General features: G+C 40.0%; 1 protein-coding gene across 2 annotated transcripts; it reads right to left on the bottom strand.

Annotated features, from left to right (window-relative positions):
- Positions 1–47,428: 47,428 nt before the first annotated feature.
- On the bottom strand, positions 47,429–124,236 carry PRRX1 (paired related homeobox 1). 2 transcript variants are annotated; one of them, XM_043923992.1, is made up of 5 exons: positions 122,940–124,234; positions 65,216–65,391; positions 60,313–60,494; positions 56,492–56,563; positions 50,564–50,786 (listed from the first exon to the last, which is right to left on the bottom strand). In XM_043923992.1, exons 1-4 carry the CDS (start codon positions 123,178–123,180, stop codon positions 56,509–56,511), a joined length of 654 nt encoding a protein of 217 aa, XP_043779927.1. In that variant the 5' UTR covers positions 123,181–124,234; the 3' UTR covers positions 50,564–50,786; positions 56,492–56,508. The 2 variants fall into 2 exon arrangements, with proteins under 2 accessions (XP_043779926.1, XP_043779927.1); XM_043923991.1 differs by lacking the exon at positions 56,492–56,563 and having other exon boundaries at positions 47,429–50,786; positions 122,940–124,236.
- Between the last annotated feature and the right edge of the window lie 19,943 nt (positions 124,237–144,179).

Below are 144,179 nucleotides of genomic sequence, written 5' to 3'. Positions count from 1 at the left end.
CTCCACCTCCTACGTGTGACTCAGCAGTATTGCCTTGCTTCCATGTCTGCCTGACTTTCTTGCACCAGCATTTCCCACCATGATCTCCCTCACATCTCGTCAATCCATCTCTCCGCAGTCAACAGCTAAACTCCAGCTCCTAGTTGCTGTACCTTCCAGGGGACCAGCATTGCTGTCCGGGGTATGTATGGCTGCGGCAAGGACTGCCTGATTCTCATTCCATTTAGGCTGCCACAGATCTGCTGTTTCACTCTCAGCCTTAAATGTTTCTCCTCTGACTCAGACAATTGCCCCCCTGTGGGGATCAGACCCCCTGCTTAAGTGCCCCCACCTGCGGAGAGTAGGTCCAGTCCTACTAACACTCCTGTTTTTCCCCCTAGTTCCTTCATCCTACCAAGTTTTGCATGGTTCAGTATATTCTTTTCCTCTGGTCAGGTACTCCTGTCCACTCTCAGCTGGTATTCTGCATGCACTTCTGTGTCTGAAGGTGTGTAACTGATGTATCCATGGAGAGAGATGTACTCCACATCCACCTACTCCTCCACCATCTTCGTATGTCTTTGATTTTGCTTTTATCACCTTTGTTTTTAATGTCAAATCCAAAAAAATATTGCCAATATGAATTTTAAAGGAAATATTCCCTATGTTTTATTTTAGGAGTTTTATGGTTCTAAGTCTAATGTTCAAGTCTTTAATGCATTTTGAGTTGATTTTTGAGTATGGTGTAAGATAGGGGTCCAGTTTTATTTTTTGCATATGAAAACTATACAGTTTTCCCAACACCATTTATTGAAGAGACTTTTCCTTGTATATTCTTGGTCCCTTTGTGAAAAATTACTTTACCATACATACATGGGTTTATTTCTGTTCCATTGATCTATATGTCTGTTTTTATGCAAATACCATACTGTTTCATCTTTCATTCTATCAATGTCATATATTACCTTTATTGATTTATAGATTTTGAACTGTCCTTGCATTCCTGGAATAAATCCCACTTGATCTTGGTGTATGATCCTCTTAGTACTATAAATTCACTTTCCTAATGTTTTGTTGAAATCTTTATAGCTTTGTTCATCAGAAATATTAGCTTATAATTTTCTTATAGCATAATGTCTGATTTGGCATTGACTAATGATGACCTCTTAAAATGAGTTTGGAAGTGACCCCTCTATTGTATTTCCGAGAAGATGAGAAGAATTGGTATCACTTTTTTTTTTTTTTTAATATTTGGTAAAATTTACCATTGAAGCCATCTAGAATATTTTTTCTGGGAGATTTTTGATTGCTGATTTAATCTCCTTAATAGTCATTGGTCTTCAGATTTTCAATTTCTTCATGGTTTAGTGTTGGTAGGCTGTATGTTTTTAGGAATTATCCAGCTCTTCTAAATTTTCAAACTTGTTGGTATATAATTTTGTTGCTGTGTAATTGTTCCTAACAGTCTCTCATGATCCTTGTTCTGATGAATCACTTTTCTCCTCTTTCATTTCAAATTTTATTGTTGTGGCCTCCCTCTTTTCCTACTCTAGCTAACAGTTTATAAATTCTGTTTATAATTTTTAAATCAGCTCTTTTAAAATTGATCTTTTTATCATCTTTTTAGTCACCACTTCATCTATTTTCATTCAGATATTTGTCATTTCCTTCACTCTACTAACTTGATTTTCATTGTCTGTCATTCCAGTATTTGGCTTAAAGTCTATTTTGTCTGACATAAGTATAACTATTTATGTTGTTGTTTTTTTTTTTTTTTGGTTTTCATTTACACAGAATATCTTTTTTCATCCCTTTGCTTTGAATTTACATTGTCCTTAAAGCTGAAAAGAGTCTGTTGTAGGCAGTTTGTAGTTGTCTAGCTTTTTAATCCATGCAGCCATTCTGTGTCTTTCTTTCCTATCTTTAAAAATCAAAAAGCAGTTGATATACAGTATTTTGTTAGTTTCAGGTGTATTACATAGTGATTTAACATTTACATACATTGTGAAATAATCATCACAATAAGACTAGTGACCAGATATCTGTCCCCATATAAATTTAGTAAAACATTATTGACTGTATTCCTTATGCTCTATATTACATCCCCATGGCTTATTTATTTTATAGCTAAAGGTTTGTACCTCTTAACTCCTTTACCTATTTTGCCCCCACTCCCACTTTTCTTCTCAGGCAATCTCTGGTTAAGTCTCTGTATCTGAGTCTGCTTTTGTTTTGTTTTGCTTATTTATTTTTTAAATTCAACATATAAGTAACATCATACAGTATTTTCTTTCTCTGTCTGACATTCCATTTAGCATAATAACCTCTCTATCTATCCATGTTGTCACAAATGGCAAGATTTGTTCTTTTTAGTTGCTGAGCAATATTCCATTGTATACATACACTGTATGTTCTTTACGCATTCATCTATCAATGGACACTTAGATTATGTCCATAAATTGGCTATTGTAAATAATGCTACAGTGAACACCAATGTACATTGGTGTACACATATCTTTTCAAATTAGCATTTTGTTTACTTCAGGTAAATGCCTAGAAGTGAATTTGCAGATCATATGGCAGTTCTAGCTTTAATTTTTTGTGATAACCTATGTACTATTTTCTATAGCAACTGCACCACTTTATAGACCCCTCCAGAGTGAAGAAAAATCCCTTTTTCCTCCATACACTCATAAATACTGTTATTTTTTGCCTTTTTTTGGTAGTACCTGTTCCAACAGGTGTGGGGTGATATCCCTTTGTGATTTTCATTTCCCTGATGATTAGTAATCTTGAGCACCATTTCATGTGTCTATTGGCCATCTCCACAGCTTCTTTGGAAAAATGTCTATTCAGGGTTTCTATCCATTCTTTAACTGGGTTGTTTGACTTTTTGATGATGAGTCATACAAGCTCTTTACATATTTTGGATTTTAACCTTTAATTGGATATATCAGTTGCAAATATCTTCTCTCATTTAGTAGGGTACCTTTTCATTTTGTTGATAATTTTCTGTGTAAAAGATTTTAATTTGATATAGTCCCATTTGCTTATTTTTGTTTTATTTCCCTTGCCTGTGGTGACTTATACAAAAATATATTGCAAAGATGAATTTCCAACACTCAATTGCCTATGTTTTCTTCTAGGAGTTTTTTGCTTTCAGGTCTTACATTTAAGATTTTCATCCATTTTGACTTTCTTTTTTATACAGTGTGAGAAAGTAGCTCAGTTTGATTTTTGCATGTAGTTGTCAGCTTTTCCAACACCATTTATTGAATGGTAGTCTTTTCCCTACTGTATATTTTTGTCACTATCATCATAGGTTAATTGACCACAAACATGAGTTTATTTCTTGGTTGTCTATTCTGTTCCATTGATCTACATGTCTGCTTTTGTGCAAATACCACACTGTTTTTGATTACTGTGACTTTGTAGTACAATTTGAAATCAGGGAGTATGATACTTCCAGCTTTGGTTTTGTTTCACAGTTGTTTTGTCTATTTGGGGATCTTTTGCGTTTCCATAAAAATTTTAGAATTATTTAATCTAATTCTGTGACAAATGCCATTGGTATTTTGTTAGGGATTGCATTGAATCTGTAGATTGCCTTGGGTAGTATGGTTATTTTAACAATATTAATTCTTTCAATTTGTGTACAGGAATATGTTTCCATATGTGTCATTTTCAATTTCTTTGATAAGTTTCTTATGTTTTCAGAATACATGTCTTTTACCTCTTTGATTAGATTTATTCTTAGATATTTCTTTTTTTAATCTAATTGTAAATTGCATTGTTTTCTTAATTTCTCTTTGGGATGGTTTGTTATTAGTTTATGGAAAACCAGCATATTTCTATATATTAATTTTGTTTCATGAAAATTTGCTGGATTTAATTATTAGCTCTACTGGATTTTTAGTGTTGTCTTAAGGTTGTCTACATAAAGTATCATACTCCACACTGCTGTCTGCAAACAGTGACAATTTTATTTCTTTCTTTCCAATTTGGATTTGTTTTATTTCCTTTCTTATTTGATTTCTGTAGCTAGGACTTTCAGTACTATGTTGAGTAAAAGTGGCATACATGGGCATCTATGTCTTGTTCCTGATTTTAGAGGAAATGCTTTCAGTCTGTCACCATTGAGTGGGATGTTAGCTGTAGCCTTGTCATATATGGCCTTTATTATATTGTGATATATTCTTTACATCACTTTGTTGAGAGATTTTTTTTGGTCATAAATGAATGTTGAATTTTGTTTATAGATTTTTCTACATCTATTGAAATAATCATGTGATTTTTATTCTTTAATTTTTTAATGTGGTGTATCACATTGACTGATTTGAAGATACCAAATCATCTTTGCATCCTTGGAATAAAGTCCACTTGATTGTGGTATGTGAATCTTTTAATGTTTTGTTGACTTTCATTTGCTAATAATCTATTGATGATATTTGCATCTATATTCATTAATGATATTGGCTTATAATTTCTTTTTGTTTTTTTGTGATGCTTTTGCCTAATTTTGGTATCAGGGTGATGCTGACATTAGAGAATGAGTTCAGAGTCTATTCCACCTCTGCGATTTCTTTTTGGAATAGTTGGTTAAATAGATGTTGTCCCTTCTTTAAATATTTGGTAAATTCACTTGTGAAACAGTCTTGGCCTGGATTTTTGTTGTTGACAGTTTTAAAATTACTAATTAAATTTTATTACTGGTAAATTGTCTACTTATATTTTATTGTTCTTCCTGATTCAGTCTTGGGAGATTGTATAAGTCTAGGAATTTAAACATATATCCTAAATTGTCCATTTTATTAGTATGAAATTTCTGATAGTAATTTGTTATGATTCTTTGTAAATCTTTAGTGTCAGTTGTAACTTCTCTTTTATTTCTTATTTTTTTTGACTCTCTATTTTTCTTTTTCTTTTCTTTTTATAATTTTTATTAGTTTAGTTAAAGGTCTATCAATTTTTTCAATATTTTCAAAGAATCAGCTCTTAATTTCATTGATCTTTTCTATTGTTTTCTTAGTCTCTATTTCATTTATTTATCCTCTGATCTTTATGATTTCTTTCCTTCTACTAACTTGGGTTTTGTTTATTTTTCTTTTCTAATTCCTTTAGAGCAGGGTTAGATTAAGATTTTTCTTGTTTCCTGACTGTAAACTGTCCTCTTAGAACAGTTTATAGCTTTGGATGTGCCTTTAGATCTTTGGATCATTGTATTTTTATTGAATTTGTCTCTGGGTATTTCCTGATAACTCAGTTGGTAAAGAATCTGCCTGCAATGCAGGAGACCCTAGTTCAGTTCCTGGGTCAGGAAGATTCACTGGAGAAGGGATAGGCTACCCACTCCAGTATTCCAGCCTAGAGAAATCCATGGACAGTCCATGGGGTCACAAAGAGTCAGACACGACTGAGTGACTTTCACTTTCACTTCACTTTCAGGTATTTTTAAAATTTTCTCTTTGACTTCTTCAGTGACCCAGTAGTTATTTAGTAGCATGATGTTATCTTCACATGTTTGTGGGGTTTTTTGCGTTTATTTCTTGCAGTTCATTCCTGGTCTCATACCGTTGTGGTCAGAAAGAATGTCATTATTTCAATCTCCTTATATTTATTCAAACTTGTTTTGTGGCCTGTCATGTGATTTATCCTAGAGAATATTCCATATGCACTCAAGAAAAATGTGTGTTTTTCTGATTTTGAATTGGAAGTTCTGTATATTTATATCTATATATATTAATTTCACTTGATCTAATAGATCATTTTGGACCAGTGTTTCTTATTGATTTTCTGTGTGGATGATATGCTCATTAATGTAAGTAAGGCATTAAAGTCTCCTACTATTGTTGTCAGTTTCTTCTTTAAAGACATGATTTATATATTTATATGCTCCCATGTGGGTGCATATATATTTACAATTATTATATCTTCTTGTTTACCTCTTTATCATTATGTATGCCCTCCTTTGTCCCTTGGTTACAGTCTTTGTTTTAAATTCTACTTTGTCTTATATAAATATTGCTACCTTAGCTTGCTCTTCACTTTCATTTACATAAAATACTTCTTTCATTCTTTTATTTTCAGAGTAGGTATGTGTCTTTAGGTCTGAATTGAGTCTCTTGAAGGCAGAATATATATGGGTCTTTTTTGTGTATCCATTTACCTACTCTAATTATTTTTATTGGAGCAGTTAATCTACCTTCTAATCGGAATAGTAATATTTCTGGGTAGAGTTTTCTTGATTTTAGGGTTTTTCTCTTATCATTTTGAATGTATTGTGTCACTCAGTTCTGCCTGAAAAATTTCTGCTGAAAAGTTATAGTCTTACAGGAGTTCCTTGAATGTAACTAGCTGCTTTTCTCTGATTGCTTTTGAGATTTTCTCTTTATCTTGAAATTTTGCCTTTTAATAGTGTATCTTGGTGTGGTCCTCTTTCTGTTGATCTTGTAAGGGACTCTGTGTGATTCCTGGACTTAGATGGGTGTTTCCTTCCCCAGGTAAGAAAAGTTTTTAGCTGTTTTTCTTTAAATAAGTTCTCTGTCACTTTCACTATCTCTTTTCTATCATTTCAGTTCAGTTGCTCAGTCATGTCCAACTCTTTGTGACCCCAGTCCATGGGGTTGCAACTGAACAACAACAAGACATCACAGAAAAAACATTAGTAAGTTTGAGAATATAACAATATAAACTCTCCAAAGTAAAACACAGACAGAAAAAAAAATTAAAAAGAAAAGGATCATTAGTGTACTGTGGGACAACTTTAAGTGGTATTTTATATGTATAATTGGAGCCCTAAAAGGTGAAATGGTCACAGAAAAAGTACTTAAAGATATAATGGCCAAAATGTTCCTAAATTTGAGAAATACTATAAACACACAAATCTTAAAATCTCAAAATAAGCCCTCTAGCACAAGAGTATTGATTAAAACTATACCAATCTATATCATAATCCAGTTGCTTATAATCAGTGATTAAGAGAAAAACCAAAAAACATTTGAAAAACAAAGACACATTACAAATATAGAAATAAAGGTAAGGATGGCTACAGATTTATTGTCAGAAACAGTGCAAGTGGGAAGCCTGTGGAGCAACATCTTTAAAGTACTAAGAGGAAAAAAAAAGTCAACATAGAATTCTATACCTAGTTAAGTCATCTTTCAAAAATAAAAGGCATTTCTTTAAACTAGAAAGAGATGGAATACTACTTAGCCATAAAAAGAATGAGATAATACCATTTGTAGCAGCCTGAGTAAAACTAGAGATTACCATGCTCAGTGAACTAAGTCAGAAAGAGAAAAAAATATGATATCACTTATATGTGAAATCTAAAATGTGACACAAGTAAGCCTACCTATGAAACAGAAACAAAATCAGGGACATGGAGAATAGACTGGAGATTGCCCAGAGGTAGGGTGTGGGAGAGGGATGGATTTGGAGTTTTGGATAAGCAGATGCAAAATGGCATATATACAATGAAGAAACAACAAGGTCCTACTATATAACACAGGGAACTATATTCAATAGCCTGTGGTAAACCATATTGGAAAAGAATATGAAGCAGAATACATATATGTATGACTGAATCACTTTGCTATATAGCAGTAATTAACATAAGATAAATCAACTTTACATCAATTAAAAAATTTAAAAAGAAAGATATTCTCAGACATATAAAACCTGAGAAAAGGCACCAGACAGATTCATAGTACAAGAAATATTAAAGAAATTTCATCAGTCAGAAAGAAGATAGCACCAGATGGAAGTATGCATCTACACAAAGGAGAGGAAAGCACCTTTATTCTTGTATAAACCTATAAGAATGTTTCTCTTATTATTTAAATTTTTAAAGGTGATTTTAGTTTTAAACAAAAAAATAAAAATAAAAATTATATAGTATAAGATTTATAAATCTGAAAAAGTAAAATGTATTATAACAATTGCATAAAATCAGTAGAGGACAAAAAGAAGTATACTTTTGTACAGTTGCTATAACATACATGGAGTAATATCATTTGAAGGCTGACAGTGATAAGTTAAAGATGTATATTAGAAACCTTAAAACAAGTCCTAAAATAAGAAAACAAGGAGTTATAGCTAATAATCCAACAATGAAGATGAAATGGAATCTTTTAAAAGCACAAGTTCAGTTCAGTTCAGTCACTCAGTCATGTCTGACACCTTGCAATGCCATGGACTGCAGCATGCCAGGGTTCCCTGTCCATCAGCAACTCCAACTCCCGGAGCTTACTCAAACTCGTGTCCATTGCGTTGGTGATGCCACCCAGCCATCTCATCCTTTGTCATTCCCTTCTCCTCCCACCTTCAATCTTTCCCAGCATCAGGGTCTTTTCAAAGGGTCAGTTATTCACATCAAGTGGCCAAAGTATTGGAGTTTCAGCTTCAGCATAAGTCCTTCCAATGAATGTTCAGGACTGATCTCCTTTAGGATGGACTGGTTAGATCTCCTTGCAGTTCAAGGGACTCTCAAGAGTCGTCTCCAGCTCCACAGTTCAAAAGCATCAATTCTTAGGTGCTCAGCTTTCTTTATGGTCCAACTCTCACATCCATACAGGACTACTGGAAAAACCATAGCTTTGACTAGATAGACCTTTGTTGGTAAAGTAATGATGTCTCTGCTTTTTAATATGCTGTCCAAGTTAGTCATAGCTTTTCTTCCAAGTAGCAAGAATCTTTTAATTTCCTGTTGCAGTCACCTGCAGTCACTTCAAAATCATCTGCAGTGATTCTGGAGCCTCCAAAAATAAAATCTTTCACTGTTTCCATTGTATCCCCATCTATTTGCCATGAAGTGATGGGACTGAATGCCATGATCTTCGTTTTCTGAATGTTGACTTTCAAGCCAACTTTTTCACTCTCCTCTTTCATTTTCATCAAGAGGCTCTTTAGTTCTTCGTTTTCTGCCATAAGGTTAGTGTCATCTGTGTATCTGAGGTTATTAATATTTCTCCTGGCAATCTTGATTCCAGTTTGTGCTTAATCCAGCCCAGCATTTTGCATGATGTACTCTGCATAGAAGTTAAATAAGCAGGGTAACAATATACAGCCTTGACCTACTCTTTTCCCAATTTGGAACCAGTCTGTTGTTCCACGTCCAGTTCTAACTGTTGCTTCTTGACCTGCATACAGATTTCTCAGGAGGCAGGTCAAGTGGTCTGGTATTCCCATCTCTTTCAGAATTTTCCACAGTCTGTTGTGATCTACACAGTCAAAGGCTTTGGCCTATTCAATAAAGCAGAAGTAGATGATTTTCTGGAACTCTCTAGCTTTTTTGATGATCCAGTGGATGTTGGCAATTGGATCTCTGGTTCCTCTGCCTTTTCTAAATCTAGCTTTAACATCTGGAATTTCATGGTTCACGTACTGTTGAAGCCTGGTTTGGAGAATTTTGAGCATTACTTTGCTAGCGTGTGAGATGAGTGAAATTGTGCAGTAGTTTGAGCATTCTTTGGCATTGCCTTTCTTTGGGATTAGAATGAAAACTGACCTTTTCCAGTCCTGTGGCCATTGCTGTGTTTTCCAGATTTGCTAGCATATTGAGTGCAGCACTTTCACAGCATCATCTTTTAGGATTTGAAATAGCTCAGCTGGAATTCCATCACCTCCACTAGCTTTGTTCACAGTGATGCTTTCTAAGGCCCACTTGACTTCACATTCTAGGATGTCTGGCTCTAGGTGGGTGATCACACCATTGTGGCTATCTGGGTCTTGAAGATGTTTTTCGTATAGTTCTTCTGTGTATACTTGCCACCTCTTCTTAATATCTTTTGCCTCTTCCGACAACACAAGAGAAGACTCTACACATGGACGTTACCAGATGGTCGACACTGAAATCAGATTGATTATATTCTTTGCAGCCAAAGATGGAGAAGTGCTATACCATCAGCAAAAACAAGACCAGGAGCTGACTGTGTCTCAGATCATGAACTCATTGCCAAATTCAGACTTAAATTGAAGAAAGTAGGGGAAACCAGTAGACCATTCAGGTATGACCTAAATCAAATCCCTTATGATTATACAGTGGGAGTGAGAAATAGATTCAAGGGATTAGATCTGATAGACAGAGTGCCCTAAGAACTATGGACAGAGGTTTGTGACATCATACAGGAGGCAGTGATCAAGACCATCCCCAAGAAAAAGAAATGCACAAAGGCAAAATGGTTGTCTGAAGAGGCCTTACAAACATTATGAAAGGAAGAGAAGCTAAACACAAAAAGAAAATGAAAGATATACCCATTTGAATGCAGAGTTTCAAAGACTAGCAAGGAGCGATAAGAAAGACTTCCTCAATGATCAATGCAAAGAAATAGAGGAAAACAATAAAATGGGAAAGAATAGAGATCTCTTCAAGAAAATTAGAGATACCAAGGGAACATTTCATGCAAAGATGAGCACAATAAAAGCCCAAAAGAGGATAGAAAAGGAGAAAAAAAAAGCAAAGAATAGAGTAGACAAATAGAAAATAAATAGTAAGATAATTCATTAAAACACCACTTAGCTTTAAATTCTGTTTTACCTCTACCACCCAGCTTCCAAAGGAATCTCCAGCTCCCAAAATGTCTCCCCCCTTCCAAATCCTGTTTCTGCACATTTTCCAAGTTTGTTCCTTTTTGACTCCCAAGAACTCAGTGCTTTGACTAATGGTATCTTCTATTCTGTCTTCAGTATTTTCCAATCAAAGTGGATTCCTCTTCTTGGGTGGTTTAGTTGATGTTAATTGTGTTCTATCACTGCAAGGATCCTACTACATTATATTCTCTTCTGTTCAGTCCTTAACTGACTCTCAGCTGTATTGTGAGTTCTAGAATCAATTCTGTTAATCTCAATTATTCATTTCTCCACTTATATGTTAATTGGACTTTGCATTTTCTCTGTTTCCTTATTATGTGGTTTGCATAGGCCATGGGTGATTTTACTTTCTATCTTTTACATTTCCATTGTTCTCAGAATGTATGAATAGATTCCACTGTAGACAACCTACATTATCTACAGGCAGCCCACGTTATCTATCTTCCTGTGTTCTTCCTCACTTTCTATTCTTTCTTCAGTGATGTATAAGGTGGCTTTCAGCATCACTGTAGCTTTCTTTCCAAGATTAGCCATGCTCTCGTTTTAGACATTAATGGATATATCTCAGTCTTTAATCTTACTTGATACATTTGTACATTTTTGGCTACTTCCCACTTCTTAAAATACTTTCTTTCCTTATAGTCTTTGATAACACTTTTCTGGTTTTTCTTCTATTTTCTTGCCTGCTTCTTGGTTTATAATTTCTTTTTCTTCTGTCTGCCTCTATTTGACTCAGGGTTCTTTCTTAAATTCTAATCTCTTCTCATTCTAAACATGTTCCCTTCCTTTCATAGCTTCACTTCTCATCTCTATGCTAATGATTTTCACATAGTTGCCTAAGCTAAAATATCTTACCCAAATCTCAGACTACATGCCTAACCACCTGTTGAACATTTCTATTTTATGTTCCAAGGACACTTCAAACACATCATGTCCCAAATTAAGTGAATTACTAAGCCTTCACTTTTTCCAATCTTAGTCATCCTCTTAAGCACTGCTATCAATGATTTATCACCAACCAAACAATTCCCTAAGCTCAAACTTTGTGATCACCCCTTCCTTTTCCTCTCTCTATTCCTCAATGTCCTAATAATTCTATATATTTGTTATCTGTTGACTCTACCTTAGTTCAAGTCTTTATCATCTCTCACCTGGATTATATCACAGCCTTCTATCTACGTGACAACATTAATTTTCCCCTTCCAATGTATTACTCATACTATAGCCAATTTTCTAAACTGTAACTTAATCATGTCCCTCAACTGCTTAAAAGTTTCAATGACTCAACCTGCCCTCAAGATAGGCTCTAAACTGAATAAGACTTACAGAGTCAATAGTTTAGCCCCTCTGTAATTCAGCCTTTTATCTCTCTACCCTTCCACCTTACACTCTACATTCTAGTCATATTGAACCTTGGGTAATTTTTATGAACAATTCTAGGACCTTGCTTATGCTTCTCCTCTATTTTCACATAGTTAACTTCCAATGATCTCTTAGGTTTCATCTTAGATTTTCTTTCCTATTTGAAGCCCTTCCTGACCCCCTACTGCCTCAAGAATGAATTAGGGGCACTTCTCTTTTATTTCATTATACCAGGTACTTATCCCTCTGTAGGTCTTTTCATACTCTGTTTGTAAGTTTTTGATTGCAGGTTTGTATATTCTATTAGATGATGAGTTATTTGAGAGGATAAACATCATCATCAGCTTACCAGTAGCATCTGACCCAGAACTTAGCATATAACAAACACTCAGTGATTAACGGTTAAATATATACACACATACATATGTAAATGAATGACTCACACTTAAACATATATTCCCAGTTATTAAGCCACTTATTGATATTTCCCTTTGCACATTAAAAAGCATGAACATTATTCTCAAGTGGGTATGACTTATGATGGCAATAAAATTCAAAGGTATCATTAGTGAAACCTGGCCAAGGTTACTGTGTAGGTGACAGTAATAGGTGATAGTTTGGAACACTCAGTCAGTGTTCTTAGCACCTTACAATCGTCCAATGAGATTGCAACTGTCCCATTTTATAGATAATAATCTGATTTAGCAAGTTCCCCAAAATTACACAGCTGGTGAGCAGATCTGGGATTTGAAACCAGGAAGTCTAGCTAAAAAATGCTTTTGATTTGAGAGCTTTTGTATATGAATGTTCTTGCCACCCTTTGATTTATCTTCCCATCTTGGCTATGATTATGTCTGTAAATATTGAATCTACTCTACTTAGACTCTACAAAACCAACTCAGATTTAACTTTACCTTCAGAAACCAAATACATAAATGCTAATATCTCTTCTTATTTTGAGGTAGAATAATTCCTCCATATGTGTGCATTCTTTTTCATAAATTTGAGCAAGCATACATACAGCATTGAGTTTCCTTTCTAAGTCTCAGGACTTATTATGTAATTTTGAGGAACCAGTGCAAAATGAGAATGCATCACCCCTGTTTAAAAATTATTAAGAATTTCAAGGTGTCGACAGCGGAGCATTAAACCAAGCATGAGGCCCTTCTAAGCACAGGGCCCTTTGCAACTGCACAGGAAGAACACCCATGAAGCCAGTCCTGCTAATTCTCTTTCCTAAGAGGCAATAGGCAGTCAGCCCCTTGTCTACAGTTAACAATCACTTGATAGAAAGGCTGCTTCACTTTTCTGTTTGTTAGACTAAAAATTCAATTCTTTACTTTAAAACAACACCTTTAATTTGTTTAAAATAGCAATCCTCACTACTATTATCACAGGGCAGAATTTGGGGATTTAGCATATGTAAAGTGCATGTGTGTGTGCTAAGTCACTTCAGTTATGTCTGACTCTTTGTGACCCTATGGACTGTAGTCCACCAGGCTCCTCTGTCTATGGGGATTCTCCAGGCAAGAATACTAGAGTGGGTTGCCATGCCCTCCTCCAAAGGATCTTCCAGACCCAGGGATTGAATCCATGTCTCTTTTATCTCCTGCGTTGGCAGGCAGGTTCTTTACCACTAGCGCTACCTAAAGTATCTATGTGTTTTACCCACCAACACACCTAATTCAGAGCACTGTTTGTTAGAAATGTGTCCCCATTTTACAGATAAATAAAAGACCAAGAGAAATCCTATAACTTCTTTAAGGACTCCTAGCTAGTAAATTTGAGAAGCTACTAGTTAAGCCCAGAGCCGAGCCTCCAAAGTCCACAGTTGTTGTTTTTTTTTTTTTCTTTTCATTTTACCATGCTACTTATTTTGTGGCAATGAAATAAAAGCACAATCAATATTGGACTAAGAAGTTGAATTTCGAGGTATTTAGTTTTTGCCCTAAACAAATAAAACTTTACTCTTTTTTTCTCTGTGTGTCTCTCCACTGTTAATCCTAGATTCTTCAATCACGAGCATGTGTGCACAAAATGATATTATTACTCTTTAAAAGAACAAGGCTATCTTCTTGGGCATGGTGAGATCCCTACCAGGAGTGCTGTCGTGGTCACTCTCAAACATCAGAGGCAGATGTAGTCTATTAGAAGTTACAAGGCGAGCTGTTGTTTCATATCATTAGACTTTTGAAACCAACTGGGAAAAATCTACTTCTGCCAAGAGGCAAGTCTCCAGGCTCTGCAGCAAACATCAAATCCAATTTGGTTGAAATTGTGCAGCGTTATTTTTTTATATATTTCTCAAGGTTCCAGAAGTGATTCTCTGCACATTGGTTGGAGCTTAACTTGAAATACATCATATTTTCCATCTAGATTGAAGAAGATGTGCATTTGACCACTGAAACAGAGGTGGGGCACACATTTTCCATCTAGCCTGAAGAAGATATGCATTTATTCATGCCTTCTAGACTAGAACTGGGGCATAAAACTTGGGACTTTGAGCTGAGAACAGTGCATAACTTGTAGAACCAGTCATCTTGCCTTAGATAGTGGAAAAAATAAAAGAATTATAATTTGTTATTCTGTCTTGTGAACAGTTATGTTGTTCAGTAAAGTTTACTGGTCACCCAGAAATTTGTAAATGGCTCTCCTTGGCAAAACTTGATTTTGAGTTTGACAGCAATCTGATGATTTCATTGCATTTTAGAATCATAAAGTATTAACACTGGAAAAGACCTCAGAGGTCACATAATCTAAATACCTCAGTTTTTGATGTTGTTGTTGTTCAGTCACTATGTCATATTGGACTCTTTGTGACCACATGGACTGCAGCATGCCAGGCTTCCCTTGCCCTTCACTATCTCCCGGAGTTTGCTCAAATTTATGTCCATTGAGTCAGTGATGCCCATCTAACCATCTCATCCTCGGTCGCCCCCTTCTCCTCTTGCCCTCTCTTTCTCAGCATCGGGGTCTTTTCCAATGAGTCAGCTCTTCACATCAGGTGGCCAAAGTGTTGGAGTTTCAGCATCAGTCCTTCCAGTGAATATTCAGGGTTGATTTCCTTTAAAATTGATTGTTTTGATCTCCTTGCTGTCCAAGGGATTCTCAAGAGTCTTCTCCAGCATCACGATTTGAAAACATCATTTCTAGGGTGCTCAGTCTTCTTTATTTTCACATGAGGACACTGATATTCTAAAGCTAGCATGTGAATGGTATTGGAAACCAGAGCTTCTGATTCTAGTTTCGTTCTCTTTCCATTACTCCACAGCTGCCCTGCCTTACTTCGTTGACATGTCAAACTCCATTTTCTCTAACTGTGCCAGCAGTTTCCAATTTAGCAGGGACGCTCTTTGAAATTGGAACACTTAAATGAATCAAATTTTATTGAGCATATATACCTATTTTTCCTTTTTAAAATATTCAACACTTTGCTTCTTGGCCTTTTGGCTAATTTCGAGTATAAAATAGTCAACACAGAATTTAGCATGGCCCTTTGTATGTAGGGGGCCTTCGATCATTCTTCCATTCATTTGTTCAGTCAACAAATATTTATTGAGCATAAAAAACATATTAGGTGCTTATGAGTATGAAATTCATTGCTCATTTCTACTAAGATAAATATGGTATGACCCTGCCCTAGCCCTTACAGGCCAGTGGGACAGATACAATTGCAATTAATAATTGATTACTAATTATATGAATATACATGTATTCAATAATAAAGACACAAAAAATAAAGAAAGGTGAGCTTTGGTCAAAGGCTTTATTGAGTAGGTGGCATATGATATCAAATAGAATCAGATGTGTGGAATAGCATGAAGTGTTATGTGGTATTCTGAAATCTTGGAGGAGATTAGGTTGCACAGCAGGTGAGCTGAAAGGCAAACTTACATCAGATCTTGGAGGCTATTGAACACCAAGCAAAGGAATATAGATGTTATCATGTGAACAATGAGAATATTAAGGTGATATTAAGAAACAGTGATAATCCAATCTGTTTGTTTGGGAATAGTGTAAAATTTGTACAAGAAAAGAGAGAAGAGAGATAGCTAGTAAATAATTACAAATTAATCTCTAGCCAGTGTAAATGAGAAAATCCTACCGATTGTGTTTGACTATGTCACTTTCTTGCTTAGGATCCTAAAATAGCTCCCTATTATTAATCCTTTAAAATCTAAAATCTTTAGCACTTCACTGAATTTCTGCCCCATACCATGAAGCCATGAACAAAAACAAATGTAACAAAGTTTTCATGCTTGTACATTGGTGCATTATTTACAAAGCATTTCCTGATATTTTGTACCATTTGATCCTTACAATTGCCCTCTAAATTATGTAGGAAGAGGCTAAAATCTTCATTTTATAGATGATAAAATAAAGGCTCAGAAAAATTAAGATCAATTTATTGAGGGCCTCTTAAGCATGGGCTTCCCTTGTGGCTCAGACAGTAAAGAATCTGCCTGCAATGCCGGAGACCTGGGTTAGGTTGTGAAGATCCCCTCGAGAAGGAAATAGCTACCCACTTCGTTCTTGCCTGAAGAATTTCACGGACAGAGGAGCCTGGCGAGTTAGTCCATGGGGGTTGCAGAGAGTCAGACACGACTGAGTGACTAACACACTAAAACACACTAAGCATGCTATTCTACTTCTCAACTTCTCTATGCTCACACATCCAGAATGACCGTGACCGCTCAGGTCCTTGACTTCTCTTCTCCAATAACCTTATCCTCTATGACCCCAGTCACACCCTCCCATGATCATTCCCTGGACTTTGTCACTACCAGTAACTGCAATTATTTTCAATTAATTGTTTTTAATTCTTATCAAATTATTTTTAATTCTTATTCTATTTTTCCCACTCACTCCCTTCATCAATCTAATCCCAACCATCAAGCCTTCAAACTCATCATAATCGATAACCCTATCACTTTCTCACCGGATTTCACTCCTTTGATGATTTTTCCTTTTCCTTACATAATTAAATTTATAGTTAATCATTAGAATCATTCCATTATTTATACTCTCAGTAATCTTGCCCTTTCCCACTGTGTCAAAGCTGCAGCCCATAAGCCCAACTATGCCATCTGTTCCATGCCCTCTATTCCATGCCTGCATTCAGGTAGTTGAGCATGGCTGGAAAAAAATCTTAACTTTATAACCAAGAACCTCACATTGGCTTTAATGCTGTCAGCAAGTCAACGTATCCACACCTATACTCTCCTAGTGTCCTAGATGAATATTTAACACCTTTCCTTTTCCTCCTCAAATGTTCAACATCTCCTCCCTCATCCCCACTTTCAGCTGCTGACCTTGCTCCCTGTTTTACTGAGAAAACACGTATACACACACACACACACACACCCCACATACACACACAGAGCGACTAACACTGCTACTACTACCCCTCGCTTCTGAGCATGACAGGAACCTGTATCATTTCCCAGATTATGGCATTGTCCTTCCCACATATAATTATAGCTATCAGACCTGTGTAGAGGACGGGCAGGTTCCCAAGCCTCAGCATGAAGCAGCTTTCCCAGAGCACTGGATTCTCTAGCCTTAGGGATTCCATTCTGACTGAATGACAGCCATGACAGCTTCAAACAGAAGTAAGGGAGTTAAGAACTGGATTCCACAGGGCCTTCCGCTGGAGTCAAGTCTGCTGGGTTAAACTATAACAAACTAAGAAATATTAGTCTTTCTTCAATTAATTTTCTATATAATAAATCAAAAAGTGCTTTCTTCTGCTTAAATGTAAATGCTAATATACCATAAAAATCACACTTATGCTAGAGCTATAAGGAATGTTTTATGACCCCAAAAGTAAATTGATCAGAATATTTGCTTCCTTGGAATTGGACATCTGGCCACTTATGTACTATATGAATGTCTTCAGGCTAACTTGGAATTATATAGTGATATAGTTGTATCACCCTTATGACTCTTATCTAGTTTTCCAAAATCTTCACCTACTACTGCACCCATATATATCCTACAGGCCTATTTACCTGAAATCACTTTTCCACCATTTTTCTTATCCATCTTTAAGATTCTACTCAAATATTTATTCTCTGTATCAGTATCATTCTTTGATCAACTCCAAGGGTAATCAAATGTCTACTCCTTATCCACTCCAGCCTAATCATTTTATGTTTTCCAAAAAACATTTATACTGGTTCTTTTGGCAATCATCTGCCTATTTCTAAATTATCTTGCATAGGTCTTTTCACAAGTAGACAGTAGGGTCCTCCAGAAAAAGATCTATTCCTAAGTCGTCTTGTGTCCCTGATAACAGTAATAAGAGCAATATTTCTTAATATGAGTAGAACACTTCTTAGTGTTCAAAGAACTTTCATATACCCTACCTCACTTTATTCTTATATCTTCGTAAAGTATATATATTTAAGTCCAAAGGGCTTTAAGGAGACTCATTTGATAGTATAAAACTAAGAAATTGTGGCTTTGCACCTAGAACATAGAATTTTTATTCTTAAAGGAAGTTATAAAAATTAAGATATAATATTTAAAGTCCATAAATTTAGTGATTACAAAGTCATTGGAGATATTAAAGAATATATTTGCTTTCTGTAGCATAGTGGGTAATAAACCAGTTTTGAGAGTTTGTAGTATGTCTTCACAGAAAAGCATTAGAAGGAGAAAGCTTGCTTAACAATTTTGATAGTAAAATGGAGAAAGATAAAAGATTAGTTTGATGGAGTGGCAAGTCAAGTGAGTATTTTCAAGTCATAAATCTATTAACATATTGACATGTGTAGTAAGAAGAGAGATTAAAGAGACAGGCTGAAAAAAAATTAGACAAGCACAATTCAAGGAGTATTTTCCAGAAGAAGTGATATGAGAGAAGATCAAAAGAAAGAACAGGAAGCATACACGAAGAGAAAGTTTTATTTTAATACATTTTTAAATTGCATTTCTGAATAAAATACTGAAGATATAGATTTCAAAATAGAAAATACAATAGCAGATGTTTTACAGATGCATCTTATATTCATTCAACAAATGTTGATCAAGTATCTGTTATACACTGGGCAGTGTTCATCCATGAACTTATTTTCCTGGCAATGACTCTGAAGTAGTTACTTTGATTTTCACTTCTTCAGGTAGGAAACTAAGTCTAGTAAGTGTATAATATTCTGAAGGTCACACAGTTAACCCTGGAAACAGGCTGATGTCTCATAGATGTTGTCTCCACTACACTAGTCTGCCATTCAGAGATGAAAGACACTGCCCTGTCCTTAAGGGATTTACCCCTCTTGGGTGAGAAAGACAGGGGTAAAGTGGGTGATTACCATATCCAGTCCTGTGAGGTTGCTACCCATCTGGGGACTATTAGAAAAGGTTTCATAAGAGAAAATAGTTAAAAAGTACTTCTTTGGTGGTCCAGTGGCTGGGACTTGGCATTCTCAATGCAGGGAGCCTGGGTCTGATCCCTGGTCAGGGAATTGGATCCCACATGCTACAGCCGAGAGTTAATATGCTACAATTAAGAATTCTTACGCCACAACTAAAAATTCCTCCTGCCAAAAGAAGTTTGAAGACCCCATGTGCCACAGCTAACAGCTGAGTAAATAAATAATCATATTTATAAAATAAATAAATAAAAATAAAATACTTCTTTGAAATATTTAGGAAGCAGTTTCCAATATTCAGTGGATTTCCTATTTTTAATTGCACCTGTGCTGTGAAATTCTCACCATGCCTGGCAGAAAGAGGTTGCTGCAGGGAAAACAGCTTTTAGACATTTTGTCTTCTCAGTGCAGTTCTTTCCAGAGCCACCATGTGGTATCATTGTGCAATTCAAACAACTGCTGCTTTTAGCAATTGGGCCTTTCCCTGGACTAGTTCTAATCTTAAGCAAATCTTTCCTGAATCCTATCTGTCAGTTCTGTAATATACGCTTATATTCTCCCCCTGATGTTGGACTTTTAAAATATCTGTGTTCTCCAGTCCCTCTAGAAGCTGAGGGGAATGTCCAGCCAAGCGTGTGTGTTCAGAAAAAGCTGCCAGACACATTTGCCCGTGTCACTGCTCCGAGGAAGGGGGACAATTCTCTGTTTGTTGGCTGCCGTCTTTTCTCACAGCACCACATGTAAGAGCAGTGCTTGGGTGGCAGGCTCCCGTCGTGAGATTCCCCACGGCCTGTGCTCCATGCACCACTTGGACACACTGGCCAGAGCTGGGTTTTCATGCTTTCCAGCTCTTCCATCATGAGAGCCTTATAAAAGCATATAAAAAATTAGGTCTCACTTTATAACTCCCCAAGGGAAGCTATTGCGAAGGGGAGGACAGTGCAATAGAAGGAGCACACTGAACTTTGGAATTTGCATCAGAAGTCATGGGATCTCTTTGGAAATCTCTGGAAAATTCCAGGTGTTGAATTTCCCATCTGTGCTTTAAAGATTATCCTTCTACCCATCTCAGTCATCATCATCACTGTTTATTAATATTATGCTTTATTTGACTTCTTTTGCTGTTATATCTGGACACCGGAAAGAACCATTACTCAGACATCACCAGTTTGTTTTTGAAAAGCGACAAAATCTCAACTCAAATAGAAAGGTGTGCATGCTAAGTCACATCAGTCATATCTGACTCTCTGCGACCCCATGGATTACAGCCCACCAGGCTCCTCTGACTGTGGGATTCTCCAGGCAAGAATACTGGAAGGGGTTGCCATTTCCACCTCCAGGGGATCTTTCTGACCCAGGGATCAAACCCGTGGCTCCTCCATTGCAGGAAGACTCTTTACCACTGAACTACCAGGAAGCCCCAGAAAGGTGTACTTAAACACAATTAATGATAACCCTGAATACTTATGGACAATATTACTTTGGAATTTTCAAAGTGCTTTCTTGTGCATTATCTCATTCATCCTCACAGCAACTCCATAAGTCAGGTATTGCTAATTACAAATCAGGAAACTTCACTTCTGAGAGGTTCAGGGACTTTCCTCAAATTCCCAAATGACAAAAGCAAAGTGGAACTCAGGCTTCTGATTCTTAGTATTTCCACTTGAATTTCCACTGTACCTCAGCTACCCAAGCTAAGTGGCAGAATATAACAAACAAATGTAAGTGAAAGTGTTAGTTCCTCAGTCATTCTGACTCTTTGCGATCCCATGGACTGTAGCCCACCAGGCTCTTCTGTTCTTGAAATTCTCCAGGCAATAATACTGGAGTGGTTAACCATTCCATTTTCCAGAGGATCTTCCTGACCCAGGGATCGAATCCAGGTCTCCTGTATTGCAGACCAATTCTTTACCATCTGAGTCACCAGGGAAGCCCATAACAAACAAATGCATGCTCAATTATTAAAGTTAGGGATAAAAGACAGAACAAGGATATAACAAAGAGCAGGGAACTGGCGAAATAGAGGACTTCCATAAAATGGGTGCAATTTTAATAATCAAAGTATAGTACATGCTCTGAGTTTTTTAGGCAGAATTCTTATAAAATAGCTTGGTTGGCAGCAGGAAAGTTGATTCTATGGCTTTAAAAAACAAAAACAAAAACCTCTCATCAGCTAGTGTTTGTCATGATGTCTTTCATTTGAAAATGTGCTTTGCACATGTGACTGCCTAATAAATGCTAGTTGCTAATGACAATGAGAACTGATGAACTGAAATCACCTTTGGCACCAAACTTGTCAGCTTTCACGTGAGTAGCACATGATGAAGAATGCTGCATCCCATTAATAGCTTGCTGAGCATTTGTGTGTCTAATAGTAACTTTTTTAACCTACTGCAGTGTGTGTACAAGGGCTCTTAACATAAAGCCCCATATACACAATGCCAATCATTCTGATGAAAACTGAAAAATTCAGTCAGTCATCTGGGGATTTATCTCCATGACACCTAACATCTGGATGACTAAATGTTTCCAGTTTCCATCAGGATGGTGCCATGTAGATGCTTAAGTCTACTCCTAGAGACTGGTAATGCTCCAAGATAAATAAACTTTTACATAGCATGGTGCGTTTGGGGCCATGAGAGTATATTTCATTCATTTATTCTCTTAGTAAATCTATTTCTAAGACAAAGTACTGTGTATCACTAATCACTCTTTTGGTACAAGAAACCAAGCATGCATAAAGCATCTATAATCCAGTAGAGAAGATAGTGATTACAATACACAGTAATAAAGGCCGTCATAGAGGCACAAATGAAATGTCAAGAGACCACGAAGCAGAAATGAACTATCTGTGCCTAACAGAGTTTGCAGATCTTCAAAGATCAGCTGGCATATGACCAAGTTCCTATCACACTCAACGAGTATGCATGGGTATTCTAGGTGAACAAGAGGCAGAGTGGTGTGTACAAAGACAAGGAAATACTTAAAAACACTTTTTTAGTGAAAAGGAGAAATTAGGAAGTGGCTTCCCTGGTGGTTCAAAGAATCTGCGTCCAATGCAGGAGACCTGGGTTTGATCCCAGGGTCGGAAAGATCCCCCTGGAGGAGGGCATGGCAACCTATGCCAGTATTCTTGCCTGGACAATTCCATGGACAGAGGAGCTGGTAGGCTGCAATACATGGGGTTGCAAAGAGTCGAACATGACTGATCAACTAACACTTTCAGTTTAGGAAGTGGGTAGCACATAAGGTGGGCTTCTCTGGTAGCTCAGTTGGTAAAGAATCTGCCAGCAATAGAAGAGGCCCTGGCTGAATTCCTGAGTCAGGAAGATCCCCTGGAAAAGGGATAGGCTACCTGTTCCGGTATTCTTGGGCTTCCCTGGTGGCTCAGATGGTAAAGAATCCACCTGCAATGTGGGAGACCTGGGTTTGATCCCTGGTTGGGAAGATCTTCTGGAAGAGGGCATGGCAACCCACTTGCCTGGAGAAGTCCATGGACAGAGGAGCCTGGCGGGCTACAGTCCATGGGGTCGCAAAGAGTCGGACACAACTGAGAGATGAAGCATAGCAGAGCACTTAGGGTATGTTGGCTGTACCTTCCTGAGGTTCTGTGTATTGCAGGAGCAGGCTCAGTCCTCCTCAATGATACACCTTCCATGGAACAAGTCCATGAGCAAAAAGATATGCCTATCGAGAGCACATGTCCACCCCTTATAACCCTCCTTCCCACCCCTGCCCTTTGCAGACCCCAATCTGGTTTCCTGGGATCCAGACTTTCCTTACCCAAATGTCCTAATCCTGTTTGATGACCTACACAGACCTTTTCCCCCAAATTCATCTTCCCAACGCACGCCATGCTGCTGATGTGAACTCACCTATACTCAAGTGAGGACAATAGGCAGATATTTGGGGCAAGTGGGTATGGATGAACTTGGATGTGTGAGCTGGGAGTCCACATGTTATGTATGAGGCTCCTCACATTGTGGGCTAGAGCAGGATGCAGTAACAGGAGGGGAGCAGGCTGCAAGTCTGAGGCTGGGATCCAGCTATTCCCACCCCACCATTCTTAAGAGTCCAGGAAATCTAAATTTGAACTTAGCCTTCCAGATTGTTATAAAGATAGGACAATCAGTGCAGGCAGGATACTCTGACAGGTGTTATCCAAGTTTACTACCTTGCTTTATGGGCTTCCCTGGTAGCTCAGACGGTAAAGAATCTTCCTATGATGAGATCTGAGTTAAATCCCTGGGTCAGGAAGATCCCCTGGAGGAGGGCATGGCAATCCACTCCAGTATTCTTGCCTGGAGAATCTCATGGACAGAGGAGCCTGATGGGCTGCAGTCTATGAGTCACAAAGAGTTGGACACAACTGAGTGACTAACCGTTTCACTTCCCACTTTCACCTTGCTTTATAACTTTAAACATCTAAATACATGGTATGTGATCCTCCATTGACACTTTTGACCTGGGTATTTCAAGTTTTAGGGACAGATCTGTACTTGGGGAAAGTGGTTAGAGAAGAAGTTGAAAAGAGAGGTTGGGACTTGACTGTGGAGGACTTTACATGACGGTTTAGCATAGACATTTCTAAAAATAAATATTTGAGATGATAGGTAGCTCAAATCTTTCCCTTTCACATATTTTCCAACTGTTCTTGCTCTGAGATGCCTTTCTTTTCTAAACTACTGTTATAGTTATTATCAACTTTATGTACTTCAGCTCTTAATTATAGAGTAGCCAATTGATTAATGAATATCACCTTAACTCCCCAACCTGACTACAAGTTCTACTATGAAGTAGTAAATATCTTACATTTTTTTAATCTTCCATGGATGTCTTGCATAATTTTAGGGTGATAGTTTTTTCTGCTGCTACTGCTGCTGCTGCTAAGACGCGTCAGTCGTGTCCGACTTTGTACGACCCCATAGACGGCAGCTTACCAGGCTTCTCTGTCCCTGGGGTTCTCTAGGCAAGAACACTGGAGTGGGTTGCCATGTCCTTCTCCAATGCATGAAAGTGAAAAGTGAAAGTGAAGTTGCTCAGTTGTGTCCGACTCTTAGCGACTCCATGGACTGTAGCCTACCAGGCTCCTCTGTCCATGGGATTTTCCAGGCAAGAGGACTGGAGTGGGTCACCAGTGCCTTCTCTGAGTTTTTTCTAATAACTACTTAATGATTCATTGCAAAGAATTATTGATAAAAAAAAAATTTCAGTGTCACATTTGAACTATGTTCTAATGCCAATCATTTTTAAAATTAATTTATTTATTTTAATTGGAGGCTAATTTCTTTACAATATTGTAGTGGTTTTGCCATACACTGACATGAATCAGGGTGTGTGTGTGTCCCCCAGTCCTGGAACCCCCTCCCACCGCCCTCCCCATCCCATCCCTCTGGGTTGTTCCACTGGCTTTGAGTGCCCGGTTTCATTTATCAAACTTGGACTGATCATCTATTTCACATATAGTAATATACATGTTTCAATGCTATTCTCTTAAATTATCCCACCCTCGCCTTCTCCCACAGAGTCCAAAAGTCTGTTCTTTATATCTGTGTCTCTTTTGCTGTCTCGTATATAGGGTCATGGTTACCGTCTTTCTAAATTCCATATGTATGTGTTGATATGCTGTATTGGTGTTTTTCTTTCTGATTTGCTTCACTCTGTATAATAGGCTCCAGTTTCATCCACCTCATTAGAACTGACTCAGATGCATTCTTTTTAATGGCTGAGTAATATTCCATGGTGTATATGTACCACAGCTTTCTTATCCATTTGTCTGCTGATGGACATCTAGGTTGCTTCCATGTCCTAGCTCTTGTAAACAGTGCCGTGATGAACATTGGGGTGCATGTATTTCTTTCAATTCTAGTTTCCTCGGTGTGTATGCCCAGCAGTGAGATTGCTGGGTCGTATGGCAGTTCTATTTTCAGATTTTTAAGGAGTCTCCACACTGTTCTACATAGTGGCTATACTAGTTTGCATTCCCACCAACAATATAAGAGGCTTCCCTTTTCTCTACACCCTGTCCAGCATTTATTGTTTTTAGACTTTTTGATAGCAGCCATTCTGACTGGCGTAAGATGGTACCTCATTGTGGTTTTGATTTGCATTTCTTTGATAATGAATGATGTTGAGCATCTTTTCATGTGTTTATTAGCCATCTGTATATCTTCTTTGGAGAAATATCTGTTTAGACCCATTTTTTTGTTGGGCCATTTATTTTTCTGGTATTGAGCTGCATATACTGCTTGTATATTTTTGAGATTAATTCTTTGTCAGTTGCTTCATTTGCTATTACTTTCTCCCATTCTGAAGGCTGTCTTTCCACCTTGCTTATAGTTTCCTTTATTGTGCAAAACTTTTGAAGTTTAATTAGGTCCCATTTGTTTAGTTTTGCTTTTATTTCCATCACTCGGGGAGGTGGGTCATAGAGGATCTTGCTGTGATTTATGTCAGAGAGTGTTCTGCCTATGTTTTCCTCTAGGAGTTTTATATTTTCTGGTCTTACATTTAGATCTTTAATCCATTTTGAGTTTATTTTTATGTATGGTGTTAGAAAGTGTTCTAGTTTCATTCTTTTTCAGGTGGTTGACCAGTCTTCCCAACACCACTTATTAAAGAGATTGTCTTTTCTCCATTGTATATTTTTGCCTCCTTTGTCAAAGATAAGGTGTCCATAGGTGTGTGGATTTATCTCTGTGCTTTCAGTTTTTTTTTATAGTCCTCTATCCCTTTGGAACTGACTATATAATTTGTAGCACATTATGCAAAATGAAAATGTGGGGCTTCCTGTTCAAAAATTATTAAGAATTTTAGGAAGGAGACATCAGAGTATTACACTGAACATGGGACCCTTCTGGGCGTGGGGTCCTGTGTGACTTCACAGGTCTGCTTTCATTTACTCACTTAAGACAAAATGCCTTTTCTTACGCTTTGTTAGTACACTCAGTGAAAATAGTCTTTAGAACTCTTTATCAAAGTGTGGTCCAGTGGTAGACAAGATAATCTGAAATGGTACACAGATGGACATTTGTTTACTCTAATAGTTATGTACCAATGTGCTATGATATGTGTAACAGTTGTACAAATATGTTTTAGGGAAATAAAATTTGCACATCAATCAATAATTTCATGTTTATTATTGTTTTGGACAAGACTAGAAATGGACGAAATTAAAGGGTAATATTAAAGAAAGGAGTACGGATGTTATACAGATGTTGTAGAAAGTTTAATATAGTACTTAAATGGTTGAAATTGGAAACAGTAGAAAAGCTGGATGGCTAAGGTATCCTAATGACCTTAAATATTTGGATAGTATGCTTGGGTCACATTTTTCCTTTATTTTTAGCTGATATTGCAGAATATTGAGCAGAGTTCCCTGGCTGTACTGTGGGTCCTTGCTGCTTATCTATTTTAAATATAACAGTATGTACATGTCACTCTCTTGGGTCACATTTGATTTTTGATTTTTGCTCTAGTTGATTCTTTTCTGCTTGTTTTCTCACTAGGCTGGTAAAAGATTTTCTAGTATCAAAAAAGAAAGGCCACTGAATCTGGAAACTTGTTGGGGACAGTCAGCAGAAACCTCCAGAATCTCAAAATCCATGCACCATTCACCATGCCCCTTCCTGATCCCATTTTCCAGACAGAGAAGTCTCATTATTATGGGCAGAATACTTGGAACTAGCCACAAAGCTCTTTCTACCAATGTCCCAGTCAGCCTTCCACCTCAGTTTTGGCTCCTTCCAACTTTATAGTGGGCATGCAAAATTTGGCAAGATTATTTGAGATAACTGCCTGAATTTACCTAAAGTACATGAAAGGGTACAAAGTGAAATTCTTAATCTTCTTTGAGCTCATCAACAATCCAGTAAATTGTTAGTATTTCCATATTGCCAGTTGGTTGCTGAAAGCTGTCTAGAGGGTATGTCTCTGTAAGAAGGTTTTTAATCTAGCTCTTCCAATTTCCAAGTTCAAAACATTTTGACCACCCTTCGCTAAGGCACTGAATACTGAAACTTGGTGTTCTGTTCATGAATGATGTTTCCTTCCAAGTTCACCAAGGACTAGTGCCTCAAATTCCCAAGTATTAATCTTAGGATTTAATTAATCCTCATTCCCAGGAATTCTTGACAATTCCCAAAGTCATAAGTTATTCTTCAAGTATTTTCAACATTCTGTATGCTCTTTACTTTTTATTATGAATATCCAAAACATGTCTGTTTATAAATATGTGCAAGCGTGCATGCTCAGTCACTAAGTTGTGGCAAACTCTTTAGGCCCCCAGGCTCCTCTCTTCATGAATTTCCCAAGCCAAAATACTACAGCGGATTGCCATTACTTCTCCAGAAGATCTTCTGGACCCAGAGAGTGAACTCATGTCTCCTGCATTAGCAGGTGGATTCTTACTACTGAGAAACCTGGGAAACCCTTCTTTATAAATACATTTATTATTAATTATTACTGTATTAATGCTCATTATTAACAAATTATATATATTAAGTTTCAGTTTAGTTCAATTCAGTCGCTCAGTCATGTCCAACTCTTTGAGACCCGAAAAGAATCGCAGCATGCCAGGCCTCCCTGTTCATCACCAACTCCCAGAGTTTACTCAAACTCATATCCATCAAGTCGGTGATGCCATCCAGCCATCTCATCTTCTGTCGTCCCCTTCTCCTCCTGCCCCCAATCCCTCCCAGCATCAGGGTCTTTTCCAATGAGTCAACTCTTCGCATGAGGTGGCCAAAGTATTGGAGTTTCAGCTTCAGCACCAGTCCTTCCAATGAACACCCAGGACTGATCTCCTTTAGGATGGACTGGTTGGATCTCCTTGCAGTCCATGGGACTCTCAAGAGTCTTCTCCAACACCACAGTTCAAAAGCATCAATTTTTCAGCCCTCAGCTTTCTTCACAGTCCAATTCTCACATGCATACATGACATGCATACATGCACACAAACCATAGGCTTGATTAGACAAACCTTTGTTGGCAAAGTAACATCTCTGCTTTTTAGTATGCTATTTAGGTTGGTCATAACTTTCCTTCCAAGGAGGAAGCATCTTTTAATTTCATGGCTGCAGTCACCATCTGCAGTGATTTTGGAGCCCCCCCAAAATATTAAGTTTAATAGTACTAAAAAAGACCTATAGTCCTATAGCAAATACTCAAACACTGGAAAACACCAGAAAACATTATTGGGTGGGATTTAAACAATGTAACATTTAGGTCTTCTAACAAGGTTTAGAGTAGTATAGGGAATGGTGTGTCAACATTATCAGTCTAAGAACTTATTTTGTTTCTAAAAGCTGTTATTTCCAGAAACACCACTCATAGCAGTTGTATAAAATATTCCATGTGTTTAACTTACTATATTTATTTTATTTACAAGACAGACTCACTATTAACAGCCCACAGGGCCATGAGCAAACACTTATGCCATGGTAACAGCTATAAGCAAGACTGATTAAACTGTGGTCCCTGCTATGTGCTCCTGTCCTGGTACCAAAAATGCTGACCTTAAACTTCCACTCCACATGTCACTATCTCCTGAGATTTTTTTGATTCAGCAACTTCTCTATGTTGTTTATTCAGTGTAATTGTCTTGCTGTTGCTGCTGCTAAGTGGCTTCAGTCGTGTCCGACTCTTAGCGACCCAATGGACTGCAGCTTACCAGCGTCCTCCATCCATGGGATTTTCCAGGCAAGAGTACTGGAGTGGGGTGGCCGTTGCCTTCTCCGGTAATTGTCTTAGGAGATAATATTTTTCTTCCCAATTTCCCAGATTGTGCTTTGGGATTTAGAATTTATAAAAGAATATAAAAGTCAAAGAAATGCTGGGAAGAAATATCTAGGCGGAAATACCACCTAGGACAGGCAGCATCATGAGCGTTTGAGTGGAACAGATCAAATTGTTTGCATTCCAACAAAGAGAAAGGCAACAGCTAAGTAAGGTTTTTAACAGCACTTCCTCCTTTTTGAAATAAAGAGCCTTTTAAATCTTATATTAGGTACTGAGTATTCTACATGGATTTAAAATCCACTATCTTCCCAGGAAGAACTATTATTTAGGAGTTAATTGCTAGTTGCTTGTTTAGTCTTTCTGTGGCTGTCAGATTATTGCTGAGTGGGGGCCTCGTAAACAAGAAGCTCCTAGCATGTCCTCTCCAGACCAAATGGACATGTGTTTCCCATTTAAACATTTCATTGCCCCAACTAAAAACAAATCAACTGTGTCTTTGGGATGTTAAGGGGAGAAGATTGGGATTTATTCCTGGACAAGCCTGAGGAAAACATTACCCTAATGGATGAAATATGTTTGTACTAAAGACTTCTTAAAAGTGTTGAACTGGTCTTTTCCAACTCGATCTCCTCTTCCTTGAACAGAGAGAAAAGTCCATCAGTGTTATCCTAACTTTGTCATTATATGAGGAATAATGGATAAAGATGGCTTTGGTTTAGATAAGCTTCAGAAGGAATAGTCACTGCCTCTAGAGCTTATTCACACACCTTTGACAATGTGGTTTAAAAGTCTTTCTGTCTTGGCCTTATACAGTAATAGAAAACCACTTCCTGTTTTCTAAAGCCAAATTCCTTCTTCAATTCAATTTTTCCCAAGAAGGCGCTTGCTGATTTCTCAATGCTCGGTGTGGTCAGCAAGAAAATTGGTTCTGGAAAAAATATTTGACTTTCTGCATCAAAAATAATGGTCTCCTCAAGACTGCAAGCCCACTGTGGAGGAATTTTGGCTTATTCTGTGTTTTGTACCCTGATGGAGCACAGGAAATAGGAAAATAGATTATTTTCCTTGGCAAACCTAAGGCATGTTTGGTTTAGCAACTGAACAATTTTTAGAGTTCAAGCTGGGCAGGGCAATGTGAAGCAACTCTCAAAACTGTGTGCCAGGTTCCCAAGCATAATTAGGAAAATTCATTTACACTAATGATTTGATTCTGAAGTCTATGAGATAGGACTGCCCAGCAAGCAAAATATGTCAAAGGATTGTTTCTTCTGTTTTTTGATTTTTACTTTGCCACAAGAGGTTTGGAAACTCAAACGAACTTGAGAGTTAGTATATTCCACAGTGAACCCAAAGAACGGCTCGCTAACCAGAAACTGGCATCTTGCTGGCATGCCATTCAAGCATTGAAAATATATCATGATACTCTAAAAAGGGTATTTTAAAATTATCCTCATAGATACCTAATTCAAAATTAGAATAAAATGTACAAGTCATTTTTCCTTCATTAAAATGGTGAGCCTCCATCTGGAGAGAGTACAATGTATAACTCTTCTTGATTTAGGCTTGCTTCTAGAACCAACCTGACTGTCTCAGCAGAGAAAATTTCAGCATCTAGGATCAGTCTGTGGTTTTACCTAAATTACCATCAAGCTCTCATATTCATAGATTGACATCCATCTTTGAATTTTAGTTTTTAAAAGTAACACCCTAGGTTTTTTCCATTGTCCTTCTGTGATTTACAAAACAATTTACATTCATGTGAAGTGGAAGCACATTATCTCATATTGGAAAATAGTGTTCTGTCTGTGTTTGGTACCAACGTTATTATCTTCTGATGATAGATTGTGTTTAAATTTAGGGAAACTTCCATGTGAACATAAGATATATTATTCACCAAGGGAAGTGCAAACGTAATTTAAAGTATTTAGGATCATGATAACAGTTGCAATTGCTTGTGTGCCGACCCTAATCCTTATGGCCTTCAGAACAATTCTGAAAAAATAATATTCTCTGAAATTACAATGGAAATTTTTTTGTATGAATGCCCTGTTAATTGAATTAACCAGCATGTACCAAAAGTTTGTTCATTGCTTTGCAGCTCAAGTCACTGATTAACAACTGTTCTTAGATTCCCCCTTCCTACAGTTTAAACCTTTCTTCACAGGGTCATTCAAGGTACTTCTGTTTCTACTACTATTATAGATGATTTATTGATATCACTTACATTTTCTTAGAGTTCTACAATCATACCATTTTTTAATCTTTATTGAAGCATAATTTACATACAAATACATAGTTCATGAGTATGGCTTGATGAACTTTACCAAGTGTGTGCCATCATGGAACCATCACCCAGGTCAGGGTAGAGAATTGTTCCATCCCTCAGGAAGATCTCTTGTAGCCTTTCTAGTCAGTCCTCCCAACCCCAGCCCTAGGCAACCCACTGAACTCCTACTCCTATAGGTTAGATTTGTCTTTTCTAGAATGTCATGTACTAGATTCAAAATACATACTCTGTCTCTATCTTCTTGTACTCAGCATGTTTTTGAGATGCATCCATGTTGTTACATGAATCTATAGTTTGTTTCTTTTCATCACTGAGTAGTATTTAATTGTGTGTGTGTGTGTGTGTATATATATATACACACACACCACATGTATGTTTATATGAAGAGCCTTTTGATGAACTTGAAAGAGGAGAGTGAAAAAGCTGGTTTAAAACACAACATTCAAGTAAAGTTGCAGGATATAAAATTAACACACAAAAATCCCTTGCATTCCTATATACTAACAATGAAAAAACAGAAAGAGAATTTAAGGAAACAATACCATTCACCATTGCAACAAAAAGAATAAAATACTTAGGAATATATCTACCTAAAGAAAAAAAAGACCTATACATAGAAAACTATAAAACACTGATGAAAGAAATCAAAGAGGACACAAACAGATGGAGAAGCATACTATGCTCATGGATTGGAAGAATCAATATTGTCAAAATGGCTATTCTACCCAAAGCAATATATAGATTCAATGCAATCCCTATCAAGCTACCAATGGTATTTTTCACAGAACTAGACCAAAGAATTTCACAATTTGTATGGAAATACAAAAAACCTCGAATAGCCAAAGTAATCTTGAGAAAGAAGAATGGAACTGGAGGAATCAACCTGCCTGACTTCAGACTATACTACAAAGCCACAGTCATCAAGACAGTATGGTACTGGCACAAAGACAGAAATATAGATCAATGGAACAGAATAGAAAGCCCAGAGATAAATCCACGAACTTATGGACACCTTATCTTTGACAAAGGAGGCAAGGATATACAATGGAAAAAAGACAACCTCTTTAACAAGTGGTGCTGGGAAAACTGGTCAACCACTTGTAAAAGAATGAAACTAGAACACTTTCTAACACCATACACAAAAATAAACTCAAAATGGATTAAAGATCTAAATGTAAGACCAGAAACTATAAAACTCCTAGAGGAGAACATAGGCAAAACACTCTCCGACATAAATCACAGCAAGATCCTCTATGACCCACCTCCCAGAATATTGGAAATAAAAGCAAAACTAAACAAATGGGACCTAATGAAACTTAAAAGCTTTTGCACAACAAAGGAAACTATAAGCAAGGTGAAAAGACAGCCCTCAGATTGGGAGAAAATAATAGCAAATGAAGAAACAGACAAAGGATTAATCTCAAAAATATACAAGCAACTCTTGAAGCTCAATTCCTGAAAAATAAATGACCCAATCAAAAAATGGGCCAAAGAACTAAACAGACATTTCTCCAAAGAAGACATACAGATGGCTAACAAACACATGGAAAGATGCTCAACATCACTCATTATCAGAGAAATGCAAATCAAAACCACAATGAGGTACCATTACACGCCAGTCAGGATGGCTGCTATCCAAAAGTCTACAAGCAATAAATGCTGGAGAGGGTGTGGAGAAAAGGGAACCCTCTTACACTGTTGGTGGGAATGCAAACTAGTACAGCCACTATGGAGAACAGTGTGGAGATTTCTTAAAAAACTGGAACTAGAACTGCCATATGACCCAGCAATCCCACTTCTGGGCATACACACTGAGGAAACCAGATCTGAAAGAGACACGTGCACCCCAATGTTCATCGCAGCACTGTTTATAATAGCCAGGACATGGAAGCAACCTAGATGCCCATCAGCAGATGAATGGATAAGGAAGCTGTGGTGCATATACACCATGGAATATTACTCAGCCGTTAAAAAGAATTCATTTGAATCAGTTCTAATGAGATGGATGAAACTGGAGCCCATTATACAGAGTGAAGTAAGCCAGAAAGATAAAGAACATTACAGCATACTAACACATATATATGGAATTTAGAAAGATGGTAACGACAACCCTATATGCAAAACAGAAAAAGAGACACAGAAGTACAGAACAGACTTTTGAACTCTGTGGGAGAAGGTGAGGGTGGGATGTTGCAAAAGAACAGCATGTATGTTATCTATGGTGAAACAGGTCACCAGCCCAGGTGGGATGCATGAGACAAGTGCTCGGGCCTGGTGCACTGGGAAGACCCAGAGGAATCGGGTGGAGAGGGAGGTGGGAGGGGGGATCGGGATGGGGAATACGTGTAAATCTATGGCTGATTCATATCAATGTATGACAAAACCCACTGAAAAAATAAATTAAAAAAAAAAACAAAAAAACACAACATTCAAAAAAATTCTGGTCCCATCACTTCATGGCAAATAGATGGGGAAACAATGGAAACAATGAGAAAGTTTATTTTCTTGGTCTCCAAAGTCACTGCAGATGGTGACTGCAGCCAGGAAATTAAAAGGCACTTGCTCCTTGGAAGAAAAGCTGTGACAAACCAAGACAGTGTATTAAAAAGCAAAAGACATTACTTTGCCGACAAAGGTTTGTATAATCAAAGCTATGATTTTTCCAGTAGTCATGTATGGATGTGAGAGTTGGACCATAAAGAAGGCTGAGCATGGAAGAATTGATGCTTTCAAATGGTGGTGCTGGAGAAGACTTTTGAGAGTCCCTTGGACTGCATGGAGATCAAACCAGTCAATCTTAAAGGAAATCAATCCTGAACAATCATTGAAATGACTGATGCTGCAGCTCCAACACTTTGGCCACCTGATGCGAAGAGCAGACTCATTGGAAAAGACCCTAAGGCTGGGAAAGATTGAAGACAGTAGGAGAAGGGGACAACAGAGGAGGAGATGGTTGTATGGCATCACTGACTCAATGGACATGAGTTTGAGCAAGCTCCAGGAGATGGTGAAGGACTGGGAAGCCTGGTGTGCTACAGTCCATGGGGTCACAAAGAGTTGGACACAACTGAGCAACTGAACAATAAATGTTTGTTTATTCACTTATGTGAGCATTTAAGTTATTTCCATTTGGAGTTATTATGAGCAAAATGTATAACATTTGTGTTTAGGCCTTTATATAGACAAGTGTTTCTCTTCTCCTGGATAAATATCTAGGAGTGGAATTTTTGGGGCTTGTGACGATTATATTTTCATCTTGATAAGAAACTGACAGACTGTTCTGTAAATGTTATTTTTCACTTCCACCAGCAATATGTAAGATTTACAGTTGCTCCACATCCTCACCAACTGTTGATATTGACAGTCTCTTTAATTTTAGCCATCCCAGGGAGTGTGTAGTAGAAATTAGACTAAAGAAAGATGCTGCTTTAGGTAGGGTTTTTTTTCCTTCCTTTAAATTAGGAGCCCACTAATCCATGATCTAATATTGAAATTAATCCATCTTAAAAGTAATCCTTTGACTCAAGTGTATCAACTATTCTTTCAAGGCTTAGATCATTTGAAATTTTGATAAGCATAACATTTTCTTATCTTTGCACTAGTAATTGGTTAATATATTGAGCAAAGGTGGGCCCACAACAAATTTCTGAAGTGTGCTAATGAAAAAAATCTTATTCAGTCAGTCGAAAATTATATTGAACTGTACTATATCATTATCTATCTCAAAATTCCTTATTTTTTCTTGAAAAATGAGAAACTTATTCAAAAATTCTCTTGGACATTTTCAACTTTCTAGCTACCAGTCTGAGGATAAAGTCATCGGGTAAAAAAGTATGTAAGGACTGCTGTAATAAGTTTCCTAATTTTTAAGTCTCCCAGGAATGAAAATCCCAATCTACCTGTCTACAAATCCTGCCAATTTAGCATAAAGTACCTGACTACATCCTATCCTCTTGTTTGTGGCCATACTCTCTTGTTTTTTCTTTTTCTCAAAAAGCATACACTCTATAGTTTTCTGGGGAGCAAAGTCAAACAGCATTTAATACATTTCATTAGGGGGCTTAAACTTATGAATGTTCAAACAGCTATTGCTTTAGGAAATCAATCTGGGATCGTTTTTCTAAAGGATCCTTAATAAAGTTAGTGATGTCAGGATATACAGCACATTTTCCATGACAGATGGAAGGGCAAATTTCCACACCCTAGGATCCTGCAGTTATGGCTTATAATGTCTAAAGAAATGAGGGTAATATCACTATTCAGGAAACCCAGCATTCTCAGTCTTACACAGACCAGAGGAGGCCTGAGCATAGGCTTGTCAGAATATAAGCCTGAGATCATCAAACTTACTATTATATAATATATTATCGCTGGGAACAATTCAATATAGCACATTCAACCACCTCCCTCAACTCCTATAGGCCAACATGAGTTTAGTCCTGGTATGTACCTCAACCCAGTACAGCAGAATGGGGACAAGAGTTAATTGCTCTGAAGTTTCCAGGAGCCAGACTATCAAGACCTTTGACTGGTTGTAGGGCTTATCCCCTATACCCATATAGGTATAATGCCTGTTATCCTCTTTCCTTAAAACATTGAAGTACCTTCCTGAATCTACTCTTCTGAATTACTGAATGCTGTCTGTGAACTTTGAACATGGCCTTAGTGTTTTCCCCATCATAGTTCTTTTGCTAATGATATTGGATTTAATTAATCTATGATAAAAACATAGTTTATATAGTATGCTGCCTATGTGGGGCTTCCCTGATGGCTCAGATGGTAAAGAATCTGCCTGCAATGTAAGAGACCCAGCTTCAATCCCGGGATTGGAAAGATTCCCCTGGAAGAGGAAATGGCAACCCAGTCCAGTATTCTTGCCTGGAGAATTCCATGGACAGAGGAACCTGGTGGGCTATAGTCTATGGTGTCCGCAAAGAGTCAGATACAACTGAGCAGTGAACACTTTCACTTTCTTTCACTCATATGAGTTCTTTAATATTTAAAATTTATTTTATAAGATCAATAAGTATAAAGACAAAGCTTATGAATTGTCTTGTTCAACTCTTCTATAAGCTTTCTAATTTTTAGTGTTTATCATTTACTGAGAGAAGTATGTTAAAATTTCCAATTTGTATTGTGAATTTCTAAATTTTGTTTTATAATTCCATCAGTGTATGGATTATTAATTTTAAGACTGTCATTAAACGTTGTTAAGTATTATTTAAAATTGTGATAGTTTCATGTTGAATTTTTGTTTTTCACCATTATGGAATGATCTACCCTATCCTAAGAGTACTCTTGACTTTAAAGTCTGTAATATTGTTTAGTTGCTAAGTCATGTCCAACTCTTTTGTGGCCACATGGAATGTAGTCCTCCAGGCTCCTCTATCCATGGAAATTCCCAAGCAAGAATACCAGAGTGAGTTACCATTTCCTTCTCCAAGAGATCTTCCCAACACAGGGATCGATCCCATATCACTTGCAATGGCAGGTGGATTCTTTATACCACTGAGCCACCTGGGGAGCAGTCTATATTATCTGTCTAGAGACCAGTTTCTAAAGACCAGTTTTTTTGGCCTGGTATTCAACTGATTTACATTTTCTTCAAAATTCCACCCCTGTGTTTTGTGCATCTCTTGCCTACAGCATATTTGCAGGATACTTTTAATCCCACCTGACCATCAGCAATTCATTTGGTGTGGGGTAAGATGGAGAAGCAGGTTCATTCTCTACCTGGGAGGACAGGGGCTGAGTTAGGAGCCTGGAGACAGAGGCAGCAGGGGCAGGTGGGACACAGTCTCCACTTCATTTTTTTAAAGTTGGAGGAAGGGACATTTTATAATCATCCTTAGGTATCTATGGTGGCTGCTTTTATTCTCACTACACAAAAATAGTTAGCTTGAAGAAAGCTGAAAACTCACTTGAAGACCGAAAGGGGAAGGCAAGGGGTCAGGAGGAATAGGGAGTGCTGTCCAGGCTGATGGAGATTCTCCTTGGCTAACCGGCACCACACACTCCATCCGCGAGTATCAGGGGCGTTGCACAGCAAGAAACAGTAGGGAAAGGGGTTGAAGTGAAATAACTTGGGGGCTTTGTCTTCACTCAAGAAGCAGCTCTGCGGGGCTAGGCTGTCTTGTGTTACTAAAGAGAAAAAATTCATCAAAACTCTTCTCACTCACTGCTCTGTAGAATTAGCAAGGGGGTGGGGAAAAGAGGCTTGTAAACTTTGTTTCACTTTTGTATCCCAAGGACAGGGTGGGAAACCAGCTTCAGCTTTAAGAGTAGCTAGGCAACATGCTGGGAGGGATTGGGGGCAGGAGGGGAAGGGGAAGACAGAGGATGAGATGGCTGGATGGCATCACCGACTCGATGGGCATGAGTTTGAGTAAACTCCGGGAGTTTGTGATGGACAGGGAGGCCTGGCATGCTGTGATTCATGGGGTTGCAAAGAGTCGGCCACGACCGAGCAACTGAACTGAACTGAACTGAGGCAACAGGAAAGGCTTCCCTGGTAGCTCAGATGGCAAAGAATCTGCCTGCAATGCAGGCGAGCCTGATTCAGTTCCTAGGTCAAGAAGTTCCCCTAGAGAAGGGATAAGCTACCCACTCCAGTGTTCTTGGGCTTCCCTGGTGGCTCAGATGATAAAAAATCCACCCGCAATATGGGAGACCTGGGTTCGATCCCTGGGTTGGGAAGATCCCATGGAGGAGGGCATGGCAACCCACTCCAGTATTCTTGCCTGGAGAATCCCCATGGACAGCGGAGCCTGGCGGGCTACAGTCCATGGGGTCACAGAGAGTTGGACATGAGTGAGTGACTAAGCACAGCACAGGCAACAGGAGAAACATCTTGCATATAATTCCCGGAAGAGGAGGGCAGTCACGCACATTCTCTACACTCCCTCTTTTCCTTTCCATGTTCTTCCTCCTCCTCTCATTGGTTGCTACATATCTCTCATCTTTGAATTCCTTCAGCTATGTCACTGCACAGAATCTGGGCCTTCTAACCCACAAACCAAGGCTCTCTACTGTATCTGAGGTGTCGCTTGTAAGTATGGCTGGAAAAGGAACTCTATGATGTGATTTAAGTAGCATGTTAACCCTCCCATATGATGCCTTGTTTAATCCTCCACCATTCTATGGTGTGGGTACCCAAGCTCATGCTGAGTTGCTCAGTCATGTCCAGCTCTTTGTGACGCCCTGGACTATAGTCTGCCAGCTTCCTTTGTCCATGGGATTTTCCAGGCAAGAATACTGCAGTGGCTTGCCATTTCCTCCTCCAGGGGATCTTCCTGACCCAGGATCCAACCCATGTCTCCTGTTTGGCAGGTGGATTTTTTACCACTGAGCCACCAGGGAAGCCCACAGTGTAGGTATTACTTTACAAAAGAAGAAAAAAGGCTCATGGGGAATAAATAACTTGCCAAGATTACACCACAAATAAGAAAGCAGAGACTAGAAACAACATCCATGCTTTTTCCATGATATCATATTATTCTCTAATATTCCCCTCTGTAGATTTTTCCATCAATGTTTGGTATTCTGCCACAGGATTCCCATACCCCACACACATACATCTCTGCTTCCGTCACATGCATCAAAACTATGTCCTATGCCTTTAAGACCATGCAGGAGTGATAATGGCTAATAATAACTTCAAGATATAGAAGTTATATCTTGAATATAGCTTCCATATATATATTCCTTGTCTATGGAATATATTTATTTATATACAGTATAAACTGGATATATTTTTATATATATATATATATAGAGAGAGAGAGAGCCTATATACAGGATACCTATGCAGCCCAGATAATGGGAGACTCCTGGAAACCCTTCCTGTGAAGGCAGAAATTTAGGTTTACAGTAGTAAGCCAAGGAAAATATTCTTGGCATAAGTCTTTAAGGGGCATTTCTTCTTCCATGTCTAGAAGCTTGATGGGGTGGGTTATATGCAGAACTTTTTTTAAGTCCTCTTGAAAATGTATTATAACATCTTTGCTCCCTGCTTGGCTATAGCAAAGTCTTCTTCTTGTTGTTGTTTAGTCACTAGTTCAAATCTGACTGGACCATGGCCCATCATGGACTTTTCTGTTCATGGAATTTTCTGGGCAAGAATACTGAAGCAGTTTGCCATTTCCTTCTCCAGGGGATCTTCCCAACCCAGGGATCAAACCCAAGTCTCCTGCATTGGCAGGTGGATTCTTTACCAGTGAGCTGCCAGGGACGCCTTAGAGCAAAGTCTAAGATCACACAAACACACCCAACCAACAGTTTTGCATGACCCTCTGCTGAGGTTGTGAGATATACATGCCCATTCTTTTTTCCCACATTTAACACACTGTGAAATATCATAAGCACACAAAAGTACAGAGACCAGTATTTTGAACATACTGTGCTTGCCACCCAGCTTTTGCCGACCTTTAGTATTTGTTTTATTTTCATCTCATATTTTTTAAGGAAATGAAATAGTTTAGATTTATTTGAAGCACCTAGTGTGCTTCTTCAGATTCTGTCCCCTACTTCCTTACTCAGAAATTGCTGTTTTCAGAAATTAGTATTTTTAAGTTATTTTTCATTTGATTTTTTTATTTATATGTTTATGTATTTTACCACATACACATGTGTTTATAAACAATATATGATTTTATTATCTACTTTTAAACTTTATATAAATAGTGTCATATATCCTTCTACAATTTATTTTTTCTTCTCAAAGTGATGTTTCTGAGAGGTCTCCAGAAACTCTAGATGTGTGTAGTCATTTCTCATTTATTCATTTTTTATTTCTGAATAGTATTCCATTGTATGAATATATCACAGTTTGTTTATTCTCTCCTTGACGGACATCTCGTTTGTTTCCAATATTTTATTATTGCAAGCTGTGCTATGATGAACATTTCTATTCATGTCTTCCTGCGCACATGTGTGAGTTTCTCTAGCTGTCCAGGATTTCTAGCCTTATTTTACCTCTGAGTAACTGAGTGTCACTAAGCAAATAAATATGTGACTTTAAGAAATTGTTTTCAGATGTCTTCAGTTTGTAGATGACCTGGCATTTTTACTTTCAGGAATGCTGCCTTTTTAAAACTAGAGTAACATTTTGACATATTTTCCAGGAACTCTACAGTGTCAGGCACTAATTTATTGAAAGTGTTATTTAGTGTATTTATTTACTACAACATTCAGTTAATTACATATTATACAAAGGGCACAAGATGCTACAAAACCATATACTATAATATTCAAATGTCCAATATGGAAGAATGTGTGCTTATGTGTAACTCATAAGTCTATGAGTTACAAGGACCTTGAAATGCACATGATGTTGAAGAAAGAAGGGAGAAGAAAGGAAAAGGAGGTTTTAGGTTGGGCTAAGTTGCAGTTAACAAATAGACTCTGTCATGTCATGGATTGACAGAATAGAACTTTATTTTCTCCACCATGTAATACTCCAGAATGTTTCCAGGTCAGCAAGAGTTGCAACTTTTCTTCCTGAAGTCACATTTCCAGCCCCAGGTTGACTGTTGCTTTACCATCCTTAAAATGTGGCTCCCAAAGTTGATTGGATGCTGTCTTAGCATTCAGCCACAGGGAAGAAAGAGCAAGGGAAAGCGCAGGTGGGAATTATGAGCCAGGATCGAAACTGTCAAATACCACTGCTGCTCGCATTCCATTGTCTGGAAGGTGTCACAAGACCACACCTACCTGCAAAGGATGCTGGGGAATGAAACCTATCCGTGTGCCCAGAAAGAAGAGTAAACGGATTCTGTTGAAATGCTAGTTGTCTCTTCAACAAGAATGAAGAAAGGAATTGGTACAGTTTTAATTGACGTATTTGCAGCAAGCATTTGTCAACATCAGCAAGAAGGAAATTAATACCAATACCAACTGATGGAAAACAGTTGACAGTCAAAAGTGTTCTTTTCTCCTTCCTTGACCTGGAGAACCTATGTTATTTTTTTCTGCCTACATTTCATTTCATTCTCTCTTTCTTCTGGTAACAACAGGTTCCCAGTACTCAATCCAAGTTTTGGAGATGATGTCCCCTGGCAAAAGAGATAAAGCTCCATGTTAGTCAGAGACCTCCCCCCACCCTCTCCCCAGTAAAGCACAGATGGAGGTAATGGCTGACATGCAGATAGTTTATTTGGAAAATGGTCAAAGGGAACAGGAATGACGAGCTGAGGAAATAAAAGGATGAAAATGGAAAACTAATGCAAGGGTCGATTATCAAGGCGGCCACCACCACTTGGGACTGATGTCCAAAACTGGTATGCCTGAAAATGAAAGTGGAGAGCATTTATACACTGATTTAGTTGATGTTCTATCTACAAGACTCTGGAAATATACTGAGGATTGAGTATTTCAGTAGTGGCTAGATGTACAAGTGAGGACAAGAGGCATTGCACTGGTGCTCAAGTGGTGCCCAAAAAAGACACACACCGCTGGTCTAGACACTTAGTACATCTCCACCCCTAGGTATCAGTGATTGGATCACAAGTGTACATAAACCAAACCAGGACATTAAAGTTATCTCCCAGGGTATTTATAACAGGAGATGGTTTCTCAGATCTTTCTTCTAAGCTAAAAGGATGCAAGTCTCCTCTGCCAGCAGCCACTTTCCTTACTCCATGGAGAAAATTTGCCTGCAGAGATGAGACACAGACAGAGGGTTTTGGTGATGCTGTCTCAGTTCCAGTGACTGAGCTTCTCAGAGCTACCTCGATTCCCTTGACTCCTCCTTTCTTCCTCTGACCTACCTCCCATCCAGCTAATAAACACCCTATTTAAACCGCCTCAACCTAACTTCAATTGGGTTTCTGCCACTTGCAACTAAAGTGCGCCTGACAATATAGAAATGAGTATTACAGGCCTTCAACTCTAGAACTAAATGACCTGAGGTATTCTGTGCAACAGAGAGGATCTCAATCAAATGCCAGGTCTGCAAGACTCCAAGGATCAGACCATAGAGAACTCTGAACTGCAACAGAAATCCCCCCTTGTCAAGTAAAGGAAGTTTGAAACACAATGGAGACACAATGGAAAGTACTGGGGCTTAAGAGGAACTAAAGCAATAACTGAAATCTTCCTTCTCGGCTCCTTCTCAAACTCTCTGCTGTTCTGTCTCCCCACAAGCATAATGTAAACCACAACCCAGGTAAACCACAATAAATTGGTATGCTGACTGATAGTGGACAGATAAAGTGAAAATGAAGTTGCTCAATTGTGTCCAACTCTTTGTGACCCTATGAGCTGTAGCCTGCCAGGCTCCTCCGTCCATGGGATTTTCCTGGCAAGTTTACTGGAGTGGATTGCCATTTCCTTCTCCAGGGGATCTTCCTGACCCAGAGATTGAACTCGGGTCTTGCGCATTGCAGGCAGACTCTTTACCATCTGAGCCACCAGGGGACAGATAAACTCTGTTCAAAATTCTCCTGTCACCCTGTCCCAAGGAAGATTTGAAAGAAGCCTTCAAGCTGAGGTCCTACAGATGCACAGAGGTCTGAGTCCAATTTCTAAGTGAGAAAAAAATGTGGGGCCCGAATGGGTTCATATTGAAGATTTATGACTCAGAAAGCTTTCTGGCACTGATTTCTAGTTAATGTAATCTCCAGAAATTAAATCAAAAGGCAGCCAAGCCTGGTGGCTCATCCATAGGGATGCTAGAGCCATATTCAGGCTAGAGAACAAACAAAGGCCTGCATATTCACATCCAGACACTACTGTTATAAATTAAGCTAACAAACTGCTAAAGAAATTATATTTCACCCTCCTCCATTAATGAACCCATTTATAATGACAGGAAAAGCCAGGTTCTCGTTCTGAATTCTGACTGTTTGCTTTGTTTCTGTTTCCAGAACATGGCATTTTAGGGAGCCTCTGGCCAGGCCTTAGACTGCAGCCTGTAGCCTACCCACTTCTCTTCTCACCCAGCCCCATCCTGCACCAGAAGTAGACATGCATTGTTACTGTTTAGTCGCTAAGTTGTATCCAACTCTTTTGTGACCCCATGGACTGTAGCCCGCCAGGCTCTTCTGTCCAAGAAATTTTCCAGGCAAGAATACTGGAGCAGCTTCCCATTTCCTACTCCAGGGGATCTTCCCAAACCAGGGATCGAACCTGCGTCTCTTGTGTCTCCTGCATTGGCAGGTGGATTCTTCACTACTGAGCCACCTGGGAATAACTGCAGCATGCATATCCAAGGACAACCTATCTACCCCAACCCCCACAAACAGTCATCCCAGGAAAAGAGGCTAATGGAAACCCTGAAAGTGGATTCCAGATCATTTGGAAAGGAAATTCTAAACCCCAAGTGCCTGAAGGATGGTCTGCAATGAGAGATACAGAATCCATGTGGGCACATTCATCTGGCCCCATAGATTCTTTGCACAGTCAGAAGAGTGCTGGTGAGACCCAGGGCAGGGTGTATGGATCTTGCTAGGCCTAAGGGTATGGGCCTCATTCCAGTGTCTGGGACCCCGAGAGCTACACTGGCTCCAGCAGTATTTCTCTGGGTTCAGTAGGCAGCCCTAGTGTCCTTTAAGTAAAGCTCTGAGTAATTTGAACTAGTTTGATAGGCTTCTGCCACCTGCCACTGAAAGTATTCTTATTAATACACTTTCAATGCCAAAAATCTCAAGCAAGTGATCTATAGCAGTGGTCCCCAACCTTTTTGGCATCAGGGACCAGTTTTGTGGAAGACAATTTTTTCACAGACCAGGGCAGGGTGGGGATGGTTCAAGTGCATTACATTCATTGTGTACTTTATTATTATTACGTGAAATACTTACACAGCTTACCACAGTGCAGAATCAGATTATCAGGCATTAGATTCTCATAAGGAGCATGCAACCTAGATCCCTCACGTACACAGTTCACAGTAGAGTTCCGCTCCCAAGAGAATCTAATGCTGTCACTGATCTGACAGCAGACAGACCTCAGGCAGCAACGCAGGCGACGGGGAGCAGCTGTGCATACAGACGGAACTTCTCTTGCTTGCCTGCCGCTCACCTCCTGCTGTGACATCTTGTTCCTAACAGGTCATGGACCTATACCAGTCCAAGGCCTGGGGTTTGGAGGCCTCTGGTATATGACCACTGCTTCCATTTTTATCAAGTACTTATTCTTACCATAACTTGCCAAAATGTACCTTCTTCCAGCACTCAAGTAACTCTGTACTCTAGAAAATCACTAATCCAGTGGCCTTTTCTCTATCTCCAATTAGCTGCTGTGCCCTACAGCATTTGAGTATATTGAGCATTCCCTTCTGTTCATTTATTTTTTAAAACTTTTTATTTTGTGTTGGGGAATAGCCAATTAATAATGTTGTGATAGTTTCAGGCAAACAGCGAAGGGACTCAGCCATACATATGAATGTGTCCATTCTCCCCCAAATTCCCCTCCTCTCCAGGCTGCTACATAATACTGAGCAGAGTTTCAAATGCTGTATAGTAGGTCCTTGCTGGTTATCCATTTTAAATATAGCAGTATGTTACACGTCCATCCCAAACTCCCTAACTATTCCTTCCTCCTATTTCCCCCACCTGGTGACCATAAATTTGTTCTCTAAGTCTGTGAGTTTCTTTCTGCTTTGTAAGTAAGTTCATTTGTATCATTTCTTTTTAGGTTCCACATATGAGGGATGTCATACAATATTTCTCCTTCTCTTTCTGACTTACTTCACTTAGGATGACAATCTCTAGGTCCGTCCATGTTGCTGCAAATGGCATTATGTCATTCTTTTTAATGGCTAATATTACACTGCATATATGTACCACATTTTCTTTATCCCTTCCTCTGTCAATGGACACTTAGGTTGCTTCCATGTCTTAGCCATTGTAATTAGTGCCGCAATGAACATTTGGGTGCATGTATCCCTTCAGATCATGTTTTTCTCTGGATATATGCCCAGGTGTGGGATTACAGAGTTATATGGTAGCTCTATTTTTACTTTTTTAAGGAACCTCAATACTGTTCTCCAATTTACATTCCTACCAACAGTGTAGGAGAGTTCCCTTCTCTCTACACTTTCTCCAGCATTTATTGTTTGTGGATTTTTTTTTTTTTATGATGATGCTGTTCTGACTGGTGTGAGGTGATATCTTCAAAATTTACAAACAGCTCATGGTGCTTAACAGGACCAAAACAATCCAGTCAAAAACTAGGCAGAAGACATTTCTCCAAAGATGGCCGAGAGGCACATGAAAAGATGTTCAACATCGTTAATTATTAGAGAAAGGTGATTCCCTTCATTTTAAAAACTTCTCTTTTCTTAAATCTGAGATAACAAAGAAGCTAAGCTCTCCTCTATTTCTTAAAAAGCTCCTCGTAAATTGCTTTCAGTAGCTCTCTTCCTAATCGGAAGTGTTTTTCAAAGTCCTGTCTTTTTCCCTGGGCTAACTACTTCCAAAATGCACTTACTGAAATAATTATTTGAGTCACAATGATACTCTCTCTTCTTGAAGAATTATTCATACTTATACCTCAAGGTGTCACTTCCTTAAAGATGAATCCCAAATTTCTGTCTCCACCCTTGACCTCAGTTCTAAGCCCTACTTCTTCACTTACTGAACACTTACATTTCAGGTTTTTCTTTTTTTGGCCATGCCAATGTCACATGTGGCATCTTAGCTCCCTAACTAGGGATCAAACTCGTGCCCCCCACCCCCACAGTGAAAGCATGGAGCCTTAACCACTGGATTGGCAGGAAAGTCCTTAGACTTTCTCCTGTTAAGGAGAAAGATATATTGGCCCTCTTCTCTGCAATTATCTTCTCCTGTTATTGGCCCGCTCCTGTTTTTGTTGATTTTTGTCAGTGATTCATCCCCCTCGTGCCCAGGTTTCAAATCAGGGTTACTTTGACTCCAGTCTCTTTCTCCCATCATACAGTTCTATTGATTTTTTCCTTGCAAGATGTTTCCTATGAATCCTTTGTTTTCTGTTCCTCTTCTCTCTGTTCTGCTTCCAGTTTCTGTTCTGCTCTAGTTCATCTTCATCCTTTTACCACAACAATCCTGCTAACTTTCAATGAATCTCAATGGCCTGAGGAAAAATCCATACTCCTTTGACACATAATACATTGCAAGATGAAGAATCAACTTCAATTTCAGTGTTTTCTTCTACTCTGCTTCAAAATAAGCTCTCTATCCCTTCTAGGCCCATCTTGCCATGGTCCCGGAACACAAATTCCTCATTCTTGTATCCCTCCCTTCATCCTTTATTCTGTACCACTCCCCACCTGAAATCCATAACCTCCCCTTCTCCTGCCCAGATCCTTGCTGATGAAACTCAAGTCCCAGTTCCTCAGGGAAATTCTCTCCCATTCCAGCCCAGTGTTTTCTTGCTTCCTTTTCTGAACTCCCATCTGCTTTATTTCTTGAACTATAGGCTTCCCTGGTGGCTCAGAGGGTAAAGCATCTGCCTGCAATGCTGTAGACCTGGGTTTGATCTCTGGGTTGGGAAGATCCCCTGGAGAAAGAAATGGCAACCTACTCCGGTACTCTTGCCTGGAAAATCCTGTGGATGGAGAAGCCTGGTAGGCTACAGTCCATGGGGTCGCAAAGAGTCGGATACAACTGAGCAACTTCACTTTCTATTGCATAAATTTGTTCATGCTATAGTTGCCATTTAAATCAGATTTACTTTAATTTATATGAAAAATAACTCATTTTCCTTTTTCATTTTTCTACCACCCCCTCCCCTACTTACTACACACTCAATACTGTAACAATAGGTGCTTAAGAAATTTTACTTTGTTACTTCTTTTTTCTAAAAGAAAAGGCTGTCCTTAATCTGTTTTGTCTAATGATATACATTATTGTGAATACTAAAGGGGTGGGTGAAAAATAGCAAAACTCTCCTTAAAGGTTCACTCTACGCTTACCCATTCTACTAAAAAATGCCCCCACTTTCTCCCACTGTTGTCTTTGTCTGTGAGAAACAAATAAAATATTTAGAAAATATTATTATACTCTAAGAAGTTCTCTTGTTCAGAAATTCCTCTTACCTTCACTTTTTGTCTGAATGCAGTCTTAGATCTTAGCAGATCTGTTTTTAATTTCAAAGGGAAAAGAACCATCAGACTCAGCAGACATAGTTGTATCCTTCTTTCTTTTTATTGAAAAGGAATCACTTCTATTCTAGCGCAAACAATGTATATTTTACATCATAAAGCAAGATATAATTTACATATTACATTTCTTATGAGATCTTTATACCCTAAATGTCATTCCCTTTTTTATCCAGTCACCTCTTCCAGCTTGATTTAACCTGCCAAGCACTCTACAAATCAGTGTCTTGTTTGGGGAGGGACTGGGAACACAGACGGTTGGCATGTATTCATCTGTTATCTGGGTATAGATGATGAAGAACAGGGATATGCCTTTGAACTTTGTGGCCCTGAGGCCCTCTCACACCTGGCTTAGGAGCCAGAATGCTGTTCTTCCAAATCACATATGAAACTTCTATTTTTTAAAAATCAATAATGAATGAACAAAACTGAGTGCTGGTACCCTGTGTACATTTCTCCATCAGATCCTTACATAGTCGATGTTTGTGGTATTGATTCACTAGCAATAAAAGCTCCTATGACTGATAGTATTGATTACTCTATGATATTCCTGGACAGCAAGCACTTGCCCAGGCACTGCCTAATTTCATCCAGCACTGGGGTTATGGGGGTTCAGGCTTTTCTCTTCACCACTCAAAATGAATGTCAGGACGAAAGTTTCAAATGACTTTGTTTTACATGATCCTCTATCTCTTTACTCCCTCTTCTAAGATTCCCCCCATTTTTAGCAAAATCTTTTCACCTATGATGTCTATTCCCTGCACTATACACCGCAAATCTTCTTTTAGTTGTTCTCCCCAAACTCCAAAGGTTCACTAGTTTCTTGGATTGCACTCTTTTCACAAAGAATGTTTTAATCTGTTAGGATAAAAACTTGATAATCTTCAGCAGCTAGTGGGACAAGAGAATTAGTTGAAGAATAGGAAGCAGTAATGTGTGTTGTTCAGCCAGCCTACATAAACCATTCAGTAAGAAATGATTTAATAGTATGTTAAAAGAAGAGGAAATCAGTTGATGAAAGCAAAATGCATATAAGATGGGCTTCCTTCTTATTAAAAAAAAAGTTTAGAATCAACCTTGGAAATACATTTTCAGATTGATGACTGTTGGACTGAAAATACCACCATTAGTTCAACCTGATATGCCAGGGAAAATCGCAAATGTGTCCTGAAAGTGGAGCTTAAGTCCCAAATCCTTGCCTGTTACTCACAGTTGGCATATTTGGCCAAAATCAATCTAAAGCTTTTCACTAATATAAAAAATTATTATAAATCCAAGTTTAATCCATTTATATATAAATCCAAGTTGGTCAAGATGAAAATATAAGTCAAAGAGATGTCTGTTCTGTGTGTCTCAAGTTATTTTTTGGTCAAATGATGTGATTTTTGAGAGGTCTGCAAATATAAACCTATTTCTCATTTCCAAATGCACGGTTATGAGTATTTACAGCAAGGTAGCATCTCCTTGCTAGAAAACAAGGCTTCTGGGTACCATAGCCTTCTATGAACATAGTATACTTTCATAGTCCCTTCCCTCCCATGGCTACAAAGTGCTGGACATACAGAGAATACAGGAAAGGATAAAGGAGCAAATGATTAGAGCCTCACAACACCCCTGTGAGGTAGGTAAGTATTGTTAAACCCATTTTACAAAAAAAAAAAAAAAAAATAGTAAACCAAGGCACAGCATGATAATGTGGTTTGGTCATGTCTACCTGACAAGTTTCAAAAGCATGGGTGGAAACAAAAGAGGAAGAAACAAAAGATCAGTCAGTCCTGGCTCCCAGCCCTAGATACTAAAGTTTATTTCAGTAGATTAGAAGATACCAATAGCCAACAATTGCCTTTCAAATTCTTAGAATTTAGATAAACCTTTAAGTATTTCACTGAATCATGTATCTTTCGTATTCCTGTTGAGTGGAAAAAGGACAGATAACTAAATGGCTTTTCCTCTGCTAAGTCTAATTCTCATGATAGTTTAGTATGCATCAGCATTTCACCAGAGTTCAGGTGCCAAACTTAAGGACATTTTCATAGCCTCAGTTGCTTCTAATTTATTTAAAACACTAATGTGAAAGTTATAACTGTTCTCAGACAGCTGCTTTATCAATTGCTCTGTGGCCATAGTGAGAATTTTGTGTAGAGAAAGAAAGGAAACAAGATCCCTAATTAAAAGTCTTACCACGGTAGAAATAAGGACACTGGTGATGGTGTGAAATTTGCTCTTGGTAGTGTTTGAGAAACTGCAAACTCAAGCTTGCAAGAATATTTTATATATATATATATATATATAATATATAAATATATACAGTATATATATAAGTGTGCATCTGACTACCCTTAAGGCACCAAAGAGATGTAAGGCCATGCCTTTCACAACTTAGTGTTTGTTTTCCTAGAGAAATGTCTCTTCCTCTCTCAAGTGAAAAATATGTCTTCTATCAGATAAGCCTATGTTAGCAAATTACTCAAGAAACAACAAATATCTTTAACTTAAGATGACTGCTTGGATAGGGGTGAGGGGTAGTAGTGAGGTGATTTTATCCTCTATTGCTTAGAGCTTAAATCTAGAGCTTAGAGCTTGGAATTAGCCAGACATAGCCAATCACATTGGATTAGATAGGCCAGTGACCAGATGTTGTATACAATTGCTTTTTTTTTCCCCCATAGTAGCTGAAGGAGTAACCTTACCATAACCAACAGAAATGGAGACAATGAGCAAGGGAATTATGTCTGGCACAAATTCTTCAGAAAGACTTTGGCTTTTCAGAAGTTCCTAGAGCTTCTGTCCAGAGAACTGGGAAGAAGGATGGGGTAAGGCACTGAGGTTCAAACAGGTCAATGAGGAGACTACAGGCAATTATTCTGAATATATATATACATACATGGTTTCTTTGGCTGCTGTTGATTCTTTTAAAACCCATACAATCATGGGGGTGGGTGGGCTGAACTTAACTGAAGAAGCTCAGAGTATATTAAGCAAAGCATATGAATAGAAGGAAAAACAAAATTAACACACACAGAAACAAGTGGTGGTGGTATCCCAGAGGGAGGAGGAACATTTGTTAACTAATTTTCATTTTGCTCCTCTCCTGCTTTTCTCTGCCATGGTCCCAATAGTTTAGTTCTGGTTTTTTTGTTTGTTTTTATTTTTTTTTTCCCAGCAGATGTAGAAATGACAGAGCAGGATAGGTGTCTTATGGTTTTTGATTTCTTCTTAGGCCTGTTTAATTATTTTTTTTCCTCAGTTGACTGTTGGCACCTGGTTCCTCTGTAAACTATATTCCTTGGCCTTCAGTCTCAGGTTGGCAATGCTGTTGGCCATGTTGATGCCCTGTGCAGGGTTATTGTTGGCACATGTGGCAGAATAAGTAGCCATGGCGCTGTAGGGACAAAGGAGAGAGCAGGGAGAATAACAGGCATTAGTTTCATGAAGTCGCAAGTCTGTGCCCCACATGGGTGCAACTCTCAGGATGGGGGCAGGCAGGTTGGACTACATGACCTCTGAGGTCCCTTACAGCCCCAGGTTTTCATTAGTCTAAGGCCCTTAGTGTGCTGAAGGTCCTTAGTGGCAAGTGTTTTGAAGGGCAGGGGAAAGCAGTGGAGAGTGGAACAAGGTGAGGGGGAAAGTATTTTCTGTGTTGGATACAGTGAGTAATGATTTATTTCTGGGGTGAGAGAAGAAAGCTGCTTATGGTGGATAGCAGGTGTTTCATCAGCTAACCAATTAAACCAGTATTTAATCTTGTCCTGCCTACATCACTAGTTTCTGGGAGCAAGGAGGAAGAGAAGGAGGCATTTGGAAAAAGAAACTAAAGGGCATTTTGCCTTCCTCACTCTAGGTAGTTGACTTGAATTCTAATACATTTTAACACATTTTAGATAATCACTGAATACCATATTAAATAGTTTCCTTGAAGAACCAGTTAAACAACCTAATATGACTTCTCTGGCTTTCTTGATCCACTGGTTGATGGTACCAAGTATTGCAGAATCAAGAAGTTTCCATCCCTACTGGCCTTGATTTTATAAATTTTACTCAAAAGTACTTGAGCAGCTTACACTGCATGCCGCATCCATTATTTTGGAAATGTTTAAATATCCTATATAAACTAGCAAATGATCCAGTTTCAGTATTCCTGACCTCAGAGGTAATTGTTTCTGACTGTTCTTATTGCAGAGAAAAACCCAAAGTCAGAGACTGTAATTAAGACCTAGGAATACCACTGGGCAGAAATTTGTAATTGGTGGCTTTCTGTTAATTACATCCAAGAATTTCTTTAAAAGGAAAAGTAAAGATTTCTTGGACTAGGATGCAAGGTATCTATTACTTGATACTAAATAGATATAAAGGAACAACTCATTTTAATTAAATGAACATATTTCTAGTTGTTTCTAAGATTAGCAAAATACCTTTCAGCTGAGGGCTGGAATGAGATAGACTTATAAATGGAATGACATGTGCTTTTCTGCTGCCTGCGTTCCTGTGCAATTTTGTCAGCCACACAGGAGTTTGTGGTTCTGGGGATCAAGTGTCGGACCAGAAAGAGAAAAAAACTAAAGCTACTCTACAAATAGGGAGACTATATCATTAATACTTATTTGGGACACCATGCAGTCAAGACTTCAAGTCAAGAATTATAGTCAAGACTCACAATAGCCTGTTTCAGCTCAGTTACTAGCAATTAACCCAGGAAAACTGGGTTAAAAATTATAATTATGTCTTACTAGAAATATACATCCTTAATTTAAGACCCTTATAACACTGGTGTGTGTGTGTTTGTATGGGTGTCCTACTGCAGGAGGAAGACTCAGAAGGGTTCCAAAATAATACTACACTCTTTCACTTTTGAAAATGAAAATTTTCAAACTCTTACTTCTTTCTGGGTACCTGATCTTAACTGTCTAGACAAAGTTAGGTTCATCTATAGCACCCTGTACTTTTCGTTTTAGCACTTATTTTAATTCCTCAACTATAAGTTCCAGAGATGAGACACCTCATCTGCCTTGTTCACCACTGTGCCTCCAGGCAGAGCTAACACCATATCTAGCACATATTTGGCATTCAAGAAAGTATTTAGTGAATAGGTAAGTAACTGAGAAATACCTAGGTACTGTATGATTAAACTGATTACTGCTCAGTATCAGTGATCTCTGTCACCCTGCTGTGAGCAATGATTTCTAAAAGTATTTTATCAACAGACTTTTATTTTAAGGAACCAGTCCTTCCCATTAATTGTGCTATCTTATTAGAATGAGAAAAATCAGAAGGGACATAACAAAAGCAGGGGCTGATGATTGCATATTCTTAACCCACCACAAATAGCTTTTAACAGTAACCAAAAAATGAATAAATATTGGTGCAGGTTAGATTTACAGAATAGGCCATTACTTCAACCACTATCTACCAAAAGACAACAGTTGAAAAACAGTCTCAATTCAGTAGGTTTTAATTAGGAGTGAAAAAAAATAATCAGAACAACCTGTTAAAATGGGACAAGTTTTGTTGTTGTTGTTGTTATAATATACCAAGAAGTTTCAATTAATTTCGAAATCCATATACGTATTATCATTTAAGTTCTATATGAATTACATGCTTCCATTCAAGACCCTATCAGAAAGAAATGCAAATCCATAAATCACATAATTGAGAAATTTCTAGGATATACTGAAGTCTAAGGTTTCAAACAAACAAAAAAATCTAAGTATCTAGAAAAGAGACAACTGGATTTGGGAAATGAACCTAAGTTGTAGATTATGAAATCAACCAAATCAGCCTTTCTAAGCCAGATTTCTGTGAGAGAATTAAGTCATAAAGATGATACATGGTACCAGTTTAAATGGATAGGAGATAAGTTGGGATTTTGAGTTATCTGTTTTTTCGTTAAATACTGAGAATAAAATTGAATGGCTTCTGAAAACAGAAAGCTAAAATTTCACAAGGGAGCAAAAAGAGAAAAAGTTCTCTGATGGCAAACTGGAAATATGGCAAACATGGAATATTGTGCTTTTAAGAATTTGACTCAATTTCCTGAGACATCCTTTGAGATTCTGGACAAGGAAAGTCTCATTTAATAGAGAGTCTGTCTTTCTTTTGATAATCAAGGGTGTGGTCCATTTTCCTTAGTTGACAAAGGGAGTTAGAACGGTGGGGGATTAGTTTGCTAAAGATGCTGTTACTGTTTTCTAGAAATGTCTACTGTACTTGTGATTTCAATTTTGTCTATTATACAACCAGTTTGCTGTAAACTTCATAATTTACTAGTGTCATCTGGTTTTCTAGTCAGAAGACTTAGTATGGTAACACATTTCTTGGAAATATTGAGACTCTCTCTAATGCAGGTCACATGTTAATATTCCAAATGAGATGAATGTTGATCCACTTCCCATCTGAAACCCAGATTAGTGAAATTAGAGTTGTATTTTGCCTGGGAGACTAGATTTTCACTGAGACACCTCTCCTTAAACAGCAGGCTGTGTTTGCAGAGTTGTAAAATCTTGTCTAATTGTACTGTGGTTCTTTTATAAAGACACCACTGTGTTTTGAGACCATGACAACGCCTTATAGGTAGCTCTCAAGTTAGAAGGTTATCAGAATAAGAAAGCAGTTGCTATTAATGAATGAATTTTGCAATATACTAGATGCTTGATAAATGATAAGATTTTCACTTGATAAATGTTTAGGAAAGTTATAAAGTTTCAAAAATTGGTCTAACATTTCAGCATTGCATAGCCATAAGAAGTAAGATGAAGAAACAGAGACCATCTTAATTCACAGTCTCTAAATAAATGCTTAGAATACATAACTCTATAGACAGAGACCTCGGTTATATTTTGTGCATATACTAAAGAAAATGCCTCTGTTTTCCTTCCAGTAGTTTGACATGAGTCTAGTCTCTCAATCTAAATTAAAAGCTCCATTTAGGCAAGTAGGGACCAGTCCTTTGGCATACCAGTGCCAAGCAAGACATGTTACTGTCAGAAAAGACAAAATTAATCTAGAAGCAGCTTAGTCATGCTTTTAAAAGGCCTTAGAAATATGATGGAGAGGACCCACTTCCAAAAGTAACAACAGATGCAAGAAAGCCTTGAGTGGCTGCCAATCTGAGATTGTTCATGACCGCCTGTTTTCCTTGTCATCAAGACTTTTGAAGCTCTCTGTTAGGAAAATAAAGAGAACTCTGAAATGTTTTCTCACAAGACAGAAACCAATGAGGTTAATAAGCTGTTTTCAACCAAAGTTGGGGGGCCATTCAGACCATGGTCTTCCTAAACAGGATTAAGCTTCCTGGGCTAAAAAGATGAGGTTAAAACTAATCAATTTATTAAGCACATGATAGCACAAAGAGCTTGCTTACTGACACCTAGAGATCTTGCCCGTTGATCTTACCTTCTGCCTATTCCTCTAACAAGATGGAGACATGAGATAAGGACTAAGACTGGGCTTATAGCATTTGGCCAAAGCAACATTTCTATTTGGTTTTTAAGAATGTAAAGTTCTTTGTGTCCGTGACCAAGAAATCACACTGATGAATAAAAGGCCTGGAAGACTCAGAGATGAAAAAGAAATACTTGTATCCCATCTGTTGATTCAGCAAATCTGCTCTGGAACTTGCAGAGAGCTGACACATTTAAGTAAGCTTGAAATTTTTCCATCTCCTTATTTGGAGATTCCTAACAGATGGAGCTCAGCCATAGACAGCAGAATGCTAACCACCAGCAGGGTTAGAGTTCTGTTTTCACTGGGGGACAAATCATTTTTGATAATTTCAGCCTACCTTAAGAGGTTGTCCTGAGGAATAATATGTTAAAATGGCTGTCAAACACCGAAGGAAGTATGGAAAATACTATGCGTGGTATGGAAGCCAGGAAACTTACAAACATCTCCCCTTCTGCTTTCTAGCCACCCAGAATGCAGATCCCACCAATCACAAAACAGTTAAGGAGAGCTGAGGGTGCGGGTGGATAATACCTGACTCAGTTTTCAAGTCTTTGTTTTCTATTTGCTCCTTCTGGACAAATGATACCAAGCTATGGAAAAATTCACCCCAAAGACAGATCTGTCAGCCCAAGAAGTCTGTTTCTGAGATCCTAGGGATTCTCAGATTTTTCCAAAGGCTATAGAGCTTGAGGTTTTTGTGAGTTTGTTTGTGATGTGTGAAGTTTGGAGATCATCTCTTGGGTTTGTTCTGTTGTCAGTGCAAGAACAACAGAGGTATACGTGCTTCCATCTAATAAAATTCAATATGAGCTTTCCTAGGGGAATTTAAACTTTTAAAGAGAGACCTGATAAATCCTTTGGGAAGTGATCTTTTGTAATTTAAGTAATCATTTCCAACTTCTGTTTTTAAAACTCAGAAGTTGATCTCTTTAAATGTGCATTTAGCTCTTAAAGTGGACACATTTGGACCATATTTCATTGCTAAGACTTCAGTTTGCACTGCATGTTCAGTGATCCATCTGCCATTGTAAACATTTTTCCTCTAAAAATGTTTTATATATGAAGTCTTGCATCTTTCTGCTGTCTCGGTGATTTTTGTTTTTCTTTTTGAAATGCACGTTGCTTAACCATAGGTTCCAAAAGCGCCTTGTGATATATAATAGGGAAATTCTTACTAGCTCAATCTTAGATACAAGGTACATAAGAGATTCATGACTCAACTGGCCTGAAGAGCAACAAGAGCCAGGACAAGAACATAGTTCTTCTGACCTCTGTCCTATATCCTCTAAAGCCTCACTATTCAAAGCATGTACCAAGTGTCAACAGCCTGGGCATCACATGGGAGCACGTTAGACGTACAGTTCCCAGGTCTTGCCCTAGACTTACTGAATCTGAGTCTGTGCTGTAACATGATCCCAGGTGATTCATATGCCCAGTAATCCCTGAAGAGCCCTTCTCTAGGCTATCAGACTACCCTGAACTCTATGGACGTATTTTTCTTGCAGCTCTGGTTTCCAATAGTATTTCCCACTGGAAGACGTCACTGCTTTCATTTCTAGGACTGTAAGCCCCGCTTTCTTGAACATACTTAATTCCCACTTACACCCTACCCCCAGCAGCCACCCTCTTCCCCCTCTGACAAGTTACCTTTTCAGTGTCTTCCGTTAGAATCCGTTATGAAGCCCCTCGTGTAAACAACATCTTGGGAGGGAGGAGGATCTATTTTTGAAAGTGTGAAAGGGAGAAATGAGCCAAATGCGTTCAGCAGATGTCAGGCAGCACTGTGACCACGATCAAATGAGGGGAGGAGGAGGAGAAGGTTGGGGGAGGGAAATCGTGGATAAGGATCACTGGCCTCTCTTTCACTTGTCATTAGTCTCCTTTGAAGCCCAGCCCTCCCTCTGGAAATGGCACTCCAGACCAGTACTGCAGAGCCAGACCATTCTTTATCTATCTTTCACAGGAAAGGATGCCCCTGAGGAAAGATTTCTTGACTACTTCATTCAAAACGACAGTCAAAAGTCCAGGACTTGGTAAATCACTGCTGCCCAAGAGGTAAAGCTGTACAAGACAGGAGTCTTAACAACTCTGGTGCTTGTGTGTGCTTCCATTTGCCTAAGGAAACAGTTCTGAGCAAAGCAGTGAGTGTGCGCGGCGAAGACAAGCTTCTTTCCCCTGACTTTGGGTAGATAAAGAAGATGCCTGCCAGAACGGTAGTGTCCAGTTAGGGACTACTTCGCTACTCTGGGCGACTCAGTTGCCCGCCTGACATCATCACCTCTAATATCCTCGAGGTAATGAAGGAGGTCAGGACATGCTATAAATAGAGTGAACCATATGTCTTGGTTTGTCAGGGACAATCCCAGTTTATGCCTGTTGTCCTTGAGTCATTATTAATAGCACCCCCCTTTTACTCTCACAAGTGTCCCAGTTTGGATGATTAATTATACAACCACCACTCTGGATATAAAAGACACCCGGGGCGGGGGAGGGGGAGGGGAACGTGTTGGTTGTTTCCCATGTCATAATTCTGACCATACGCAAGCTATTTGCTTTGAGACTTGGTTTCCTCCTCTCTTTTTCCAGAGGAGAGCTGTGGAAGTCAGCAAACTGCCCTTTCTGGCAAAATTGTCTCCTCACAGTCCCTGGGTTGCATGTCTCACTCATGCCAGGGAATGCCCACATACCCCAGAACATGGACCTCAGTGGCAGACATGCTTCCCGCATCTGAGACAAATCCTGAATCAAACAGGCACGTTTATGTAGTTTTCCAGTCTTACTCTTTTTACTGTTTTCAATAGAGTAAGATTTAATGTGAATGAAAGCGGGGTTATATGGCCTAATACATTAGACAGAAACAGGGATCATGAGCCCTGGCTTTAACTTTGCGTGCCGAAGGCTTAAATTCGGGCAAGTGTTCAGTCTCTTCTTTGGAACCAGATCAAGGACAAAGCTGCCACACAGGAGCATCCAAGGATTAACCAAGAGAAATGCCTTTTAATGAATGTCACATGTGCGATAACTAATTTGACATAATAGTACCAACAGAAATAGCAAGTTAATTTTCCATAACACAAAAGATCTATCATTTCCTTTGCTTTTCATCACTTGGTTTTCTTTTATATTTCCTTAACAACACTTATATTTCCTACCAAGCTTCAAAATGTGAGATTGTAATGAGTATTTTGGCTCTAAACACAGCAGAAATATCTTTAAGGAACAAAATAATTTTTTGCCACTTTTTGAAATTAATCAAAATATAAACACTTCAGTCAACACTGGGTCAAAAACATAACTGTTGATTAAATTAGTGTTTAAACCATCATTTTTCTACTTAAATCTGGAGATTAATTTATCCTTCATACAGAATATGAACAGTCAGATTCTATGAAATTTTTAATTATTTTTTACAAACTCTGTGTCTAAGAGAGAAAAGATATAAAAGTATACCATGAATTGAATAAGAAGTAACTAGGTTATATGATTTTAAGTGAAAGGAGCAGAATACAAAATAGTATTTACACTATGTCTATACTATATAAAATACTGAACTCTAATTGCAAAAATAAACACTAGTTATCTCAAGATGGTGGAATTATGAGTGTTTTTTTAAAGTGTATCTAGAATTTCTACGCAATCTGTCAAATTAAAATATAACACTTCCCCAAAAAGCATACATAAATTGCATGTTAATAATTTCAGTTAGATGCCCATATACAAAGTATGTATAATGCAGGCATCGGATTTGAACTTCTGCTGAGGTCCAGGTAATCTAGTCTAATATTAAGGTTTTCATCTCCACTATGCAGTATACTGCCCTCCATCTCTCACTGGTAAGGACCACATGACAGCCATCTCGGTTATTATAGCTGGTAAAAAAAGTTCCTTACTAGGATCCAGGAATAAATAAAAAGGAGCTAAACTTCCTGGTTGTGACCAAATTCAAACCAGAGACTTCAAGCTCTGATCCAAATCCATTTCCCAAACCATTTAATGAGTCTATGAGCTATCAATATTTATAAAAAAAAAAAAAACCCATCAAAGCAATCTTTCACTTATTTAAAACATTAAAGAATATGTGATTTTATAATGGTCTGCAAAATATGTTTTTAGTAAATCCTTTGGGAGAGGAGTCTAAATTTTAAAAAGGACACACAAATAGGACTAATCTTTTGAAATCAGCAAAGCATACTATGTCTAAGAGCAATAGGAATTTCCAATTTCCTAAGCATAGACCAAAGCAAGTCAGGCTAATTTCATAATGGGGAATTTAAAAGAAATTTCCAAATGCATTTATGGCATTTATTTCAAGGAACTGATTTCAAACAGAAAGAATATTTAGGTAAGGTTTTTGCTATAATTAGAAAGATCAAATTCGAAACTATCTGCATTTCACTAATGCATTTCACATCAGGAACTCAGCATCAACTGGGAGATAATCTCTTACACTTAGTTTAAAACCTCTCTTTAAACGCTTAATTAACCTTAACAATAAAAAGGTAAACAGAAGCATAGTATGTGGTTTGTAAATACTTCTTCCTCTGCTACAATTGGCCAGAGAATACAGAGCCTTGATCTGGTTTCTAAGAGTACTCAGGCTTAGCTTCAAATAGACACTTTAGACCATGACAATGCATTGGGCACACGTGTTTCAGCTTCCCACTGGCATTAGTCTGTTTTTTTCTGAACAGCATAATCAATGAAAGTTAAAAGCTTTTCCAAGCAATTGAAATAATATTATGTTATTTGCTTCCTTAATATTTTTCACCTTTTAAATATAAAAATTTAGTGAAAACTATACATTGCTTTCATATATATTTTTTTAAACCCACACAAACTAACCCCCAAAGAACTTCAAATAAGTCGACAAGAACTAGCAATAGAATAGGAAAGCATCTTGGATCATAAGACATTCCCACCTATTAATAAAGATCTATGGCCATGAGAGTGATCTGAATGATCTTGGGTTTTTTTCCCCTTCTCTCTCTCTTTCCTTCTTTTTCCCCTTCCTTATTTCTTTTCATTCCACATCAGTTTTACTGTGAAGTTTGCCTTTGGTCCTACACTTAGAGCCTTATGTGTTAAATTCCTACTTGAGCATAATCCAACCAATCTATCCAATTTGGAAATGGAATAAAGTTTTGTTCCAGAATGATTGCAACAGGGACTCTGGGCATAGCTTAACGATCTTTTCTTTTAGATTCTTCCCCATCTTTGAAACCTTTGCAAGAGTTCCTGAGTCCAAGAGGAGACTGCTGTTGGCCTGCCCCTCTCTCTTCTGCCCCAGACCCTGCTCCTGGGGCAACTAGTGATCTCCTGTGAAAATCTGGGGATGTCAGCAAGTTGAATGTCTCTGAAGAGGTTAACCCAGTGAGAAATGTCAGCCAGCTGCACAAGCAGCTTTGAATGTGACCAACCGTTGAGAAATGTGTGGAGGTGGAGCAAGGGAGGGTGGGCCAGTCATTCACCTGTACGGAGAGGCCGTCCCCCAGGAGAGATAATCAGTGGGTCTTGGAGCAGGACGAGGTACGATGGGCTGCTCCACAGCAGTCACGTCTCCTGAGTAGGATTTGAGGAGGGAAGCATTTTTATTGGCCAGCATGGCTCTCTCATTCCTGCGGAATTTGGCTCTTCGGTTCTGAAACCACACCTGGAAGATTGTCGGAAGGAGAGAAGGGCATGAGGAGGGAGAGGAAAAACAAAGGAGAGGTTCCATGAATAAACTCCTGGTTGATTTTTACCATATAACACCTTCCCAAGGAAGATATAGGCTAAGCATGGAATTCTTCCTAGAACAACAGAAAACATGCCATAATCCTTCCCAGTGGGCCCTGTTCCAGGGCTATTAAGAACAGAGACTAAGAGGTGCTTCCAGTGATCAGGCCACCAGATACGGGATCCATGACGAACCCATTTGACAGCAAATTGTGGATTATAATTCCTCTCAGAATTATAGTAAAAAGAAAAATCTCATCCAGACTTCTGCCACAGGTATAGTGATATTTTTAAAGTTTCTTCAAAGTTCTTCAAAGGGCAGAAACATCATCTGCTTTTATGATACTTATTGGATATTTAAAGAAAATCTCCCATCTTCCCAAAAGTAGACCCTGCGTTAAGCATTTCAGAAGCAAATAGTTTATCTGGGAGGTGTGAGGAATAACCACAGAAGAGGGAGGAAGTAACAGAAGAAAAGCAACCTCTTAACTGGTGTGCTACTGAACCAGCTCTGTCTGTGGGCGCTTAGTCCTTGAGAGACCCTAAGGATAACACAGGGCACACACCTCCCACTGGAGGGGTGAGAGAGTTGTGGATTCACACATTGGCTCCTGTCAGTCACTGGTTAAAGTTCCAACACTTCTGGCATGTCTCCTGAAGTTCTAGAAAGAAACTTGTGAAACAGAAATTCAGATACTGAAAGTTGGAAGCTGGTTGGAGTGTATTTAATTGCTGGCTTCCAAGGAAATGGGCAGCACTGATACCATTGATGACAGCTAATAAAAACTCTACCATTTATTAAGTGCTACTAGGGCTAGGAATTTATACAAACACGTTACCTACATTTTTTATACTTATGACAATTCCCAACAGGTGTTATTATTTCTGTTTCAGAGTTGAGAAAACCGTTTCAATGAGATGAAAGGCTCTGTTGAAGTTCACAGAAGTAATAAATGGCTGAGTTTTTGAGCTCAAGGACATCTGACTCATGATCTTACAATTCTTCTGTACTGCTGTGGAATTTTATTCCTTCATTTACTCATTCACAAAGTCCTTGTGGAGACTGCATTCTAGATCCTGGCCTAAATACTGGGAATGGAGAGATGAGACTTACTCTGCTCATAAGCAGCTCACAATCTACTAAAAAAAGATAGACATGTAAATTTGAAAGACAGCAATACAAGAATTTTAGGTACAGTTATGGAAAGGCATGACAGATGTGGGAGAAAGAAATCCTATGGTGCAGAGTGGGACAATTTCACAGTGCTAGCTGGCAATATTCACATAGAAATACCATGTGATTGGTGCCCCCATGGAAGGCCAGGGTGCGAATCAGTAGAGGAAGAATCTTTTCTGGTTTCAGCTCTTTTGTTTCTAAGGTGTCCTTCACATTTCTATTAGAGTTATCATTTTAAATGCAAATATAATTGTATTAGTGCTTCTCTTTAGCTTTCTATCATCCACTGACTCTCTCTGCCACCCACAGAGTAAAATCAAAATGTTTTATCAAACATATCAAAGATAATATCTTATCTTTATTCTAGAACAAAGCTGGTTCAAGAATTAGCTCATTGTCCATCGATTCAGCCACATTCTGTATCACTTGGCCTTCATGCACTGGTGCTTCATCATTTCAGATCTTACTCTGGGGTTAAGACTCCCAAATGTATTTGGCTATTTTCCCACCTATATGTATTCACACTGAATGTTCTGTCTGCAGTATTCTCCCCTTTTATCCAGGTGCCAACGACTTGTTTTTTTAAGGTTTAACTTGAACATCACCTTCTTTGTGAAATGTTAGCGTGGAAGGAACGTGACTTTACAATCTAACAGAGTTAAAGAAAAATATTGGCTCCATGACTTAAAGATTTGTCCTTGGATAGTTATATATGTCTCTGATCCTTTGTCTCACAATCAAATAAAGATGCTAATACCAACTCACATGTTGTTGTGAGACTTGGCATAGAATGGCTACTCAATGTTCATGTATTCTCTTTTCCCCCAGGCAGATTTAATCAGTCCTTCCTCTGATCTATCACTAATTCTTGAACATTCCTTTAGCGTAGGAATCATCTTATGCTCTGATAATAGTATGATCTGCACATTTGTCTTCTCTGCTCCCAGTCTGGAACATCTTTGAGGAAAGAGCCAGTGTATTATTTATCCCCAGCAAAGCAAAACCAGTTCCAAGAGAATAACAGATGCTTGATAGATATTTGAGAGGGAGAAAAGACAGGGAAAAAATGAGATTGCAAAGATGATAAGATATGGCTTCCATCCAAAAGAACTTCACAGTCTAGCTGGGGAAGTTGGCCTGCGCACAACTCAATATAATACATGTCACATTGTGATAAAGGCCATAAATATAAAGAAGGCCAGATTCAGAGGCAGTGGTTTAGACTGGCAAAGGGTAAGTCTTCATAGAGGAAGAATAAAGTCACAAAGGGAGAATTCTGTCCTGCTTACATGGGAAATGTTCACAATTCTAAAAGACTTTAGAACATAGTAGGATGGAAAAGGAAGAAGACAAAATAGTTTCAACATATAAGAATGTCATTTGCTTATTGTGATGGGACCAATTTAGCTCCCTAATCCAAAATTACTCTTTCACCTTTTTTTGTTAATTCCCAACATTGCCCTGTTCAGGTTCCCTTATTTAAAATTCAGATCGCCATGGCAAAAGTGGTACTTTCAGGCATTGTGAGTTATTGACCTAAAATTATTTATTATACCACTGGAGGCCAAGCCTGGGGCATAAAAAAGTATGGGTTTTGAAGGAGAGAGGAAAGGATTTAAGAGTAGAAACAGGGAGCATGTTTGGAGAACTGTGGTGAGCAGCATGGGGGAAGAGGATGTGGGAAGGCTGACCTCAGAGTTGTGCTTTGGACAGCAGGATGGAGAGAGCAGAACTGAATTTGTGCCTGTGGACCACTCTCATCTGAGCCTTGAGAGACTCCCACATAGTAACACCAGCATCCTCACATCTGCCCGCTCCTAACCTATCCTTGGGGGTACCACAGTGCCCAGGCAACTTACCCCTTTTGTCAAAGACATTTTTTTTTCTCCTGGGAAGGACTTTTAGGTGAAATCCCCATTTCACAGGGACAATGCTTGCACACTGTCTTCAGGCTGAGGCAACCTCTCAGACCCTCGCCCTCAACTCAGCAAATATCTCTCACAGTGTAGGGTTCTGCATACAGTCCCTAGCCTCCACACCCTTCCACACCCTAGCCCAAGTCCCCCATCAAGAGAGTTATCATTTGCAGAAAGAAATCCTTCAAGCCCAGGGCCTACCCAGGTGGCTCAGAGATGAAGATTCCACCTACCAAAGTAGGAGTCACAGGTTTGATCTGTGGTCCAGGAAGATCCTACATGCTGCAGAGCAACTAAGCCCATGCACCACAGCTATTGAGTCTGTGCTCTAGAGCCCATGTTCCCCAAAAGAAAAGCCACTGCAATGAAAAACCTATGCACTGCTATGAAGAGTAGGCCCCACTCTCTGCAACTAGAGAAAAGCCCGGGCAGCAATGAAGACCCAGTAGAACCAAAAGTAAATAAATCTTTAAAGAAATATTTTTCAAAAAGAAATTCTTCAATCTCAGACTGAACACAGATTTACAAACAATAATTTCTTAGGGAAGACAAGCCTACCTCCAGCAATATGGAAGATAATAAAATCTAGACTCTGAGCAGAGATAGCAAAGCACTGCTTGAAAAAGCATGTAGCCAGAGAACTTGTTTATGTATTTATTTAAAACCTACTATAATGCTTAAAAACATGAACTCTAGATCTGCATATGTGTCTTCAAATTCTAGTTCAGCCCCTTCCTAGCTGTGTCACGTTATACACAATCCTTTAATCTCTGAGTCTCTGTTTCCGTATCTGTCAGATGAATATTATCCACCTCACTGAATTGGGGTGAGGATTAGACAGATCAGTTATGTAACTAAGGACACTGGTTAGCATATAAGGGCTCAGCTCGTATTAGTTATTATTATCATCATTATTATTCCTAATCACAGATTGTATTACTTCTAGATGCCTGGCTTGTAGTTGATGAGTCATGGCATTAATATTTGAGAGAATTACTGTTCTCTCTTCACCTCGTTTTACATGCACTTACCCTTCTTCACTTCATAGAAACACAAAATCACCTACTTAAATGTGCTCTTAATGCAGTTTCTAAGTTCAACGTCTGATGTGTTCATTCCCCACTGCCATCCATGTCCATCACTATAAATATGTTTCTTGAAGATTTGGACATTCCCAAAGTCTGGGGAGGAAAACTGAGGTGGGGGACAGAGAGTTCATCTCTTTGACCACCCGACTGCTCAAGTTGAAAGCTGGGGCAAGGTGGTGGGGAAGGTGCAGAGTCAAATCCTCTGAAGGACAATGTTTATAACATGACTCTGGAAGGATGGGAAACAATGAGAGGTGTGAGACTGCCAGCAAGGCGTATTCTGCCCTACTGAAAGGCCTTCACTTTGATTTTTAAAACTATGCTTCTGCCAAAAGAAACACAATCAGAAACTGATTCTGCCTTCATGCTGCCCATTTATAATCCTTCTTACTATCAGCTCTGGTCTGAAACCTACAAGTGGTGTTTTTCAACGTCTTCAGAGACGTGCCTTTGAGGTGGGGAGTACTCTGGTTACCTGCACTCTGGCCTCAGTGAGGTTCACCCGGCGGGCAAGGTCTTCTCGCACAAAAGCATCTGGGTAGTGTGTCCGCTCAAAGACACGCTCCAAAGCCTGCAGCTGACTGCTGTTGAAGGTTGTCCTGTTCCTCCGCTGCTTTCTTTTCTTCTTTTCCTCTGAGTTCAGTTGATCATCTGGAATACAAGAAATTGATGATAAAGGAGCTAAAGTCACGTCAGAGGTCTGGTTTATACTTCTTCACTGTATATCTACAGTGAAACTCTTTCCTTGGCTCCCATGCTCATCAAAGTGCTAGGGCCAAATGCCACGTTCCTGATGCAAATACGGGTTTTAATGCCATCAAGTTCATATGCCAAGAACCCACAGCAGTTTTGATGTTGGTTTGTTGCTTCTAAATCTTCAACCAGACCTGAACTCTCAGAGAGATCTTTTCATATGCTCCTTGAAGCCTGTTTTGTCAAGAGGGCTAAAGAAAGATTTTACTCCTCTCTATATTCTCTGGACATCTCCAGAGATGGGGAAAGGAGAAGAGATTGCTTTGGACCTCATTTGTCTTAGGTAATACTATGTTCATTCACACAGTTTCATAACCGAGGAGCCGAACAATTCCCTGGTTATGTCACCTCAACAAACCCACATCAACACAAATGCAGTTATAGAGGAAAAGCTATATTCAAACAGATTAGAAGGATTTCTGTTTTTCCCATGCATCTTCCTGGAAAAAACAAATAATTCCTCACTGTGTGTGTTCACGGTTCCATGCTGTTGCTGAGTTAGGCATCAAGGGCATCAGCTTAGATCAGGGCTAGTGCTACAACACCTACCCACCCCAGCTGACGCTGATCTGGAATTCACTAAGAACTCAAGAACAGTCCTGAAAGACCTCTGAGCCAGTTTCACCCCAAATTTGAGCTCTAGGGCTTTGAGGTCTTAGGAACCTTTGGATAATCATGTCCTCAAGTTTTTAGCCATCAAGATTCCTCCTTGATTTTCTCAGAGTTCCCCCAAAGGCACTGTGGCCAGCTGGTCGTCCAGCCTGCCCAGGGCTGTAAGAGAGTCGTGTGCTCTGTCCTGCTGCCCTCCCTCGGTCCAGCAGGAACAATGGACATGTGGAACTGAGAGGGATACCAGCTGTGCTAACATCACTGTCTTAGCCCTCACGCTCACACCCAAGGCACCGCAGAGCCCCTGCAGTACTCAGAGATTTGCAGCTTGAGTTGCTCAGGCCCAAGTCACATGCTCGGCCTGATGAACCAGACTCACCCTTCCAATCGCTTTCCCCACTCATCTCAAAAGAAAATACGAGGAGTGAGAGTGAGGTTGGAGGGAAAGAGAGCATGGCCACTTGTTCCACATTCAATGGAAGTAGCTCTCAAGTTGCTTTTTTTCAACATGTAAATTCTCCTGAGGGCTTCCCAGGTGGCACAGTGATAAAGAACCCACCTGCCAGTATAGGAGACATGGGTTTGATCCCTGGGTTGGGAAGACCTCCTGTAGAAGGAAATGGCAACCCATTCCAGTATTCCTGCCTGGGAAATTCCATGGACAGAGGAGCCTGGAGGGCTAGAGTCCACAGGGTCACAAAGACTCAGACATGACTGAGCCACTGAACAAAAACAGCAGAAGTCTCCTGACCCTCTGTAACTATGAACACACAAAACACTCATGAAAACTACTAGTGTGACTCCTGATGTCCCACAAGGAATGATCCACACCTGAGCTATAGTATTATTACTGTAGACTGGGGGCATGTTCCAGAGTTGGGTGGGGACTCAACGTGCAGCTTAAATCTAGGAACTCCCAGGCCAGATCTCTCAGTGCCTACCTGAGGCCTCCAAGACTTCTGATGAGAGACCACCTTCTTCACGAGTGCTGCTTCACCAGTGATGCCCTTGGAGCTCAGAACAGAGACTGTTCGTTCCCTCCTGAGAGGTAAAGCACCCGTATACAGTAAGTGCTTGCTGAATTTGTGTCCAGGGAAAATGTGAAACTTTCCCTGTCTTGAGGAAACTGTTTCTGTAGGAAAAAAACCATATGATCTCAACCCCATTCCCCCATTCAGTGTCTAAGAAGCTGCTGACATTCATTCTTTCATCTTTATGGTTGTCTTCAGAATTGACCACCTCCCTGGTTCTTTCCATTGTGGTGCCTCAACCAGGAGCCCTGCTTCGAAGGCACTTCTGTGACACTCTCAATAAGAAAGAAGGTCAGGGAGCCCATTATACAGAATGAAGTAAGCCAGAAAGATAAAGACCAATACAGTATACTAATGCATATATATGCATTTTAAAGATGCATATATATAAAATTTTAAAAGATGGTAACGATAACCCTATATGCAAAACAGAAAAAGAGACACAGATGTACAGAACAGACTTTGGGACTCTGTGGGAGAAGGCGAGGGTGGGATGTTCTGAGAGAACAGCATTGAAACAAGTATACTATCAAGGGTGAAACAGATCACCAGCCCAGGTTGGATGCATGAGACAAGTGCTCAGGGCTGGTGCACTGGGAAGACCCAGAGGGATGGGATGGAGAGGGAGGAGGGAGGGGGGATCGGGATGGGGAACACATATAAATCCATGGCTGATTCATGTCAATGTATGGCAAAAACCACTACAATATTGTAAAGTAATTAGCCTCCAACTAATAAAAATAAATGAAAAAAAAAATAAAAAAAGAAAGAAGGTCAGATCAGTGGCCTCTTGAGAATGAAGCCAATTTGATTATCATGATTTCTGGGAGTGAGTGACTGAACAACAACAGCAACAATCAAAGCCTGGAATATTTCAACAACACCCTTGATTTTACCACCATTTAGCTATTAGAAAAATTACTTTACAATAATGTCAACACTACAGTTCAAACACCTAGGATCATACATCTTTCAGGTGCTGCCTTGCATTCGTATTTTCCTTCATGTTTGAATATATGGAGGCATTCCTGCTGCTCCCATTCTCTTTCCAAATCTTTTTGTTTACAGTTCTACATGTCTTGTGCTTCAGGTTTCCCTCTCTCTTGGTCATTCATGCCTTTATGATAGCACCGCACCCGCGTTTCATGTTCCTGTTAAACAGAAGTCTGAAAAAATCTCTAACTTCCACACCAACCCCAGACTGAGGCCAATTAGACAGACCCTGGGCCATTTTAATCATATAAAGGAAATTCCTTATTAATCCGATCCCATGATTTGCTTTCTTTCCTCAGAGGAACTGTTTTCACAGGTATAACCACAAATCCTAAATCCTTTATGCTGTTGGGTAAGCCCATTTCTTCTTGTACTGCCAAACTGTGATGGAGAACAAGAAGGTTTTATGTTTTGTTCTTAGTGCTACAACCTCCTACATAATCTCTCAGTAGTTCTTTGAAATCTTCCACTGTTCACTCAAATTCCACTGACTGTCCGCCATAAACCACCAACTCCCCTGATGTGGGGGTAAGGGAAATGGAGAATTATAGTTTATGACAGAGAATAAATAGCTATGATGACCTGAAAGGATTCCAGCAGAAGTTTCCCAGTAAATGTCCTTGTTGTTTTTAACAAATGAAAACACCAGTCCAGATCATGTTGAAGGTGAGAAAAGACACACGGATGACAGGGGTCCAAGGAGTGTGGCTCTGGTAAACATCCTTCAGAGCACAAGTGTAATATAATAAGAAGAGGCAGTGAGGGGGCAGCAGACACAGCTCAAGCGGCAGCCCTTGGGCTTGTCTGTCTTTGCTCACTAATCACGAACTACGAGCTCCCTGTTTTCCCCCAGGAACACAGAACAGGGTCCAGTACAGTCTCTTCAGCGGCATGAAAGGAAATGTGAACATAATAGACAAATGTGAGACATTTGAAACACCTGCGATAAAGACTTAAAATATAATCTCTGGTTGAATATAGGGGAGAGGAACTAGTGTATTTTTATTATTGCTGGAGTATTCTCTTTCTTGTAAAAACAGCTACTATAAAAGGTCAGTTTAGAAGGATGCTGTTTAAGGATACTGACAGCCAGCTGGACATCAGGAAATGGCTAATTCTTTGGAATTCTAGAAGGGGCTTCCCTGGTGGCTCATATGGTAAAGAGTCTGCCTGCAGTGTGGGAGACTAGGGCTCGATCCCTGGATTGGGAAGATCCCCTGGAGAAGGAAATGGTAACCCACTCCAGTATTCTTACCTGGAAAATCCCATGGACAGAGGAACTGGGCAGGCTACAGTCCATGAGTCAGACATGACTGAGCGATCACTCCCTTGGAATTCTCTGGAATGGGTAGGATTCCCAAAGTGCATAGTAACCACAGTGGGGTGGTGGCTGTTGAGTCGCTCAGTCGTGTCCGACTCTTTCACAATCCCATGGACTATAGCCCACCAGCCTCCTCTGTCCATAGGTTTTCACAGGCAAGAATGCTGGAATGGGTTACCACTTCCTTTCCCAGGGGATCTTCCCGACCCTGGGATCAAACTTGTGTCTCCTGCACTGACAGACAGATTCTTTACCACTGGGCCACCAGGGTACATGGATACATATTTATCAAAATTACATTTCAAATCCAAGGTGTTTACAGATTTTATGGAAGATTATGTTATGATTGTGTAAATTTCAAGAACGTAGTTGTCATGCTTTCTAACAAAAACAAGCAAAAAAAAATAAGATCACCTGTTTATATTATTAACAGATGAATTTTCACTTGAGTCATGAGTCATAAAATATTGGCCCCACATAAAACCAGAGAAATTATGTAATTCAACCCTCTTATTTTATAGATGAGGTCAAGGAGGCCTAGAAGAATGAAGTGATTTGCCTCAAATCACAATACAAGCTGAAACTGAGCCAGAGCTAGAAGCCAGGACTTCTTTTTTTAATGTAAGTATAGTTGATTTACAATGTTGTGTTATTTTCAGGTATACTGCAAAGTGATTCAGATATATATCTGAATTTTCTCTATATATATTATTTTATATATAGTATGTATTTTATATAATATTTTATATATATAATATATAAAATTGCATATGTCTGATATATAATATTTTATATATTACATAGTATCTTATATATGTAATATATACAGTATATGTACAATATGTATAAAAGAATGTATACATAATTTTTCAGATTCTTTTCACTTATAAGTTATTATGAAATATGAGTATCGTTTCCTGTGCTATGCAGTGGGTCCTTGTAGCTTATCCATTCTATATATAGTAGTGTGGAAGCCAGGACTTCTATTTCCACCGTACTTTTAAGTGCAAATGACAATAGACGCCCCACGCAGGAGTGAGACAATTAAGTCAGAGATATAAGTAAAAAGCACTACCCTGGGAGAACTCTGTATGGGAAAAAGTTTTATCCATACTAGCCATATAAAGAGGGTCTCAGGAAGGGGGTCCATGTGTTCTACATGTTATTTCTGCCAGAAAAGCCATTTAAAAAAAATGCAACAATTCTCATCCAGGACAGCTACTTTGATCGAGATGTTCTTGGATTTCCCTTTTCAAAGGCCTCTGTAAGTCCTTGCTTCACCAGTTAAGTATGTGCAGGGTTACTTTCACACAGTAGTAAACCCTTATCTTCTATCTTCTCCCATCATTCATAGTAGCATTTCTTTTTCTTTCCTTTTAGGACACAGTGCAAAATCTGTTTCCTATGACACACTTTAATTCTACTTTCTCTATAAAATTTGCTGATACCTCCAATCCATATTGATTCCTTCATATCTCAATTCCTATACATATTTTAGTGTATAATCAAATTTTTTTAAAAGTATGATTCATTTCTTTCTATGCAAATGTTTTATCACCTCAATGGACTCAGGCATTTCTATGAAAAAGATATAAGGCCTTTTGATAAATTAAGTGACAATAAAATTTGAAAGAGTAGAGTATTGTGGTACAGAAGCAATTTCAGAAAATTAGAACCTTGGTGATTTGTGTGTGCATTTGTCGCTCAGTCATGTCTGACTCTCTGTGACCCCATGGACTGTAGTCTGCCAGGTTCCTCTGTCCATGGGTTTCTCCAGACAAGAATACTGGAGTGGGTTGCCATTCCCTTCTCCAGGGAATCTTCCCAACCTAGGGATCAAACCTGGGTCTTGCAGATTCTTTACTATTTGAGCCACCAGGCCCCACCCTGGTGATTTACCTAAAGTTTAAGAGGCTGAATCATGTCTGAATTCCAATTAGTCTTTTTAACAGCACATAGCAAATAATTAGGTTAACATTATCTTTTTGTCCCTGGATAATTTTACCTGTGGAGGAAAAAAACCATTCTTTTACCATGTTTCTTTTTTAAATAGCTTCATCATCAGATTTAGAGATGGGAGAGAGCTGTGTGGTTCTGACTCTTCCCTAAATGAAGGAGCTAGTCCTTCATTTTTATTTCCTATAAGATAAGCAGATCTAAGATAGTGAATAATTGAAACAAAGGGGAGGAAGAGTCTTAAAGAGAATGGAGTTTCCGATGGAATAGGATGTTAGAATACTTATCAAGCTCCTCTTTAGAAAAGAAAGCTCTAAATTCCAGGGAGGAGACCCCTCAGGCTTTCATGGAGAAGTTAAAGAGAACAATACCTCTGTTCTTGATTCTGGCTTGAAATTCACTCTGAACTTGACTTGGGACTGCTGAAGTTACACTGAAGGGAGGGTGGAGAAGACAGGGAGGAGGGCCAGCCTCAAGCCTGAGGACCAGACAGCAGACAGTGATCTCTCCTCACCAAGGCTTTGTACTCCCCACTTGGGCTCCAGTTAACTCCCAAAGACCCTGACCCTCTCCCGCTCTGTATCTTGTGGGAGACTTGAGATTCCAAATCGGTCAGCCAAATGTAATTTAAAGGTACAGCAAAAACATATTTTAGGGATAAAATCTGAAGAAAAAAAAATGTGTTTCGTATGCCTGAGTCACATCCATTTGAGAAGAAATCTGATGCAAGAAGATAAAACGCCAGCTTCAGTAGCAAAAACCAACCACCACATCAAAGCCTGTCATCTGTCTTTTGGTTGAAAACATGGCAGGCAAGCGGATCTAAAGAGGAGCCCGCTGATCATTTTATGGGCATTGAAGAATGTTTTCAAAGGAACTTATATTGCACAACAACTACTTACTTTAATGGGATTTGTGTGGTTCAGGCCCTGTAACCTTTGGAAAATTGAAGGGAAGTATAATTGTAAAAGCCACTAAAAACTGTTTAGCTTTTATTGCAAGGCTTATGAAAAGCAGTGAGATACAGCTGTGGCATTCATTTGCGTTTCTTTGGTTACACTAAGCTCCAATTCTAATTAGGACAGCATCCTTTTAATAAGTGCTCCGATAAATGGCACATAGGTCCTTCACTGGGGTGACTGTAGACTGAGTTTAGCACATCCCAATGACCAAACCCAAGTTCAGTAGCACATCATCCATATCTCAGCAGCATACCCAGGATCCTCCACCACTGGATGCCAGCAACTGTCAGTAGGGGCCAGGTTTTTTAGCACAGGGAACTCCACTCCAGTGGAGCGGAATGAAACAACACTGCTAGTGTTATGCGGCAGCCTGGATGGGAAGCGAGCTTGGGGAAGAATGGATACATGTATATGTATGTATCCATGTATACATACATATATGTATGGCCAAGTCCCTTTGCTGCTTTGTGAGTCAGCTCCACCTCAATGCCATCTGAGCTACCAGGGAAGCCCCACTTATGACAGAAAGAGAAGAGAGAGACACAGGAGGAGATGGTTGGATGGCATCACCAATGCAATGGAATTAACTTGGGCAAACTCTGGGAGATGGTGGGGGACAGGGAGGCCTGGCATGCTGCAGTCCATGGGATCGCAAAGAGTCGGGCATGACTTGGCTGCTGCACAACAACAAAACCCCAAGACAAGATAAAAGTTTTTTAAAAAAGAGAGTGACCAGGTTTCAGCCAGTACAAACGTCCAACTGTACAGCTGTGATCCGTCTCATGGTGAACTATCACATCTCGGCTGCCAGAAGCTGAACTTTGCATGATGGTCGTTGACGAGTATATTTTTTTCTTTATCGTCAATTTGGTATACACGTGGTTTACTTTTAGTCAAGTATGAGTAATAAACCTTGGATTGTAGCATTAAAACACCTTAAATATTTGGAGAGTATACGTTCTTTGCAGAAGAAAATGCTTTAGAAATGTGTAAAATAGCATTATTTTGAATGGGTTTCACCCAAAAGATGGATCAGTGACTCTGTGTAAAGTTATAGTGGTTTCATGCAGATTCGGGTAAAAGTTGAAAGCTCTCTGAGTATAGCCAAGTCTCATTTGAAATAGAAAACACCGGTGAATATGAGGCATCATAAAAGTGTGTACTGCTCTTCACTTCATCTTAACATATTTCCTTTTACCTCTGTGGGAAATCCATTTCCATAGAGTCAAAAATACCAACCCAATCCACATCACCTTATCTACTTTAACTGTCTTAAGACATTTTTCTGAAAGGACTCCTGACCAGAGCCTTGAGGATATCTGGTAAAAAGCAAGCCTTCCCATGTGGCCCTATTGGGACTATGTTGATAATTTCCCCCATGCTGTCATTTTCCATGTTACTCTGGGTCTATTTTAGACTGTAATTTCAGAGTACAAAGTTTATGTATTTAATTGAAGCTCTTTCCAATGCTCAGTGAATACAAATTAGTAATCAGATATAAAATGTTCATATATTGGAACTATTATCATAGGCGTACACAAAAATATTGGCTTGGCCAAAAAGTTCATTCGGATTTTCCCAGCTGATGTTACAGAAAGCATGAACTTTTTGGATAACTCAGTACCTTCTCTTTGATAAAGACATAAAATTCTGGCTTCAGATATCTAAACTACTCCCAATTTCTCTATGGATGAATCACTTATTTACCCATTTTTCAATTCATTTCCGGATGTCAAGAAAAGTGGAAAATGAGAGTGCTTCCATGAGAGCCAACTATAACCGGGAGAGTACAGTGGAGTAGAGAGGCGAGGCCACTGGCTTGGCGATCAGAATGACCTGTGTTCTCCAATAGGCCCTGCTACTTTACCAGCTGTGTGGACTTGGGTAAGACACTTAACTTCTCTGAGCCTCAATTTTCAAAACAATAAGATGGAAGAAAGACTATCTACTTCCTCGGGTCATTTGAAAATTCAACAAACACAGAACAGGCAGACAGACTAACACATAGCAGTCAATTTGTAAGTGATGGATTTTACAGCTACCACGGCTGCCCTGATTTTTCCTTGGAGAGGGACTATCCAAAATCACTGCCGTTCTTCCTTTTTTCTTCTGTTTTTTTCTTCTGTTCACTGCTTGCTGGTATCTAAGTGCTCACTAAGAGCTCCATCACAGCCTAACTGGGGAGATGGTGAGAAAAACATTCAAATATGTTTCTATGGCTTAGTTAGGTTTGATGGGGGAGCATTGTTGAGATCTAGGGAGCCTGAAAAATGAGTAAAAACTTCATAAATTAAAAAGAACTGAAACATGACCATAGACTCAAAATTGTACATGGAAATCATGCCTTGAAGTTTCTCCCAAAAGCACCATTTGGATCTCTTTGCTACCGCTAATCAATTTCCTGGCTCTCTAACAAGGCAATTTTCCTTTCTCAATACAAATTTTGAAAAGAAACTTTCAGAAAGCAGGCAGATTGCAACACTCAAAGACAGGTAAGCAACCTACTCCTTTAACAAGTCACCTCACTGAAAATGAGTTTAAAAAAAGAGAGACAGGAAAAAGGAAGACAGCCAAGAGCTAAACCCAGGCTATGAAAATTCAATGATTCCGCAGGCTGTTTGCCTTGGGTTGACTAATTTGGTTGCCACATGTCTAAAAACACAAAAGTTGGGTCATATTACTCAATATTTATTCAGTGACTTTTTTTTTTTCTAAATGTCTGAGCGCCTTGGTGAATTCCAAAGGGATACAAAGAAACCAAGGAAAGCAAAGTTCTGGGAAAAGAGTGCCTTCTGACTGAGATTTTAAAAGCTTTCTAAAATTGCAATATTCCAGGTGTGTGGTCCCCTTGGAAGCACGCGGCATTTGAGTAGGATTACAAACAATGCTCCAGAGGAGTCATAAGCCACTGCCTTCCTTGGGTAGCATTTTTCCTTTGTAGTAAGGCCTGTTGTCACTTTGTAAAAGACACAACATCAATCTTGACATTAGCTGTAGAAACTGGTGTCTTCATGGGAGGCAACTACCATGAGTCATTTTTTTAAATGATTCATTTTTGAGGGGTATAAAAATTTAATGTCTGGAAGAAAAATATGGTTAAAAAAATAGGTTTCTTTAAAAATATATAAAGCTGGAGGCAGGTAGCAATGAAGGAGATATACATAATTATAGGAAGTCAGCTCAGCTCTTGAAAGGACAGTAGTGGCAGAACAAGATTCTTTTGCTTGGATAAAACAAAAGACAATTATGAGGCATTTGAACACTTAAGAATAGAAGCATGACTTATATGTCCTTATGTTTTTCATCTCAAGTTAAAAGGACAGATGCTTATAGCAGAGAAAGCCACTGAGAACAGAGAATTAGTTTTTCCTCACAATGAAGATGGAGCCAAGGATAATTCCATAACACTGTCTACAGTAAGTGAAGAGGGCTAGAGAGGAAATTAAAGCCCTTCTCAGGTATTACTCTGGTCTCTGACATCAAACTAATATGAAGACTAAAATTTGCCAAAATGGTCAGCATGAGAAGATTGGTATTTTTAAACAATGTTTAAGAGAAGGGAACTTAAAATTCTCTTTAAAGAATTAGAAAAGCTGAAGTATAACCCGTGATTTAAAGTCTGACATTTTTTGAGAACTGTATCACACTGTAACATCTCTAGGTTTCAATTTTTTTGTCTGTAAAATGATTTGCTTTAAGATATAACCAATACATTTATTTAAATTATAACAACTAGGTGCACACATTTCCTCCTATTTTGCTTTAAATTCTGTTGAAGCAATTGTGGAAATTGACAGTCAGGGGTGTTAGGTTAGCAATCAGGAGGCTCAGATCCTAACTCAATAGGATTAATGACCAAATCTCTGATGTTAGGCTTCAGTGTCCTTACTGGAAAAATTATAGGTTGGACTTGGTAACCAAGATCTCTTTCAAATCCAGCATTGTGGGTTTTTAAAATTGCTTTTCTATTATTAGTATCTAGCCCAATAGAAAACTTTTAATAATTGTCTGTTTCAGGCAACGACTGAATCGTGTTCTTTTGTTTTTGTTATGCTTTTGGTTTTGCTTTGTTTAGTTCTTGTCTTTTGGAAAACCTTTCACTAGATGATGCACTGGATGAAGACTGTTCTGTAATTACTCATTCTGGGAGGAAGCTGAAGTGATTGACCTCTTCCTCCATGTTCAGAGTACTCAGCAGATATAGATCTTCAAGTTGAAATTAATGTGAATCTTTATTTTAAAAGAAATTAATCCACCCATTAAGTATAGTCTAGGGAAAGAGGAAATTTAAGAGGTTTCTAATAGCTCAGTTGGTAAAGAATCTGCCTGCAATGCAGGAGATCCTGGTTTGATTCCTGGGTCAGGAAGATCCGCTGGAGAACGGATAGGTTACCCACTCCAGTATTCTTGGGCTTTCCTTCTGCCCGCAATGTGGGAGACCTGGGTTCGATTCCTGGGTTGGAAAGATTCCCTGGAGAAGGGAAAGGCTACCACTCCAATATTCTGGCCTGGAAAATTCCATGGACTATAGTCCATGGGGTCACAAAGAGTCGAACACTGAGTGTCTTTCACTAAGAAGCAGTTATTTTAACATCAGGTGGCGCTAGTGGTAAAGAATCCACTTGCCAATGCATCAGATGTGACAGATGAGGGTTCAATCTCTGGGTCAGGAAGATCCCCTGGTCATGGCAACTCACTCCAGTATTCTTGCCTGGAGAATCCCACTGACAGAGGAGCCAGATGGGCTACAGTCCATAGGTTCACAAAGAGTCAGATACAACTGAAGCGAGTGTTCAAAGGGGGGGAAAAAAACAGAAATGAGAATAAGTCTATTTCTACTGACTTCTACTACCATGGGTTGGGTGACAGCAGACTTACTGAAATACTGTCTATGTCAACCACTTTAGACTAATCCCCAAATTGGTGCCGCCAACAACAATCACACCTATTCTTGACCTACACATCCTCTCACTATCAACTTCTTCATTCATTCAAACGAATATTAAGTATCTACTACACACCAGGCAAGTGGATGCTCTGAGAAATAGAGAGATATTACACATAGTTCACCTTCAAGGAACTTTATAATTTATTTGGGAAATGAGGCCATGGGCACTTGAAATATAAAGTAATAACAGAGAAAAGATATTTCAGTAGGTGTGGTAGCCATCAGACACAGAAGCGGGCGGTGAGAAGGCGCAGTTAGCATGAGCCTCTCTCTGCCATGTGTGAATTCAGCAACACCTCCTCAGCTGCATTATGACTTGTCACTTCATTCACCCCATTCCGACTGTGCAACTGATGATGTGACAAATCACACCTTCCTCATTTTTCATTCATGTTCTTCTTTGATCTTGTATGTCTTTGCCTAACCACACATCCTAGGCCTTTCCCTATATCCACTGACTCTTTATATTAATGTCTCCTTCTCCTCCTCCACGTCTCAGTTAACCTGTCAGCTCTTCATAGAGACCTTTTCTGATCACCAAGCAGAAGTTACTTTGATGTAACTATTTCCCTTCCAGTATCTGAATGAACCATCTGCTTTGTAACTTGTGACAATTTGTAATTATTGTTGTTGGTTGGCTCACACACTACAATATAAGCTTCAAGGGGGCAGGAACCTTTTCTGACTTTTAAATGTAGTATCCCACCCTCTAGCATTAGTGCCTGACATACTTTAGGCTCTTTTCTTTGAATGACTGAATGAATATATGTTAACTGTGCTTGGTGAAAATGCCTACTCGGTACATCTGGTTGATTCACACTCAGCCATCAAACCTGACAGCCCTTTCAGGGATGAGCTTCTATAAAGTCTTGGCACACAAACTTTCCTGTTATGAAGGGTTACTGCATTCTCTACAAGGCATGCAAATTCCAGAAGCATGTGTTATCTGGGGCTTTCACGCAATTTCTTTGTATGTGACTCCCCATCAGTAATTATCTCCCTAGTTAGAAGAAAGCCTTGAGGCAGGTAAGTATGTAGAACAGACCTCTATACATCTCAGTAGCACTCATTAAATATTTGACCTTGGTGATGATGACACATATGGAATTATTGAACATTTTAGTCCTGACCTGATATATCTGTTATATCTGTTCTAAAAATACATGTTTAGCTTTAGGTTGTAGTCTCTTCTAGTTAGTCACTTCTAGTCACTGTGTTTCTGTTCCCTTTCACTGGTAAAGGAGCTTGGGAAAAAACATGACTAATTCATCCTCCAACATACAAGAACATTACTGTCTGTCAACCACACCTAAACCTTAATTATATGGTGATTTCCTCTCTAGGGATATGTGACTTTTAACTAGTAAGGAAGCTGATGCACTAAGGTCATCTGAGAGAAAAAAAGATTTTGGGCAAAGCACTCAAAAATCCATGAGGGACAATCTTATTCCACTGAATCATGTCCCCTGCTGTTGAACAGCCCTAAAGAACTCCTTGTTAATAGGTGACTCTGTCTGCCTGGAGTGGAAATCTATGAGTAATCTCTGTGTCACTGTGACTCATGTCATAGCCACCACGTCCAACTCCCCATCATCTGAGGGTTGCCGAGAAGACTTTATACTGCTCAACTCATAACAGGAAGAAGCCAGGAGAGAGGAAAGACCTAATAACAAGTTTTATGATTAAAAAGAAGATAACTAGAAAAGGAGGATGACCAAGGGTAAGAACAGTGGCTTTTTAGTCACCACCTAAATCACTCTCTTCCTTGACAGCTGTTTCCAATGTGCCTTCAATGCAATACAACCATTCTTCCTTCCACATCCTTGAGTCTTTTTTTAAAGACTTCTCTACCTTGAGGTTTTTTTTTTTTCCCCCCAGCTTTTAAGTTACTTTCAAGAAAGGACTTTATAGCAATATGCTGAGCCAACAAGAAAGACAAACCAGGACAAACTAGAGTTGAATTCCACTACAAAACCATTGTTTAGTCACTGCTAGAACTTTCATTTGCAGGCTTTCCTCTTCTTTCCCCTCTATTCCTCTGCAATTCTAATTAAAACGGTGTAGGATTTGACAATGTGGTTAGCTTACCAAAAGGCAGAACCTTTGAAACAAAGTATCTCTGAAATAAAATGGAAGATTTTATGAACTCAGGTGACTCACCAAAAAAAACCACACCACCACCATAATATGGATTAGGTATGTAGGTGGGAGAAGAGATTTTGAGGGAAAAAATGATGTTTGCCATAAACTGGTTGAAGAAAGTGTGCATATGGTAACCTGATCTGGGCAGGTGAGACCATCCTAAATTGCAGTTTTACATTTTTGAAATCTAGCCAAAGAGGGAGTTACCTATAAGGAAATCAGGTCCCTTTCTGGCTATTCAGTTGTGCTTTGCAGACCTGCTGGTAGTCTTCTTCACTTTATTCTATCTGGTTGTTTTCATACTAAGATTTTCCAGAAGTAGTGGTCATACCTCCCTTGAAAACATCATTAAATTCTTTCCTAATGATCTGTCAATTTGGGAATAAAGCTGCTTGGCTGGAGGATTACCATGATTTTCTCTCCTGGAGATGTCCAGTTTTAGCACCAGCCTTAGCGCTTCCCAAAAGCTGAAAAGGGCACTAACTCTGTTGGTCACTAGGCCTAGGGGGTCACCAGGTGACATCAGCAGAATTAACTCTTTGACTAGCGAGTCTAATTTTATGTCAAAGTTTATCTAATTAGTCATAGCACCAGATCAGATTTTCACAATAGTGATGTCATACCCTTTTCTATCAATCCGATATTCATGTCTTCATAGAATTTTATTATAAAGACAATTTTATATAATTGGCAGGGGTGGGGTGGGGAGGTACTCCAGTGGGTGAAAAGTCAGACAACCTGGGTTCTTGACCCGCCTGGTTCTAAAAATTCATGTGATTTTTTTTTCCTAGTCATGTCATCTTAAGGATGTACCTTTGCCAAGCTTAGTTTCCATCTCTACTATTATCAAACAGGGCATGTTATTAGACTTTTTAATATCTTTTCCTGATTTTAAATTATAAATGCTTCTTCAAATAGTTGACCAGTGAATAAATCTGTGCCCTCAGAGAGGTATATAGGAAAGAATAATATATTTGTTTCCTAATTATCTCAAATTTTGGAATCTATGATTATATAATTCCATGGATATACATTTTTGTGGTCAAATTTGTAGTATTCTTGATGCTTTAAATAACATTACTGATGATCTTTGTGGATGTCAGGGTTATTTCAACATTGCATAGATGCTCATTTTCTTTTAGATAAACTTTAAAGAAAATGTTCAGATTTAGCAGGTATTCAAACTCAGACATGACCGAATGACTAAGACACACACACACACATACACAAACAATTGAACAGAGAGTAAAGATGAAAAAACATTGTATAAAGTTCTGAAATTTTAAAATAATCTGACATTTAAAGGTGGAGGGCATATTTTATAAAACGTCTGTGTGTATGTGTGTGTGGGGGGGCCTGTGTGTGTCTGTATAAGTGTGTGTATGACTCAGCTCAGAGAATCCTGGGTTGAACTGCAACAGTGCTATATACGTGAGAACCAGAAGCAGACCCAATTGCCCACAGTGGAAAGGACCAACTCTTGGCATTGTGAAAGATATTACTCGTTTGGGCTTTCCACGTAGCCCACTGAAACTGCAAAGACCTATCGTTATTACTTCGTCTCATGCCAGCTGTATCTGGTAACTCACTTTGACATATTAGTTTCCAGGTAGGAGCTCCCGGACAATGGCTCATGTCATATCAGTGCCAGCTGGACTCAGCTGTAAACAACAACAACTAAATCTTAAATAGATATTACAGATGTTTAAATTTTAAATAGACCAACACAGAGTGTATAAAGTTCCAAGTAAGTCAATTGCCAAGTTGTGCTGGTCGGTACCACTAAGTGCTGTATCAATGTGCTTAGCCACTCAGTTGTGTCCGACTCTTTGCGACCCCATGCACTGTAGCCCACCAGGCACCTCTGCCATGGAATTCTCCAGGCAAGAATACTGGAGTGGGTTGCCATTCCCTTCTCCAGGGGATCTTCCTGACCCAGGGATTGAATCAAGGTCTCCTGCATTGCAGGCAGATTCTTTACCATCTGATAAAGTCTTAAATTGCTGCATAATGTAGACACAGGAGGGAAAGTGACATAGAAGGAGTAGGAGTGCATTAAAGTTGAATCAGTAAGGAGGCTTTTCATTAAGCTTGGAGAGTTTATATATTTACACCATCCCACCAGGACCCAAGTAACATGCAAGCCTTTAGAACCATTTGCAGTACACCTTTCAAAGTCCAGACCAAAGCCACTAGGTAGGTTTTATGGGTCCCTCTAGAAAAGAAGTTTCTTGTCAGGACTGGAAAAATAATGTTACAATGGATCCAGTAACAACAGAATTTAGGCCTGTTAGTTACACTGCAAGTTGATGCCTCTTCCAAAAGGAGAGAATCCAAAAAAGCAATTTATTCCCCAGGCTAAGAGAGTAACTCTGACATTTAGGATTAAGAAGAGTTTGGTGTGTAGTCTGTCATACACAAGGTGCAGGTCTGTTGGGGCAAATCTGTCTACCATTTTATTTGTTTCAACAAAGACTATCACAATGGCGAGTTTCTCCAGGATCATCCCCTGTGGGGGCTCAGGACGGGAGACAGGAAGATGTATGTCACTGGTTCTCCCAAGTCTAGTTTGCTTTGCAAGGTTCCTCTAAGCATATAGAACAGCTGAGAAGGCAAGTTTGCAAAGAGTCCTGTACAATGACTACAGTGACCACTGGCCAATAAATCAATTACATCTTTGTACCCTACTTAACCTTTGGATATGATGAATATTTGGAGTGTGTTTTTTGTGGTCTCAAGCCAGAAGTTAACCACAGCCTAGAGATTTTTAAACCTCAGGAAAAGAACTAGAAATCTGTGTCTCCCGCTTTATTCTCAGTGCAGTTGAAGAGCACAGAATTCCATTAGAGAGAGACAATGTAATTGTGTCCATAACTTCTGAGGGTTGAGAGGCTGCATTTATATGGTGTCTTTCTTCCAAAGATCATAAAGCACCTCACATATGTTATTTCATTTATATTTCAAATGTCTCTATGGTATAAGAAAGGATAAGAGTTCTTAATACAATTTTAAGGAAAAATATATGTTAATAATTAATACAGTTCAGCAAAACTAACATTAATTTAATATACAAGCGAAACCAATGTTTGTTAGCATTTGGAATTTTAAATGGACAGTGGATAAATTCATTATTTTTATCTTTAATGAAAAATTTTATTTTACTTGTCCCAACGCTTCTTGATCACATTAATTACTCTCTTTTCTTAACTCTAATTGCTTTAAGTGCTTGGTTCACACATTTTAACACATTGTTATACAGTGTACCATTACCTCAATATCTACTCCAAGGGAGAGAGTGGCGTGTATTGGAAATGACACTAACTAGAAGACAGAGCCTTGAGTGCCCATCCTGTCTGTCCCTCACTATCATTCAACAAATTCACATCCTTCCTATGCTCCAGTTTCTTTACTAGTAAATGAAAAAATCTTAATGGATTATTGTGAGGTTCAAAGAAGATGTCAAATAAATAAGACACATTATTATAAACTCTGTGAAGGCAGAGACGATGTTTCGTACCCTTCTTATCTATTTTCCAGGATCTGGTGTGATGTTGCATTAATATGATTTCTCAAGTACTTAACTAATATTTCTTAATTACAAAGTTACTGAGTACTCACTATTTTCCAAGAATCATTTTTCAGAACTTTATATGGACTATTTTATATTTCATTAAGAGGTCATATTATTACTATCCTCATGTTGCAGATGAAGAAACCTAGGCTGAAAGGGATTGAGCAGCCTGACCAGGGGCACAGAGCTGACACCTGACTCTTGGCAGTTTGGCTACAGAGCCTAAATTCTAAACTGCTTTACTCTGCTTGTCTTTCATAGAACTGGCATTCTTTCCTCAAAGAATGCAGAGATTAGGAAACTTCCTTCCTAAAGCTGTTAAAAGACAGAAGAACTTTTTAAGAAGTGCACAGAAATTTGTGGGCATGCGTTGGGTATAATTTTAACTGAGAATTTGAAATAAATATACCAACTTCTTCATATACATGATTGGGTTGCAATCGTATGATTTGTATAAGAGCTGTCTCATTCAGAGAAATACCTCTGAGCATTTGATTTGGCAAAATATTAAAACGTTGAAGTTATAGCCTACAGGATATTTCTATTCTTCTCCTGATCAACTAGTTACAAATTCTTCCCAGAATCATGGGAGGATAAATCCAATTATGTACAAGGCCAATGGGAACAAGATAATTGCATAGATCTAGTACCCATCCATTACACTCAGCATCATCAATCACTGAACTGCCAAAACCTCAGCTTTCTGGAATCCCCATGTTGTTTGAAATACTCTGCTATTGCCATTTATGGAAGAACCATATTATACTGTCTTTGTCTTAAGTGTTATCAAAATAAAATTTAAAAAGTGTTTATCCTTGAAAGGGTGTGATAGAACAATGGAAAACATTAGAAAAAAAAAATCAAAATTCAACATCATTTGATGTGAACATAGACACCAGAACCTCAATCAAAGGATATGGTTAGCCCCACTAAGAAATTAAGTTGGGTAGTTCTCTTTTTAGTTTTTTGTGATGGAAATTACATTTGTTAGCAGAAATGTGTGCCTGCTTTCCCCTCACATGCACCTCACACATATGCCAACTCTACGGGGGGGAATCTGACAAATGTGCAGTTCTTGAACAAAGCAAGCAAAGCATTTGGCTTGAGTAGAGATGGAATGATCAGTAGCCAACAAGTTAAACTGAGTTCATTCCCAAAGTTTATATGAGCCCTTAAACCATGGAATTAAAATTAAATTGCAATGATGAATCAATTCAGATTTGCTATTTGTGTTTTCTTTCTATTCAGTGTAACATATGTTTATTGAAAACCCACTGGCTCGTGAATATGAAAGACCAGTGGTCCCCACCCCCACAAGGAGCTCACAGTTTAGTTAGAAAAACATATATAAACAAGTAACTTCAAAAAAATGAGCTAAATAATGGAGGCATACACTATAAAATTGTGGATCAAATCAAGGATCAATTGTGTCTAAATTGATGAAAAAAGAGTCACAGAAAAGGAGAAACTAATTGCATTGGATTTTGAAGGAAAAAATACACATTTTGACCTGGGCGGAAAGACTACTGGTAATGGAAAGGCAGTGATAGGAAGCAATATTACTCATTCCTAATAGAGGATTTTCACTTCATTTATTTCTCATTCCAGCCCCATGAAGGAGCATGCATTGTCCTAATTTTAGAAGTTCTGGAAAGTAGGTATCTCAAGAATGCAGAGCTGCTAAGTGACATGATCTTGACTTTCTTCAAAGTGGCTGAAGCTGAGCACTGGGAGATCTAAGAAAAAGATGAAGCTGTGGGAAAAGTAGGACCAGATAGTGGAGGGCCTCTTAACAACCTGCATTTGGACTCCATCCTTAGTGCACAGGAATCAGCTGGGGAGTGGGTGACAGGAGCAGGTCTGCCTTTCAGATAGCATCCTGGTAACTGCATAGAGGACGGTTTTGAATGGGCATGTGGCAAACATCGATGTTACATACATTCCTAAGGTTGGTACTAGTAATGCGGTCCATCCGGCTACTCTGAATGCTTAGGATGCTTTAGGCATCTCGGATTCTTAATATCCCTGTCCATCATCTCTCACTGACTCTCCTGTGTGGACCTACGTTTAACTCTCCTGTTCAACTTTCTTTCAATCTGTTAAGTAGATGTGTGTCTGAATTACTGAAGATGCAAAGTACAAATTCAGGACATGAAGAAGCACCATTTTTTAATATATGGGAGAGCTTTGAAGTACTGTCCAAATGGTCCAAATATGTATCCAAAAAGACCCTGCACCCCTCCATAAGGAACCTGCAGTAACACTATCAAAGGCTTTATACTACCAGGAATTGCCTCCACCCTCCAACACTCCACCTGAGAACTAGTGAGCTTCCTGAGCTCCTGAGGAGTCTCACTTTAAGCAACTTATTTATTCTAAAAAATGAAAATTTCTGTAAACATAGTATCAGATATGACAAAATACTGACCACAGGATATTTTTTAATTGCTAACTCTGCTGTACATTTAAAATGTAATTAGATATATATGAAACTGCCAGAAATGCATGCATTTGTGTACTCTGAGGCAAACTGGTATTTCTCATCATGTTTTTGTGTTGCTTTGTCCAATTCAAATCCAAGCGAGCCTGTCTCTTTCTCAGCTCACCAGGAACCCTTATTTCTCTCCTCTTTGCCATTTTATGGCCCTTTTCACTATAACTTTCCCTTAAGTCTTGAAATGGGCAGAACCCTCAGGATCCTCATCCCCAACCCCACTGCTCATAATTCAGTTTTCTGTGAATTGAGAAAGTTGCCTTCTTGCCCTTTATCTGGAGGAGCTATGTCCAAACCACGGCCCCAGGATGGAACAGAGGAAGAAATGAGACACATTCAGAAACTCAAAGAATCCCTCTCTTTTCAAGGAACCAAACATTTGCCTCTCTGTAAGAGTTTTATACAAGAATAAAAATTAAAAAAATAAATAAACAAGGCTTATTAATGTTTGCTGGAGAAACAGAAAAGCTTTTTCCACAAGAAAAGTCCTTTCTGTACTGAAATTGGCAGCCAGACGGCCCAAGCGTTTATCTCCTACATAGAAAGCGCTCTGTCAGGCAAGCTGTGATTAACAATAAGCTGAAAAACACGCCCCAGACTTCCACTGTATTTTATTTGGCAGAGAGGAATTATTCCTCAGCACAAAGTATTTGCAACTGGCATCAGTTAAACAAGAAATTACAGCCTTTAAAAGCCCTATTTATCATTAGCTGCAAAAGTGCAGACTTCACCGTCAATTACCCTGACAAAGGATTACAGACCATCAACATTGCACACAGGATAACACCAGCCTTGGCGGCCAGCGGGCCACTCTGAAGGGAGGACTAGAACATTAAACACCAAGAGCCCCTTCCCCAGAGATCCCCCCGGACCTTTCCTCGCCCACTCTTTTCCTGTTTGAAGACTGACTCCCCCATCTCTTGCACTCTTTGTCCCTTCACCTCATCTAACAGAGGCTGGTAGACCAGCAAGCCAGCAGAAAGATGCGATGGTGATTTAAGGTGTTGTTTAAGAATTTCTGGCCAAATCAAGTCAGCAGCAACTTTGCTCCAATTCTGCTCTGAATGAGCTCTGTTGATAAAAATGGAAATGACAAGATTGGTTTCTGAAAACTAAAGAAATAATATGGTTTTATTCCTCTCAGCTGCTTCATTTAGAGGCTAACTGGTCAGAAAAATAGTGAATTTTAATAAGCAAAAGGCCTCTACTGTGATTTTAAAACACTTTCCCAAATCCTGAATGGTGCCTATGTGTTCTTGGAAGAAGTCTTTTTGCATTTCACTGAGGCATTAAACCATCTTTAAATGATTTCTTTCCTAGGAACAGAAAAACAAAAAGATGCTTTGTTTTCCAGATTTTAAATTTTTTAAAAAATTATTCTCAAGTGTATATATAAATGATACAGCATCTTTCTCAAGAAACATATGTGTATATCTTCATTAGATTTAACTTTCCAAAGAACTATGAGGTCATTGTCAATATTACTATCACCTTGTTGCCACTTAATTTAACTTAAATGGTCCTGGAGTTTCTCTCAGAGACTTACATATTAATATAACTATTTCCTTCAATATTTTGTTTTTATTGACTATATTTGTCTCAGCATACAAACATCAGTATTGTATGAGAATGAAGTAAAATAGAAGAATATATATAAACCACTTGTTTTTGTTTATAGTGGTTTATATATATATACATATATATATATATATATATATATATATATCACTATACATAGTGATCCATAAATGATGATATTGATGATGTTGGCAACAATGTTGATAAAGATGAGGAGAAGGAATATGCAATATTAAAATATGTTTTTATAAAGGCTTTTTAATGTTATGGAAGAACACTTGTGAACATTTATGTCCATATGTATACATGCAAGTTAGACATATGGTTTATTCTTAACTATGTGAAACAATATTCAACAAAATAAGACTAGAAGGAAATAAATCAAAATGTTGAGTATTCACCTCTAAGTGATGTAATAATAGATATTTTTCTCATATTGTCTTCTCTATACGCTAAATTTCAATGATGAGTTTGTCTTACATTTATTATGGGGGAAAAAAAAAACAGAAAAGGCAAAGGCAAGGAAAAAAAATCAAAACTAAAATGTTAGGTTTGTAAGGTGATTGTGAATGTTTATACTTTTCACATCCAATATGATAACCCTCCAATTGTTCCCATTTTTCCTATAAAGTAACTGAGACTTAAAGAGATTAAGTTTCTCTCTTTCCCAATGGAAACCAGGTAGGTACCACAGCTAAAAGTGAGACACACCTCACTCTACTTCTAAGCCTATGTGCTGTCTCTTTCTTCTTGCTGCCTCTTGCACTGATGTGTGTCTGTGTGTGTGTGTGTTTGTGTACACTCAGGCACACTTGCATGTTCATGTTCCATTTCTTTTCCAGTTAATGTGTGTTTAAGTGGGTCTGTTCATATATTGTGGAGGAGGAAATGGCAACCCACTCCAGTATTCTTGCCTGGAGAATCCCGTGGACAGAGGGGCCTGGCGGGCTGCTGTCCATGGGGTCGCACAGAGTCGGACACGGCTGAAGGGACTTAGCATGCATGCATGCATTGGAGAAGGAAATGGCAACTCACTCCAGTATTCTTGCCTGGAGAGTCCCAGGGACAGAGGAGCCTGGTGGGCTGCCGTCAATGGGGTGGCACAGAGTTGGACATGACTGAAGTGACTTAGCAGCAGTAGCATTCATATATTGAGGCTCCTGACCTCTCCAGATTAGGGCAAGTTCCTTCACATTTGGTCCATTGTGTTCTTAAAAACTATCACAGGGCTATCACTTGTGGGTGACCTCCTCCAAAAATCACAGGCGTTTGGATAGCTTTATTTAGCTCTATTAGGTTCAGAGAATGTGCCAGGCAGATTCTCTGCCCAAAAATAATCTTTTATTCGTACTCTAAATTAAGTCATGGAAGAGTGAGCCGAGCTAAATTAAAGCTTTCATACGGCAAGGCCCTGGATTTTTACTGAGTGGTAAACGTTTTCTCTCTCTGTGAGAACTTTACTATTTCCTTCCTCTAAGAGAGGCTGTGCTTAGATGCAAAGAAAGTAGCTCAAAGCAGATCTTGGAGAATTCATTTTATTTGACAAATACTCTTAGTTTGAGTCCCCAGTGTGGAATATTTACGATTTTATAGGTTTTCGTAGCTTTTAAAGTAATTTGCATGTAAATAAACAGATACAAATCTCAAACACAAACGGCAAAATGTGTCCTTCGCCCATTTATTTTTTAACTGGAAAATTGAAACATCAGAATCAATCAGTGAGGTATTTTTACTTGTAAGGGACTTCAAGAGGCTTAACAAAATCTTAACCACATCCCTTCTGAACCAGCAGCTGTACTTCTGTTATCTTTTCATAACTATTGGAATACTGGGGCGCATTCCTCTCTGAGGACTGCACACTAGGGAACAAGCAACGTAAGACAAAAAAAAAATATGATGTTGAGATTCAAGGCTGCCTCTTTTTCTCTAATACAGACATGTCACTGTTGGTTGTGACTAATGATGCAATTTAGTACCCTAGGAAGTAACACCCACTGAGTGTCTAAACAGCTCTAGACAAGCACGCCAGGCTCTGTCTTACTGTCATGTGACCCTGGGACTTTTCACGTATCACCCTCTCCTTTGCTCCTGACTACTTGGCACCTTGCATAAGTAACCAGTGCAGATGTGAAGAGTGGATCTCTCTGTCTCTCTTTTATAATGGAGTTTGAACACACACACCATTACAGGAAGAGGAAACTAAAAGCCTAAGCCTTCTATGCTGAAGTCTAGAGGGAAGCGTGTCAATATTTTATCTCTCTGCACTAAACATCTAGAAGGTCCCAGAAAAATCATCCCAAGTTGTTCTAACCTGTGCTACACTACCTTAGCTGGGGTTCCAGCAAAGGCCCCAGAAAATACAGCAAAAAAGAGTACACCCAGGAAAAGAAGTGAAAAGAGATGTGGTTAGGATACCTGGGGGGAGGGGGGAGAAGATGTGATTTCATACCTCTTATAAATTAATTGTTGACTGGAGACATGACTTTATAATAGAAACTAACAGGTAGTGATGTTTTTTACCTTAAATATGTACACATTTTATTTTAAAAAATAAAGATCAAGTAAATAAAATTGTTTCAGGATTTCAAATACATATAGTTTTATATTTTCTTTTTATTATTTATCAATAACTTAGAATGACTGATTTTTAGAATATCTTAAGCTATCTAGTGCCAATATGAGACTATAGGTTCATAAATAAAGACTTTAAAAATGATTCCTCACTGAAATGAGTGAAAAAAAGCACATCCATAGTTAGTCACTATCAATTATTAGTCAAATCATTGCTTACGTGTTGCAGATTTAATATTTCAAAATAATGAACAGCACCACTTCAATTCCTCACTTATTTTAGAACAGTCCAATGCCCACTGAATTTAAAAGCTTTGCAGCGAAATTTCTTTGATGTTTGACTCTCTTGCCAGCATTCAAATCCAAAAATGCTGGTGGTGATAGCCTCTATTTTCCTTTCTGAGTTTTTAATCTTTATTTATCTTTTAATTGAACTATAGTTGATTTACAATATTATGATAGGAAGTGATTTGAAGTAGTAGGAAATACAACTGACTGGGAGTTGATATGTCCAACTGAAAAGAACTAATAAGAAATATAATTGACTGGGGTTTGATGTGTCCAAAGTGAAAAGAAGTCAAGCACAGCTGGCAGTATAAAGGCTTCTGATCTTGACTCTGAAGAAGAAAATATTCTTCTCTATCTAACTGTGACTGAGAATTTCATGTGTGTATGTATTCGCAGCATGAAAGAATGACCTTTCCACCCAAACAGACATACTCCTTCACCAAGCGTTGTGAACACAGAGACGACACCAGCATCAAATACATTCCAGAAAGGTTTTGCTAAAGGGGGGTGGGGGAATGATTGAAAGTTTAGGTATGTAGTATTTGTTTAGCATCTTATTTTGAGTGTTACAACCAGAAGGCAGCTTTGGAAAAGCCACTGGTGGAAAATAATAAGCATTTAACAGACGCTCCGACTGCAACCCGTGAGCTGATCTTATACAAATCACTTCAAATTCCTCACATAATAGGAATTTGCAAATAAGAGGTCTGGAAGGACATCTTCTCCAGCCCCTTCTAGCTCTAATAGTCTATGGGGGTAGAGTTATTGCATTTAGCCATTCTAATATCAGATATCTTATAAATCAGGCCTCCAAAGACATCTCAGTGGGTGTACTAGTCTCTCCCATTGCAAGTTCTTGGAACTACATGCTATGTTAGAGACCTCGGCCTCTCTCCCAGTGCACCGGATTGTGAGACAGCCACTTCCAAATTTATTTCATGAAGAAGCTGAATGACAAATTAGAAGAACTGATGCCTTTAGCCACCTCTTAGTTCCTGCATCTATTGTTATTCTAACAACAAAAAAAGCCTTAGATGTTATCGTACTTAAAATTTTTTTATCTATAGAAACAACACTTCAAGCACAGCTGTTTCTCATTAGACCCCAGTGGCTGAAAGCATTTGGTTACTACAGGAAAAAGGAAAAAAAGAAAATCAGTAACCTTTTATTTACAGTCTGCTTTCATTGTGAAATAGTAGAAGGTCCTGAGTCAATAAAAAGATGTGCTTGGTACTAAAAGCCTAAATATGTTTTCTTAAAAGACTGGTAAATACCGTGGGCACATTTCCCAGATTTTAAACACTATTCCAATTCTCTTATTTTCCCCATAAGCATGCTCACACTTCTTAGCCCATATGACTAGCTTTCCAATAAGAAAATGAAGTTATATAGGGAATATGCCTCTTCTAAATGGGCATATGTATTATACATGCACACAAGCAGACACATGCACAAAGTTTTCACATACATTTTGTAAAGATACTTTCCACTCTACCAAGAAAACATCTGTTCTATTAGATAGCGCACTCCCTAGCTGTGAAAATCTTTAAGCAAGCCTTGGATTCTGTCTGCCAGGAAGGAATTCCAGATCCCAGAATAGATTTGATTCAATCATTTATAAGTTCTCTTTCAACCTTGAGTTCAGAGATTCCGTAAGTTACTGTTTTCTCCTAAATTCATTTTAAAAATTGATCCAACCTTTCTACTGTGTTCCAGGTGTTGGCAGGGACTATAACAAACACAAATGAGAAACTAAAACCTTGTGTTGCTGAAATTTGGATCCATTTGCACCTATGATTTTGGACCCACTTATACCTAGAAACCAAAGAATGTGGTAATAAAATCCTTTGTGGCAGCAGCCTTCCTCCAAAAAAACTGCCAAGTACTATCAAAAACTAAAACTCCGTGCTATCTATGTATGATGAACAGTACCATTTCCACTTCTCGCAGACAGAAAACATGGAAATTAGGAATCAAGTGTCTGAAATAATGGAATTACTGCCCCCCAACCATTTTATTTTGTAAGCAAAAACTCGCCTGCAATTTATACTACCTAGATTCATTGCTTTCCTATGATGTCTCACTTTCCTCCAATCATATCAGATTTCTGAGATAATAGATCTTTCCTGATCCCTTGTCCCATTTCAAACTTTAGTCCAATTCAAGGTCTGATCTTCTCATATTTTTAATTCAATCTCCAAGAAATTTCAAGTAATGAATGGCTCATTATGCATTCATCATACCAACCATACTATCAAACATTTCATCCCTAAAAGTTCTCCTTTTTAGAGTCTGGCTGAACAAGTTTTATCTAGTAATACCAGTTTTCAAATTATTTATGGTAGTGATTGTTGAGTTTATTGGGCTTTGGGGTAGGGGAACTGGGGGACACAGCCCAGCAAGAAAGTCAACTGTTGTTCTTTTCTGGTCCCCTTCATAAGTAAGGCAGTGCTGCCATATCAAATATCCTGTTTCCTGAAAACCTAACTCTGAGATTGGTATGTGCAGGAAATTACATCATAGCACAATTCAGTCACATTGACCCTAAGTGCACCCATATTCCAGTTTTGCCCTCTGACCCCACCTCCTTAATCACATTTGCATGCTGTCTCCACTCTTTATGTATAGTAATATTTAGAATCTTTCTACAGCATATTCTATTTTGCAAGTCATTTATCAAAGCTAAATGATCTTTTCTCACTCTCATTCCTTTGAGGTAAAGCCCTGTGATTAGTAATAATAACAAAACCATGCTATTTGGCTTTTCTATGGCTTCTGTCACCTGAGACCTCTACAAGCATTAACAGCACACATAGCATTCTCCCAGAATGGCTCAGGTCACAGAAGGAGCAGGGGAGAATGCTATGACTAGCCCAAGTGGAATAAATTGAAGGTTGGGTTGGAAATGAATCAAGATGCCGGTGTTAATATGCCCAACTATTTAGGAAAAGTTCCAGGATCACTTAATGATGAAAAGCAATAAGGCTGTCAAAATTTGCCTGGAATATATATAGGATTAGGCCAGCTCCTAAAATTTCCCAAGGTACCTTAAGGTCAAGGGCTTTCTGCAGAATGTAAGCCATTTTGATGATATAAAAATTCCAAAAGCCCCAGATGCAGAGAAGTGTAAGAGAGGCAGGGGTGTGTGTGTGTGTGTGTGTGTGAGAGAGAGAGAGAGAGAGAGATGGGACATTAATTAGTGAAAGATTTCTTCAACTTACTTCCATGAAGATTCTCAATTAGACCCATTTAAATTCCCAATACTTGTCATAGACAATCATTTTTTTATCTTACAAAAATTCCACACTAGGAAAAATCTAATTCTAAAATAATAAGAGAATACTAGTAACCTGAAATAAAAACTGCTTTGATTTTTCATCAAATAAATATAATGCAGAACTTAATAATAGTAATAAGGTTATAATGCTCATTATAATATAGGGTTATAACAATGTAAGGTTATCCTTTAACTACATTCTAGAAAATGACCTACATTCTAATATATAATTCAATAGTGAAACAAGGAAGGATATTTCAACTGTCTTACTGAACCCATTTACTGGGATTTTCAAGGTTCTTCTCTTGAGTTAAACCCTTCAAATTAAAAATTTAATCAAAAATGTTGAAACTATTGAAAAATAATTAGATTTTTAACCCATAAGGATGTCAGCTTTAGGAAGAACTTCCTGATTGTGGAAAACTGTTAAATGCATATTCTTTCCCAGAAATATAAATCCTACTCCAGTTTTGGGCTTCCAGGATAAAAATAACTTCCATTGCAAATAATTTATTCTTCTCTTATAATGCCACTTTCTGTTTAATATTATAATTATTTTGTGTTTATCTAATCTAGAATCTAGATTCTAGATCTATCTATCAACTCAAGTTTCTTGAGAGACAAGGAACTCTGCGTTCTCAGAATGGTTAACACAGTATCACGTACACATGATTGTGCACTAAATATTTCTTAATGTTGCAAAAAGGCAGGTTTAAGTGCTGTAATAAGGCATTGCTCCCTCCACCCCAATAGAAGGTCACAGGGTCTCCTGAAGCCTGCTGTTAGATCTCTGTCAGTCACCAGATTACAAGGTTACATTAAATCCTTGGGACTGTGCTCCTTTAGCTTATTTATTTTCAATTCCATATTTGTCACTAGGCTTCCCTTGTGGCCCAAATGGTAAAGTGTCGGCCTGCAATGCGGGAGACCTGGGTTCGATCCCTGGGTTGGGAAGATCCTCTGGAGAAGGAAATGGCAACCCACTCCAGTACTGTTGCCTGAAAAACCCCATGGACAGAGGAACCCGGTAGACCACAGTCCATGGGGACGCAAAGAGTCAGACACGACTGAGCGACTTCACTTCACTTCACAAGAAGAGGGAGAGGAAGCAGAAGGAGGAAGAAAGAAAGGGTGAGGAGAAAAGGAAGGGTGGGAAAGGGAATGCAAAAAAAATAGGGGGAGAAAAAGAAAAGGGAGGGAAAAAGAAGGAGAGCGAGGAGAGAAAAATGGGAACAATAATTCAATGTACTTGAAATAATAACAAACATGAGAAAAAAAAGAAGGAAGGAAGGAAAGAGGGCAAGAAAGAGGGAGGGAGGGAGGGAGGCAGGGAGGGAGGAAGAAGGAAGGAAGAAATTAATGTAATTTCTTCTTGAAGTCAGCATTCATTTGAGTGGCACTCTAAAAAAACAAGTTGGTTCTCACTACTTGGATTAAGACTGACCTGATTAAATCTATCAGCAGTGTCTAAGACATCACTTTATATTTAACACCTAGGTTTGCTAAAAAAAAAAAACATTTTTTTAACCCAATTGGAGTTTGCTTACTGGCACCCAACCCATATGCTTTATTTCCTTTATTCAACAAATACTTTTTGAGGAACAATTTTCCAAGTCTGTGATGGGCACTGGAAAAATTGTTGTTTGTTGCTGTTGTCTAGTCGTTAACTCATGTCCAACTCTAGTCCAACTCGTGTCCCGCCAGTGTCTTCTGTCTATGGGATTTCCCAGGCGTGACAACTGGTGGATTACCATTTCCTTCTTTGGGGGATCTTCCCGACCCAGGGATCTAACCCACGTCTCCTGACTTAGTAGGCAGATTCTTTACCACTGAGCCACTGTACTGGTGAACAAAACATGTCTCTCACTTGAAAGAATTACTCTACTCTCTCCACAGCAATCTAAAACCCAAATTTTGTCAAAGAAGCACCTTTTTAAAAAAATCACATTATCTTCTTTAAATCCTTTTGGTCTGTCGGGACAAAACCATTAGTCCCTTCTCCCTGCCGGCAAGCCTTTTCTAATGGACTATCTCTGATCAGTCCTTGTAGTCTCTGGTTCTGACCCCAAAGGCAGTGCATGCATCAAGCCAACTTACTATTCTCTCTCCCAGCTCTTACTCTTCTGAAATTCCCATCTCTCTGATTAGCTTCTTAACTATATTTTATTCAAACTCTTCCCAGAATCACACTTCCTGTTCTTTCTGACAACAAAATCTAGGTGGCCCATATTTAATCCATCCTGATCTGTAAAAATATTTGAATGTTTAAAGTCCAATTTATACTATAATTACTTCTATCACACAAATTCTCATATATAGAAGGAGGTGGGGAAGTTTTGCCAAACATGAATTCTCTCATATTTTCAAATTCAAAACCAATCTAGTAATGATAATTACTGATTTTGCTTTTGGGTATGACTATGGCTAAATGCTAAGACTCAACCAATTTTTCTTGTACACAGCCACACAGATTTGAACTGTTTGTGGTGGCAAAATGTACTATTGTGTATAATAACTTCCCTCCCCCAATCAGCTCTAAGTGATTAGCACCTATTCATCTTTCATTATTCAGCCCAAGGTTTGTATATTCCATGTAGAGAGAGAAGGGAGGAAGGTGGGTCTTGTATATTATGAAATACTGATCAAAATGGCTAGCAGGAGATACACACCTTCTGGTAACTCTTGAATTTTCCATGTGAAATACTGTCTGGAATCTGGTGAGAACAGTGCTTTTCATACAGATGATGAATGCCAACCTAGTCTTTCTTAGCCAAAATACAGCCAAATTGTTAAAACGTCTTCCTTTTTAACTTATCTGTCTTCTAAACACACACTCTACTGTATCTGATCAGTTTGCTGTCCAGATCATTACCTGCTTCCTTTCACTATGACATGATCCAACCTCAGAGCCCCAAGCTCCCCACATCTCACCTCATATCGCCACCTGCTGTCCAAATGCAAGAAAAATATCTAAAAAATGAAAAAGATTTTTTTTTAAGCTGATGAATATCAGGACCTTAGACTCATACGGAAAGTGAAAAAAAAATCACATGCTTCTTGGCATGACTTCTGGTCACAAACATTAAAATTAAATACACAAAACTCCCTCAAAGCACAGCCTTGTTTCCACTCACATCATCACACACAAAAAAGAATGCTGTCCGTCTTTTCATCTTCATGGACCACCTCCCCACCCTCACAAATTCCATGTTGCAAAAACTTTACCAGAACATAAACTATAATTTGTCATGTGCATTAAATAAACTCAAAATTGTCAGTCTGTGGTGTCATTTAGCCTGTGACAGCCAGGAATATCATCATTCATTATGCATTCAATCAGCTTTTTTAATATAGCCCCCTGCTATATTCTGGCACTAGTGGTAAAGAACCCACCTGCCAATGCAGGAGGCATAAGAGATGCAGGTTTGATCCCTAGGTCAGGAAGATCCCCTGGAGAAGGGCATGGCAACCCACTCAAGTATTCTTGTTTGGAAAATTTCATGGACAGAGGAGCCGGGTGGGCAACAGTCCATAGAGTTGCAAAGAGTTGGAGACAACTAAAGTGATTTAACACGGGCACATACTATATTTTAAAAGCTAGAGAAGGCGCCATGGATTTACCGTAAATTAATATCAATCCAGTCAATAAATCAAGATTTTTCTTTGTCTTTAGAGAGTAAACATGTATTTTCATTAGGTGTTGTGAAATAATTGAAAATTAGAAGTTTTTCTATCATTGCTCATAAGAAGTTGGGGAATCTAAGATTGGGTGGATAAGATAAAAGTATATCCTGATGGATTTAATACAAACAGGAGATCGTGAAGGACAGGGAAGCTTGGCATGCCATAGTTCATGGGGTTGCAAAGAATCAGACACAACTTAGTGACTGAACAATAACAACAAATTAATAATTCCTGAAAAAGAGGTGCGAATGTCTATTTCAACTCAGATTATCTCCCATCTGGTTTTAAATATGTAATTGGTTGTTAATGCATATTGATGATAACATTTCTTTTGGACACAGAACTAAGAGCTGAAAATGCATAGCTAAAGAATAATATGAATTTTACTTGAACTTGGGTCACCATGAAATCATTGAGTTTTAATAATGAAACCAGCAATTATACAGTGAATATATAGGAAGCAAAAAATACCTTGATCAGAGACTTCCAAAAAACAGTCCTCAGAACGAAGACAAAGCTTTCAAGATTCCAACACAGATTGGAAAGGAAATAAGTATAAAGCCGTGAGTTTCTTAATAAGTTAAATGCACCCATATGTTTTATTCTGTGTGCGTGTGTGCTCAGTTGTTCAGTCGTATCTGACTCTTTGTGACCCTTTGGACTGTAGCCCACCAGGCTCCTCTGTTCATGGGATTTTTCAGGCAAGAATACTGGAGTGAGTTGCCCTTTCCTCCTCCAGGGGATCTTCCTGACCCAGGGATCGAACCCGCATCTCCTGCATCTCTTGCATTGCAGGCAGATTTTTTTTACTGCTGAACCATCGGGGAAGCCCCTGTGTTTTATTCATTTTATTATTTTAGTGCTATAGTGTCCTTTACTTTATGAAACAGTATAGTCAGAAAAGAATATGAATTTTATATAAATGTCCTTGTTTGGCTAAATAAGTAAGGGCACCCAGAATTTTTTTAAATAAAATTTAACAAGTAAATAAATTTCTAAAGTCTACATTATCCCAAGCATGAAACTGAAGTTAATCTTAAAGGGCTAAAAGTTGGAACCCCTTAAAACATACCTGACTTTATATTATCTTCAAGAGCAAAATTTTAAAATCCAATTGCTTTTGCAAATGAATTGTTTAAATAAAGGCAATGTCTTAGAAAAATAGAAAAAAATCCAATGCCTTCATTTTTGCATGTGTATCCTAATTTCACAGCTCTCTCTTAACACTATGAAACATTACATTTTTTGATCCACATTGTACTCTAAGTGTTCATGTTTCCCTTCAGTGATTTTATACTGTTTACCGGGTCCAAATTCAGTAGGTAGTTCTAGGCTTTATCTACCAAGATCTCTAGGTTAATAGATTTAATAATAACAATAATAATGTTTTGAGAGGTACTGCACTGGACTTAGAAGTCACTCAGCAAATAAATAGATATAGAGCCTAGATGCTTTGACTTGGAAATCACAGAGTAAGCAACATGTTGTTTCTCAAGCAAAATCTACTTGAGGCTTAGCTTTAGGCAAAATCTATTTCTCTCCCACCCATTCTCTTTCTTCCTTCTTCAGTTTCCCTCTCTCTCCCCACAAAGCTTTCTGGATTGAGTAGAAGTATTTGGTCACTTGCTCTCTGACCCCAGAGTCTCCTGAGACTATATATTCATTTTAAGAATGAGTCCCTTTAGTTACCTAAACTGTCCTCAGACTAAATTGTTTCCAGATGTTTACAAATATTTCAAGGAAATATTCACACAGTTTTTATGGCTGAGTGATAAAGGACTCCACAGTGTCTGTTCCATTGTAAAATAACAAGCAAGTGCTTATTATAAAATAACTCCCGTTCTGTAAGAATGTGCTACACGCCAGGCACAGTGCTAACCATTCTCAATACGTGATGTCCCTGGATGCTCACCACAGCTCTAAACGGGAGGCTTTGTCCTCCTCATTTGGGGGAAAAGGAAGATGAGGCTCAGAGAGTAATCACAGAATGTGAAGTGAGGCAATGAAACAGGCTGCCGTGCTAAGTCCACCTTCCTGGCCAGTGGGGCCTGGTGCTCTCGGAACAAAGCTCTTCTCCTGTTGGCTTAGCACAGGACAGAGAGGAAAGAATTCACAAGTTGTGGAGCATCCATGAACATCCAAAGTCTAGAGGCCAGAGAGGAAGGTTTGTAGCCCAAGAGTTCTTGTTTAACCTCCCTGAATACCTCCCATGAATTTGTTCACCAAACAAAACGTCAAAAGACTGTAAATGTATGACATCAACATTTTCTCATTATTTAAAAAACAGCTTTCACATATGGGGTTTGAAATTTGCCTGTTTTGTATTTATATTGTTCTCCACTCACAATATATTTTGACCTGTAAGAAAAAAAAAAGAATCCTAAATGATCAAGGTGATCTTTTTTTATAAAAGCTCTTAATATCATAGAAAACTATACTTTTTGTTTAACTTTGTGTTACTCTGGAAAAAGCCCAGTGTTAACAAAAAAGCTTAAATGACATCTGAGATGGGGATGAGGAAGTGATCAATCAATTCTTTTTTTGTGTGGTATTCATATCACATGTATGTCTAGTTTTCATTTTTTTACTAGAATATAGCTGCTTTACAATGTTGTGTTCGTTTCCACTGTACAATGAAGTGAATCAGCTACATGTAGACAAATATCTCCTCCCTCTTGAAGAAGCGAATGGGAGGGAGGTCCAATCAATTCTTGATTGTCCTAACTAAGGGAGAGCAGAAAAACTTGACCATTTACAAGGTATTCAATGAATGTTAGTTCTACTTCCCAAAACGAAAGGTAGTCCGAGAAGGCTTCTACATTCACACTTGAAAAATATTACACAGTTTCTTTGTTTTCGTTTACCTAGAAGGCATACATTTCTAACAAGTTTAGCTTAGGTTTAGATTCCAGCTGATTTGGGGTTCTCAACATGTAGTCTCTGGGATAACGAAATGAAGTACCTCTGGAGTGTGCAAGTTAAAGTCGGCAACCGGCAACCCGTAGACCTTCAAAGAATCCACCAAGTGGGAAATCCATATGCAGGCAATTAAGAGGTGACTCTGTTTGTTCTGGAAATGTCTCCCCTGGAATTGAGGGCACAAGCTGCTGCAGCCGCCTGTCTCCCACCGATGTTAAATGTCATCTGTTCATGCCAGCTCTTCCTCTGTCCTCATCACATAGCTCCCCCCCTAAGGCTAGAATTTGAATGAGTGTCAGAAATTGCTGACCTTGCCAAGTCACATTTTCCTTAGTCCCACTCCCCAAGGCACCACAGAGCTCTCAGACTTTTGACCTTGCTGAAAACCATGGGATTATTTGAACGAGAAATTCTCTTTCCCACTTCTCTCCTTCCCCTCTGCTTCCCCCACCCTTTCCAGGGTTGCCAATAGCTCCTTTAAAGAAAAGCTGGGTTATAAAGTGCAGAGCTGGGTTATAAAGCGCAGAGCTGCCTGCTTCTGCCCTCTTAGGTTTTCGGTCCTCTAAGCCAGCTTTTTTTCCAAGCTGCCACTCTCCACTCACCAGACCATATTTTTTAAAAATATCTGGAACACAAACAGCAACTTGTTTTTTGTACTGTTGATGAAAAATTGACCAGGCTTTTTTAAAAAATGTAATGCTGTGTCAAATCATTTTTAAGTGAGCTTAATGCTGCTGAAAAGTGCCCAGATTGGCAGCCTGGAGACAGAGGGTCTGTATCTTTAACTATAACAGAGAGAAGCAATGTCGGCTATTGCCAAGGAAATTCACAGGCCTCCCCCTTAGGCTTGGAAGTGTCTTTGTGGGGTTGAACAGGTACATGTCCATTGAAATTTGCTTGCCTAGTGTTTATAGTATTCTTAACTCACTATATTCTGACTTGTAAAAAAATTCTACAATAGCCAAGTCCCGCTCAAATGCTGCCTTTTCCAGGAAGCCTTTCCTCATGTGTTCCTGCTCATTTGAAAAATCTACCCTCTGAGTCCCTAGCAGTTTGTTACCCTCCTGCAATAGTAGGCTTTTATATTAGTGTTGATCAGACCTCAAACCATATACATCTTTTCTTCTAAGTTATGCCCCCTTCAAGACTCCATGATTTAAAAGAAAAAGACAAATCAAGCAGGCATTACTATTCCATTTAAAGATAGGTATAATCGAGGCCAAAAATAGCACACATAAGCAAAAATAGAGGCAAGATTAAAATCTAGATTATCTGATTCCCAAATCCAAATTCTTCTATTTTTCATCTACTAAAATAAAATTTTTTTTAAACTTCCAAGTCTGGATGAAAGTACTGTAATTCCCAAATCATCTTTCTTCTAAATGTGTCTTGCAGATTGTCTCTATAAATCCCCTGGCTTGGAGTCAACCGTCTGAAAACTGCTGAGCTGGTCCCTAGTCAGCTACTAGTCAGGACTTGAATCACCCTGTGACCACCCTTCCCAGGCTGCAGGCCTTCCCCACCTCACACTATCCTTTAAGTCCCCCTGAATCAAGACATGTGCACAGTTGGTTGTTCTAACTACTGTTGGTGTAAAATCATTTATTCCAACCCAATTTCCTCTGCTCCTTTTTTCAGATCATTAATAAAGATATTAATGGAAGCTCAGAAGAAGTGAGAAGCCTAATAAAACTTCAAATAAGCCCTGTTGCAAAGTCAATATTTCAGTCTCAGGAAACATATTGTTAAATTCCCTGTGCCAAGAAATTAATAAACTGTCTTTGAGTTCTACTCTTGAAGTCAGGGGTCTGAAATGTTGTTCCAAGATTCAGTTTATATGAGGTTGAGCTTCTCTTTCCAAATACTGAACTTTTCTGCATGGTCTGCTTAATCAATTGCATACTTGTATGTTTATGCTGACTATAACTTATCATTTGCCAAATAACTTGAAAAATCATGAGAAGTGTTAGAAGGTTTAGAATGATGGGGAAGATGAGATAATGAGGCATTTCTTAACTCTCACTGTACTACAAGCTGCACAATGCTTAAAGTACTGGTAATTCAAAATCTTCTTCAAAAGCAAGATGAGATATAGAAAACAAATTTACGGTTACCAGGGAGTAAGTGGGGAGGGGAGGGTAGTAAATTGGAAGACTGGGATTGTCATATACACACTACTATATATTAAAAAGTGAAAAGTGAAAGTGAAAGTCAGTCATGTCTGACTCTTTGTGACCCCATGGACTATACAGTCCATGAAATTCTCCAGGCCAGAATACTGGAGTGTGTAGCCTTGACCTTCTCTAGAGGATCTTCCCAACCCAGGGATCGAACCCAGTTCTCCCACATTGCAGGTGGATTCTTTACCAGCTGAGCCACAAGGGAAGCCCACTATATATAAACAGGTAATCAATAAGGACCTACTATATAGCCCAGGGGAGAAGGCAACGGCAACCCACTCCAGTACTCTTGCCTGGAAAATCCCATGGATGGAGGAGCCTGGTAGGCTGCAGTCCATGGGGTTGCTAAGAGTCGGACATGACTGAGCGACTTCACTTTCACTTTTCACTTTCATGCATTGGAGAAGGAAATGCCAACCCACTCCAGTGTTCTTGCCTGGAGAATCCCAGGGACAGCGGAGCCTGGTGGGCTGCCATCTATGGGGTCACACAGAGTCGGACATGACTGAAGTGACTTAGCAGCAGCAGCAGCAGCATATAGCATAGGAACTCTCTGCAATACTCTGTAAAGGCCCATATGGGAAAAGACTCTAAAAGAATGGACATATGTACATGTATAATTGATTCACTTTGCTGTACATCTGAAACTAACACCACATTCTAGATCAATTATATGCTGATAAAAAAGTTCTTTTAATTTTTTTTTTTAAGAAGCAAGATGTATCTATTCAAAGTTTCTTCTTTCCAACTAGTAGTTTCTCACAAGTTTAAAATTCTTCCTCCAGTTTAGAACCACTTTCAGGTCATGGAAAATTCCATCTGTAAAGAACTATAAGGAAAGATCTGATCAAGCTCCTGTGAGAAGAAATGTCTGAGCTGAGAAACAGGCATGTAGAATAGAAGACAAATAGGGGCTGCAGTTTCTGTTGAAAGCTTTAGCTGGTTCCACCTGGTAGCATGCGGTATCCTTGAGTGATGGGAAAAGAGGAGGAACAGGTATAGAGGATTGGTGATCTCAAGATTGGATGTATTAAAATTACACCAAAAGTGAGCTATGCAAAAGCCGGTATTAGATTCATCTCACCAATTAGATGAGTGGCTTTATTGACCAAAGCCCATATCATATGTATCTTTAGTATTCTCGAAAGTGCTTGACATGGTGCTAAACACAACAAATACTTGTTAGCTGAATGATCGGTGGTAGCTAAACGTTCTGATTGCAGCTCATCTGAACTCTGCGTACTATTTCAGTGTTTGGAGAAAAGACCTCACTGACTTCTGACCTTTGGTGTATTCATGCACACGCACTAAAAGTGGAGGGGAGACGGGTACTCCAACCTAGGAAATACAACTAATGTCTCAAGGCATTTCAGTTACCACGCATCTGCACTGTGGTCCTTAGCAAAACTGCTTTCTGATGTTTTGCTAAATTATAAAGAGGCCACTTTTGTATAACTTAAAACAGAACCCTTCCTTTCTGGGAAAATTACAGGCAGTACCTGAATTACAGACTCAAACTTTTCAAATCACAAACTCAAGGAAAAAATTGCCCTCATTTCACACCCCGCTGCACCCAACCACTCCCCCTTCTTTGTCAACTCACTCCAGAGAGCCTGCTGAGAAAAGGCTTGCAAGTTTGAGAGAAAACCTGGGTAAGGAAATACAGAAAAGATGAGGCTAAGAACAGTAAGTACCTGGGGTCAGTGCTCCTGGCAAGGCCTCTCTTATCTACTAAGCCAGCAGGCTCCTAGCTGCCTCTGGAGCCCCTAGAGAGAGCACAGTCTGGTGCCTGCCACCTATACCTATGTTCAGCTTTGTATTCATATGGCCGATTCATAACGCTGGTTCATAACGCCATCCCCCACCCCGCAACGTGGCCCATTGCAATAACCTCCTAATTGCTTCTCCTTTCTCCTCTGATATCTATTTTCCGTATAGCAATCATATTGTTCTTTTAAATAACATCAATCAGATTTTAAAGCTCCATAGCTTAAATCCCTCCACTGGCTTCCCACTGCTATCAGCTTCTCACCCTGACCTACAAGGTCACTATCACCAGTCCCTTCCCTATGTGTATGATCTCATCTGCCAAACACCCCATCACTTGCTATCTTCCAGTCACACTGACCTTCTTTCTGTCCCTTAGACCTATCAAGTTTGTCCCTGCCACAGGGCCTTTGCACTTGCTGTTCACACTCACTGCCTGAGAGGCTCTTTACTCTCATCATGGTAAGCTCATTTATTTCATTTATATTCTTGCTCATATAATCCTGTTCATTTCCTTTCTAGGACTTACCATCATGTGCAGTTGAATCATTTATCTAATTGTTCATTATTTACACGTCTATTGCCTTTATTTCCCAAGAGAATGTAAGGTTTCTGAGAAGAAACAATTCATCTCTGTGACGGTTCGACTGCTGTATCTCCCACGCCTAGAATAGTGACTGGTACACAAGCAAGTACTCAACACACAGTTGTCAAACATGAGGAAATGAGTGAGAGAACGAGAAAGGCGATGGAATGGGAGTCTTCCACAATCATTACAGACGTCAACCTAGGTCTCCCAATTTGTTTCATTAGAAAATCTCAGAAGACAGAGCCTTGGGCAGCCCTGGATTTATTGAGTACTTGCCTATATAATGGCAATTCAGTATATTATTTCCCATTAAACTACTGGTTCTAAAAAATAAATAAATAAATAAACTACTGGTTCTATGTGTTTACCATTCTTGCTGGAACTAAGAGAGAAGAGGGGTAAGCAGAACGATTGAGGCACTGAAATCTCAGTGGCATTCTTAAAGAAACTGGGCAATGTGACCACGCCATACATGGCATGAAAGTGCTTAGAGAGGAGAGGTGGACTCAGACATGGATGTTCGGGAGGCAGGAGTTGAAGATGGCTGCCCAGAGATTAAATCCATCCAGCTCTAAATCTTCCCAGCACTTACACCGGTAGAAAGGGAAAGACACCCCTGTCCTCCTCACGATTGAGCCACTAAGACACTCATCCAGGACACAACTCTCTGGATGCCTCCGTTGTCACTGTTCTTCATCTATATCACACATTTACTAGTCTGAGGGAGGCTTCCTGGGACCTGGTGGGGGTTTAGTTGCTAAGTCATGTTTGACTCTTGCAACCCTATGGACTGGCCCTTGCCAGGTTCCTCTGTCCATGGGATTTCCAGGGCAAAAATACTAGAGTGGGTTGCTATTTCCTTCTCTAGGGGATCTTCCTGATCCAGAGATCGAACCCAGGTCTCCTGCATTGCAGGTAGATTCTTTACCGACTGAGTCAATAAGAAGTCCCTAGTGGAGTCTTAGTCCTGGGACCCTAATCACTACTTATAACACTGCATCTGGAAAAATGAATCTCCAATTCCAAATAACCAAATCAGACTGATTCTTTTAAATAAAACCCTATTCTTCACTACAAAAAATAAAAATCATTTCCATAGCAGCCAACGTGAAAGTGTTAGTCACTCAATCGTGTCCAACTCTTTGTGACCCTGTGGACTGTAGCCCATCAGACTCCTCTGTCCATGGCATTATCCAGGCAAAAATACTGGAGTGGGTAGCCATTCCCTTCTCCAGGGGATCTCAGGCGAATTCTTTCCCATCTGAGCCACCAGGGAAGCTAGTGGTAAAGAATCTGCCTGCCTGCCAATTCAGGAGATGCAGGAGACATGGGTTCAATCTCTGGGCTGGGAAGGTCCCCTGGAGGAGGAAATGGCAACCCACTCCAGTATTCTTTCCTGGACAATCCCATGGACAGAGGAGCCCCATAGTTCATGGGGTCAAAAGAATCGGACATGCCTGAGTGGCTAAGAACATTGCTGCTTAATTGTCATTGAAGTATCCAGTGTCATGAGAGGTTTTCTTTGTGAGAATGCAATTTTCTAAAGGACTATTTTCTTTTTTTAACTGTAATCCCAATACACAGCCCAGTACCACAGTTACAGGAGTACCATGTACCGCTAAATGTCACAGAAGAGCCACATTCTGTGTCATATTCAACTCAACCATCTTCTTCCACTTTTCCAGCCACTGGAGGATAAATGATAGGATGATGGAATACAGGGTACCAGAGGGGTCAAGGCAGGTTCTGGTTTTATCAGGCTTCAGGCAAGTTCCTCAGTGCTCTCTGAGTCTCAAAACCCTAGCTGTAAATTGGGCATGATAACATCTACAACTTAATATTATGTGAAAAATAAAACAGCATAAGTAGTATAAATCACCCAGCACAGTACCTGCTCATGATGAGTGCTCAACAAATCTAAATTTCTTTCCTTTATCTCCCTTTCTCCATTGAAAAATTCAAAGGCATTAAAGTGGTATCATCTCTGGTCCACAGGGCCAAACACAAAGAAATAGAGAGACTAATCTAAATTCACTTTACTAATCCAAGAACCTTCTTTGTTATCTCATTGATACATTTTACATTCTTTGGGGTTAATAGGAATGGAAGCACATTTTACAGATACATTATAGAAATTGATTATCACTTAGGGGATTATTTTTTTCTATGGAAGCATTATGCTTGCTACTCAGAAAACCATTTAAACCAGGAAGCCCAGCTGTCTTTGGTAACTGTTCGGCTCAGAGAAAAACTCATTGATAAGGTGAGTCAGCAAAGATAATTTTCAAGACAATCACAAGCAAGGCCAGCATCTGCAAGACCTGAAATATGGGATGTTATGACACTGGTGAATTACTTCTGACGTACTTAATTATGCAACAACAAGATTTGCAGGAGCATAACCACATAGTTCCCCTGAGTATCCTGCCAGTATGCTCCACAAATGATTAAATATAAAATAAACAACAGCTAACTGTGAATTATGGAGTTGTAATTCCACTCAGGGGGTTCCAGTGATGTCATAAACCGCTAGAGCAAAGTTTATGTCACCAAAGGATCCCAGATGGGCTTCGAGGCCTCTAACTCAGCGGTAGTCTTGCTGCAGCTATGACTCCAGGAAAGCCTTTCCCCTTGCTTTTTGCCCCTCTCATGGCTGCAAAGGCCCTCCTTTCTTGTTCTCTTCCTCTGAGCTTTCTAAAAATCACACTAACCCTGCTTTTCCAAATGCAACTCCTTTTTAACCGAATGATCTGTCATTTAAGAGGCTACCCACATCTCCCCACACACTCTTTGGACAGCAATCTATGACTTACATATACTTCATTAGAAAAAAAGCAAAGCCTGACATTTAACAGAAAAGTCCATTTAGGGCAAAAACCCTGGCGCACACCTTAAAAGGAGACATTTGAGATGTAACTTTAGTATGTGCCAAGCTAATGTATGTGCCCACTAATGGAATAAATTTGTCTCTAAGTATGGCAAACTTGGAAAAGTAGTGTTGAAATTTCAAAATACAACCTTCTCACAATGTCTGAAAAAAGGGTAAATTAAACTTCAGCTTCCTCAGACCGTGTAGAAGTACACAAAATTGCATAATATTAGAAAAACTGTGCTTTATCCACCATCAGAAAGGAAAGAACTTTGTAAGACAATGAGATATTAAATACAGAATTATAACTTTCTAAATGTGCAATACTTTCCTCTGAAAACTTACTTAAAACTAAAGTGTAATTGCAAATATTAGTATCTGTGTGATAGACTGCCCCTTCTATGACACATGCTTCTCTCCCAGAAGAGCTGAGATAACAATCACTGAAAATTCATCACAGTTGGGATTTTTACAACTCCCAATAATTGCCTCAAACTGTTTTTCTTTGTTTTATGTGAAGCATTTAAAACAATGCCAGGCACCTAGTGAGTGCTTTATGTGTTTTTTTTATCTCCTACTTTGTTCATGCATTTATTTTTTAAATAACTGCTTTTTATTAAGCCATCTACAAGATGAAAAACACTGTGTTAAGTACTCTGAAGTTATAAAATATCTGCCTCTCTGCCGTGTATTCAAAACTATATTACACCTGGTTAAAAAGGTAAGATTGACACTTAGGGAGAGTTAAATAACGATGGAACACACATTACCCAGTGGATGCCACAAAGAAACACATCATTTGATACCAATTACTATGAGAAAAAGTGGTGTACATAAGTGTTTTCAAACTTTGTGATGTATAAAAACCATCCAGGATATTTAAGATGCAAATGTTTGTGAGATTCTGATTCACTGGGTGTGGATGGTCTTGGAATCTGCATTTTAAGACGTTTTCTTTCCATGCACATGGGTGAGTTGGGCAACACACTTCAAGATATACAGGATTAGGACTTCCCTGGTGGCTCAGTGGTGAAGAATCCGCCTCCCAATGCAGGAGACACGGGTTCGATCCCTGATCTGGGAAGATCCCACATGCCATGGAACGACTAAGCCCGTGCCTCACATCACACATCACTAAGCCGTGTGCCTGTGCTCTGGAGCCCGGGAGCCACAACTGCTGAGCCCATGTGTCACAACCACTGACGCCCACGCACCCTAGAGCCTGTGCCCCGCAACAAGAGAAGCCCACACACCACAACTGAGAGAGTAGCCGCCACTCACAAGTAGAGAAAAAGCAGTATAGCGATGAAGATCCAGCACAACCAAAAATAAATTAATCAATCAAATAAATTTTTTAAAAAGACATACAGGATTAGATTGCAAACACATTAGGGACAGAATCAGATTATCTGTTTATTTCTCTTCACCCTTTTCCTCCAAATCGTTAAAAATGAACTGCTCGTGGGAGAGACACATGCAGGAGAAAGAAAGGAAACTACAAGGACCAAAGGACAATTTCCCTAGATGAGGACTACATGCTCCCTAAAGGAAAGCAGTAAGCCACTTATCTACACCCCCAATTAGAGTCTACATAATACTGTAAAGTGCACAAAGCATTTTTAGCAAACACACAAACGCTTTTCCATATGTCAGAACCAATAATCCCGATAGAGCTATGCTCCTAATCTCTGACTAATAACTACTGAGTATGTTTAGAAGATGATCCCTCATCTATCATGTGCAGAAGGTATATGGCACCCTGCTTCTCTAGACATCTAGCTCACAAGTCTTGCAATAAACCGTCATCAAAGTGTCTCACCCACAGTGACCCATTTTCTTTTCATGCACCACAAGCATTAGCCATGCTGTTCTGCTATGGAAGAATGCCAGGGGGAGTTAATCGTTAACTGCTTGGAAAAAAAAAAAAAAAAGAGTCTTGGATGCTTCATGATATAGAAATGCAGTCTGTATGTCTTCCAAGTTTATCAGATTTCAAAGCCATACATATGAAAGCAGGTCACATATCAAACTGAGAACAGAATGTTTATCTTACTCAACTGGTTAGGAAGTCTAAGTTGGCAAAAAGAATGGCAACTTTATGTATAATCACAGTTAACATGATATTATTCATGTACAAAAAAATTAAGTAAACCCCACAGAAACCTCAGAGGAGAGGTAAGACAGTTAGCTGCGTTACAGATATTATACCACAGAGAAACTGTAACATGATTGGCCTCTTGGAAACTTACTGGCTGTGTCAGGTCTGGATAAGAAGTCTTGACACCTGGTATCCTAAGCATATGTCGTAATTAAATTCAATGTCTACATTGGGGGTGGGTATTTGTCTTCTTCAGTCACAATAAAAGTCTGCAGTGATGGATGAAGCACATGGCGATATGAGAGGTTGATGCCATCTCGAACTTTAAAAAGATGTGCAATATTGTTTCATGCTAAAGAAGGAGAGGTTGACCTGAAAGAAATAACCTTAGTCAGGAATGTGTGAGCCAGACTCCTGGCGCTGCAGGAACTTACAGTGTGGTCTTAGGAGTGTCTCTAAAAATTGTAAGGCATAAGCTCCTAACTGTGGATCAAAAATGGATGCTCCCTAGTCATTCAGTGAGGGATATGATGCAAGACTGTGACTTGGAGGATGGGAATAGTCCTAACTTCAGTGACATTAAATGGCCTCCATCATGGATTGGGAAACCACACTGAACACATAACTGAGCTTGAACTTCTCAGAGATGCGATTGAAGTGCAGAACAGGGAAAAGGCAAGCATGCAGGGAGAAGGGGAGTGAGGCACTGGGGTCTTTGTTTACATCATCTCATCACTCCAAACAATAAACCCGAGTGGTAGATACTAACGTGCCAATTCTTTCGACGAGAAAACCAAGACCCAGAGAGTTGTCTAAAGTCAACCAGTAATTAAATAATGGAAGCATCATTTAACATGGATTTATCTAGAAACAAAGTAAAATGCTCTGAATCTCCTAGTGTCCCTAAACCTAAATTAAATATTCTTGCTTCTGAGAACAGAGTTTAAATGTATTGAAATGCATTCTTACTTTTGATCTTTATTTGATAAGTTAATTTAGAAAAGCCTCCATTAGTATTCCTTATCATATACTAATGTACATAAATTGAGCCCTTTATTTCTCAAATATTTTTACAAATGCAATAATCTTTTTGGCCTGCTACATTCCCATGAGGAAGAGAGGCACAGTTTATATGTTATATGAAGTTATATGCCCAGTTTATAACAAAGAATGAGAGTCAGAAGAATTAAAAGAGATTTGTGCAGCACAGCAGTGTGCCATGAACTGGCATGCTGGTGTCCCCCTCCTAACTCAGTGTTGTTTCCCTAGACAATAATGTATCTAAAAGAATCTGGCTGACGTCAAAGGTGGTGGGACACAATGAACAAAAAAATTAAAATGGAATCAGGAGAGAAAGATTCAAGGCATTCAACAGTAGTTCCCTAAAATTCTCCAAGCCACAGTTTCCTTATCTGTAAAATAAAAAGAATTATGAGATCCCAACTCACTTCTTAGAATTGCCTTTATAAAACATAATAGCACTGGCATATGTTCTTAGAGTCTGTGAAGTAGTTTCATATTTTATCTCACTTTATCCTGCTTATTAATGTTATTAATCCTTTAAGACAAAGTAGGTCATCAATTTATACAAGTAATAAAGGGTAAGAATTAAGTAAACCAGCAGTCTGAGTATATTACTGCAGTTTAAATAATTGTACTTTTAAGGCCTACCCGAACACAGCTGGAATTTCCTGGCTGTTTAAGGTAGCTTTGAATCTTCAAACCAAAAAAAAAAAAAATCCAAAACAGTGCAGACAACAGATATTCTTACCACCCTGAGAAAGGAGAATGTTAAGGTAAAGGGGAAAAAGTTATAAATTTAAATAACACTTCATATATTTTGAGTAAAAAATGATCACATGCAGAAAAATCTCTTCTTCCCCGAGGGAAGCTGAGAACAGACTCCTAACAGTCAAACGTGCAGTGATATTATTTTCTCTTTCTCTTGTCAGAGGAGATTCAGCCTTTGAAATATGTGTAGCGAGACTGCAGATTTCAGTTTCATGATTAATGAACCAAATTACGTTTTATTTCTTAAATGTGTGGAGGATTCATCCTGTGGTCTTCCCTCGAACTTGAGGATTAGAGCCGCTGAACGGCACATCTGGTTGTAGGCAAAGCGCTCTGGGTGGTTCCCCTTTTTCCCTCCTTTAGAACTAGGCAATGTGGGAAACTGCAGAAACTTTTATTGGGCAAGTGTGGTTTTTAGTCCTCAAAAATGATGATTACTCTCCCTGTTCCCCCTTTCTCATGAGAAGGAAGAAGGTGAATTATTTAGCTCTATCTAATAATTTTAAAATTTTGTTCCATATGATGTTATATCACTTGCTAATACTTACCCTAAAGAAAATATTTGCACTCATCAGGCAAATGTTTCAACATAAACTTGCCTGGGAATGATTTTTACAGAGACTTCATAATAACAATTTATATTTTCTCTGCAATTATCACTTTAAGTAAGGGCTGGGGGACTGCCGACTTTCATATCTGGATGAATGCATTATCTTTGATTTTGCTAAGTGCTTCTTTCTCTGTCAAAACACACTACTGTGTGCTGGAATAGGTCATTATCCAACTTGATCATCATTCTTCAGGGTACAGAAAAATATCCTTTTCCTCCTTTTTCTACAAAAACATGTATGAGTCTCAAAACATTTAATAAAAGAAAGTTAAGATCCAGGGATCTACAATAATAGAAAATTTTCAGTCCCTTAAGATATTTTCTCTGCAATTTGCTTTGTGGCACTTTTCCTCACTAAATCATATAAAAAACGAATTTTTTTGAGCAGTAGCTCTCCAACTGTGGTCTCGGAATGTCCTTTAGGTATTATGCAGGCTTTTCCAATTTCTAAAGGAGACATGTGCTCATGTCTAGGGAAGGTTCCCAGCTAGAACAAGCAGAAAAGAAAAAGAAACTGTTTACTCAGAAGGTCTTTACTGCTGGAAATGTACCCACTGGAACTTGAGAATGCTGGGAAATAACTGTGATGTCACAGCTCTCATCATCTTTGGAGAGCTTTTGTTTGTTGTTTGTGTGTTTGTTTAACTTTTCCAGTGAGAGCAAGTGGGTTCAGTGTGTGTGTGTTTTCTTAATTTGGGAGAAACACAATCATTTAATTTTTTTTTTTTAATTGGCCATCAAGAATGTTAACACAAGCTTTATGCAAAAGATAAAAGAAATACTTATACTATTTAACTGTTACCTGTGTCTACCTCAGGGTGGTGAAATATAAGTGACTTGACTTTCCCGCTAAAACTTTTTAATGTAAGATAATACATTTTCTAAAATGAGCCTGTATTGCACTCGGGTATTACTCATATTTTAAAAATTACTTGCACTAAAGATTTCATAAACAGAAGAACCACTCAATGCTTCCAATTGAGTGGAAGCAATTATCTATTGCACCCCCCAATTATCTATTTGATTTATTTGCATACTGCAACTGTGGAATAAATCTTTTCCCCTCCTAAAAAAAAAGTCTGTAATCTTAAGAAACTTCTCAAAGTAAATTAACAATTATAAAATATTTAGAAAAGAATTAAGCTTTATTTGTACAGGAACTGATTATTTCTACAGTAAGCACTGAAAAAAGGGATTTGCTTGGTCTGAAAGAGGCAGTCAAAGGTGTTGCAAGTAGATCATGGGAGCAGAACCCTGAAAGGTAGCATTGGTGGGTTTGGACAAAAGAGGCACAGAGCCGGGACATTTCAGACCAGAAGTCAAAGAATCAGAAAAGAGACTAGAGCACATGTACTAGTCTAACTAGCATACTAGGGAAAAGTAGAGGAATGGTTCAAATCTGCATGTGTGTGTGTGAATGAGCAGATTGCTGGGGCAGAGAAAAAAATATAAATTGTAAAGAGTGATTTTTAAAAAAGAACAGGACAAAAATTTGGTCTTGAGTTAGAAAAGAACGAAAAGCAACAGTGAATTCTAAAGAAGTGGAGAGCCATGATTTTTTAAAATATATATATGTTTGTAAAAAATGCACTAACATTCACTCATTCATTCAGCCAATATTCTTTGACAATCTATTATATCCACTCTCTGTCATCATCTACATGGAGGAGGACAAGCATGGATGCAGGGAGACCCAATAAGTTAGGAAGCTGGCTTAGAAAGCAAGTGAGATATCTTAGAGATTTTTAAAGGAGATGAATTCAAATGACTTGAGAAGAGAAATTTGTCAGCATTTACAGTAGGATTGAACAGAGGCTTGAAGGAAGGAGTTAGGATGAGTCCGAAGTTTCTGAGTATCGCAACCACATGTTTTGATACAGGAAAATAGAAAAAGCTATGAGAGGATAAGATTGGGAAAAGGAGCTCACTGGTGCCATGTTTTGGCTGCTTTGAGGTTGAAGCATTTTGTGCTATTCAAATGGAAATGTCTAGGTAGCTACATACACAGATCTGCAGCTCCAAAGGGGGGCTTGAAGATATAGCCTGGGAGTCATTTGTATATAGATGGTTACTAAAATGGTGAGCCTAGAGGAGATCTCTGGAAAAGGAAATGGCAACCCACTCCAGTATTCTTGTCTGGAAAATGCCATGAACAGAGGAGCCTATCGGGCTACAGTCCATGGGGTTGCAGAGAGTCAGACACGACTGAGCAACTAAGCATGCAACACAGAGGAGATCTCTAAAGCCTTTAAAGGGTTTAGAGTGGGAAGAAGAGGGGAGGGGCCCTAGTACTTACACTAGGTTGGGAAGGGGATCCTCTAAACTTGGGGAGCTCATTCTATCACTTAATAAACATTTACTGAGCACAGGCGAGAGTTTGTCACCTGTCCCAGTGGTATATGACTGCTATAATCCAGTATTTAGGGAAGCAGCACAGGTAGAAAATTGAAAGAAAAGTCACGATGTACATAATTATTTAGTGTCACTTCCCAGTCTGGATTAATGGTGATGTGCGCCAGTGCCCAGTTATAAAGATTTAGATTCAATGCCTATTTCCATTGGAATGCTCAACTTCACATATTTATGAGCCACTTGTAAAAGAAACAGACTAGTAACCAGTTCCCCAAACCTCAATCCCAGTGAAGTCTCTAACTAGGCCATTATAAAATGAATTGTTAGAGAGATAAATACGAGAAAATGCCTGGTACATTATTGATCAAAAGTCCTCACCTTTTCTAAGGATTCTAGATTTAAGAGGCTTCTGGATCCCTGGGTTGGAAAGACCCCCTGGAGAAGGGCATGGCAACCCACTCTTGCCTGGAGAATTCCATGGACAGAGAAGCCTGGTGGGCTACAACCCATGGAGTCACAAAGAGTCGGACACGACTGAAGTGACTTAGCATGTGGCCTCTAGGCACCAATTTTCTCTGCAGCACACAGGTTGTGCATAGCCAGTTGGGGTACAGGGAATGAATTCAAAGAAAAGGATGGTGGATAAGCTCAGGAGGGCAGGACACTCACCAGGCCCAAGCCAAGTCTACTAAACCCTTTAAAGACCAGCATGACTTTGCGTGGATAAGTACAATGGAAACGAGAAAACGTGATTCTCTGTATATATCCAAAGTGTTGGCTAGGCCCTTCACTTTGCCCACAGTCAAGCTGATTGAACTTAGCATGTTCTGGCTCAAATTTTTATTGAGTTGGGCCCCTTGGCCTTTAAGTTGTATATCTCAATTGTCTTTGAAAAGATTTGGCCTCCCCACATGTATTCAGAACACTGGAAGAGCACCCATCTGTTTTTATGCTTATTTGTAACTATACCACCTTCCAGCCCTATGCGGTCCTTTAAAACATAATGACATGGCTGATGGTGAGAAACTAAGTGAATGAGGTGAATGTTCTTACTCTCAGACAAACGTTTGTGGGAAAGCAATTTCCCTTCCAGTTCTGGCCTCATGCTTCTGTTTCTAGTGAATACCCAAGCTCAAGATTATCTTGGAAAGTATGTATTAACCACTATGGATGCTAAGAAGACAAAATATTCATTCTGCCACTTTGTTTTTCCCAGCATTGACTTGTCCTATTGACCCTCCAAGGTCAATGAGTGAGAAATAAACCAAGGAAGAAGTAGAAGAATCCCAAGACTTGCTAAAAGTGTATCCTCATCTTTCCTGTAAGTCTCTTGAAACTCTTGCCCCCGAAGGAAGGATCAGTGGAGGCCAGGAGTCAGATTCAGGGGTTGGAAATGCCCAAGTTGCATGCACACACAAGACAGTGGAGGCAGCTACTGTTCTTCTTTGAGAGGAAAGGGAACTCTAAGGTGGCCAAAGCTCTGCCCTATCTAAGGACCCAGGTACTATGAGGGTTTCTGTGGCCATTTTGCAGTGTCTCACTGATACAGCTAGCTCCCTATCTCAAATCTGCCCCTCTTTCTTTAAATACTTGGAGTTCATCTACAGAAAAGTCTCACCCACCTCCACAGGGACAAACCTTCTCCTTCCCCATAGGGCCCAGGCATCAGTCCAATCACCCACTTACCCAGGGTCATCTAGTCCCACTCTCCTCCAGCCTCTTCCTGCTAACCCTGGACTCCTCACCATTTTCGTTGCAAAGAAGTGGAAGGCACAACGCCTACCAGCTAGCTCCGTGTTTCCGTTAAAACGCATGTGGAGCATACAGTTAAGCAGTCCCTGGAGTGCCCGCACACGACTTTTGTCTCCCATCTCTTGCTACTTGTGTAGAGGGGTCTTCCACTATGTCTCTCTCTCCTGCTGGCACCCAGGAGTTTTTCAAGGCGGGGGTTCAGTTCCAGCCCGGACCTGGCAGGAATGCGCCCCCTTTCGGCGAGAGAAAGCAAGGGAAGGAGCTTCTAGGAAGGCTCAAGAGTCCGATCTCGCTGAGAGCTGCGCCCCAGCGCCCTTGGAATTAGATGGCCAGGGGGTGAGGTGGGGTGCGGCTGGGGATTGCATCTTTGTCCCGGCCGGCAGAGATGGAGAACTTTAAAATCTAAAATACTATGGCTCTATTTATCTTCGCTGATTTACTGAATTAATTTTCCCTCACTGTTTGCTTCTTCCGCCGCATCTCCTGCAACCCACCCGGCAGAGAGTCAGAGTCTGAAGTTCTGGCCAGTGCGATCGCCATTCCCGCATGAAAGTTTCATTGCAGTGTCTTATACGCCTGTTAAGAACATTTCTAATCACTTGCAAATAACTCCATGAAAGTAGACAAAATAGGAACCAGAGAATCTGTCCCTGTCTTTTCTCATAACTCGGGTCCTGGGGATTCAAATTAATACACATTTTTTCAAACATATTTCTCCTTTGGAGCTGAGTCTGGGGGAAACCAGTAAGGACAAAAAGGAGGTCCAAAGTTCTTAAGAATTAGAGCTCCCTCATTACGGTGGTGCAGCAAAGCGACTGGGCCATCTAGTTTCCCTAGGACCCAAAGACAGCATTCTGGTCCCAACTCAGACCTACATAAATTTCTGCATTTGAGAGCTTCAGGGAACAGCGGAATCCTTGATTCTGCTTGTCCTCAGACTCGTCTGAGAAGTCACTTGTGTTTGTGATTGATTTGTTCTGACATGTTTTCTTTATTTTCTTTCATAAAATTTCTCTAACCCACCACCACGTGTGCCTTTGTTCCCCTTCCCCTCCCCTAAAGTGGGCTATTGCCCCTATAATCGGCTTCCCAAATATTTTTTCATCAAGAAAAGTGGTTCCAGGACAAGTGAAATGTAGTAATTTTTTTTTCTTTCTTTTGGTCTTAAACCTAAAATTGATAGCCCATAATTCTCTGTACGACTGCTTCCTGCAGGCTGCCTCACTAAATTAGACAAATGGCCACGCCAAGAATCTCGTAATATTCAGACCCGGTGGAGACTCCTTGCTCAAAAATTTTCGTACATGAAAATCAAACCCTCTGACCCCTAAACACCGATGACTGTCCCCCAGACATCTCAGCACTGTGTCTCCGCATTTATTGATTTTATAACAAACAGCATTCAGAGAAAAGGAAGTCGTGGTGGCCTGTTTGAGATGGTTGGTTTTTAACTGAGTGATTTTAACCTGCTCATCAAACTATTTGATTTTACAAGAATCCAAAATCTTGTGTATAAATAATAATGCTGTTGACATGTGCATCTTCTTTGAATTTTTGAAAAGTTAGGGGGTACCAAACCTATGGGACTGGCGCTCGCCCCATCTTAAATTAAAACCCCAATTAGAAAGGAAAAAAAAAACAAAAAACAAAAAACCGTCCAATCAGATTACAATCGTGCGCAATCACAGGTAGTTCTGTAAATGTTTGGACACCAAGTGGCAACTGGGAATTGGACTTTTACCGAAATTTGTCCTGTATATGTCGGGATCCCTAGCTCGGAGGAATGCTCCGAGGATCCTGTTGGTTGAATTTACAAATCGCTTGTATGGAGGATGCTGAACCTCAGTTTTTGTTCCTCGGAAGGATTTTTACCACCCCCGCCCCCACACCCCGCCCCGCAAAGCTCTTCCACCCTCTGCAAAGAAAAATATGAGCACAATGCAAGCCTTATCTCCTTTTCTACAAATCCACTCCCCCATTCCTAAAAATTGTACTTCTTATGGCTTTTACTGACCCATCTCTACTAAAGGGTAAAAAATAAATACATATTCTAAGAGTCATTGAAAGTGCGCACCGCCGGGAACCGTAGGCACACGAGGTTCGCACGCACAGGCGCGCACACATTTGCAACTTCCTTGTACCCGAGGCCCTGGCTCGGGCAAATGACTGGGGTTCTCCGGGAGCTAGAGGTCTGCTTAGACGGTTTGCCGTCCCCAAGAGAGGGAGCAGGTAAACAAGATAGGGGAGAGGAACTGTAAAAGAAACACATCTTTTAAAGGAAAAATCAAATTGGTCTAGAGATCCTCATCGTTGAATATCTATAGATGTTACTTAGAAGTGAAAAAATGTAATGTTCCCGGAGGTGGCTACTGGCCAGAGCAACGTTCAAAATTCGTATCTGAGGGGATCTGAGCCGGTGAAGTAGGAACATAATTTTGGCTCTGAAATTGCTGAGGTTTTTTTCGCAAGGGGCGGGAGGGAGGGTGACTCTTGTTGATTTGGAGATGATTTATTTACACGTGCCGTAAAATCTAAAATGACGCCCCTGGGAAGACGAAGGAACTGCAGGGACCCGGGTGACCTGTTGCTGCCCACCGAACGCCCCTGGTTCTGAACTGAGCTTGCCGGGAGAAGGTTAAGGTCGCCAAACAAAAAAGCAGGGTTGCGTGACGCCCAAGGTGAGAGAAAGGCGCTCCGGAGTCTCGCCAGTGCCTCCTCGGTGAAATGTACGATAGAGCCAGTGACTCACTGACTTCTAAAATTGGGGGATCTGGAGCCTCGGGGAGTTGGCAGCCGGGGCCTCGGATTTTAGAGGCCCACCTCCCCGACGCTTCAAACTCCAGGCGCCCTTCGCTCCAAAGCGGGAGGAAGTCACTAGACTGTCAGTTTCTTCGAAATATTGAGGCCATTCAGCCCTTCGCCCCTGCATGTAAGATAAACAAGATTCACCACATCTTTTCTGGACTTGACATTCGACCCTGGGGACTTTGCGACCTCCCTTGATCCTGGATTTCACTGCCTCCTCTAAAGAGAAAAAAATGTTTCTAGGCTACGCTTAAAACGGTGTATTTCGTTGACTCCCCCTTGAATCGAGATCATTGAGGCCCAAATTCAGAGTGGCGGCACCGGCTCCAGGTCCCCGGGGTGTTGCCGCAGATTTCTGGTGCCATAGGTGTTGCATATACAGACTCCAGAGGGGACCGATGTTCCGAAGTGAATTCCAACAGCGAAGCGCCCGGTGCTCTCCAGGGCGTTTCCCTGGCCTTGAAGAGCCGGCAGAGACGGGCCCCCGGGAGTGCGGCAGGCGGGTTGGGCGGGTGATTCCTTCGCGCCGCGTTTACACCTCTCCCTTTGTGACAAATCGATTTCCCCGCGCCGCTGTTCTGTATTTGCCTCGCACAGCGGCCCCGGGGCCCAGCTGCTCCCGGGGCACACTTAGCACCGCCTTGTGAATGCGTGCGTGTGCGCGCGCGTGTCTAATTGACTTTCCGTCTACCTTTTTATGACTACATGTGTTTCCAACAAAAGGTCTTATTAGGACAATCTGGTTTCACTAATTTAGAGGTTGGGAACGTGGAAGGCAGGAGCTTTTTTAAGAGTTTGCAGAAGTTCAGATTAAGAAATGACAGCGGGATGCACCGTCCTCCTAGGGGTAGGTCTGCCTATTTTTATGCCCTGTTCCTCTTTCCTTTCCCTGACCTCTCCTGTTGTACCACCGACCCACCCTTCACAGGCCACACTCCCCCATTAGCCACTGGATTTCTAACGGTGTTAAAGAACTGTTTCTTTAATCACTGAAAGTGTTTGAACCCTTAAGTTTGAGAAATTTACTAGGTTGGGAATATCAGTAAAAGGAGAAAGAAATCCGTCAACAGAGAGGAAAGTGGAATGAATAAAAAGGGGGGAAGCAGACTAGTGGTGTGGCCTGCAGGAGGTCAGTGGGAAACCTTCACTTTGGACAGTGCTTGGCTCCTCTTTGCTAAGATGGGTCCAGTTTGTAATTGGAAAATCTGCAAAATTAATAATCTAACATTGCAAGTGTAAATAGAGTCTGTTTTACTTATTTGAGTTGAATAGAAACTTTAGGAAGGATGTGTTTCTACATAGCTCTGAGAAGAAAAGATGTTCCCCATCTCTCCAAAGGAGATTATGGTTTCTCACTTGAGTAGACACCCAGCACGCTGCAAAAACAGCCTGACTCTTGGTGCCATCCTCTGTCCTTGCAGCTGGTAGCCTAGCTCTTGCCCTCTGCCTGGAGACTCTTCTCTTCTCTGATTCACAGTCTGAGCCTCACTGTCCATGGCAAACTGAAGGCCCAGTAGCGCTCCAGTCCTGACTTCTGGGTAGCTGTGACAGCTTCCTTGGCATCTCCTGGTTGGGGCCCAAAACTAAGGACAAAGGTCCTCCTGAACACTTGGTACCACTCAACTTACCAGACCCTCTTATTCTCACCCCAGAGATGGGGAAGGAGGTTGAGGAAACACAGCTTCTAAAAGCAACTACCCATTTGTTAGAAGGATGGGCCCTGGTCATCTCCAGAAAGCAAGGCCTGTCGTGTGTGTGTGTGTGTGTGTGTGTGTGTGTGTGTGTAGGGATGGGGGTTGGGTGTGTGTGTGTTATTTTGGCTACTTCCTCAGCCCCAGGTGTCCATATCCCCATCACCTCGAACTGCATTCTGTGGCCTCCTGCTGGAACTGTTTGTCTACACTCTTCTTCAAGCATGCTTTACCCCAGAATCTCAGTTTCCTTTTCAGGGTCGCTCCTTACTCCTAGAAACTCTGTGATGTACTCAAGTATCAAGCGGGCAGGTTCCCACAGGTCTCATCCCTTCCCCTCAGGACAGACCGTCCCCAGCTCCTCCTGCTGCCCTTTGCCTGTCCCCTAGCGAACTAGCGCCCCATAGTCGCCACGTGCTCAGCGCAGCCTCAGGCCTGGGTCTAGAAGAAGCCATCCCTGAGTCCTCCCCACGCCAGCCTGCAGCCTCACCTCAGGTTAGGGGTGCTTCCCAGCTGGTCTCCTCAACCCAGCCTTGCTGGGTACCCACTAGGAGGCCACTGTGAACCCAAAGTCCCCTCTCTTTGCACCCACATAAAGTCAAAAGACAGGAACGACCGTCATCCCTCCAGCTCTGGCCTGTGTGGACCCTGGGCTTGCTCTGGCCACCTACCCTGGGCCTGCTTTACACAGCCCTCTGCTTGCTCTTGGGGCAAAGCAACCCTGGCTGGTCTCCCTCAATGTACCCTGATTTTCTATGCTGCAGTTTCTTCATGACCTTGATTTCTGTTGTGGCTCCAGCCTTCTCTGAATAATGGTAAATGCTGTGTGATTAATAATTAGCCGTGGAGCTGAGTGATAGGCACATGAAAATTCAGAATACTATTCTCCCTACTCTTTGCTTCCCTGATAGCTCAGTTGGTAAAATATTCCCTAGTAAACTGTTTAAATATTATTTCACAGTGCATTTTCTTGAACTACAAGTGCCTACACCATCTGTTAACTCACTCCCTGCCTGTGCCGCCAGCAAACAGCTCCCCAGAAGGCGCCAATAACCTCAACAAGGACACCTCTGCACCTAGCTGTTATCCAGGACTTGGGGACACTGGGTCTTCATTCCTCAGTTTTTCCCTAGTGTCTGGCCAGGTCGGATCCCCCATCACCCTCTGCCCATGCCCATAGTAGGGTGGATGGGCCCTAGTTTGCTTCTGGCTAAAATACTTTGAGGGAAGCCCAGGCCTGGACCAGGGATGCAGGGCGACGGGCAGGCGGCCTGCGGTAGGGATGGGCTCTCCCTGCGGCCTGTTTCAGCACTGCTCTCCCACCACTTTGCACAGGACTTGCTTCCAGCTGTTTCTAAATCTCCTTTGCTTTGCTATGTTGTTTTCCAAGAGTCTGACCTTGGCACTGTTATTTGAAAATCATAGATTGCCAGTGGGTTCCCTGGTTCCACAGCCTCTGAGTTCCAAGAGGAAAGAGCAGTCAGCAGATAATGGCATGGAAAGGGATTAGCCTCATTCAAAAACTTCCAGCCAAGTTCTGACTCTTGCAACCTTGAGGAGGAAATATCCAACCCCATTTCACCTGGGATCAGCCAGTTGACAGGTCGGTTATAGACTCCTCCAGGACGTATGGATATACCTGAAGTCACGTTTTATAAAGCATAGCTAGTAACAAGACGAGGGTTCCTTGGAGACGCGATAGCAGTCAAGGAGAGTGCCAAAAGGAGACTCTACATGGACTTTTCTGGAAATCTTAGGGCTATTAGGGAGAGTTCTTCCAATGTAACACCGGGCTTGGCGTTGGAGCCCGGGCCTCCGCCGCGCATCTCTCCTATGTGGGACCATGCGGGGCAGCGGCTCGGGTTTCACCCCTGAAGGACCCTCCCTTTGCTTCGTCTGAATTTTCCCGTGTCATTCAGGCCTTTCATTCTACCGGGGGTCTTAAACCCTTAGGCAGGTGTCGGCTACATTCCTGGACAGAGAGCGGATCCGGCGTTGGAGCCGGGCGCTCCAGGGCCGCCCCTCTGGCACCTCCGGCCTTCGGAGCCCGCGCGCGCTGCGCCGCCGAAGCAGCGCGGGTCTAGCTTGCTTTACGCGGTGCCCTCCGCCTCTCCGGTCCCTTCCGCCCTCCGACCCGATTTCGCCACCCAGGAGAAGCCCTCCGGACCCGACTCAGCATCCTTAACCTGATGTCTTCTCAAACAGGGCGGGCTCCCCGAGTTTGCACCGATCTGGGACCCTTTTCCTGCCCAGCCCTTTCGGCCGGCAGGCGGGAAGAGCCGCCAGCCGCGCTCGTCCGGGACGGAGAGGCAGCGCAGCCGGCTTCTGCGAGAGTCGGCGGCGGGCGGTGTCCCTGACCCCAGCCGGGGCCGCGGAGCCTCCCTCAGGCGTCCGCCCGGGCTCGTTCCTCCGCGGAGCCCTCCTCTTCCCTGCGTCTGTGATCGGCCCTTCCTCTGGCCACGGCCACCAACCTCTCCTCGTTCCTGACTTTCTCCCTCCGGCCCCCGGCGAGCTCCAGCCGCCCAGCCCGGACGCCCCCGCCCCCGATCCGGGATACACACACACACCCAGCCCGCGGGCACGCGCCCCCTCACTCACTGTCCTGTTGCGGGGTGTCGCTGCCGCTGGTGAGTCCCGGCGACTCCAGTAGGCTCCGGCCCGCCTCGCCCACGCTCTCGTCCGCCTGCGCCGCCACCATGTCCCCCGCTTCCTCCAGGTCTAGCAGGTGACTGACGGAGAAGTTCTTTTTCGCCTGCAGGGTGTCGAGGTTGCCCGGGCTGTCCAAGCGGCCGCCCAGCGCCGGTTGCCGCTCCAGAACGTGCCCGTAGCTGGAGGTCATGGTCTTCCCCTCCGATCCCACCCACCCCCCTTTCCCGCTCGAATCAACACCAAACGCTGTGGGCGCGAGGGGGGAGAGGAGCCGAGTGGGGCAGAGAGAGGGGGGGAGTGGAGAGAGAGAGGGAGAGAGAGAGAGAGAGAAGGAGGGGAAGAACAACAACAAAAAAAAAGTGGAAAGAGGGCGGGGGACCCCCTTCTGTAAGAGCAGAGAGTTCTGCACCAGCAGCTTTCGAAAGCCTCGGTTGCTTTCCTGAGGCCAAGTCCGGCGCGGTCCAAAGAGATAATCCACACCAAAAAAATAAAATGAAAAGTCACCCTATGTTCAAGTCAGGAGAGAGAGAGAAAAAAAAAATCCCTTCCAGCTCTCCAAAAGCGTCCACACGCACGCACTAAAAATAATAATAAGGGGGAGAGAGGAAAGGAGAGGCCAGCAGGGCGGGGGAGTTAGGCAAACAGAAGAAGAGAGAAGAAGGGGTGGGAGAGAAGAATCAAAGTGGGTTTTTTTTTTTTTTTTTTTTTTTAGGTTAAAAAAGTTATTCCCAGGCAAGAGTTCAAGCACCAACAGAAGAAGGCTTGTTCCAGCTTTAAAACATCTTCAAGAAAACGTGTTCCCCCTCTCTGCACTCCTGTGGATTCTCAGGAGTGACTAAAGTTTCAGGAGGAGAGGGTGATGTCTTGCAGATGTATTGGAGAGCAGGAGTCTCACTTTACTTTTCGTAAGGAGGGGGAAAAAAAAGCGGGGGGCTCCAAGAGTCCGAAGGAGGGTGGTGGTGGTGGGTTTCCCCCGTTCCCTTCGCTCTCTCCCCCTCTTCTCGCTGAGCTCCCTTTTCCTTCTCAGTTGGATCAAGAAGCTCTCTGGCACTTCAAAAGGCACAAACTGGCATGCAGAGGAGGCTTTGTAGGGAATACAAGAAAATTGGAGACCCCTGGGAGGGCAGATCTCGACTTAATAGGAGCCTGTAATTACGTGGCAAAGCCTTTGTGCGGTGCCTGACGGTTTACAGACCCCCTTTCTCCATCACAATCTCCTTCTTCCTCCTTTCCCTCGGACCAGAAAACAGTCTGATTAAGAAAACCCCCTTTGCCAACTTCTGAGCAAGAGAGAAAGAGAGAGGGAGGGAGCGAGAGAGGGAGAGAGGGAGGAGGGGGAGAAGAGGGAGGGAAAAGAAAGGAAGAGAGCCCCTTTGGATTTTTAAAGTAAAGGTCTAATTATCATTCCCCTGCAATAGTATCACGGGGAGAAAAGACAAACTGAAACCCACAGTCACTTCAAACGGGCTGATTATTTTGCTTCGGCATTAACTCCTCCAGATTTAAGATCCTGTTGGAAAATCTCATTTGCATGTTTTGATAACAGCTGCGGGGAAATTTGTTGGAAAAAATCCACAACTGTCTCAATCAAATTTTCTTCTCTCTCTGCCTTTTTTTTTTTAAAAATAACATTTCCTGCTGTTCTAACAATTTGGGGGTGGTGGGGGTGGAAGGAGCGCCTAAGAGCAAGGGAGAGGGCAAGGAGATCAAGGCTACATTCGGTTCTGCAGAGACAGTCTATTAAATAATGTGATAAAATGACAAGAGCGATCATAATGGAAGGCTCTTCCACGCTTCTTCCGTGGACTAGAGGCAGGTTGGGGCAGATCTAGAAGGCGCTGAATCGATTCGAGTCTCTCCGCGCGGCTAGGAATCCCAGGGCCAGGCAGTAGGAAATTTACATATTTATTTAACCGGAAGAAAGGACTCTAGGAGTTTGTCATAATTGCTCCCCTTCTCCCAACCCTGGCCAATTTCGTAACCTCTTTGGTGCGGCCAAGGTCGCTTCCCCAGGCTACGACGCTAAGCCGAGAGGGTCGCGCTGCCCAGATGCGGAGGAAGTTGGGCACTCCTAGAGCCAGCTGCGGGCGGAGGCTCGGGGTCCAGGCCGGCTGGCGCGGGGTGGGGGCAGGGGAGGAAGGACTGAGAGGGGTGGACGAACCCGCATCTAAATCTACGGATAAGGTTTTGTCGTCCGACTGCTGAGCCCTAACTTGACAGAGGACAGAGAGGTGCTGAGCGATTTTTTCATGACCTGTTGGAATTTAGTAACAGCTTTAATAGTCTCATTAGAAATGAGTTACTATATGACGAGTAAGTAAAATATTAAGTGCTTATTTGTGGCGTTTTATGTTCTTTAAACACACACACACACACATATTCCCCCACTCGCTTGATAACTAAACTTTTTCTGCTATAGCCCAGAGGCTGGACTGGAGAGAAAGAAGGGTCCGGGTGTGTGTAAATGGTTTCTGGGCTCCAAACGGCCATAGTTAGCCCAGAACTTCCAGCCCTGATCTAGGAAAAGAACATTTGATGCCATCAAAGGGCTGCAGATTGAAACCAGATGTGCTCGCCTCGGTTCTTTCCATGCATTTAATTAAGGAGCCGGGATGGAGAAGACTTTTTCATCATTAGTCCACCCACTCCCCCCCCCTCTTTCCATCCCTTGGCCCCCCTACCCCCTCCGCCCTCTCCCCCGCACCCGCCAGCTCGCACCCCCGATCGGGAGCCCCAGAGCCCCGCCAGCGTCGCGCATTGCGCCGAGCCCGTCGCTCCGTCTCCCCAGTGGTCGCGGCTCCAAGTCTAAACATCTGTCCGCGTCTGGACCGGGGCGAGCTGCGCGGCAGGGCTAGCGGGAGTCTGGTGGGAGACGGACGAGCTCCCGGGTGGGCCCGCAGGAGTGGGAGCGTTGGAGGCGGGTGCCTTGCGCGAAGATTTCCAAAACCGCTGCTTGCGCGCGCCGAAGCCGAGCGCCACGTGTGTCCGCGCCACCGGCTGGAACGGACGCGACTTAATCTCATAGAGAGCTTTTCACTCAGTGTCCGGCTGCACGCGCTTGGGTGAAAGGGCCGAGGGGCTGTTTCTCCCTTCTTTCCACGCACTGCGAGGAGCCGCTGGGTTTGTCCCTGCAGCCGAGTCAGCCTCCTCGAATCTTCCCAGAATTGGAGCAGGCCCTAGCCTTTCCCTCCTCCCCCGTCCTCATTACACAGTTCTATTTTACTATTTCTTCTCGTCCTTGATAGCGACCGAACTGAGCTTTGTGACAAAGGTCTGGATAAGGAACCAGAGGCTTCTGACACCCCACAGGACTTGCCACTTCCCCCGAAGACCCATTGATCTCCGTCATTTGAGAGGAGATTGAGCTTCGGAGAAAGTTGCCTTGTCCAGGGTGTACCGTCTGCCTGCTTGGTGACCGAGAGGTAGCGACCGACTGGGAAGAGATGAACAGTTGGAAACGTAACTGAATGTCTCCAGTACTGTTCCGCCGTGTTTTCCAGAGAAACCAGGTGCTCTCTAATATCATCCACTTGGGATAATATCAACTGATCTTGCCAAATGCCACGATGCTAACAATTTCAACGAAACACCAGACACATTTGCTTAACATTTGTCGGTCAAATATGTAATTTATACATATGTATATGTACATTTCAATGTGCAATATTTCCCCAAAATGTCTTCTGTACCGAAAGCCCAAATACCAGCAGACTGTGCCGGGATGGTCCGGCTGCCTCATCGGGGCTGTCTGCTCTGCGCTTAAGTCCTGAGGCCTGGGAGGCCCGGTCCAGGAAATGGGTTGGCATTTGAGGGCTACTTGAGGGGAAGAAGGTAGGTAGAGTGTCCTTGAAGCCCAGAAGAAGTTGGAACTAAGGGGAAGACTCCCTGGGCGTCCAAGGGAAGGGAGATGCCAGGTTGGGACCGGGTTTGAAGGCAGGTGGCACCCCACCCCCACCTCTTGCAGTCAGGCATGCTTTTTTGAAATCCTGTGGGAAAGGTCCCGGGGACTCCTCACTGCTCCAGAAGGCAGCTCCTTCCAGGGTATCCATAGGCCTCAACAGCAGAGACCAAGTCCCAGAGTTCTCACCGCAGGGATCTAGGGCAGCAGGGTGAGTTGGCAGGACCCTCTAGGAAGGTCCCCAAGAAAGCAAATCCTCCTGGCACAGATCCTGCAGAACTGGTCTTTGTTTGTTTAGGTCTTTGTAGGGTTTTTTGCTTTTTTTTTTTTTTTTTTCCTATTAACAATTACTAGTGGGTTGGATCCACACCCTTATTATGTTTACACAAAACATTTGTAATGTACTGAGATTCTGGATTGTCATGAAAAGCCATTGGGATAACTCTACAGGGAAATTTGTGAGCAAGGAGCTCATTCACCCGGTAAATGGGTAAATGGTGAAAGGTGTCCATTCCTGCTGCCAGCTGGCCAGGCGGGAGACGGCTGACCTGGAACCCTCAGAGGCAGCCCTGGAGTCAGTGGGGATGCAATACCTCGAACACACAGAGGCAGGCAAGGGGGCTCCTTTTCAGAGCACCAAGGGTCTCTGCACCTGGCCTCTCCTTTCCTCTAGGCGCCAGGTCCTGCTCATCAGGGGGGTAGAGGGAGGGGAAAATTGATGGATCAAAGTTCTCTGGGCTCGGGTTGCAGGAACCAGGAGGGCCAAGCACCTCTAGAATGCGAGAACAGCCATCTGGCAGAAAGATGTCAGAAGAGAAGCTGTGGCTCTGAGCACATGCTCATCTCCCAAGTAGGCGGCAGGCTTTGCCTGGGAACTTAGAAGGCCTCAGAGAAGGCTGTGGCCTGCGTAGTTCCCTAATCACTACTTTGTTTTCCCCATGTGACTTCCTTTGGGGAAGAGTTAGAAAAGAGCATTTCTAATTCAAAGTCTCCAAACATGTGTAGATCTTTCCTTGGCTTTTGTCTTGACTCCCATCCATCCATCAGCGATTATTAAAATGTGAAGCTCTGGATTGTGTAATTAACCGGAACCTTCTTCCTCATGACTGCTCCAGTATCTGAGAGTGGCTTTCCAACCCTTCCTCCTGCCCTAACCTTTTAAAAATAACTCCTGTTTCTAGATTCCTCCCCAAGTAAGTGGGAGGAAATCTGGGACTAGTAAGGAAACTTGCCAAGAGATCAGACCAAGGTAGGAAGGAGGTTTGGTTCCCAGCCATGTGCCCTTGTGTGGTCCTATTCATAGTTAGGTTTGGTATTGATTATTGCCCAGGGGTTCCCTGGCACTGGGGGCTGGCAGAACTCTGCCTCATCTGGCTAGCAGAATGCCCGCCGCCCCCCACCCCGACCCTAAGCAGTTTCCCCTCTGAGGTGGAAGCCAGGAGTTGCAGTCTCTGACAAGTTCATAAGCTGACATGATAATCACGTGTGACAGGTCACAGGTTCCATGACATGTAAACAAGAAAATACCACCCTCATGCAAATAACATGCTGTAGGGGTGGAAATGCTTTCCTCCTCGTGGTTGACATTCTAGTATATATATATTCATTCACAACAACAACAACAACAAAAACAGGGGGAAAGAGTAAAATGCAAGAGAGATTCTGCAGCGTTTCCGTACGTTAGTGTTTCTGAGATGACTTTTATGCCAGACTTGGAAAAAACTTTCTTTTGCCCTCCCACTTCTGGTTCTTATCATAAGTGGCATTTTAGGAACATTTTTCCTATGCATGGGTGAATGCCTTTTACCCACCCCACCTCCATCCAATAGCCCTATTGGATTATTTGGGGATTTTGCAATAATCAAAGAAAGTAGGACTAAAAACACGTTTCCAGGTAGTGAGCTGGTAATAGGTTCATTCTGTTACAGTTTGGGAGGCCCAACATATTCACACGGGACCTAGTGCGGTTTCACTGGAGCCGTATATTCTTCAGATCACTGGACACTGACTTTGTATGTGCCACTAAAGACACTGGGGACCTGCACATTGGCAAATGCACTCTCAGACCTTCACTTGCTAAATGCCTTTGCCATAACTGACAGTATTGAGCACTCTCTTTTCAAGATTTCTCCTGGTTCTCTGTTTCTCTGACCACTTCTTCTTGGCTTTCATAGAGGGTTCTTTTTCCTCAGCTTACTCCTTAAATACTCATATTATCCAGAGTTCTGTTCCTCATCCTCTCTGTCATTTCCAATAAACAGGTAGAAGATCTCATACTTTCATGGGTCAATTACCACTGGTTTGTCAGTGAGCCTAACATCTAAATCTTAAGCTTTGCCACCTACTCACTGTCACCTTGGGCCAACTGGGCAAGCTACTTACCTCTCTACACCTCCGTTGACTCATCTTTCCAAGTAAGACAAACCACAAATATTCATAAGAATGCATGCAAGTTATTTGACATAGTGCTTGCTGTATAGTAAACCCTGAAAAAAACAATAGCTATTTTCTTGAGGAACTCGCACTTCATTTTGTTGTTGTTTAGTCACTAAGTCCTGTCTGGCTCTTTGCTACCTCATGAACTATAGCCCACCAGACTCCCCTGTCCATGGGATTGCCTAGGCAAGGAAACTGGAGTGGGTTGCCATTTCTGTCTCCAAGGGATCTTCCCAACCAGGGGATGGAACCCACATCTCCTGAATTGACAGGTGGATTCTTTACCAGGGAAGCCCATGCACTGCATTCAGTTCAGTTCAGTTCAGTCGCTCAATCGTGTCCGACTCTTTGCGACCCCATGAATCGCAGCACGCCAGGCCTCCCTGTCCATCACAAACTCCCAGAGTTTACTCAAACTCATGCCCATCAAGTCGGTGATGCCATCCAGCCATCTCATCCTCTGTTGTCCCCTTCTCCTCCTGCCCCCAATCCCTCCCAGCATCAGGGTCTTTTCCAATGAGTCAACTCTTCCCATGAGGTGGCCAAAGTATTGGAGTTTCAGCTTCAGCATCAGTCCTTCCAATGAACACCCAGGACTGATCTCCTTTAGGATGGACTGGTTGGATCTCCTTGCAGTCCAAGGGACTCTCAAGAGTTTCTCCAACACACAGTTCAAAAGCATCAGTTTTTTGGCACTCAGCTTTCTTCACAGTCCAACTCTCACATCCATACATGACCACTGGAAAAACCATAGCCTTGACCAGACGGACCTTTGTTGGCAAAGCAATGTCTCTGCTTTTTAATATGCTATCTAGGTTGGTCATAACTTTCCTTCCAAGGAGGAAGTGTCTTTTAACTTCATGCATTAGGGAACCTTAAACTCAACATGTCCAAAACTGAACTCAGCCTTATCTTCCCATGCTCCTCCTCTTTCCCCAGTAGGAAACCTAGCAGTTACCTCAAATTCCTCTCGCTTTGACACCACCTCCAGCTTATCCAGGTAACCACTTAGTTCTGCCTATTTTATCTAACTAGCATCAGTCCTGTCACTAAGTAGTCGAATAAATGCTTGTCAAATTGAAAATGAAGATTAAATAACACTGGAGCAAATGAACAGGCAACATTACATGTGAGTATGTAGCTATATTATTTGGTGTATTCACATTATGTTTATAAACATAATAACAATCAGTAGTCAGGAAGATGTGCCAAATGCCCTCAGAGGAAATATGAATGTACAGGTGCCATACCTTCTCTGTTCTAAGGAAATCAAGTCTTACTCAGCAGGCAGATTCAGATGAACCACAAATGGCCATAGGGAGGATTAGGAAAGAAGAAAATAAAGGCAGAATAGCCTTATCGCAGTCATCATTTAACAATGTTAATTTCCGTCCTCTGCTTTGCTAAGTTCCTTTCTCAGATGGCCAGGTTAAGGTTCCTTTGGACTCTAAGGAAAATAGGACACTAAATTCTTGCGATCTTCTTATTTTAGAAAAACCCTGGGGAAATGCCTGTGACTAAGAAGCTTAAAACTGGGAATGGTTCTAGGCAAGCCGCAGTACGCTGCACTGCCAGGGAAACCATTGCTAACCCCTCAGTCCTGTCTAGAAGGGCTCAAGCCTGGTGGATTTGTTTTTTTCTTTTTTTTTTTAATAATCATCTGATAGAGAACCTGCATGCTTACTGGATTCTTGTCCCTACATAACACATCTGACTTGAGGGCCCAGGCTGGCTTGCTGCCTCTGCAGAATCCCAAACATTGGGCCCTTAGAGCTCTGTTTCTAAGCCAAGAAAAAGTGGGGTAGAATCTTATAGGATAGGTACAAAATGCCTCAGGCCTGGGTAAAACTGGCCAATTTAAAACATAAGGCTCTTCAGCTGATGTTAGTGCTTATTTATAGCATATCCAGTGGGTGTGCCACTTTGGATAACCTTCTTGGGCTTGCTATTCTCATAAATCTGGAACCTAGTACAACCCATTCTCCACCTGCTTTCCTCTCCTGAATCCTATAAATCTCTAATTTTCTACACAGGTCTTCTCTTCTCATCCCCAGTTTCTCCACTATTCCTGTAGTATTAGCTCATAGATCAACAACCAACCTGATTGCACCTTCTATTGTCTGTTACATTCATGCGGTTCATTCCAGTTCAGTTCAGCGGAGAAGGCAATGGCACCCCACTCCAGTACTCTTGCCTGGAAAATCCCATGGATGGAGGAGCCTGGTAGGCTGCAGTCCATGAGGTCGCAAAGAGTCGGACATGACTGAGTGACTTCACTTTCACTTTTCACTTTCATGCATTGGAGAAGGAAATGGCAACCCACTCCAAGGTTCTTGCCTGGAGAATCCCAGGGACGGTGGAGCCTGTTGGGCTGCCATCTATGGGGTCGCACAGAGTCGGACACGACTGAAGCGACTTAGCAGCAGCAGCAACAGCACTTCAGTTCAGTCACTCAGTCATGTCTGACTCTTTGCAACCCCATGGACTGCAACATGCCAGGCTTCCCTGTCCATTACCAGCTCCTGGAGCTTGCTTAAACTCACGGCCATCAAGTTGGTGATGCCATCCAATCATCCCGTCCTCTGTCATCCCTTTCTCCTCCTGCCTTCAGTCTTCCCCAGCATCAGGGTCTTTTCCAGTGAGTCAATTCTTCTCATCAGGTAGCCAAAGTATTGGAGCCTCAGCTTCAGCATCAGTCCTTCCAATGAATATTCAGGATTGATTTCCTTTAGGATTGACTGATTTGATCTCCTTGCAGTACAAGGGACCCTCAAGAGTCTTCTCCAACAGTACAGTTCAAAAACATCAATTCTTCGGTGCTCAGCTTTCTTTATGGTCCAAGTCTCACATCTGTACATGACTACTGGAAAAACCAGTTTTGACTAGGCGGACCTTTGTTGGTAATGTCTCTGCTTTTCAATATGCTGTCTGGATTTGTCATAGCTTTTCTTCCAAGGAGCAAGCGTCTTTTAATTTCATGGCTGCAGTCACTATCTGCAGTGATTTTGGAGCCCCCCAAAATAAAATCTGTCACTGTTTCTATTGTGAAACAGTGTTCTATTGTTTCCCCATCTATTTGCCATGAAGTGATGGGACTGGATGCCACGATCTTAGTTTTTTGAAAGTTGAGTTTTAAGCCAGCTTTTTCTCTCTCCTCTTTCGCTTTCATCAAGAGGCTCTTTAGTTCCTCTTCACTTTCTGCCATAAGGGTAGTGTCATCTGCATATCTGAGGTTATTGATATTTCTCCTGGCGCTTTTGATTCAGGTAGCTTGTGCTTCATCCAGCCCAGTGTTTCTCATGATGTACTCTGCATGTAAGTTAAATGAGCAGGATGACAGTATACAGCCTTGACGTACTCCTTTCTCAATTTGGAACCAGTCTATTGTTCCGTGTCCAGTTCTAACTGTTGCTTCTTGACCTGCATGAAGATTTCTCAGGTCAGGTGGTCTGGTATTTCATCTCTTGAAGAATTTTCCAGTTTGTTGTGATCCACACAGTCAAAGGCTTTAGCGTAGTCAATGAAGCAGAAATAGATGCTTTTCTGGAATTCTCTTGCTTTTTCTATGATCCAATAGATGTTGGCAATTTGATCTCTGCATTTTCTAAATCCAGCTTGAAAATCTAGAAGTTCTTGGTTCACGTACTTTTGAAGACTGGCTTGGAGAATTTTGAGCGTTTGCTCACACACTTTGCTAGTGTGTGAGATGAGTGCAATTGTGTGGTAGTCCGAACATCCTTCGGCATTGCCTTTCTTTGGGACTGGAATGAAAACTGACCTTTTCCAGTCCTGTGGCCACTGCTGAGTTTTCCAAATTTGCTGGCATATTGAGTGCAGCACTTTCACAGCATCATCTTTTAGGATTTGAAATAGCTCAGCTGGAATTCCATCACCTCCACTAGCTTTGTTTGTGGTGATGCTTCCGAAGGCCCACTTGACTTTGCACTCCAGGATGTCTGGCTTTAGGTGAGTGATCACACAATCATGGTTACCTGGGTCATTAAGATCTTTTTTTTCATATTCTTCTGTATATTCTTGCCACCTCTTCTTAATATCTTCTGCTTCTGTTAAGTCCATACTGTTTCTGTCCTTTATTTGTTTGGTTAGGTATGTAAATATTTTACCTCCTTTAAAAGTTTTTATCTATTATGTTGAACACATCTATATCTGCCTTACTTTAGATTTTGCTCAACAGTAAATAGTAGTAACAAATTTTACATTTTTTTTTTCTTCCCTGCCTCAAAAGGGTGCTGTAAGGTAATGTTTATGTATACCAGTTGCAGTGATTATTACCTCCAGTCACATTTTCCTGCCATTCTTTTCTTGCTTTTCATCACTACAGATAAGAAGGAAGAATTTACATAATGGAATTTAGAAACCTGTTTTTTTTTTTTTAAGTCTAAAACAATGTATTATTTCAACACTTCACTGATCATGAACCTATTACTTCAACACTTTAAGTTACTACTCACCTCTTCTATGCAAATTATACCTTTGCTTTTCTTAAAGGTGATGTCCAGTTCTGCATTTAATACACAAGAACCACTTCTCTCCAGCATGCATGATTTTAAATAGCTCCCCTTTTCTACTCATCTTTTTATTTTTTCCTCTTGCTGCAATTTTTCTTTTGCGCATATTCTGCTTCTTTAAGCCAGAAGTCTGAATTATTTACCTGAATTTGAAGGGTAAGATTTAGTGATCTCTTTAGTTTTCATTACTGTTGGCTATCTCAGTTTCCTTATTAAAATTATTATATGGGACTTCAGATATCCAATTATATATAACCAAATGACATAAAGTAGGACTTTACCATTAACCTGTAATCATTACCAGGTTCCATGTTGGGTTTAGTATCGTGAAAAAAGGTTTAAAAACATTGGAACTGTATTTCTTGATTCTGCCTCTTAAAAACTTTGAGAAAGTTATGTAACCCCTTTGAGTCTAATATCTGACTCTCAGCATCTCAAGGTACTGCTGAAAAAAATGTAGCATAGTAAGGATCTATTCCTGGTAGATCCTTACTATGTGCCTGGCAATAGTAAATACTCAATAAAAGTTCAAAATTTCCCCTTTTTTCTATTATGTAGTAGCTAAGAGCAGACCAACAATGCTCTTTCCAAGAGCAACTAGAAAATCTGAAATACTTATATCTTCCTTACCCTGAATATCTAAGAGCTTCCAAGGCAACCAACACTTGAAAATCGTGTTCCAGAGAAGAATACTTTTTGAAGTAAACCAAACTTTCTCCAAGTCTCCTTAATTGTTGGGTTGACTGCCATTTTCTGCCACATTTTGGAACAGAACACCAGACTTTTTTTTAAAAAGTAAAGAAAAAGTACCTGCTAAGAAGGAAATAGATGAGGAAACAGTGGAAGCAGTGTCAGACTTCATTTTTTGGGGCTGCAAAATCACTGCAGATGGTGATTGCAGCCATGAAATTAAAAGATGCTTCCTCCTTGGAAGGAAAGTTATAACCAACCTAGACAGCATATTAAAAAGCAGAGACATTATTTTGCCAACAAAGGTCCATCTAGTCAAGGCTATGGTTTTTCCAGTAGTCATGTATGGATGTGAGAGCTGGACTGTGAAGATAGCTGAGCGTCGAAAAACTGATGCTTTTGAACTGTGTGTTGGAGAAGACTCTTGAGAGTCCCTTGGACTGCAAGGAGATCCAACCAGGAGATCAGTCCTGGGTGTTCGTTGGAAGGACTGATGCTGAAGCTGAAACTCCAATACTTTGGCCACCTGATGCGAAGAGTTGACTCATTGGAAAAGACCTGATGCTGGGAGGGATTGGGGGCAGGAGGAGAAGGGGACAACAGAGGATGAGATGGCTGGATGGCATCACCGACTTGATGGGCATGAGTTTGAGTAAACTCTGGGAGTTGATGATGGACAGGGAGGACTGGCGTGCTGCGATTCATGAGGTCTCAAAGAGTTGGGCATGACTGAGCGACTGAACTGAACTGAATTGAAGAAGCAGATAATCCAGCAGAGCTTTATGCAATTGTATGAGCATGAAGAAAGACAAGTTAGAGTTTAGGGTTGTTGAGATTTCATAGAGAAGTGAGGCTGAGACAAATAAGACCAACATTAATACCATTTCCCCATCAGAGTGTTGCTAACTAGCTTCATAAGGCAAAAGGCTCAGTATAACATAGTGAGAATAAAAAGTAGATTAGCAATTTTGTCAACCCAAAAGGGTCAGGAAGACCAAAATTGAGGTTCATGGCATATTAAGCAGGAGAATCCTCAGGAAACTCTTCAGGCTCTCTGTTAGGAAATATAGAAACCTACAACCTAAGAATGCAAGAAACTTAGATGAAGACTGAAACGTACCAAGATTGAGTTCAGTCCTGGATTAAATTGAGCTGCTTTTTCTCTTTCTTGCCTTCTAAAGTAGGTTGAATACTCTCTGGAGGAATATAACATCCAGAGTCACTATTTTTTCCATATAAAATGGCCAGCATTTGAGTAAAAAAAATCTATATTAGGAAATAAGACCAAGAGAAAAAATACACAGCAGAAACAAGGTGTCCTCAAATATTGGAGGTAGCAGACACAGATTTAAAAGTAGCAATAATTAACATAATCAAAGTAATTATATTTTAATAGATTAGGAATTCTGCCCCTGAAACTGTAAGATTCAAATAGAATTTATAGAACTGAAAAATACAACAAGTGAACTTAAACAATTGCTAGATGAGTTTAATTGGATATTTAACATGGTTTGAGAGAATTAGTGAGCTGAAAAATAGATCAGAGGAAAATTACCAGTCTGAAGCACGGAGGAAAGAAATAGTGAGAAGTAGAGAGAATTCTGGGGAGTTGGAGGAGCAGAAAGCACCAGAAAACTGTCTTTCTACTGTGACAACAATTTTGCTGGCAGAATCTGTCTTCTGTAATTAATTTAAAACTCTGGAGTATATTGAAGGCTTGCAACTTTCAGGGGAAGTCATGGACAGTAAATTGAAGTTAACCAGCCAATTTTAGCTCTTAACCCAGTAGTAACTACCCATCCCCTAGCCTCAGCCTCACAGCAGGCAACTGTACACACATTGCTGCAGCAGCTAGACACGGCTTATGGAAGCAAGGGTAGGCAAAAAGCCCCTGCTCTCCAAATATCAGGAAATAGTGCTGTAATTGTTGATCACTGATTGTGATCTTAGAGGTGCAAAAAGGAAGGGGCAGCTGTTGTATTTCCCCCATTTTCAGCTCTTCCCCTCAAGCTGAAGTGATTTCTAAGGGACCTAAATGGCCAGAGCCCTGTCTCCTTACTTTGTTTTTCTCTTTTTTTTTCTCCCTTTTGGGAGACAGACACTAAAGCCAAAGGCATTCAAAAGCAACTGCACATACAGAGGAAAATGAGAAAGTGACCATGCATGGGAAAGGTGAAGGCTTAGAAAAAAACCTGAGAAGATTTTAAGTTTACACCTCAGGCTGATCCTTGGAACAGAGATAAAGCAAACATAAACATAAAACAAGAAAGAAAGAAAGAAAAGCAGCAAACCCTGGGGCAAGGGGAGAATCTGATTTTCAGAGTTTTCACATTATTAGATTCAAACATCAAGTTTTCAACAAAAAAAGTTGTAAGACAAACAAAGCAGCAAGAAAGTATTGCCTATTAAAAATAAAGATAAATAAATACTCCTTTAAAATACCTGTTGTAAGAAATACAGGGTGAAGAAATTAAAAACGACTGTTTAAAGATACTCAAGGAAGTGATATGTAAACAAATTGAAAATACCAATAAAGAAATAGAAAATATAAAAAGAAACCAAACAGAAACCCCAGAGCTGAAAAGTATAATAACTGAAATGAAAAATTCACTAGAGGGATTCCAAGACATACTTGAGCAGGCAGAAGCATCATCAAACTTGAATATAGAACAATGGAAATTACTAAAAGTGAGAAATAGAAAGAAAAAAGATGAAAGAAAAACTGAGCATAGCCTAAGTGACACTATCAAACAGACCATTTATTCAGTGCAAGAGTCCCAGAAAGAGAAGAGAAAGAAAGTAGGTAGAGAGAATATTTGAAGAAATAAAGTCAGAAAGCTTTCCAAATTTGATGAAAGACATGAATATAAATATCTAAGAAGTTCAACAAACTCCAAGTAAGATGAACTCAAAGACATCCACACCAAGACACATTATAATAAAATTTTTGAAAATCAAAGATAGAGGATCTTGAAAGTAGCAAGAAGCAATTCATTACATACAAGGGATACTCAATAAGATCATCAGATTTTTCTCATAAGAAACTTTGGGGGCCAGGAGCCAATATATTCAAAGTGCTCAAAGGAAAAAATGAACTGTCAACTGAGAATCCTATGTATAGCAAAAGTGTCCTTCACAGTGAGGGAGAAATTAAAACATTTCTAGGTAAATGAGAGACCTCATTACCATTGGAACTTCCCTGTGAGAAATGCTCAAAAGAAAGGTAAAATGAAAGAAAATCAGACAATAAATTGAAGCCATCTGAAGAAATAAAAATCTCAATAGTTAAATACATGGCAGCTATAAAAGAATATCAGACAATGATTTGTAGCTCCACTCTTTATTACCCATGATTTAAGAGACTAATATATTTTTAATTATTGTCTAAAATTAGTATTATTGTAATTTTAGTTTGCAAATCTACATGTTGTCATATCCATGATTTAAAAGACTAATGCATTTTTTAGAAAAAAATTATTAATTTAGGTCTTAGAGCACACAATATGAACAGTAAATTTGTGATGTCAGCAACTGGAACAGATAGTGACAGAGCTGTGAAGAGTTTAGTCCTAGATTAAATTGAGCTGATTTTCCTCTTTCTTTCCCTCTAAAATAGGTTGAATCCTCTCTGGAGGGTTCAATTTTTTGTATGTTATCAGAGTTAAGTTGGTATAATTCAAATTAAAGTGTTATAATCTTAGGATGTTAAACACAATCACCATGGTCACCACAAAGAAAATAGCCATTGAATATACAAAAGGAAATGAGAAAGAAATTTAAATGTTTCACTACAAAAAAAATCAAATAAACATAAAAGAAGACACTAATGCAGGAAATGAGGAACAAAAGAGCTGTAAGGAATACAAAAAACAAATAGCAAAGTGACAGAAGTAAGCCTCTACTTATCAGCAACTACTCTAAATGTAAATATATTAAATACTCTAATCAGAAGACAGAGACTGAAAGAAGGGATAAAACCACATGATCCAATATATATGCCATCTATAAAAGACTCACTTTCCTCAAAAATACAAACAGACTGAATGTGAAAGAATGGAAAAAGATAGTCCATGCAAGCAATAATCAAAAGACAGCAAGGGTGGCTATACTAATATCAGAAAAAATAGACTTTAAATTAAAAATAAGTTAAAAGAAACAAAGAGCGGTATATGTTAATAAAAGCTTCAGTACATCAAGAATATGTTATAATTATAAACATTTACATACCTAATTACAGACTTGCAAAATTTATGAAGCAAAAACTGACAGAACTGAAGAGGAAAACAGACAGCTCTGCAATAACAGGAGGAGACTTCGATACTCCACTCTCAATAATAGGTAGAACATAAGAAAGGACACAGAGAACTTACCACAGTAAATCAGTGAGAGCTGACAAACAAATTCAGAACACTCTACTTAACTGTAACAGCATATGCATTCTCCTTAAATGTACCTGGGACATTTTTCAGGTTAGTCTCAATAGATTTAAAAAGACAAATATGATTCAAATTATATTCCATCACTACTACAGGATGAAATCAACAGCAGAAGTAAAACTTGAAAATTCACACATTTGTAGAAATTAAATAATACACTCTTAAACAATGGCTCGAAGACAAAATCACAGGAAATTAAGTCTAACAAAGATAGTATAAGAAGAGAAAACTACAGACCAATATGTTTTATGAACATGGATAAACAATTCTCAATAAATGCTAACAAATCAAATTCAGTAGCATATCAAAAGGATTGTACGTGAGGACCAAGTGGGATTTATTATGGGAATGCAAGGATAGTTCAACTTATGAAATATATACCCAAATAAATGTTTTTAAAATTATTTTTAAAATATATAACAGTACTATTTATGACATACTCAAAGAGAAAATAACCCAAATACTCAACAATATCATGGATAAATAAATTGTGTTATGGGGCTTCCCAGGTGATGCTAATGGTAACGGATCTGCCTGCAATGCAGTAGATGCAGGAGACACGGGTTCAATCCCCAGGTCAGGAAGATCCCCTAGAGGAAGGCATGGCAACCCACTCCAGTATTCTTGCCTGAAGAATCCCATGGACAGAGGAGCCTGGCGGGCTACAGTCAATAGCACAAAAAGAGTCGGACACTACTGAAGCAACTTAGCATATATTTATATACTTAAATAGTATCTGCCGCTTCATGCAACAACATGGATGGGTCTCACAAAGATAATGTTGCTGTAAAAATGCCAGACATAAAGAGCATATATTGTTTGTTCCATTTATTTCTTAAAAAGTTGATTCCCTCCATGTTGCACTTCAAAAGCTGAAGATATCTCATATTATGTTTCTTGCAGAAACTGCCACTCATTTACCGCTTGTCTTCCACAGAGAATTTCTCTAAGAGTAAATAGAAGCATAAGAAAAAATTGCTTCAAATATCACTTGGTCTAAGAAGCGTTCATCATTTTCATAAATTGCCTTCTGATATTTAGCAGAATCTTAACTATGCTTGTATGTGTTCAATTAACTGAAACATCAGGAATTTACAGCACTGAAAACAGATATCTGAAATATATCAGGACATGACAGTGTTCTCCTAGCTACACAGGTGTTCATGGTGATCTCAACTTCATAACTTTGGAGCTGTGATAATAGTAATAATTGCTACTATTTTGTGAGTATTTACTATGTGCCAAACACTGTGCCAAGTGTTTTATAGCCATTATCTCATTTAGTCTTTGCCATAACCCTGGGAGGGAGGTTTCACTATCCCCTGTTACAGATAAGGAAGCTACCGTTAGGCAATTTTCCCAGGAGAGTCACCCCCCCATATTAGTATTTGGTTATCTCTGACAGTCAGGCACGTGATCGTAACTACCTTGCAAAATGGTGTGTTGTGCTGGTGTGTATCAGTGATGTAAAGAAATGCCAATTCAATGCTTTGGAACTGTAAATGTAAGATTTGGTATAAATTTAGCTTCAAAACTCCCTGTTTCTGTACCTTTAGCCTCCAGTTTATCCTCACTTGACTCTCTTAAGTCACTTTACTCTACAGTGGCAATTGAAAAATCTAGAAATGTCACAAGGAAGAAGAGAATTTTAATCGTTTTGTTTGTCTCACCATAGGGTCCCTATTCTCAAGTAGGGTAGCATTGACTGTTTGGGACTCAGTCTTTGCTTTCATTTTCTGGGGGTGGAGTAAAGAAAGAAGTTGTATCATAGCATTCAGGTATACTGTTTTGCTTGGTTTGTTCAGTTCAATTGCTCAGTCATGTCTGACTCTTTGCAATCCCATGGACTGCAGCATGCCAGACCTCCTTGTCCATCGCCAACTCCTGGAGTTTACTCATGTCCATTGAGTCGGTGATGCCATCCAACCATCTCATCCTCTGTTGTTATCTTCTCCTCCTGCTTTCAACCTTTCCCAGCATCAGGATCTTTCAAATGAAAAGATCAGTTGTTCGCATCAGGTGGCAAAGTACTGGAGTTTCAGCTTTAGCATCAGTCCTTCCAATGAACACCCAGGACTGATCTCGTTTAGGATGGACTGGTTGGATCTCCTTGCAGTCCAAGGGACTCTCAAGAGTCTTCTCCAACACCACAGCTCAAAAGCATCAATTCTTTGGTACTCAGCTTTCTTTATAGTCCAACTCTTACATCCATACATGACTACTGGAAAAACCATAGCTTTAACTAGAGAGACCTTTGTTGGCAAAGTAATGTCTCTGCTTTTTAATAAGCTGTCTAGGTTGGTCATAACTTTTCTTTCAAGGAGTAAGCATCTTTTAATTTCATGGCTGCAGTCAACATCTGCAGTGATTTTGGAGCCCCCCAAAATAAAGTCAGCCACTGTTACCACTGTTTCCCCATCTATTTGCTATGAAGTGATGGGACCAGATAGATGCCATGAGGCCAGATGCCAAGATCTTAGTTTTCTGAATGTTGAGCTTTAAGCCAACTTTTTCACTCTCCTATTTCACTTTCATCAAGAGGCTTTTTAGTTCCTCTTCACTTTCTGCCATAAGGGTGGTGTCATCTGCATATCTGAGATTATTGATATTTCTCCCGGCAATCTTGATTCCAGCTTGTGCTTCTTCTAGCCCAGCATTTCTCATGATGTACTCTACATATAAGTTAAATAAGCAGGGTGACAATATACAGCCTTGACATACTCCTTTCCCTATTTGGAACCAGTCTGTTGTTCCATGTCCAGTTCTAACTGTTGCTTCCTGACCTGCATACAGATTTCTCAGGAGGCAGGTCAGGTGGTCTGGTATTCCCATCTCTTTCAGAATTTTCCACAGTTTGTTGTGGTTCACACAGTCAAAGGCTTTGGCATAGTCAATAAAGCAGAAGGAGATGATTTTCTGAAACTCTCTTGCTTTTTTGATGATCTGACAGATGTTGGCAATTTGATCTCTGGTTCCTCTGCCTTTTCTAAAACCAGCTTGAACATCTGAAAGTTCGTGGCTTGCGTACTGTTGAAGCCTGGCTTGGAGAATTTTAAGCATTACTTTACTAGCATGTAAGATGAGTGCCATTGTACAGTAGTCTGAGCATTCTATGACATTGCCTTTCTTTGGGACTGGAATGAAAACTGACCTTTTCCAGTCCTGTGGCCACTGCTGAGTTTTCCAAATTTCCTGGCATATTGAGTGCAGCACTTTCACAGCATCATCTTTTAGGATTTGAAATAGCTCAGCTGAAATTCCATCACCTCCACTAGCTTTATTTGTGGTGATGCTTCCTAAGGCCCACTTGACTTTCCCAAGGCCAGGATGTCTGGCTCTAGGTTGGTGATTACCTGGGTCATTAAGATCTTTTTTGTATAGTTCTGTGTATTCTTACCACCTCTTCTTAATATCTTCTGCTTCTGTTAGGTACATACCATTTCTGTCCTTTATTGTGCCCATCTTTGCATGATATGTTCCCTTGGTATCTCTAATTTTCTTGAAGAGATCTCTAGTCTTTCCCATTCTATTACTTTCCTCTATTTCTTTGCATTGATTGCTGAGGAAGGCTTTCTTTTCTGTCCTTGTTATTCTTTGGAACTCTGCATTCAAATGGATATATCTTTCCTTTCGCTTCTCTTCTATTCACATGTATTTGTAAGGCCTCCTCAGACAACTATTTTGCCTTTTTTCATTTCTTTTCCTTGGGGATTGTCTTGACCCCTGCCTCCTGTACAATGAGATGAACTTCCATATATAGTTCTTCAGGCACTCTGTCTATCAGATCTAATCCCTTGAATCTATTTGTCACTTCCACTGTATAATCCTAAGGGATTTGATTTAGGTCATACCTGAATGGTCTAGCGGTTTTCCCTACTTTCTTCAATTTAAGTCTGAATTTGGCAATAAGGAGTTCATGATCTGTGCCACAGTCAGCTCCTGACCTTGTTTTTGCTGACTGTATAGAACTCCTCCATCTTTGGCTGCAAAGAATATAATCAATCTGATTTCTTGGTAGAAAAATGGAAAAGAAAGGATTATAAAGTATATGCTTATATATCCTATAAATCAAAGGATACTTAGATTATTTTTTCTCTATATTCACACCCATTACCATTTTGAAAGGTGCCATTTTTTACTTGCAGTGAAAAGATGCCTTTGCCATATTGGCATCAGCATGTTCTTCAGCTGCCAGGAGCCAGATTCCTGTTCTTAGACCCACTGGGAAGACTTGTTATTATGACTCTGCTCTTGAGTTGGAGAAATATATTCCTTCTAAAGATAACATCCTCAATTGAAAAATGAATCTGTACTCATACAGGTTGAAGAAGAAGTTCAGCTACTGCACCCTGCTGCAGCAAGAAGACTAACAAAAACCTTGAACCCGTTACTCACGTAAGAGAACAAAGAGAGCTTTATTGAAGTTCAAATGAAAAGTATAAATGAAATGAAGATTCCAATATTCTTTTTTTGCTTATGTTGCTTTTAATGGCATTTGAGATTAAAGGTCAAATATAATTCAATGCAGTAATCCTTGTGAGGCTTAATTTTCTGTGTTGGAAGATTCCAAGTATTCATCTCTTCACCCAGAACTTCACTTCTCAACAGGATGTCTGTCTTCATTGCGCTTTTCATGTCTGTTTACCTTAGATCCTAACCAGCAAAATGTGTACTTTTTAAATGATCTCCCAGGCCTTTCTTCACTAGATACTCATTCATTCACTAATTCACTCACTTAACATATGCAAAGAATATAATCAATCTGATTTCTCTGTAGAAAAATGGAAAAGAAAGAATTATAAAGTGTATGCTTATATATCTTATAAATCAAAGAATACTTAGATTATTTTTTCTCTATATTCACACCCATTACCATTTTTGAAAGCTGAGCACTGTACTCAGCTTCCTGGGATTAGGATCCTTTTGATAAGTGCTCTGAAGATTTTTAAAAAACAAAAAAACAAGCAAACAAACAGAAAACTCAGGTCTTTACACAATATACTCACTATCTAAAAGGGAAGATAAACGTGCTTAGAAAATGATTTGTGTGGTACAGTTGATGATTGAACACTTTATTTTTCAAATTAACAAAAAAGCAATTTCTTTAATTTCTTAAATGGATCTATTCCCGTAGTCCTTCATCCAGGAGGGCCAAAAGAAACTTAAATTCAGTAAGTAATGGCATCACAGACTCTTGGGG

The sequence above is a fragment of the Cervus elaphus genome, chromosome 14 (genome assembly GCF_910594005.1).
Source record: "Cervus elaphus chromosome 14, mCerEla1.1, whole genome shotgun sequence".
Taxonomy (NCBI): Eukaryota; Metazoa; Chordata; class Mammalia; order Artiodactyla; family Cervidae; genus Cervus; species Cervus elaphus.
The sequence above is the reverse complement of the archived record's forward strand: the minus strand, read 5'-3'. Positions and strand labels throughout refer to the sequence as shown.

What these genes read in the sequence shown, in the direction of transcription:
- PRRX1 (XM_043923991.1), bottom strand. Translation starts at nt 123,180, where the DNA reads ATGACCTCCAGCTACGGGCACGTTCTGGAGCGGCAACCGGCGCTGGGC. An exon ending in TCACTGAGGCCAGAGTGCAG is followed by an intron (nt 60,495 to 65,215) that starts GTAACCAGAGTA and finishes ACAATCTTCCAG; the next exon opens with GTGTGGTTTCAGAACCGAAG. An exon ending in GGGACGGCCTCTCCGTACAG is followed by an intron (nt 50,787 to 60,312) that starts GTGAATGACTGG and finishes TTGTCCCTACAG; the next exon opens with CGCCATGGCTACTTATTCTG.